At 40.1% G+C, this 144,179-nt stretch overlaps 1 protein-coding gene across 1 annotated transcript; it reads right to left on the minus strand.

Annotated features, from left to right (window-relative positions):
* Positions 1-1,609: 1,609 nt before the first annotated feature.
* Positions 1,610-94,427, minus strand: NCK2 (NCK adaptor protein 2). The gene is made up of 5 exons (XM_054083295.1): positions 94,267-94,427; positions 60,331-60,402; positions 34,407-34,648; positions 13,220-13,941; positions 1,610-4,024 (listed from the first exon to the last, which is right to left on the minus strand). The coding sequence occupies exons 3-5, from the start codon at positions 34,630-34,632 to the stop codon at positions 3,830-3,832; spliced, it is 1,143 nt and encodes a 380-aa protein (XP_053939270.1). The 5' UTR covers positions 34,633-34,648; positions 60,331-60,402; positions 94,267-94,427; the 3' UTR covers positions 1,610-3,829.
* Between the last annotated feature and the right edge of the window lie 49,752 nt (positions 94,428-144,179).

Here is a 144,179-nt window from a genome sequence, read left to right on the forward strand (position 1 = left end):
ACAGCTGTATTAAGTTTCTGCAGTACTTCTCTGCAAGACACTCAGGCTGAGACACGGCACCGTGCCACAGGTTCACATTTCTCCAAATTGGATCTGGCTGCCTGGCTTGGGACCTGTGCAGAAGCTTGTCTGTATTTGTCTACAAACCAGTATCAGCCTTGAGGTTTGCTACTGTTTTTGGCAAAATACCAGCAACAGAAACAGTAGTATGGCAGCGTAGGTGATTGGGCAAGGAGCAGCAGCTCCCAGCTGGCACATGGGTATACACCAGTCTAAAACGGCTGGCACAACACTAACGACAGACAGGTCCTCCTTTCCACCCCTTGGAATCTTCTCATACATGTGTATGTTCAGAACACCAAACAGCATAAAAGCTGGGATGAAGGACTGCACTGCAGATATTTCTGAATAAAAGCAACCACAGCACCTTTTAACACCCTCAGGAAAGTAGTGCTATGGAACTTACAGACTGTGATGCATGAGTTCAGAGGTGACAGGACTTGGACCATCTTTTTATGCCTACTCAAGGCAGGGCTATTTGGCGATACCACAAATAGTTGAGATAACTGGAAGAGGAAGCTCATCAACGAGCTTCCAGAGCTAAGTGTGAAAACCTCAATCTCAAATTCCTGCCATTGCATGGAAAGTACAGCAACTGCTATGGATTCAGACAACTCATTCACATTCCTGTGAAAACACCAGCAAGATGAGAAAATGTTAACTGCTATACAGGAATAATACTTAAAAGGGCAACAGATGCACATATATAAACCAGATATTATGGGAAAAAGACAGACTGAACACCATAAAGAAAAATCATCACTCCTACTCTATCAGGAACTATTTCAGACTTTAATTAAACTGCAGCTGAAGAAACTCAGGTCATTGCAATTCTTCTCATTTTAAAGAAAACCCTCACACCTCTAACCCCAAGCTGTGACAAAGAGGCTTGAAGTTGTCAAAAAATACGGGTGAGGTTTTGTCAAAAGGTAGAAAGGTATGTAAAAAACAGAAAAATAAAAATAAAATCCATGTTTATTGCCTTTTTAAACAGTTACTACTGAAGATTGTTAACGCTTAGGCCCCATCCAGCAAATGAGGTCAAAAAGGCAGCAAAACTTGCAGAAATTTATCTCAATTAGTAAAGACAGGAACAACTGAAGAACTATTAATGAGACTGTTGAACAGAGAGCGTTTTGAATACACCGTGGGCAAAACCAAGATGAGGCTTATTTCAAAAATATAACTTGACCTGGTCCTTCACACTGCTGGGTTGTAAATTACCAAACTGCTTCCAAAAAAAAAAAACAAACCCAAAACAATTCCCACCTCAATGCACAGAAGCCGTTTGCAGAGAATCAGGTGTGTTTGGCTTGGTTTTTTTTCTTAAAAAAAAGGTACGATACAGTCAATAAAATATAAAGCACGTGGTTAACACTTCACTTAGGCATCTATTTGATTTAGTTCTACACTATTAAGGCTAGAAAGGGGTTAGGAACTAACAGACCTCGGAAAAAGGGGCATGGACAAAAAGAAAAAAAAAAACAATCCAAGAGGCATACAAAGGCTCCTGGAACAGGAAGCATGGGAAACATTTCAGAAAAATGAACAAAGGGCATAAAAGAGTAATTGCAGTAATCGGTTTACTGAAAAAGAAAACCATTCCCATATTTCATTTTTCCAAATACCACAAAGAGTCAATGAGACTGAAAAGCAATTCACTCAGACCTGAAAATACTCATACAACATATATTTAGCTTTCTTAACATCATTACCATACTTGATACCTGTTTGGATTCATCTAAATAAAGAACGTGGTATTAGAAGGCAAAAACCTACATTCTCTGCAGAATTCACTTATCAGGTTTTAAGAAGCAGCCCACTGTGGAGTCCTTCTCTAGGCAGACTGTAAACAACTAGCAATTCTCATTAATGTCCTAAGGAAGCTTTTGTATCCTTTAAAGGCAGCAGTGGGTAGGTGCTCTTCAGAATAATGCACGATCTTTCTGAATTGCTCGCAATCACTGCTTTCCTTCACTAAGCTGGACCAAGCCAAAGTGCCACTGCTCCATTGTTAGTTAAAGCACATACAGAAAAATACAGTTGTTAATTCAAACAGCTGTCAAGTCTTATAACTTTACAGAAGTAAGATTCAAGAGTGGTGCAAAAATAATACATGTGTAGAACTTCAAAAACTGTACTTGCCTCTTGGGTCTGAACAAGACAGAAATTCATGAGCAGATGTACCACTGCAGTCTCTTGGCAGTGGTATGATTTACACCAAAGCAAGTCAGAGAGCGCTAGTGTCTGCTTTGCCTGCACTGAAGTTATGCACTGAGACAGTTGTACTACCACTGGCTGCAATACAGAACAGGTAAGGAACATATTTCCATAGGAAAAAGGTACCAGGAAATGGCTCCACCTTGCAGTTTTCATTAAAGCTCTGAATGGGCTGACTTACTGCAGAAATGAGCAACATGGAGCTCGTTAGACACTGGCTCATATCAAAACTGCCCTCTGCAGTCACAGATTTTTTCTGTTTAGGCCACACAAATTCTAAGACAAACAAATTCATTTTTCACTCTACTTCACCTTGCTAAAAGCAACACCAGGACTACCACCCAAGGATAAATCCAGTACTCCATCATGACATAATACCTTTTTTATTACAATATCCAAAAAACTGAGTATGCAAGATTTTGAGATCTCAAGATCCCTTCTTCAATCTGAGGAATGTGCCATCTAAAGACTGTATATTTAAACCATAAAGGAGTTTAAATGTAAAGAAAAGAGAAAAATGCATTTTCTTCATAAACATTCTGTGTGTCTCTTCCTACCAACCACACTATCCTCTGTAAAACCCGAAGATTTCTTTCCGTAAAGCAAATATATATATAGTGTTGGTAGCCCGCCCCACCCCACGATCAGTTTTTATTAATCTTCTGTATTAGTGTCAACAATCAGCTACAGATACATATTACTTTGAGAATTAAATACATAATTGTTTAATTCAAACAAGCAGAAGGGCAAGAGGAAAAAAGCATTATGTGGATGGCACATTTGGTTGAAGATTACCAAAACATTCAGCCTTTACAATTCAATGATTCTTTCTCTATTAATCAACTTTACATAAAATTTCTCTTTGTTGCAATTACAGACCAAAATACACTAGATAGATTTCTTTTACTACAATCTTACCATAGTAGTTTAAGAAGTACTATTACAAAATGCTTTTAATTAGTGTACTCTTTACAAAGAGTCAGAGAGGCAATGTAATAGCAGAGTACAGGTGTAAAGAGTGCTTCTAGGAACTAGGAATTTTTGTAATATACTACTTGGTAAGCGACATAGCTACAGAACTCACAGCCACAACTGTTATGTCTACTCTCTCTCACTTAAGTAGCTGCAGCTTCAGTGCATTCAAACTGTGCCCGATGTCTCTGAACGGAGAGTTCTGCCTGCGTGAGCAATCTGAACAGATTAACACTGGTTTGAATTGAAAACGCCCCTCCTTGATGTGAGCTAACTATGTAAACGTACACAGGAGAGGGGAGTTTTGAACTCAGCCAGGAAGGTGTGTGCTCGCCACGGCCACCCAAGGGAAACTCTCAACCTGAAAGGAGTTGGTCAGAGATTAACAGAACTGGAACACAAAAAGAGGCAAACAAAAAAAAAAAAAAAGGACAAACAGCAACTGACAGAGCAAACACTTTAGAAAGAGCCTATTCCTTAAGCCTGCTTCAGATATTGCTCTGCTCTATAAAAGTGAATTTAGGACCTAAGGCTTGTAAGTTATAAGAGGCCTAGGAGGCCAAGTCCATCTTCAATGTCACTGAAGTGCTTTCACAAGATATAGCTTTTCTCCGTGTTCACTGGTGAAGATGGGAGCCTTTTTGTAGTGTTCCACCAACTCATCCATAGTATTAAAGCGACGTTGCCCAATACAATAGACATTGTCCACGAGCTGCACCTTGAAATGTTTGTTCTTCCCCGATGCTTTAAGAGATACTGAGAAGTCACTGGGCTGTTGAGAAAATTTCAAAAAGAAAAAAAAATAATTACATGAAAGTGAACAAAACGAAGGCATAATTTTGTGGTTTCAGGAACAAACTGTGTCACATAGTTGACAGTAATTTATGCTAGTCTTTGTTCTACAGCTCGGTGCTTTAGCTACTTAAGAAACCCAATAGCCTATTATTCAATAAATAATGGCCATCATTATTAATATGCACAGTTAAGTCAGTTAAGTGAAAGCTCCCCAGATGCACGGTCTGAAGTTGCCAATTACATGACTAAATTCCAAATATTATCTTAGTTACTCAATCTAGAAGCACGAGAATGTCAAGGAGAAGAGAAAAACTTTCATCGTGTATGGCTTCCTTGCTGGAGAGCCCTGGAGAAAGCAATTATTGCAACACTGCTTGGGCGAGATGAAAATTCCCCATATCACTTTTTTTAGAGACACGACCACTAGAGGGCCGTTCATGCTTTGCATTGCTAAAGACAAAAACATAGGCACCTTTTATCTTCATTACCACATGCATAGGGAATAATTTCTCCTATTAAGTACACCTTTTTTGTAAAAAACAAACAAACAAACTATAGAATAAAAACAAATCTCACCAAACCACTGTGCAAAAAAGACAAAATTTAAACACCAATTATGTTATTCAGGACACAACAACTTCATGACAAATCTCTTCACCTTGGCAATTGGTTGCTTTAATGAACAGAGCGCTGTCATCCAAACAGCCAGGATGAGACCATTCTGCTTTCTACATCACATGGCAGTGCAGGAGGGTAGGACACACTGTCCCTTGCTCCCAGTTGAACTCCATCTCTAACCATTGACCACTGCTGCCTGGCTGCAGAGATGGGAGTACGGGCCTTGCCCAGTGAAAGGTGGCTGGAGGTAGGTGTCGCCAGCCAGCAGGAAAACAGCATAATAAAAAATAAAAATGTACACATTGGATTTCGTAGCAATGAAGTAACATCTGACGTGACACTGGAGGTACTACTGCAGGGTGTCTGCCCACTGGAGGCATAGCTTCATGCAGAAACAGTCAAAGGCAAGAGACAATTACAGATGCAGCCTTTCTGTGGTCCCTCTGTCCTCTGCACATGTCACAGTGCTGCTTCAGACAGGCCAGTGCTACAAACCTGAACATGTCCAGGCTAAACGAAACCCGCACTCTGGTTCACTGCACTGCCTTGCGAACAACCCTGAGGGCAGCTGGAGCACAGCAGAGTATCGAGCAGAGAGGGGGTGGGAGCTGTAACCAGACTTTGATTCATGAAACCACAGTCTCTGGAGTCTTCAACACTGCCTTTGGGGGGGGATCAGGTTCACACCCGAGTTCATGAACCCACATAGGCTGAAGGACAGGATTTTCTCAGGCACACTGTCTTTTTTCCTGCAATGATGTGGGTTTCTGACCCACACACACTCCACATTTTGCCTCTTCCAAAATCTCATCCCTTCCATCTCCCTCTCACCTGTTTAGAACCGATGCCTTCTCTACCTTCCAATTCCTACTGCATCTGCCCTGCCCAGAGCAAACAAAGCCCCTGACGTGTCTGTGGCCCAACTTCACAGGCTTGCACCTTGGCTTTGGGAAGCATCTCTTCCCCTCCCACACAGCTCAAGTCAGCAGATAGTTCCCCATACCTCTGGACTAACACCCTTCTAGCTTAAGCCAACACATTCCAGATCTTGAAGTACCACTTCTTTAACAGTTACTTTATACAACACCCATAGAGAATTATTTCTTCCATCTATAACCTGGTGCCACTGAGCCTTGACTGACCAAGTGCACATTCCGGCAGGGAGGCTGTTTCAGGCATTGAGTTACTCCAAATCCACTGTCTCAAAAAAAACGTGCAACACCCCCCGCCCTGTGATTGCCAAGAGGAGAGGACATGGGAGGGTAAGGGAGAGGGATGGAAAAAAATATCTAACAGCATATCTTTGGGGTTTTCAATATTCCACCCAAGATACATTTTTTGCCCTGTCATCCATTCCCAACTCTAAGTTTGAAAATGCTATTTTAAACCAGCTACTCTGATACTAAACCACAGTCCTGCAAAAACCTCTGCAGCAGCTCCAGGACTCTGGGCTCATGCAGGACAGACTTGGGGCATGAGCTCTGGGCAGTGTGCTGATCACTCTGCTCCAAACGTAGGCTAGCAGGCAGGTCCATAGGATCTCTTCAAGGATTCCGTGGACGGGAGCACTTATGGACTAGATGCTTAGGAGTCAAACCCCCAAGATGAAGTCTTGCTAAGTTCTGGTGCTTCCATGGGTGATGCCTACACCCAATGAAAACCAGTATCCAAAGGGCCCTCATATAAAATAGAAGAACTTACAAATGAGAAGTTCATAATCTGAACCAAAGCCTTTTTTTTTATTGTTTTGTTTTAGGAACAGGAAAAGATGTTATGAAAATTGTTTAAAAATAAGTGAAATAATTACTCTGCACTCAACAAAGTTTTAGTAATTTCTGACAAAATACAGTTGTTTTCAGCCTGTAAAAATTACAACTTTCTGAAGCTCCTTTTATCTGCTAAGAATCATTATCTCTAGACCAGAAAGGATGTGCTAATAACACAGAGAGGTCATTAGTGGAATAGGAATAGGTTTTCCACCTCTGATCTACTGCCCTATGTCCCAGGCACTGGCCAGACTTACCTTGCCATGAAGTGATCTACATAATACATTAAATATTTTTCCTGTCATTTTAATTATACCTTCAATGAATGAACATTCTCCTGAACTATTGTCTATTCTTCCCAGCCTTGGAGCAGCTAATTAGTTTGATGCATAAATAGAAGACATTATTATCGCTTATTTTCTCCAGAATATGTTACAAAGTTTACTCTTTTCATGATCTGATTTAATTAAAGGAAAATAGCGGAAAGGCTGATCTAAGTCTTTTGAGAGCCATCATCCGGTGCAAAGAGATGGAAGAGCTCAAACAGCTGTTGTAAGGATGCTGAAACCCTTTATTGGCCTCAGTGTAGTTACTTCTACAGGATACACCAGCAAACAGTAAAAGCAACTGGATTTACATTTGTTTTTATTTTGGTTCTTTTGCACTCTAATAAACATACAAAATGCCTAAAAAGGCTATTTTAAAAAAAAAATATCTCTAGATAAACTACTGCTCTTAACATTACCATTTCAAAGTACTCTGGTTCGATGTAGCTTGAATTGGTTCCCTGCTGTCCTCCTTGGGTTAGCTCCAATTCTGTTTATTTTATTTACTGTTTAAGCTATTTAGTTTCAACTGCTGGCCAATTTTTCTTCCTTCTCCTTCTTAAATTAATTGCTATATTTGGATGTTTGCACACTAACTTTTCCAGGAATAAAAGGCTCACATATGCCAAATAACGGCACATCAGAAATAAGCTTTAATCCCTGAAATTTGTAGACAGGTTGATGATTCTGCAACAGAATTATAAAGCACAGCTTCACGGCAGGGAACCTGTGACTATTTCTACACTCTCATAATTGGAAAGACCTAAATCTGAAGTTAAATCACCTCCTAAACTAAAATTGAGGTTTAGCTGTTACGCATCTGCAGCTCTTCAGTCCACGTGCAATTGTTTCAGATTCCTTTATTTTAGCTCCTGCGTATTACTAAGATGACCATAACTTAGCAGGTGCTTCCAGCATGTGGAATGCAAGAGGTTGTAATTTTAAATCTTTGGTCAGGAACTACACTGTCTTTTCAAAAACAGTGGAAAAGTTTACCATGAAGACAAACTAAAGAGCAATGTTGGGAAAAAGAAATCCCTCTCATCCTGTAAACTTTGGTTTTTCCCCTTTCAATCCAATTCTACTTGGCAATGCCCTTCCTCCATGGAATATATTCTCATGCACTTATTCTTTAGACTATTCTAGACCCTTACAGCTCCCATCTGTGAGCATGACCTAGAACTCCCCAGCTCCTTCCACTTCCATTCAAAGGTTTTCCCTCACTCCTCCTCCTACTCAATCATCCAGACAAAAAGCAAGTCATAGCTCAAAGGTCTAAGGTCAGGTTGGAGAGAACCACCTAGGAGGGTTAAAAATGCCTTTTTCTACCTCTACCACTTCATTAAGACATAAACATATACCCTTCCCCTCTATGTAATATTCACTATATTCCAAAAACCAACGTTACACAGGTCTGAAACATGAATTGGCTTCCATCAATGTTCAAATATAGCTCTAATAAGGTTTCTATTCTTCCATTTTAAATAAACCACTAGGATATTTCCTTAAGCCTATTTTATAAGATAAACTTTCTTCTCTATGCTGTACTCATCAATCACAGCATGTCACAGAACTTGACAATGCTTCGGCTTTTGAAGTTGCCACATTTTACTGCTGCTATCCAGCACTTCCAGGATTAAAATACTAGGAAAATATGGGACACTGAATGCTATAGATTAGCTTCTCAAAGCGTACAAACCCTCAACCTGTGCGTCCTCCCACCACTGTTACCACTGCTGGACAAAGATCACAGAAGCTAAATGCAATCCCAAAGGACAGACACAAATGCAGTCTCGCCTACAATCCTCAGTATAACCTTAACACATCGACAACTGACTGTATCATCTTAACACTATACCTGCAACCCCATTTAGGATCAGTTGCTATAACTTGATAGCTGTGACATTGTTGGCAGAAGGTAGCCATTGCTTCCTAATGAATAAATGCTCCTGAAATAATTAGCTCATTCATGCTAACAAACAGAACTGGTTTCAGAAAAACATCATCTTTTCTGCCTCATGCGAACACATTTTAGGGCTATGAACCAGTTTTGCACCCACTCGCAGTGGAATACAAGGGGACTGCAAGTTCTGACAGAAGCTTCCTTTGAAGTCTAAGGGTGGATGCAGCAGAGGATCTGCTCAGAAGCTGGAGGTGTGGTGTGGCTGTCCTCCCACATCACCAGCCACAACGTATTACTGCTTCCTGTTAGCTACAGCACTTGCAAGCACGCTTGTTTCCCCGGGTGAATCTGAACAAAAAACCCCTCTTCCTTCCAAATTTGCCTCTGTGCCCAGTGGAATCTTCCATCCTCAAAGTGTGACGATCACCTACCCAACCCAGGACAATGGTGTCAGCCAAGACTTGCTTGCCTTGCGTTAGGTACCCCACAGACAGAACAAAAATCTGGGTGCTAAAGAGCTTGCAGTTCAAAAAGGGTTAGAGGTGGCTGTACAAAGACTGCACAGAGTAAACCCACATTACTTGTTCAAGAGTGCTACTTAAGTGAGACAATAAACTTCAGTTTTTATCAACTGAGTAACCCGCAAGAGAAAGAACAGATCAAGTCATACTTCTGCCTATATTATGTTCTACTTCGTCTCTTTCTTTACATCTTCAAAATTAAGGTGACATTATCTAGGTACATCAGAGTTGGCAAAAATGTTATCAGTAGGTAACTGTGCCTGTTACATAAACTATGGGCTTAAATGGTTCAAACAAGTTTATGGTTCTAATAATAGTATTTCGTAATTAATGAAGATAATCGGGTTCCTAACTGCCTGACAGAGTTCATCTTAGGATATTCTCCACTACGGTAGCATCCCTTAGGTCTTAAATGTAACCCAGGAAAATACTTTCAGCTAAAGAAATCTAGCTGTGAGACAAACATCTGGTAAGTTAAATCTAGATAAACATTGTAAAATCTATCAACTACTAAAATTTGAGCTGGAAAAATATGACTGCCTCACCAAGTGAATACAGAATAATATAAATCTTCATCTATCCAAGGAGAGTTGTTTATAGCTCAGTAACAAGAGCAAAACTTAAAGTAACCTAAAGAAAACTTGTATACAGCTGACTTTCTGCAGCTATGGTGATGGTAGGCTACAGAAAACCCTAAAAGACATAAAAGGTCAGGCACTAGATCAGCAGGACGACAAGGATTTAGGAGTTGTTTCTAAAGTCTGTATTTATTCCCTACATAATAAGCTTGAAACAGACCTTGTGCGATCTGTTTCCCAATGCTATCAAGTATGCCCATTCACTTTTTATATCACTCCAGGCATAAATAAAAAAACTAGCCATCTCCAATGTTGTCACAAGTCAGATGCACAAAGAATTATATGATGGTATGACATATAAAGATTAGGGGAGATAAAAATTTGAGATGCAGTAAAATATTTCCTTTAAGCCTAATAAAAACCAAAACTCTCTAGTATTAAGACAAAGGAGGCATTTACATGCATAACCACAGTCTTTTGCATTGCTCAAGAAAACCCCAAATACACGATCTGCAAGACAAGATCAAGATTAGGGAGAAAAAAAAAAAAAGTTCTTCAATTCAGCACAGGGTTTTGTTTTGGTTTGTTTGGGTTTTTTGTGTGTGTGTGCAAAAAAACTTTCTGTAATGTGAATTGAGTAAATTTTATTGGATTCCAGTAAGCATTAGATGCTGTAAACACCTTGAAGATCACATGCTGAACAACTCTTTTTGTGCTCCACAAGCAACAATTATTTCCCCACCAACAATGCAGGCAGAAAATTTGAAACTGCTTTGAATACAAGTAGGCTTAGTGTTATGATGCCATATTCAATTAAAAGGTTACTCTGTCCTTTCAAGGAAATTCATTTATTCAAGAGGCAGACTCTTAAAAGCAAAGAAACGAGGCATAGCACGGTGGTCACTTTGACATGTAATGCACTGAGAAATGGCTGCACATTTTTGTATTCTAAGTGGCATACTATTTTTCAAACTGTCCTACTGGTAGTTTCCCAAAAGACAAAAGATAATTGATAGCTACTGTCTCAGCATAACCTAAAATACAGCATTCAGATCTGAAATTTGAGCTTCTACCAGCTAGACAGACACACCAAGGATACGCTGCATCCAGTACACCCGCCTGCCCCTGTAAGACAGGATGCTACCTTGAAGAGACAGCTCAACTACTGTAATTTAATGATTACCATAACTCTCTAGTGGCTTTCTACATTTCAGAAGACTGTATGCCCCACCTCAGTCTTTTCTTCTGTTGACTGAACAAATTTGATTCCTCTCAGCCTCTGTAAGTCTAAAATTTAATGTAAGTTGTGTTTTCTAAATGTCTATTTTTCCTCCTGGTTTCTGCTGGTTTATTTTTATTTAATTTCTATTTTCTTCCTTTTCTCCAGTGGTTTATTTGCATTTGCGTTTATTTAGTGATTACAGTTATCTAAGAGTAGAAACAGGAACTCAATGACACAAAGTTTCAAAGAAAGGGTAGTTTGAAAGCTATTGTGTCTTCTGCAGAGCAAATTCATCAAGGAAAGATGCCGGAAATTTAATCAGACAATACTGTATCCAGAAAAAAAAAACATTTGGGACTACTGTAGAACTGCATTTTGTCAATAACATTACCACTGATGTAAAAATTTCAGAGAATACCAAGAGTCCTAACTTCAAATAAACTACAAATGTTTTCAAAAACTGAGAAAGCAAAGTTTGATTTTGATTTAGAAAATCCTACGAAATAATATCCCCGTCTTTTGGCTGTTGATCTGCTGTCACTAGAGGCCTCCGTTTATCTCTCTTGCCAAGAGCCAATATGCCAACCAATCCCAAATTCTTGTGTCATTCTATTAAAAACACAGGCTCTGTTAATTCTGAAGATGGACTCTGCTCGTCTAGAAAGTTTATTAACTAGAAAAGAAATTTTATTCTGAGGGTACAGAATGTGTGCTACCTAATGACTCTGCCTCAGATTTTGACTTCATTCTGGGACTTAGGAGTAGCTGAAAATGTAACTTAGGAAGAACAGAATCAGCAAATGAAAATGTGAAACATGCTTCCAAAACAGTTAACAGGAGCTAAAAGGATCTTTACTTTCAGACTTGAGCTCAAGCTCGATTCTCCCCCTTACTTAAAATAAATTCTTTGTTTTCCAGCATGCAGTCATGCCAACACCTACTGCTGATTTGTTACTGGACTAATTTACACAAGGTATATTACATGGGAAGAGTTTTCCTCAAATTTATAGACAATTATAATAAAGAATATCACAAGTTCTGACCAGAAGTGACATGTGCAACCAACAGCCTTCTGAAGACATTAATTAAGAGTCAAGAAATCTCTTAAAAAATAAAAATAATAATACGGCTTGAACTAAGCAGTTAGCATACTACTTTAGTTTTTATCCACAGTCTACACTATAAACCATGATAGCCCTGGGCACAGTAAAACCTGACACAAGTATGGCTTGTAGATAGATGTCCACAGCAATACAAGCTATACTTATTTTAGTAGTATAGTATGCTGAAATTGAAAGACTGAGCTAATATATCTAGATTAATTTTGTTTCTTAATATGTAAAACAGTAAAATACTTAGATGGAGACATCTACTAAAAAACAATTTGTCTTCATGGAATGGCCCTAATTTTATTTTTTTTTTTTTAGTAGCTTTTGAAACATAGATTATGGAATTATTAAAATCATCACTTCTTTAAAATCACAGTGAAGGAATAATTAAATTTTGAGTGCTTTAACTACAAATTCTCTGGCCTCAGCATACATGAAAGGTCTTTCAGTGTTATTTTAAATTCGAACTTTCATAATCATAATGATTCCTAATCAGCATTACTCATATCCCTCTGATGTCATCAAGGGTGAATTTAGAATGCATATGAGCTGCTGACTTGACCTTGTCAGTTGTTTATCACAATCTTAACAACTAAATAGAGTAACTTTGCCTATTACAATCTAAATAACCTAAAGTAGAGCAGAAATACATTAAAATGGGATTTTAACCAATAGTTTAAAGAACCTATGTTATTATTCAACTAAATGCAGAACGAAACTGATGAAGATCCTGTTCAAGATAAGTTTTAAAATCAAGTTAATGATCAAATCTGCAATTCAGAAGAATTATTTATCTCATTGCACTATAAATGTAACAGGGATTGCATATGAGGAACACACGAAAAGTTAAATTAAAGACTGAAATACTTAGCTGCATGCCCATTAATTAAGAAACCCTGGATAATACAGCCCACAGCTGTGAAATTTCAGTGTAAATGTCACTGCATTTCAGTAACAGACTGATTCTAACAAGCAGAAGCAGTAAGCATCTCGGCTGGTAATGCTGAAGCGTGTCTTGCTTCTTTAAGGGTGAAAAGCCCTTTACCACAGCTAGGGAAGCTATTAACTGTCATGCTTGCTAACTCAAGCACCAGGTATTACAAAGACTGTAGGACTGTGTACCACTTACCGAAGATTCACTATCTCTAACGAGGAAGTCTCCTTCCACACCCCTTTCATTCAGAGCACATTCTGCTTGGTGTCGGGTAACATTCCCATAATACCACTCTCTTCCAGCAAAACGTCCTGTAGAAGATGGTCCCGTGTAGCTTATCTGAGGTGGATGGGAAGTGTTAATGGTAGGACCATCGCTAATGATTACTACATAGTTTTTAGGAACAAGACCGATTTGCCCTCTGGAATTTTTACATTTCCACCACTCCGGGTCATTTTCTGGTTTTTCAATGACTTCCATCGTTTCCCCTTTTTCAAAATTGAGCTCTTCTTCTGTGACGGAGCTGAATGGATACAGTGTCTGAACAATGTGGAGTACTTTGGTGCCCTGGCCGTTACTCATGGAAGCGCCTTTCCTTAAGCTGAGAAAGCTGGGTGAATCTGCTGTTGCCTCCTCAACCTCCTCTACCACATAGTTCGACGGGAACCAGCCTATCTGTCCATTGTAGCTACCTCTCCACCAGCCGTCGCTGCACTTCTCCATGACAATCACTCGTGATCCTTTAACGAGGGACAGTTCATCCTCCCTCTCTGCAACATAGGCAAATTTCACATAGGCTGGAATGTTAAGATCATAAATCCGGTCGGCGCTGCTGCCATTGGATGGGTATTCTGCATCTGTGCTAGGAGTGGGTGAGGCGTCCCGCGCACTGGTCTTTCTCTTGGTTTTTCCCAAACCTGTTAAAGAGAGAAATGTGAAGTGGTCACTCGGAATGCTTGTTCCCAGACTTCTGGATTTGGTGACACGTCCTCCGTCACTTTAACACTAGTCAGGAAAACAGCAACCCTTTAAGAAATTATCTTTAACATCCAGCCGATGCACCATTAGGCAAGGAGCAATTTGTGTTATAATGGCTCTTTTCCTTTCCCAGAAGTACCAGAGTTTTAACACTCTTAAAAACAGTGGTTTTTTCACTATGAGAACAGCTAAGCACTGGAACCATTACACAGCTTGCTGCTATGTCTCTTAAAAATCCAACCAAATGATCATGCCTTTTAATTTCAGTGATGACTTTAATTTGGCTCAAGCACAACATGAAAGAAAAACTGCAAAAACAAACTAGCACAGCAATACAAGTTTGAGTTTCTCTGCAGATTACATTTTGCTTTCTTCATTCCTACAGTCAGTCCCCAAGAAGCTACAGCTGCAACTCCTTCCAACTGCAAGCTCCTTTTTGTCTACATTTTGTCCCAGCCTGCTTGAGAGAAAGACCATCTGCATAAAATCCCTTATAATGTGTAAATTCTGATGTACTGTCATGGTTTTAATCAGAGCATGAAACGCAATGTACAGAAGAAACAACAGGAATACTAAATACATAGCTCTTTCTTTTTTCATTAGAGGAACGACGCTAGTGTCTGCTCAAATACAGAAAAAAGCCTGTACAACACACTTGCTGTACTTCTCAATCTTTTGCAACAAGGACTGCTTAAGCTTTTATACAAAAAGGAAGATAAACTGAACAAGTAGCCCTCCCTTGTGAAATTCACTGATGAGTGTTCTGAAGAGACCACAAAACGTGAAGTCTCAGTATAGCACAAACTAAGCAACACCCAAACTGTCATGCAAGGGACACAAAGGATAAACTAATACTAAAACAGGAGCTTTTGTACTTTTCTCCATGCTCCTAGAGGCTTGTTGGTTCTTCTCGTGAGAGACAATGAGTACACGCTGATTATGGCAGATTAAACGGGGAAAAAAGATTAATAGGACTTTGCTTTTTTTCTTCAAACAATCTGACAGAAGGAAATGCAGGCAATTTAATTCTAAACAATTCAGAACTACTTAATCCAGCCACTTCACTGCTGCAGTGTGTTCAGTTTTTTATTATATATACACATATATGCACATGCACACACAGTTAATTCAAAACTGTCTGTTCTGTGTAAAACTGCTTGGTTTATTTCACAGGGTTAGCTGTACAACACAAACAGTGCACACACATCAATACACAGATTGCTTAATAGAAGGGTTAAATACATTAATTAATACAGTCTTAAGGTCTCACAAGACAGTAGAAAATTCCAATGGTCCTAACGTGTTTCCTGACCCTCCTCAGCAGCTCCTTGCTTCCTGCTGGAGCCTGCTAACATCCTAATGTCATTTTAACTACATCATTTCAGCCAAAAGCCACTTTCAGGCAAAATGAGGGAGAGCAGCTTATTGTACTAGGGGAGACAATCACAGGAAAAGAGTGTCCAAGCAAGCACTAATCGGAAGCTGGCCAGGCTCTGATCTCTGCTAAGACTGGGATTTTTCATCAGTTTAGAGATCATTTTAAGACAAGGATGCATCAGAACTAAGGAGCATTAAATTAGGGTGATATAAACAAACACAACTTAAGGGTCATTCTGTTAGGAAAAGGGGGAAATTACTTATTATAACTTCATGAAAAACAGGCAGCTGTACCTCAACAGATTCACTCACTCTACATGAAGCCCTACACTGAGACCGAATCTTCCAGATTAAAAGCTTATGTTTTTATGTGCTTTCCAACAGAGATGCAGCATCACTTCTTAGAATTACAGCAGAAGAACTAATAAAATATAAAAACCCAGCAGATGATGAAGTAGCTGGCCAGGACGTGACTAGCTGAAAATCAGAGCACGGAGATAACTGTGAGACATGGGGACGCAGCATGCTAAAAGAATGTCATAAACAGAAGTATCTAGAGAAAAAAAAGTAATCAAACAGGTGAAAAAAAAACCCAACAATTTCTAAAAAAAGTTTCTGAAGTCCGATAAAGGTGACAAAACATTTAGCAAAGGGCTATCATCCAAGCACTTTCTTTCACTTAAGAGTTTCGTAAGTTGCACATTTTTCTACAAACTTTCCAATGCTGCATCTGCCATTTAAAATGTTCCTTTCTATCCTCCCCACTCAACACACACCATAATGATGAAAAACAGAATCAGAAGCCTGTTTTCCCTTATCAGTAAAGGCAGTTGGAGCTCTTCAGTTTAAGGCTAACATTTGATGTAGCCAAACTTTGCTGACAGCAAGGCAACAATTAGTCTTTTTCAATAGCAGCCAAGTACATCAAAATCAACTAGTCTTACCAAGGTGACCAAGTATTCAGAGACCCATCTGCAGCCAAACACAAGAGAAGGGCATGCACTATATTATTTAATGGTCATTTTTTATGCGAGGTTACAACATTCATAACTGCATCTATGACAGAAGAGGAAACAAGTCGTTCCATGAGCAGAACGAAGGAAATCTGTTCCTGTTTTCTTCCTTATACCTCCTGCTGCATTACTCTTCCTCTGCCTCCCCCATCTTCTGCAGGATCCACAATAAGCCCCATTATCATTTGACTGTGTTCACATTCCCAGGTCCTTCTCATAACTCCAGCTCCCCACTGCAACTTCCAAACAGCCCCCAAAAGTATACTCCATCTCCCCTGGTGCTGCCCTCCCCACCTTTGTCAGGCTGGCCAGCCAAGCATGGTGCCCAGCATCCCGCTGCCTTTCAGCCCTGTCTGGACTGAGCAAAGAGCTGGGATTGCTTTGGCTTCTCCTCCAACGGCAGACACCAGCAATGACCGTCCTAAGCACTGAGTTGGAGAAAACAAGTTAGTTTGTCTCTGCCAGTCTGTCAAGTTTGCTTAGAATTGGATGAGTTATCAAGGCTGGACAGATGGACGGATGATGACAGCTGACTGTGACAACACGACTTATATAAGCTTCATTTCCTTATAAAATAAGTCTAAAAAATATAATTTAGTAGGATGGCTCGCTAAGCAAGTGTAAGGTTAGGATGATCATAAACTAGGTATGCATCTATGACAAAAATTGCAACTTCATTAAAAAAAGGTACAACCTACATGAGTCACCTTTGGAAAAGTAAACACTGCCGTTACTTGCTACTAATAGGAATGTTCATATACTTCTATTTGTAAGGGTATCCCTATTCTTATGTCCAAATGTAATGAAACCCATGTAAAGAATTTAACGGAAAACAAAACTTTCAAGCACTTGGGAGTCACCTTTGGAAGAGTCAAATATACTTGCTACTGCGGCTATAATTTTGGCATTTTTATTGCCTTTGTTCCAATGAAAACTTACCCAGTAGTGAGCTACTATTTTTTTCTCATTCTGACTCATTTGCCTGAAGCCATAATCCTTTGCAACACAACTAGCTGTTGTAAAGGGAAACCTAAAGGAAGAGCTTAGCTTTCAAGCAATGGGAAACGAGTGGGAGCAAAAGCATCGCAAAGCAGCCGTAAGCCTGTTTTATGGTGTGATGTCTTGCACGAAATAACACTGTTCACAATCTACACTCGACCCACACTAAACTAGTCCTTTTTCTTTTTTACAAACAAGATGCCAAGTGTTGCAAGTAGATTTAATTTTTAGGTGGATATATTGCAAAGATAAAAAGAAATGGTTAGCATCATATCCAGAGAAGGGATACACTGCAAATCCTCCTTCTCCCTGCAGTGAAAGAAATCCTCTGACCCCGAGGTTAGTCCTAGGCTGACTCAGAAGCATGCTTCCCACATTACTTCATGCCCTCTTCCTTTCCTCGCTCAGTTGCAGCTCTAAAGAATAGCTAGCTTTGCAAGCAGCAGGCTGAAGGAAGACCTGTTTCCTATGAATTTGTTTCCTGTCTCTTAACTCCCCATTGTGTAGACCGCAGCCTTACACCCTTTCATTACCAGTCTGTCTCCATGACAGCCCTCCTACATTGTAGCTGTAGGCCCTCCAGCTCATACCTCCAGTGCCCTCTCCCTGCAGCACTTCTGGCCTTCTCACCTTGTGCTCCTTAAGTTCCCCTAGGAAATAAAGGTCTTTAGCTCCCCTCAATCCAAGCCTCAAAGTGGCAGAATTTCCTTCAGGTCATTCCCCTTTGGCTCAATGCTCCAATAGTGTTGATTCCTCATCCCTTATCTATGTCTTCTGCCACGCCAGCCACTCTCGTGTCCCAAAGCTTGGCTGCATGTCACACAGTACAGACGCCCCAACTGCCCACCCTTTTCCTGCTAAAACCGAAAGAAAGAATTCTCTTTCCTCCTGCCTCAGTGAAGGCACTACAGTCTGTAGTATAGCGACAGTCTTTATGAAAATTAGTACTTAGGACAAACAAATTTAATTATCTTTACAACTTTCTTCTCATATACACTTTATCAAATACATACATGGCACTCCTAGAGAAATGGGTGTTCTTGCCACTACTCGAGATTTAGATTCCATTTGCTAATTATGGTTTATATTACATAGCTCCTTTATGAAAAAAGCCCATTTACAAAACACATAAGTCTTCCCTGAATTAGGAAAAGCTATTTGATGAGTCTTCCCATGCTCCTGTGAGCCTTGCATCCTTGCCTGAAACTGATGAGTGACCACATTTTGTATTTTAACTGCTTCTGCTCATTTTCAGAGGTGAGGGAGCTGATTCACTGACATGGCTGTATAATGCACCTCTGTAGGCTTACATGAATTCATATTCACTTTATTACATTCTATTTAAGAATAACATGCACTAAGCACGGAAGATATTTGCAGTCAAATTGTCTAGCATTCCACTTCCAAGGGTACATTTCCTAAATTTATCACATCTTGCATGTAATTTAACTTTAAACAGAAAAGATACAGTCCTTTTCCAATGGAATTTTACGTTTGCTTGATACCTCAGATTACTGACTTTCCAATGTCCCATTTTCTACGTATATAAAATATCCGAAGCCAATTCCTGAAAAATAGTTGGCAAGCAAAACTAGCGTCACCTGAATTCTCTCAACCCATCTCTTCTAAAACCTTCTCTGATTTTAATACATAAATCAGGAGCAAAAACATTCACTGTAGCTTACCTGTGATCAAGTAAAATTCACAGGACAAAAAAAATGGCCTATCAGAAAATGCTACAATAAAAGAAAACTGTATTGCTTTGAGAAATCATAGAGGCAACACTAACCAATTTCCAGAACGTAATTCCTCAATCTAGAACTCAGTGAACGAGATCATGCCACTAAATATGCCAGATAAAACTGCTTAAGTACCGTCCAACAGCTTCTTATTAAAAAGAGCAAGAGAAGGATTTCCCCTGTCCCTTCCTCCCTCTCCCCAAGTAAGTGACCTTTAAACTATAAAAGAGACTGGAAACCCAACAACAAAAATGCCTCAAGACAACTGATTTCTTAGAAAATACTTCCTCTTAAAGGGACTAGACTTCTACTAAATGGCATCCTTTAAATACCCTGTATCACTATTGGGGTAGCTAGTTGCAAATCTAAACATACCGCCGGAAATAAATGCTCTGAGTAATCCTGTTACATTCCCTTTCCCCACGGCAGTTAGGAAGTCAACTTCTTATATATTTTCTTTTTTGCTGTTATTCTTTATAACAACAAAATCTTAATGGATTCTTCTTCATAACAAGTCAGAACTGATTTTTGTATCGTGTATTCAACCCTTTATATTTGAAATTAGTTTTCTACCAGTTATCAAATATTATTATAAAGCTCTAAATCAGCAAAAAAGTTAACTCAAGCATGATGAGGGTCATCAAATAAGTATCTTGAATTAATACTAAATCAAATACTGCCAGCTACTTTCTTTCATAGTCTATTTACAAATACAAAAAGCTTTTTCTCAATTAAAAACTAAATTATGCTGCATCAACTAGTGAAAACACAGGAACGTACTGGAGATGAATTAAAAGTACACTTACGTTCAGTCAAAACTAAAGGTGGGTAAAAAAATGCAGTATTTCATTTTTTATCTCTCTAAACTAAATTTTGTAGATGTTTTTATTTTTTAAATCCTCCAGAAACAGAAACATGACGGCCCCTTGAAAAGGCAGGCAGGGCTAGAGAGGATCCTGCCTTCCCACCTACTGGCTCCCCGCCAGCCCCCAAGTTACTCAAACCACCGTGCCTTCCCAAAGAGGCTTGCTCTGCAATCAGGCTGGCACGCAAAACTCAACCCGTGATGCACGGTTCTGTCAAAAGCTGACTAACTGGCACAATTTCAGCAAGATGAAGTGATGCTGGGCTGATTCTGATTTTTTTGATTGCGGTGTTCCTCGACTCCCAGCCGTAGGCTGAGCACCTTCATCCTTCCATGCGATAATACCCTTGCCCAACTTCACAGTTTGCTTTCAATGGCAATGCTTTTCAAAGTGACGCTCAACTTCAGCACTTGAGTTCGCAGCGGTTCAGTATCAAACTGGCTAATATAGAAAAACGAAGGTACTGAAAAGAGGAGGAAAAAGGGAGAAAATTCCAGGGAGAGGGCTCCTTCAGCTTTTGCCTTAAATCTTATCCATGCTGCCACAACTCTCACCAGGATAGCAAAGCCTGGGTTTTAAATATATCATGAATGAGTATCTGAAAATTTATTTATGGGAAAAAAAAATTAAAAAGGTTCTTTCATTGGCATTACAAATTCCCAGGTACTGAAATTTCTTTACACTACTGGTCATAATTCTCGCAATTAACAAAAGACAAAGCAGTGATTTGTAAAATTTTTCATAGACATTTCAATGCATCTCAACTTGTGTATCCTCCCTCTAAAGCAATATGCTTTATACAGTGCTAAATGCTTTATGGTATAAAAAAAAAAAAAATCATAGAAACCACCACAAAGAGCTTAAGTAAAATAGGCTTTTTCCAAAAATATTTTCATTTTAATCACATTTTAAAATAATGTTTTTCTTCTTTAAAAATTAACCCATTATAATTCAAATTCATCATAGTATCATAGTATAGTAAGGTTTGGAAGGGAACTTAGAGATCACCTAGTTCCAACCCCCCTGCCATGGGCAGGGACATCCCACTAGCTCAGGCTGCCCAAGGCCCCATCCAACCTGGCCTTGAACACCTCCAGGGATGGGGCATCCACAACCTCCCTGGGCAACCTGTGCCAGTGCCTCATCACTCTCATAGTGAAGAAATTCTTCCTAATGTCCAGCGTAAATTGACACAATGCACTCCAGAGCTGAAAAATTTAACGTTACTATAATCTATTAAGACAACTTCCATTAAACAGCTGAAACATTCAAGCAAAACAAGTTTAAGGCTGATAAATTTAATGAAGTCAAACAAATAACCTAGGAGAATTCCCAGTATAAATGTGTAGAGCAAGAACTTCTTCAAATGCTGAATAGTAAGTCATCTATGAAAGAGTTAGAAAAAAATATTTAAATAATTTCTGTTAAGTTTAATGACTTTATAACAAGTTAAAAAATCATTTTCAGCTGAGATGGAAATACATATTAGTTCCTCCAAATATAAAACCAAATTTTACAGAAGAGCTCTCCTAGTTCTAAAGGCCTTCAAAGAGAAGGTAACCAGAAATTCTCCATTTACTAATCAAGTGTTTTCTGTCAGATGCAGCAGAGAAGCAAGTTTATCAAATCTCATTTTATTTAGAGGTAACATTCAGTATTTCAGCCAGTTTTTATTTAAGATATTTAAAATCATGATTTTTTCTTGTGAACTTGAATAGAATTCCAACTCCATCTGGCTTCACACACACAGTTAAAAAAAAATTATCCTTTTCTGTTTACCAAATAAGTAATTCATTTCCTAATACCAAGGCTCTGGTTTATATTGCATATAAATGCTTACAGTTAATAAGCATGCAAAGCATAAAGTGCCATTTTTAAAACAACGGGAAAAAACTATTAAGAAAGATGTAATTAACTTCTTAGGAAAATTCTTAAGAAAAAACAAAATTATGTAAATTAATTAATTAATTCACCCAATTCAGAGATAAATGCATAACATTTTGACAGCTGGAATGTCCAGATCAGACATTCACTTAGCTTCGTGTTATTTACTATTATTATTTTTATAATTTTAAAATAACTCGTCTTTGCTTCTTTATTAAAAAGGAATTTAGCAGACTGGAGCTTCTTCCGTTACATAGAAATAAATCCAAATATCTCTGCACATTCTCGTCTGCAAGCTCCCTTCACCTACACATTCAGTTTCCAAGCAAACTTTCAAAGACCAAGATCCATATGGGAGAGTCAGTGTTTTAGAAGTAGTATCTCCATCAATAGCATTCTTTAAAGGACATTGCTATAAATTCCAGAAATCTTCAACTGCATTTGTGATACAGAAATGAAGCCTTACCGCTCTATGAACAATTTTTTGTGTCTTCTTTAAGAAGCTCAATATCAAAAAAAGCTACACTAGAACAAATCAGAAAACTGAAATACTTCTTTAAATGTCAGAAGTAAATTCTTGACATTTCTACAACCAGGCTGCTTTTATCACTATGTTTTTCAAATACAGGAAAAAGTAGTTTCAAAGTTTCCCATACAGCAAACACTATTTGGTACAGAGGCTACCACAAATAAATCAACTCAAACGTATTAAAAACAACTACTGCATTAAATTCTTGTGATTTAGACTGTGTTAAACATCCCTGTCTGTTATCAAGAAACACATATTCAAATTCTAGTACTGGGTACTGAGTTTCCTGTACCCAGAGCATTTTAGAACAAGAGGTTAAAAGTGAAAGATATGCTACTGGGATGTAGCCTGTTAGTTTTCCAAAGGCGTCCAACACACAATCCAAAGGCTTCCATAAACCATCTCATGTATGTTCTCACTTCAATAGAAAACTGAAGTAGATGAAGTCTTACTAGGCAAATTTGGAATGCCCTTGGGCTTTTAAATTCTCTATGGAATAGGAAAACAGCTGTCTCAGTCTCAAATAGAAGACATATAAAATGAACAGGGTTTCTCCAGATCCATGGTACCAATTTCCGTCTACGAATTTAAACTGAAGACAGCTCATTTTAAATACAGTCTTTGCTTTCAGATAGAGATCGTTTAAAGATATTTCCACCTACTTTGTAATATTATTAATGATGCTTTCTTGATTTTGTCAGATGCCCCAATAAGAAAAAAAAAAACAGGACTAACTTAAGCTCTACTGTTCTAAGAACAGATTTATAAAGCATGCGGAGAAGGCACAGTAGCCCCTTAAGACTTTCCAGTGCTTTCAGTTTCCTTGATGCAGAGAATGAAAGACGGTCTCTTTCGCCTCTCCTTTGCAAACACTAGTAGAATATTGTCAAAAAAATCCCTAAATGCATGTGGTGCTCAAAACTATCTACCCAATACATGCTCCTATCCCTCACTAAGCATGCAACAGTTAATGCTCCCCTTCCTCCTCCAGGATTTGATAAAAAGATGATTTATATTCAGCTATCTCCCATTTATAAGAAGTGAAAGAGGTGCACAGGACAACTTAGGATAAAAATTCCACTGGCTAACATGAACCCATTCAATGATTTATTTCTTATAAAATAAAATAGCAAGTATGAAGCAGACTACCCTGAATGTAAAATGATGACCCTCCAATTCAAAGACTCTTCCATAGAAATGAGACCGAATCATTCTGTTTTGGATATGGACGATTATAGTACTTGATCTTTTCACTACTTTGCTCAAATTTGCTTTCAATTCTGTACACGAAAATGAAAGGCTTAATAGGTGTTACAAATACAGATTGAAGTTCAGATCATCAAGCCCAAACCTGAACAGATAAATTACAAAATAGTAATTATACAGTCCCTCAACTCAAATAAACACATTAGAAGACAATGATGCAAATACTGAGTAAAGGGTAATCTCTCACTACTTAAAAATGTTCAAGGAAGTCCCTCCTGAATGTAAGATGGAGCCACACTTTAAGGTTATAGCATTTTATTCCAGTGTGGCCCATAACCAAGAGCAAGCATGATGTAAAGCCTTAGTAATTCTCTCATAAGTTCAGAACTACAATGCTATACTAGTCTAATGTTTTCAAACATTAAATACCATATTACAAGAAAATCCAAGGTGTTTATTATTCTTTTCTTTGGAAACCTTAGAACTCCTTAGAAACGTGTCATAGATACTGCAATTTTATCCAAAGTTCCTTTAAGGAAACCCAAGCAGATACCAACTTTTCTAAGGTCCTCTCTGAATTGCAATGCCCATAGCTTCATTAATCAAGAGCACTCAGGTTATTTGCTTCTACAAATGCAAAACCAGACCTCGTCATCACTTGAGGGGAAGTACCAGGGGGAAAACAGCTGACTTAAAAAAACAGCCCCAGCTTCTCTGAGGATTGGCCCTCACAGCCAAAACACAACCCCCCCCAACTCACACACAAACTAAAGCAATTTCTTCTGCAGATTAAAACTCAATAATGAATTATTAAGTAATATAGCAATAAATTTAGCTCCTGTTCCGAAGAACAACTTTCTGAATGAACAATTAGAAAAATATCTTGCAGGTTTGTAAATTGGTACAGTTTATATAGAAGAACACTGACATTTAACTACATCGTATTTTCCTTTTCTTTATTCTTTCACTTTCCATCTTCTTTCATTTACAAGGTCCAAAAAAATCAATGGGAGTGACAGCAATGATTGCATACAGTTTAGCCAAAGTCCTAAATCAGTTTTCTGGTCCAAAATACAGCTACAAATAGTCACCTAGTAGAAACAGTACGCCGAATGTCCACCTGGCCAACGTGACCACTCATTCACATTACAAGCTGTGTTTGTCCAAATCTGTTTGCTGAGACCACAAAAGCTACTTGTCAGTAAATAATTTTATTTACCACTGAAGTGACTCTCAAAGAAAGCCATCGGAACCCTCTTCCTTAAACAGAAAAGAAGTGAGCATTTTCTTTCACACAGGAGGTTTATGCTAGGTGTCTGCATACATTGCACACATCTCAGAGCCTGCTTTATGAACACGGTCCACAAAAAAAACATTTTTGAGACACAGGAAGGAAATCTTCTCTTGTACATTCTAAGACAAAGCATGGTTTTTTAGGCATGAATGCTAATACAGAAATTTTGTTTGCATGGTATGAAAACATGTCACAGAATGGCCAGCTATTGTTCAGTCTTGAAAAAACCTGAGAAACAAGTCAATTGAACCCCAGTGAGACCACACAGAGAAAAAGCAACAAAATAATATTATGAAAGACCACAGAAGATTAAACATTATGACAGCCTTAAAAAGAGATCCAGTAATAGTGATGGGATTATTTAGGGATGCATAATGGAAGAAATACCCACATATAAATAAGAAGAATCCCTCAATGATTCTAAGGTGGTAGAAAGAGCAGCCACTGTCACTTCAATACGGCAAAGCTGCCCATCCTTTGAGTCACTGGAATTCTTCAAAAAATGGTGTCCCCATACATACACAGGCTAATGTTTTTTACCAGTCATCTTAGTTTGGCCTTTAGAAGGGTGATGCAGCTACACACACACAATGCAAGGCATACGCGAGACCTCAAAATCAGCTACTGTCAACTGTTTCTTCTCTGCTACCACCTTCATGCACTCGGATGTGAAGCTGAAGGAGAGGACAGTACGCAGAGTGCACAGAGACCACATTTTCTGAAAAACTGTGGTCACTGCACCACCATCCCCCTTAGCACTTGTTCATGGGAAGGGTTCAGCCCCCACAGCAGGATGCAACGCACATGCTGTGACTGCAGTTCCGCTGCTTCAGCAGGCTTTGGTCCTCCCAGGAACTTGAAGGAAAGGAGGACAGAAGGGAACACGATGCAAGAAATCCAGTATAAGACACTACATGTTAAAAAAAAAAAAACCAAAAAAAAACCAAACAAAACAAAACATATTCTCATTTTCACTGCCTTGGATAAGAGACACAATTAGCAAGTTGCTTAAAGGATTTTATTCTATGGAAAAAATGAAACATTAAAAGAGCTGAGTGGTCACACACAAAATTTTAACGTCAAGAGAGCAAAAGGCTCTGCCTCCACAGCTGGAACATGCTGTTGAAAGGACCACTGGCAATGGGGTGATTCTCTTTCACAGGGAAAAATGAAATTACCTTGGGAGTGAAGTTCTGGCCAAACAAAATTACACATTGAAATGTAACTGGCTCAGAGAAGGGCAAAACCAAGGGTCCTTGAAGATGACAGCTGAGGGAAGCGGTACCAAAGACACCATAATATGCAGCCACACTGAGTTAAGGCAAATCTTTTATCTTTTAAAAATATAATTATGACTACAATAAAGGCACATTCTGTAACCTGTGAAGGTCAAATTGTACCTCCAAGCACATACACACACTGCATGAGAAGCGGGGAGAGAAGTACCAACTACACAAAACTTCTAATACAATGCAAAGAACAAATTTATTCACTCAATGTGGACTAAATTTCTTTGCGCCTTCAGCCTTGCAACATTTTACTGCAACCATCATATTAGAAAAATGTGCTAATAGGTAAGAGACATTGTGGTTTTCATTATATGTTTGTGTCAAACTCCTGAAGCCACAAATCCTTTAAATAATCCACCCCGATAAATGATGAACACAAGACAAACTTTCAGCAGAATATAACACATAGACCTGTAAACTGAAAAAAGACAAAGTTCTGCTCCCATCACCAGCCAGCACCGGAGGTCGGGGACACTGCAACAAGCTGCAGGTTCTGCTTTCACTGCTGTTTTTGGCTTTTCACCTCAGATCAGATAAAGGACCTGATGGAGACATCTGATACAGAGTCTTTAATCAAGCAGTAACAGTAGCATTGCTCTGTACCTTGAGTTCTCCTAGATAATTTACCAACTTTCTTTGCTTTCAAGTCTTTTTGCTGCAGGTAAAAAAAGCATGAAGTTTGTGTTTTATTTTGGGTTTGGTTTTTTTTAGTTTGGGGTGCTTTTTTTTTTTTACACTAGTCTGCTGTGTAACTTTGGAGGTTTTTTTCCTTCTTAAGCACATGTTCCTTTACAAATTATAACACGATATTTTTCAGAAAGTCTGATTTTAGTTCCACAAAGCAGAAATTTCAATTCCTTTAATCCTACTTTCACTGGATAATAGCCGATATGCATGAAGTTATTTAAATTTCTACTGGCGTACAATAGGTCCATAACCATAAATTAGCGAGGCTGTTTTGCATTCTGGGTAACTATTATAAAATGCATAATAGTACCACTAATTCAAAATACAGATATTCTTCTGCCATTATGTATATATCAAATTCATAGTGAGATAGCAGACCCTTCTATGTCAGGGCTATCTTCCTCCATCATTTTCCACAAGCAGAGCTACTGCTATAGAATATGTCTCTATGTCTCTAGATCTTCAAAGATCATCAATGAATTGAAAATAGCCACTTAAGCTAAGTCTAGTTTTTAATGATAATCACGAGGCAGACATGTTTCCAAAAAGTGGCAAAGCATTTGAAATCCTTATTATTACACAAATCATCTGCTATACCACTCCAGTGGTATCAGCACTGCCAGCTCCTAACTCCATGTGCTTTAAATGCAAATGGAAGAAATCTCTTCCCTGTGTTTTGAAACCCCTGTGAGCATCTCTCATTTCTCCTTTCGCAGCATCTAATAACAGTCATCCATGAAATCAGACTGATCTATTATTACTGTGAAGATGGAAGAAACACAATTTTTACAGCTTTTTTCTCGTTAAATCACCAAAGACATTACACTAAACAGTTCCCATCAGCTTCTTCCCTACCACAAAAGCATCTTCCTCAATTTCATCACTGGTGAACTCTCCACGCTCCACCCTGCTCCATCAAACATGCGTACTTCGAGCACTCAACTAAAAAGCAGGACAAAGTGCAGCAGCAAAAGTGCTTTTGCCGAACCATGGAATAAGCTATTTTAACACACAGATACTAGGAAATTGAGCAAGAATCTGTACTGCATATGAAAGCTTTTGACTACTTCCTCTCTGTAAAGATGAACTCAAATTCCTGCATACTAACTGCTTAAAAGTGTTACCCTCATTCAGTCCTCCAAGAGACACGACAGACATGCCACTGCTGTCATGTCTACATTTTCTGACAAGCTAGAAAGCTTCAAAGCAACACGAAGTGACATAGGAAAAATACTTTTGTTTTGAATTCCTACAAGGGGATTTTACTGCCAATTTTAACTAGAGATGTTTGGCTAAATGGAAGACTTCATATCATTCCCTCTTAGAAATCTTTATATGTGATAAATAATTTGACACTACATGCTGTAGAAAGTTCTGAATGTTGGTTCGTTACTTATTTTTCTAAATCAAATTTTTAAATGCCTGCTCTTGAGTGGAAAGATGAGCATTTCTTATGTCTGTGACAAGAAAATCCAACAACATTGGGAACTTGAAGTTCTGAAGAGACTAAAATAACTTCTGTTTGTCTTACAAAGCAGCTCTGTTTTAATGAACATGAGCTCTACGAGGCATAACAGGCTCTGCTATACAACAGTGTACTTATTATGATACCATATTCATTCTTATTTCCATCATTCTTTCATTCTGTAGTAAATTTTGCACCCACATAGTATCCAAAAAATGCTAAGTTTGAAAACAACTAATTAAGACCTAACGGAAATATTTTCCGACTAGTACTCGGTCATATTACAGATTTAATGTGTTTTCTGTGATCTTGCAGCTAATATGGCTAAGGCAGTTTGTTGATAAACAAACACAAATTAATCAAGCAAAGGCTACGGAAGACTCAATTTATAGGAGCTACTGTGCCAGAAATACTGTGTATGCTTCTCATGATTATATTTTTAAAAACGAATGCTGAAGAAGTAGAAAAAGTTCAGTTAAAACCCACAACGGTTAGAGTCACATAACTTTCACCAATGAAAGACCTAAGTAGTAGTCAATTTGCAGTACTCAAGTTTTAGAAGTGTTCTGATGAATGTCAAAATACCACTCTGTACAATTAAATTTACTAGATGTACCATGTCAGAAGTATCAAAACTGGGTCAATAAGTAATTTTTAAAAAGTAAAAAATCCTCAAAACCTAAATAAAAAAATGAAGACCACTAATCCGCACACACCAGAAGTTAAAGGTTGATGACTTACTTGGAGAATGACATTTCATAGCCACGTTATGCAGAACTATGAACCCAGTAGCTTAAATATGAGCTGAAACATTTGTATCTAAAAATGAAGTGCACCGAACCTCCTAACCAACAGAATTTTCAAACAAACAACTAAATAAATAAGTGTGTCAATTCCAGGAAGCAACAGTACATAGAGTAGTCGGAGATCAGCAGGCTGACCCAGGTAGACACCGTGGAGGCTGACAAAATTCCTGGATGTTCACGCCACTTCTGAAATAACATACCACAAACATGACTGGTTTCTGTACTTTGCATCTCATTTGGCAATTCTTACTTTCCACATAAAAATCTAGTACACTGAACTAAAACTAGAAAGTTGCTGAAACGTTTTGCTGACTTACAATCCTAATAAAGAAGAAATTTGAAGAGACTCTCATGCAATTTAAGCATCCCTGTGAGATGTTATCGATATTACTGTTATTTGCTATCACTGCCAACACTCACCTCTAGTGTTTCTATCGTTCCTACGCATTTTGCAAACACATCTCCTTTATTCTTGGTGTCAAATCCTTCTTTCAATGCCTTTTAATAAACCTTCTTTCTTTCACTGGGCATCTGTTCAACAACCCACACCAAGAAACAAATGCAGAAGTCTTTAAGGTTTCTTATGTGGTTGTGCTCACTAAAGGAAGTAAGACCAGATACCTTTAAGAGATCCCTCTTAGGCAGTGCTAGTTGTGCCGCAAAAGCATTAACGCTCAGAAAACCATGGGTTCCCATGAAAACGGCACCCTGCTGCTGGACCACATGCAGCACTCACCCATGACACGCTGCTGCCTGGGGAGCTGTGTGGTTGCCAGGAAAATGACTTACAAAGGGATGGAAAAAATGCATGCTTTTTTTTCTTTTCCCTCCACAAACAACTGACTTCTTAATTATTGTTGCTTCCTTCAGATAAGGTTTCTGTTTGGCACGACAGAGATGAGCTAGTAAGCATAGAGAAGGGGAAACCCGTGGAGCCACGCTCAGAGGCGGCTCTGGGGGTGGTGCTGGCAAACACCCGCTCCATCCAAACCGGTATGGGAGGGAATTCCTTCCCACCCCCAGTGCATGGGAAGAATTATGTTACAGATAATTAGAGCCTGGAAAATGCATGCTGGAGGTTTCTCACTTAGTACGACTTAATCGAAACATATAAAAAATACCCTTCCCACAAAAGAAATACTGTACAAAGAAACTATTTAAAAATTCATTACAATGAATGAAGATGAAATTTTAATCACAGGCCTGGAAGCTGGCTTTTGCCTTAAGAATAGTAATAATTACCAGATTTCACTCAATATGAGCAAACAGAAGATAGTAATTTCAAATGGCTAGATTGCCATTAACTTTTTACTACAGTATCACTCAGTTAAGACAAAAAATGGAATGAGAAGATGAATCATTTAAAATAGTTTATAGGTGGCCTACATGCTATATTTCCATAATTAAAACCAGGCCATTGTAGCTATGTATCTATTAGAGTTCACTCAAGAAAGAAATTGAAGAACATAGAAATAATATATATCAAACAGAAAAATGAAGAAAACAGCCACCAACAGAAAAATTACAAGTCTCGAAATGTCTCGAAGTCACTTAAGAAAACCTGAAAGTTTCAGAAAAATTCCAATGACAGGGCTAAAAGAAGACACGGTACAACAGAATAAGCCCTTAGAATGGGAAAGACAAAGTGAATGGTGCAGAAAAGGCTTTTGCTTTGTAAAAAGATGTAGGACGATTCAAAAGTATCATTTCAGAAATTCCTGGGGGTCATCTGAGGTTTGAGGCAAACTGTTTTTCAGTCCACAAGCGTCTGACTTAATGAACATATGCTAAACAAGTGTTAATCAGCATTTAATATGCACCTGATACATTTAAAAGAGCTAGCTCTGAACACGCTTTATTTGCTGATGTTCTTCAAAAATGATGAAAAAGAATGACAGTTCCAGAAGCCCTACAATATTGCTGAAAACAGGCTGATGTTTTAAACCATCAAGCTGCATGTTCCAGGTACGCACATGCCCATTAACATGCCATGCACAAACAATGGTAAAGCTAATGGGACTCTACTATTTAAGTATTCAAAGGCTGAGATTAAATTAATGACAGTCAATAGAGTTCTGTGAAAATTAGTTTTTAGCATCAAACAGGCATGACTTCATCCTCTGATGAAATTAAAGGTTTTCCTGATAAAAGCAACCTCATAAAGGTAGGAAAATTTTGTGGTATATTTGGCTTTTACATATAAGACACCAATGAATGAACTGGTGCCATAAACTTTCATTAGAACACAGACAATATGGATTAAGAACTCTTTGGATGATGCATCTTCAACAATCAACTACAGGGACTATTAATTAAATAGTAATAGCTCTTATGAGGTCTACCACGATTTGAACTATGGCTGGCACATTTCATATTTATTGAATAACTGGAAGTGACTATGAATCAACCACCGGTAATTACTGTGGATAAGCACAACACAAGAGTGGCAGATAGCTACAGGCAATCACATAGACAACACACTACATCATTTGTGTGACAACAATGCTTTCAGATGAAATATGTTTGAACACAAGGAAACGTAATTGATTAAGGAAGAGATAGGAAAAAGTGCATCTCTGTGGGAGCAACTGTTTGCTGGAACACCGCAAGTATGACAGGCAAGTCTGGGTACATCAAGGGTCCATCTCTTTAAAGCCTGCTAGCCTTGTCACTGGAAGCAGCTAAGAGCCTGCTGTTTCTCTCATGAGATTTCACAAGACTTACGATAATTATTGACTGATTATTAAATGACCTTTTTTTTTTTTTTTTTTTTTTTTTTTAAGTTCAGTCCCTCATATTGTGGTAATAGTTGCAAGATCAAAGTGGGAAACAGCTTTGGCTTAAGGACTAATACTCATGACCACCATTCCTATCTGTGCTGGGTTGACAGGTATTCTAATACGAATTTCCTTGTGATCTTAGGAGAGGCATGTTTGACATTAGACATTCCAATAAAGAGTATGTAAGAACTTGTTTCACTGGGCACAGCAAGACTTTCGAAAGCTGCTTCACTAGATCAAGCATTAGCCTATTAATTTGCAAGCCTTTGCTTAAAAAACAAAACAAAAAAGGAGGTGTGTTCTTGATGGCCACTAAAAACAAAGTTTCCTTTAAGGAAGGACACATGCTCTCCTTGTTATTGAAATTACTGTAGAGCAAGACAAGCAGGCCTTAAAGATTGTAATTTAGTTGAGGACTCTGGATTGAGGAAAAGTAAAAAGAAAATTGTACAGATAAGTCATGTACAGCGCAGGCATAAGTTTCATTATGCTAAGCAGTTCACAGCCCTTGAACTATAAAAAAGAATACTCTTAGGCCCCAACTTTTTGGAGGGTATATTAAGTATATTCTGAGCCAGTCTGTGGGTTAGCTATGACTTAGGCAGTTTCCTACTGTCACCGGATGTATGAGCAAAAAAGAACATGAGAGATGCTTTGCACTCCGTATGCTTTAAAGGTACTTTTGGTCACTGCAAAAGAACCAGCCAGACTCCACCGCATGGCATTTTCTGCATCAACTGACCAAACAAAGCACAGAGAAAACTATTAGAAATGGTACAAGGGAATCAGTAGATTGTAATTACAGTCCTTCAGAACTTAAAAAACTGTGTACGTATATGCAAAAGGCTGAAGTTTGGAAGATGGTTCAGTCACAAAACCACCAGGCTTTGTTCTCACACCAGCTGCCACCATAGTGAAGTGAAGCACCCTACAGCATACACCTTTGTTAACAACAAGGAGGTAAATCTTCACATATGCTAGGACATGTCTCTGTTCACATGAACACACTTCTGTTGGATATAAATTAAAATGTGTTTATTTTACATCAAGCAAATACTGTTCACATTTCACACAAACATTTGATATATTATCACTTTGACGCAATCCTTTCATAAAGTAGCTTTTAGACAAAATATATATCTTTTAAACAACAGAAATCTATATCAAAGGAGCTTAGAGTCACAACAGCGATATAGATTTTAACTAGTTAATTTATGTCAGAGTTTTCTCCTTATAAAAATCTTTGAAAAGGCATAATCAACATCAGCTTCACTGTAATCAGTATATTCAAAGAATATCTGCAAAAGGCCTGTGATTTCAAATATTACACTAGCAAATCTTGTGATAACCTTTTTTGCCTGTCACCTGTCCTGTAGTCCTCAATTTCTGTGTACTTTATGGCAGCTTAGTAATAGAGGACATGGTAACAAAGAAGTGACCAAGAAACCTAACCTGTTAGACACAACACAAGCAAAGGACAACTGTAATAAACCTACACAAGCTTTTGCTATGTTATTTTTTAAGTAAACCTTTTTTGCTTTCTAACAAGTCCACTCACAAATTCTAATATTTCTATTGAAGAGTCAGTATTTTCTACAGCAAACTGCAACAGAGTAAGTTTTCCCAATGAAAGACTTCACAAAACACATGCAAAGACCAAAACATAAGCAAAAAATAACCTCAGATTATATCCAGGTCCGTATCTGTTTCTGTTTTATTAATTACATTCCAAAATATTACTAGTAGGGTGGGATTGGGGTCTACATGTAAAATGATCACATACTGCTGTTTAACCTTGTCTGGCCATATGCAAAGCCCTTTACTTTTCAGTAATTTAATCAGCCATTAAAAACCATTGCAAAAATGAAAAAAAATGTAACCTAACTTTTAAAAGTTCATTTAACCTAACTTCAAAACACAATCACAATTTTTCAAAGGTATAACATTTTATATGTATGATACACTAGTGTGAAGAATTCATATGCAGGTATAAAACAGAGTACATATTAAGGACTTGGAATCAGAAGGAATATCTTGGACCACAGAAACTTAACCCCTGACATTGCACATAGCCACATCATATAATCCCATTCATAAAGCGATTTAGCTTTGTTGAGACAGCTGTGGTGAACAATCTGGCATGAGAGGAGAGAATTCAGCAGTCATCTCAATGAAAACACAGTTCTTCAGCCTCTGAAAATACACAACCTCTGACAAACTCAAACAAAAATATCATCTAATTCTCTTGGATGTGATGCAAGAAAACCTGTTACAGATTTTCCAACGTGATTCTCTCCCCATTCCCACTCTTTCTCTTCCCACCCTCCCTCAATCATCTACCATGTCACCTGAAACTAAGGATTAAGAAAATCCTAATAAGCATGTTACAAAATATTTATATGCACATGACATTTGCAACCTGAAACCCATCAAGTCTAAAAAACTTTTTCCAAAATACAAAAGGACTTACCCAATGTGTCTTTTAGATTTTTAACCAGAGAACCTTTCTTCAAGCTGTTTTTTCGCTCCACATAATTTGATGGCACATATCCCGTTTTGTTGGCCGCGTTTCTTACCCTCCACCATGTCTTGGAATCATCTAATAGCCAAAGACGCTCATTTTTCTTGATGTCAAGTTCTTGGTCCTGCTGTGCAGTATAATCCCACTTTGCAATAACAATAACTTCTTCTGTCATCTTTCATGGAGTCCTTCTGCAACAAAATATTAAACATGCTCATCAGTAAATCATATCATGTAATTCTTACTCAATTTTTCCTTCAAGTTCTCCTGAAATAGGCAAGGAAAGCACAGGGAAAAATGAGAAAGCCATAAAGAGAAAAAACACATGGATTGGAGCTCCTCTTTTAAAAATATGGGAAGTCATATTGACCTTTTTTTGCTTTTTCTGCCACTAAAATATGACAAGACCTTGAAAATAAATTCTCCTAACAGTGTATTACATTCAGTTCCTCTGAATGTAAATAAAATATTACTCAGATATACATTAACAAAGTTTACTTCATAAACCCTACTGGTTTTCGCATACAGCATTATAAAACTAACCCACACCTGGCATTCAAAGTTCCGATCTGAGAAAGAAAAACTTAGCAGCATTCCAAAAATAGATTTTCCTTCTGCCCTAGTTCCTCATCTTCATATTAACATATTATTTATAAGTTTTCGGTGTTTAAACAAAGTTATCCATCTTTTTTCTAGCAGGAAGTTAAAAATACTTGAAGAAGTAGTGTAACTCGGCAGTGAAATCTGCAATCAAGAAGAGGGTGATGTCTTTAGTAAGCTCTTGTTCACCAAGTTTTGTGCAGGGAGCACAAGACTGCATTTTAGGAGAAGTCTTCACTCCCTCTTTGCTCCCAGGAAGATACAAGCTCAGTACAGTTCTGCACTGGGTACAAGTCAGCAGAGTGGAGAAGTACCCACTGCACTTCCCTTTACTGCACTTCATTTCTTCCCTACCTAAAACTTATCCAGAGTTCTGTTAAGACTAAACGAGTTATCTTTTTTCTTTTTTTTTTTTTTAACTCACCTGTAACAAGGACAATCTTTTCCAAAGCAATTTCTCAGCTGCATAAAGACAGCTACATGCCTCCACATTTTCCTACGCATTCCAGTAATTACCAGGAACAAAGTGAAGGAGCACAATAGCATCCAAGGAAGAGAAGAGTCCCGTGCTAGTATCAGTGACATTCAAACATATTATAATGTCAACCAAAATACATCGATTTTACCCTCTATACTGTTTGTAGAAATTTGAGAAGTTACTCAAAAGTCTCTACTCACTGCTGGGGGTTTTTGGTGGGGAGGGAAGTGCGAGGAGGATGAGAGAGAGTGGGAGGTTAGAATATATTTGAAAACTGATGTAGCTATGTAGCTTTTTTTTTTTTTTCTCAGTAAAAGCTGTAGATTTCCTTTAAAGTACAGATTAGTAGAAACAGGTCACAGAGTACTTCCAGCTATTAATGTCCAATGATCTTTTTGGCATGATTTGACTCTGTTATCTAGTTCTAAGCAGTGCACAATCCTATGAGCTCTGATACCTAACACTTTACATGACAGAGAGATCATTTGAGAAAAAAATCCAAACGTCATTTGGAAATTCTGTTCAACGTGGAAGTTCTATCACGTATATTCAGAAAGGGCTCCTTCTGCAGTCTGTAAAGACGCACACTCACACTTCCTCCCTTTAGCTACAGTAAAAAGCTGCAAAAACTGCATGCTAGACAGGCCAGCAGTATGCTCTTTGAAAGAAAAAAGTGTTTTCCTTATTTAAAGTTAACCTATAATTAGAAGACACAATAGTGGACTCTATTAAAATATAAAGCTTCCTCTCATTATCATTTTTATTTTCAGGAGAGCATCAAGTGAGTTGAGCTACGGCTGCTAAACCATTTGTCAGTATATCTCTGGAAAGCACCAGCGTCACTTCTCACGGACACCTTACAACAGCCAAGGCAGGATGAGATTCTTGAAAATCTGAATCTGAGATCAACAGGTTCTCATTTTCCAATTAGAAAACACAGAGGAACACACAACAATTAAAACATTACTCAAACGTGTGCTCACAGAGCTGAGAGCCCCAAGATGAACTTAAAAAGAAGCTACAACGTTTTGAACAAATCTGAAGAAACACAACCCCTGAAGTTCAAACAGGCTGTGACTTACGCAGGTGGAACTGACGATTTTACAGGAAATAAGTCACTATACGCTTCAACAATTTTTTCTTCCCTAAAATAATAATCCTGTCTGACACTGACAATGACATAGGAGAGTCCGAGCTTTGGACTGCAGTCTCCAATGAACTGCCTTGCTTTCTGACTCACATAAAATGGACAGATAGCCTACAGGTCGATAAGCTGATGTAGCCACAGGGGGACTGCAATCAAGCATGTTCTGGGGGACGGTGTTGTCAATATAATCTCTCTCTCCGATTTAGACTGGTTTATTTTATCCAGGCAATTGTAAAATAGTCAATTCCTACTATTCTGGGAACACAGAGCATGATGAAATAGGACACCATCAATGCAGCTGGCTGATGTTGCCACCACACAGACTCCACTTCTGAAAAAGGTTATTTTCACAACACAGACAAGTTAAAATTATTTGTCAATATTCAGGTATATTACTAACAAAAAAAAAATACAGTAAGCATAATATTTGACTAAGGACTGATGTAAAACTATTAAACTCTTCCTATCCCCCCCGAAGCTAAAAAAAAAAAATTGAATTGGCCTTTGTTACAAAGAATAACCAAGTGCTTCCCCAGGGTTTTGGGCAAGGACAGAAGCACAAGAAAAGAACAAATGCCAGGACTGAAAACATCAACAACAGTCTTCTAAAATTCACTAAAGAAGGGAAGACCCAAGATACCCTATTTCCACACTTCCAGTTAATATCAACACATAAAATTGCTACTCTGCCTGAGAAACAATGTCATTTCACAAATATTCCCCTTTCATGATGCAATTTTGGCAGAAGTTAAGGGAAGCCAAATTTCTCAAGTGGCACCTTCACGAGTCAAAATGCATTCTATAATTGCAGCTAAACATCTGTCCATTTAAAGCTGTATGTATGTGTGTGGAGAAATCTGGTTGTGTTGGTTTTGGGGGATTTGTTTTGTTTTTTTCTGAGGAGGGGTGTTTGGTTTTTTGTTTGGGTTTGTTTTGTGGGTTTTTTTTTGTTGGAGGGAGTTAATTTTTTTTTTTAATGTGGAGAACCAATATTAAAGTTCTTAAAATTACTTTCTTATGGTTACATCATTAGACTGGCTCCATCAAGGACAATAAAGTTCTTCCTGTGACATTTGCAGAGCTAAGATTTCCTTGTATATGAATAAGGACACAATTGTTCCCTAGAAGAGGGGCTGTAGAATTAAGTTTTGAAATGCTTCTGCAACACAGCTGTGTGTCAAACAAAAGATTAGAAGCAGACTAGATTTTGGAAAAGACATAAGGAAAAAAAAAATAACACAACCTCCTAAAGTATCCGAGTGCCCCATAAAAACTTCACATGCACTCAAGAACATTAGATTTCTTCAGTACACTGCTCATAGACTGCACAACAAAAGATACCAGAGTACCCATAGATTCTAATGTTAACAGGAGACTCTTTCACATCAATAAAATTTAAATTAATTACTGCCAAGAGCATACAACTTTCTCGAAAGTACCTCCTCAAAAAGCTCAAAAGCCTTAGCACTGAAATAGTCTTCTCCTCATACTCAATAAGATAACACCTTCCACTTCAAAAGGCACCAGTAAAAAAGCTTTGAAGTATCTATTCAAGGAACTGTAAAATTATGAAACGCAACACAGCTATTTCTCAGTACAATAGCGTCTCACTTTAAAAAAACATATGTAAGGCCTTGTTTTTGAGCTTAATGTATCAAGTGGTCATTTGCTTTATTTTCATGGCGATTCAACTTCCAACTGCTGGTTTTAAACCAAAACAAACATCATACTGAACAAGCATACAAAAAAAACTCCATAGCCCAGACCTTCAAAAAGTAATTATTATAACTATGTGACCAATGTACAATTGCAACCCCTTTGAAGCCAGCGTTTTCTTCACTGCTAGTGGTGGTAGGAAACTAATTTATTCTCCCAATATTGTATTTGCTGAAATGTTACAACTAATTTGGTTAGACTGAGCTCAGGTATTTTCAGCCACTTTGTTTCTTCCCTCCAACTTATTTTTTTGTAAGAGAGGAGCCCTGTCTTCAGTGGCAGCTGCCCTACAGCAGAAGCACACGTGAAAACGTTCCAACACAAAAGACATGCTTTGGGGAGAAAGGGGAAAAATGCCATGCTAAGAAGGTAGTGAACAGAAATCCAGCCAAAGTAATGTCAGTCATAAGAAGATAGTACTGAAAGCCGGCTCAGACAGGTGAGGAATATTAGCTCACCCAAAGGCAGAACAAAGGCAGGTATCAGTGGAGTGTCCAGTGCTCCTGTATAGACTTCATCAGAAGTAAACACAAAAAGGAAAAGGTTAAACCCAGTAATTACCTGCAGAAAGAACCCAAAGACGACAAAACACCTATGCCATTTTGAGCCAATAATTAAAACTGAACCATGCAAAACATGTCTGAGATTATGGAAGCCTAAATGCAGTGAAACGTAAGGAGAATTTGCTCCCACAAGCTTGTAAATCTGCTAGTGATTTTTCATATGAAATATTTGCCCTGTTACACAGATTTCATTTTACCAGGCCCAGTTTATTTCTGCTCCCCCCGTGTTTCTCCCACAATGATAAATGAGAAAGGACCCCACCTGAACTGGATCTTCTCCTACAGACTGACATGAATTAAGACTCCCATTAGTTTAACACCCTGACCCAATGGGCAGAAAAGCAGCATCTCTTCTTGCTTTCAGGAAGAAGACTCGTGGTTATGTGAGGGAAACATTTTATTAGGGTAGTAAAAACAGGAGGTATGGCTGAGCTTAAAAGACAAACTAAGAAAAGCAGCAGTTCTCCTCCATTCACAATTTATTTTGCAAGAAAGAAAAATGGCTGAAAAATGACAGCAATGCTTGAAATTTCATCTCTTACCAAATTCTGTTAATAGGAAGTGACAACTGATATAAGAGACTGTTCTGGAATTGGATGTCCACAATACACTGAAAGAAAGGTACATGGAGGACTTTACACGACACCTAATGTGCATAAAACACATAATTGCTACATTGCATTACATAAGATGCAATTACTATAGAGTACTTAGTTAATTGTCTTGGGAGAATGAAAAGGCAACTAATGACATATCATGGTTTCCTCTAAAATTTGAATACCGAACAACCTCTCCCTCTCCTAACTCCAAACTCTGGAAAATTAAAAAGGGTTTTGAACCCTGCAGCATATGTTGCTGATGGGCTACCACTATCTGATGTCGACGTGGTTAATCTTTTGTAAACTGCAGCAAATCAACAGTGTTTGGTCCTCAATGGTAATGTAGCTATGGAAAATAAAAAAAAAAAACCCAAAACCAACTCTTTCTATAAAGGCCTCTTCTGTAGTAAGAGGATGTGCTTACCATATTCTATAACTAATGAGACAATTTGTACTAGATCTCATCATATCTTGCGGGACAGGAAGGGTAGGAAAGGAGGCGGGGTAGCCCTCTATGTCAAAGAGTGCTTTGAAACTCTCAAACTGGATTACGGTGAGGACGGGATCGAGTGCCTATGGGTTAAAATCAGAGGAGCCCACAAGAAAGGGGACTTTGTGATAGGAGTCTGTTACAGACCACCCAGCCAAGAAGAAGCTGCTGATGAACTCTTCTATAAACAGCTGGGGACAGTCTCTAAATCTCTGCCTCTTGTCCTTGTGGGAGACTTTAACTTTCCGGATGTCTGCTGGGAGTACAATACAGCAGAAAGGAAACAGTCTAGGAGGTTCCTGGAGTGCATCGAAGACAACTTCCTTGCACAACTGGTTAGCGAACCAACAAGGGAGGGTGCCTTCCTAGACCTGCTGTTTGTGAATAGGGAAGGTCTTGTCGGGGATTTGACGGTTGGAGGACGCCTGGGATTAAGTGATCATGAGATGATAGGGTTTTCAGTTCTAGGTGGGATTAAGAAGGGGGTTAGCAAAGCAGTCACATTAAACTTCCAGAGGGCAGACTTTGGCCTGTTCAGAAGGTTGATTAGCAAAGTCCCGTGGGAAACAGTCCTTCAGGGCAAGGGAGCCCATGAGGGTTGGGCGCTCTTGAAAAATGAAATCCTATCAGCTCAAGAGCAGGCCATCCCTGTGTTCCGGAAAAGGAGCCGGCGGGGGGAAAAGCCAGCTTGGTGGAGCAGGGTGATCTCAAGATGCGTCAATAAGAAAAAGAAGCTCTATGTGCTCTGGAGGAAAGGACAGGCATCTTGGGTGGACTACAGGGACGAAGTGAGATCGTGCAGGGAAAAAATCAGGAGGGCCAAGGCCCAACTAGAATTAAAGCTCGCTAAGTCTGTGAAAGACAACAAAAAGTCTTTCTACAAGTACATTAACAGGAAAAGGAGGACGAGGGAGAATATCCAGTCTCTAGTGGATGCAGAAGGAATAACAGTGACAGGGGATAAGGACAAGGCTGAGGTACTTAATGCCTTCTTCGCCTCAGTCTTTAATAGCAAAGAAAGTTGTTCCTTCTGTTTACAAATCCAAGAGTTAGAGGGGCAGATTGAGGCTCCCGTGATCCAAGAGGAGGCGGTTAGAGACTTGCTTGCCCAGCTAGACGTCCACAAGTCTATGGGGCCGGATGGGATCCACCCAAGAGTATTGAAGGAACTGGCGGATGTCCTTTCCAAACCCCTATCCATCATCTTCCAGAGGTCCTGGCTGACTGGGGAAGTTCCACTAGACTGGAGGCTGGCTGATGTTGTGCCCATATACAAGAAGGGTTGCAGAGAGGATCCGGGGAACTACAGGCCTGTCAGTCTCACCTCAGTGCCAGGGAAAGTCATGGAACAGGTAATCTTGAGTGCTATCATGAAGCACACGCAAGAGAACCGGGTGATCAGGCCCAGTCAACATGGGTTTACAAAAGGCAGATCTTGCCAAACTAACCTGATCACCTTCTATGACAAAATCACTCAACTACTGGATGGGGGAAAGGCTGTGGATGTAGTCTTCTTGGACTTCAGTAAAGCCTTTGACACAGTTTCTCACAGCATTCTGCTTCAGAAACTGTCAGCCTCTGGCCTGGACAGGCGCACACTCTCCTGGGTTGAAAACTGGTTGGATGGCCGGGCCCAGAGAGTGGTGGTCAATGGAGTTAACTCCAGCTGGAGGCCAGTCACAAGTGGAGTTCCTCAGGGCTCAGTACTGGGTCCAGCTCTGTTCAATGTCTTTATCAATGACCTGGATGAAGGCATTGAGTGCACCCTCAGCAAGTTTGCAGATGACACTAAGCTGGGAGGAAGTGTCGACCTGCTGGAGGGTAGGGAGGCTCTGCAAAGGGATCTGAACAGGCTGGACTGCTGGGCCGAGACCAATGGGATGAGGTTTAACAAGACCAAATGCCGGGTCCTGCACTTGGGGCACAACAACCCTATGCAGCGCTACAGACTGGGGGAAGAATGGCTGGAGAGCTGCACAGAAGAGAAGGACCTGGGGGTGCTGGTTGACAGCCGACTGAACATGAGCCAGCAGTGTGCCCAGGTGGCCAAGAAGGCCAATGGCATCTTGGCTTGTATCAGAAATGGGGTCACCAGCAGGTCCAGGGAGGTTATTCTCCCTCTGTACTCGGCACTGGTGAGACCGCACCTCGAATACTGTGTTCAGTTCTGGGCCCCTCACCACAAGAAGGATGTTGAGGCTCTGGAGCGTGTCCAGAGAAGAGCAACAAAGCTGGTGAGGGGGCTGGAGAACAAGTCTTATGAGGAGCGGCTGAGAGAGCTGGGGTTGTTTAGCCTTGAGAAGAGGAGGCTGAGGGGAGACCTTATTACTCTCTACAACTACCTGAAAGGAGGTTGTGGAGAGGAGGGAGCTGGCCTCTTCTCCCAAGTGACAGGGGACAGGACTAGAGGGAATGGCCTGAAGCTCCGTCAGGGGAGGTTCAGGTTGGATATCAGAAAAAAATTCTTCACAGTAAGAGTCATTGGGTACTGGAACAGGCTGCCCAGGGAGGTGGTCAAGTCGCCTTCCCTGGAGGTGTTTAAGGAACGAGTGGATGAAGTACTTAGGGACATGGTTTAGGGAGTGTTAGGAACGGTTGGACTCGATGATCCAATGGGTCCTTTCCAACCTTGTGTGATTCTGATTCTGTGATTCTGTGATATGAAGTACACTCTAAGTTTGAAGCTTTCTTATTTATGAAGAAGTAGTCTCTGGTTAGCCTGCCCAATGCTCTGGGAGGTTTAAAGTTTGTTTTCACTTACAGTTGTTTTCTTTCTTGCATGTGTGGGTGTATGGTTAGTCAATTTTTACAAAAATCAGCAATGGATGAATGTATTTGCCATATGGAAAGATTTTTAAAAAGTGCATCTCTCCATCTGAGACTGTTTCACTTGGTTCTTGAGGAACAGTAAGGTACCAAACTCGAAGACAAGGCTCAGAAGGCATTAAAAGAACAGAAATGTGAACTCAAATGAAAGCCTGTGAAAATGAATACAACTTTTGAACACACTTTTAGCTATTTCCAGCAGAACAGAGAATTTTTGACACTTAAAGTATGTTTGTATGTTTGAAAAAAACAGGAGAACATCATCTCTTTCATGCAAAGGCCAAAGTTACCCCAAACCTAGCACAATATTTCTAATCAGTACTACAAGAAAATCTCAAAATGCAGAAGTATAAAAAGAGTAAACAACCTGACCCAAATTATGGCAAATCATTGCATTTTGTTAAAACCAGCAAATCCCTGTCTATGCTTTATTATATGGGCTATTTGCTGGTGCTCAGACAAATGGAGATGGATCATATCACACCAAGGCCAACTTGTCTAACTGCTTCTGCAGCCTCACACTTCAATACTGCATATCATGTGTGTCAATCCACCCCAAGGGACAAATTTCTTTGGAAATAGGTCACTGCACCAAAAATTACTGTAAGTATACTCTCCCCCTCTTTTAAAGAAAGTCAACTAAATAGCTGTAGTGACCATTCATCATCTGGCTATGCAGTTCTGAGGTGTCAAACCGATACCTCAGCAGAAAAAAACTCCACATACCTGGGCTGCCTAAAATTGCTAACTGTTTTAAAACAAGCTTCACAATTAATTTGGGGTATTTCACTACTGTGTCTCATTAGAATGCATTGATTACTGAACTAAAAGCGATAGCTGAGTAAATGCAAGTGATTATATCTAATTTACTTTGATGTGCAAACTGAAGACACAGTCACAATCAATAAAACCCAATGTCAGTACTTTAGGAGGGTCAGTTTTCCCAAGCTGAAAGCAAGGAAGAATGAAAGCTGTAAAGAATAAACACGAACAAAGACATAAAGAAATGGATCCACTACAACTATAGAATGTTTTATTACATTTCCCAACCTACTCTCACAATGTGTTTATGAAAGAAGTACTAGATGGTTAAAAGAACGTCCTGCTTAAAAGTGAGGTAAAAAGCTCTAGAGGTTTGCTGTGTCCTCTCTTTGAAAAGCAAAAACTGAAAGCAACAAGCTCAAGTCAGGAAATCTAAAATTAAGGTATCAAAAGAAGTGCAGTTCAGCTAATTAAGACCTATAAAAAGTTATTAAGCGGCATCTGGAATGAATTAAATATTAGCAATAGAATAAGTACAGAATTAGGCACAACATCATTTCCCGTGTATGACATAAGAAAAAAAATGTTTAATACTTATTTCTACAGAATGAGCTTATTTTACAGTGACAACCATTTTCTTCTCTGTCATCAACTAGGGAATAAATATAAGAAAAATTAAATATTTTTAATCTTCAAATGTCCCTCACGACAGCAGAACCGTCCAAAAAGCTTTTATAGCTTTAGCATCAACTCTGAGGAAGACTTGGAGCAATTAAGAAGTTCTGGAGAGTTACAATTGTGCCATTAATTAGAAAGTATAAATTGGGGATCTTTGATAATCACCAAGTAGTTACATGAACTCTAATCCTAAAGAAAAACAAAAGAAAGAGACAAAGGACCCCCCAAAAAAAATCCCACACAGCAGACCAGCAGATTATGGATGTGCAATTACTACTTATTAAAAGGGTTTTAAGGAAGATAGGGATGAACAAACCATACTTCCTGCACCTTTTTCACTTCATGTGAGCTCCTGATTTAGGTGTACCCATGCACCCACTTACCCAAGTACCACACCCTTGCTGGAGAGATGACAGCCAGCTGCCAGGCAGGTCCAGCTGCAGGACTGATTTCAAAGGCAGGCTCAGCCGGCACCGTCAGCCTTTCTGGCAGCTGCCAAGACATTTGTTCTTAGGTGCAAAAGTACTTTGTTTCCTTATGAGTCCCTTAGGGGAAAAAACCCCCATAATTATAGAAAAAACTGTAAGGGCGATACAGCCTGGTGGAACAGTTCATCACTTTTCATGGGAGGTGCTGCAGCCCATTCACCCTAAGCAGAACTGCCGTGCCATAGCCCACTTCAACAGGCGCTGCAAATTTGATTTTTTGGATGATACTTCTTGTTAAAATATAATCAGGCTGTGCATCTTCAAAAGAAAGTGAAGGATTAGTCTTAATTAACCAGTAATTTAGAACTGTACTAGCTAAGTAACTTCATCTTGATGCTATGCGACAGCCTGCCCACACACACCTCAAACCCTCTTCCCCTCTGTATCACCTGCCATTGTTTCATGGCACAATGCTGTGAGGTTTGGGGTTTTGTTTCTTCAACCGGATACCTCTGACAGCTTCTAAGCAATGTTTGCTTCTCTCTGCCCCATGACATATCTGATATCCCCATCTCTAATACAACTGCAGCTACACTCCTGCACCTTGTATCTTCTGTTACAGAACAACTGCAAACAGGAAACCTCAAGACTAGTTTAGCGGTAACGACTTTCTGCGTAGCTCCAACAGAGCACAAAGTTAAGCTTGTTTTTTGTTTTGTAAGTGGCTTAGAAGTCTTTTTAAAAGACACAAAGAAATATGGGAGAATACAGATTGGAAATACCCAGAAATACATCCTTCCTGCTAAGTACAGCATTTTACCATTCAACAAAAAAGAAATCTCTCTTTATAAATGTTTATATAATAACATATTAAAGGAAGTTTGGAAAAAAGTTTCCCACTCAATCTTCATGAAGCCTATCTTGTAAATCAGTCTGCCCAAATGAAATAAGCAGGGACTGCTTCCAATGATTTTTCAAAATGCGAATCCACCATTTAAGGAAAAGGAATAGTTTTAATCACAAAGCACGCATCTCCTCCACGAGACACGTGTCTTGCTTGCAACCCATAGTCTAGACAATGACCATCTCTGATACCTGTAGGTAACGACAAAGCCCCTTCTAGGTCTCCAAGCCCACTCCAGTAGGAAGGTAAAGCACCAGTGCCTATCACGCAAGAGCAGCAGAGATGCCCTCGAAAGCAGAGATTGCCAAGCACAAACGCACTGAGGGCAGTCGTCAGCTCCCATCTTCCCTTCTTTCTTGGAAGCCAAGGTCACCTCACAGTCACAGCTGCCCATTATTCAGACTAATACAGCTTCATAATGTGAGGCATATGGCCTCAGAAAAAGATGAAGCTGTAAGAAGAGGACGTAATGCTGTCACAACAGGAAGAGTCTGGAAAATATTATTAGATAAGAATAAAATTGCTAACATTTGTATGAGAAAGCAGCAGATACTTTAGCCTGCTACCTCTCTAGTGGTAGAGAGAGAAGGCCATCAGGGCTGCTACAAGGTAGGCAGCTGCAGCACTAAAAGAACACAAATCTGGCCTTCTATTAATTCATGCAATACCACCCTAACTTTATACCATGTTCACCGCGTTTCATGTTGTGACCTTCATACAAACTAACCTTCCCAATTTCAAATGCTTTTAATTTCATCAGAAAAACTGCTATGCCACAAAATTTCCTGGTCTGGGGCAGTTCAAGATACAAATGCTTAATCAAAGTGAAAGTCTTTAAAACACGTAATATTATCTTTCCTATTTATGTGACAAGCACACTCCTGCTTTGGGAAGCTACGTTTTTAAAAATGTTTTGATGTCTTACATAAAAAGAAAAGAATATTCCTATACCCTTTCTGGTTCAGCATGCCTATTATAAAGTAGGTAATGTTCATTTTTAGCTTCTGACAGATGATTTAAATTTAAAATTCTATTTCAAAGGACAAAAAGCTAGTATTCTACAGGAACAAGCTGGTATTATATTAAAGGTATGTTAAAGTTTAGCAGTACTACTTAGTCGCCTTATAATTTACTTATGCTTAAAAGATAGATAATAGAAGTTACAGTGAAAAGATTCTGTAGCTAAGCTGAAACCAAGTATGGTCACCAAACACAGGGCAAAGGGCTTATAATAAAAACCTGGCTCATAAAAAACTAAGTCTTTCCATAAACATGGGACAACCATTTATTAAGAAAGCAGCTAAGGATAACCTTAAGGGATTAAAAAAACCCAAACAAGCATATTTCAGCTTCTCTTGTGTATGTGGATTTAAGAAATTTATATTTTTATTTCATTCAGAAAAGAGGACAAAGAAACCAGGCAGAAAACACTAAGACTGAGGATTTTGGTAGAGTGCTCCACATAACCCACATGGTATTTTTAGAAGAAGGTGTTCCTCCATATCTCTAAATTGCAATTTTTTGCAATTTTTTGTGCTGTCTTATTATATACTCATCAGAAGACACAAGAAGCATGCACTATCAAGTTATCATTATTGGTTTTAGTTTGTTGGGGGAAAGCAGGGGAGAAGAATGACTATAAAGCAACTCCAGCAGCAGATAACCAGCTAACAGGCCTTCCTACCACACTTTTCCTCCAGCCTTATACGTGCTAATGTCATTTGCCCTCAGCCTCCCTTTTCCTGCATCTGCTGCTGCAAGCTCCATCAGCAGGCAGGGCTCAGGAAGATGCCAGCAGCAGCTGCAGGTTCTCACTCTGCCTCTGTCAGCAGCCTACACAGGTGCAACTACTGCGGATGACCCAATCCATGGTGACTTTTTCCACATTAGGGCAAAAAGCTGCTTCTTGCTTTATTTTGAAGGCACTGCCATCAAGAGCAATAGTGTTCCACATCTAGACAACAAGGATAAAACCCAGACTGTGCAGCAAGGAGACCTTTCAGACCCTTCAGTTCCAAGGAGAATGAGACAAACAGGGAGGAGGCAGCTTCCTTGGCCTACATTCCGTGGCTGCAGAGCAAAAACAACAGAACCCCAAATGTTGCCTCACGTTTAAGAAAAATACAGCGAGACAGTCAGAAAAGAGCATCAGTTCACCTTTCTCTGAATTGATTTGAAAGCAGTTTGAGAAACACCATGCAGCTAATAAACACCTCAACCGCACTAAAGGAAACTTTTGGGAAAAGAGACGTCGTCTCACATCTAAAACAGCAGCAACGATTAATGGCCACATCTCCACCTTGGTTTATGGATGTTTCTGCTAAGTCAGAGACACGGATAAGCTTAATGTTTGTTGGTGTAGCTCTGAACTGTTATCTCTCCATTCCTCCCAGCAGGCAACATTTAAGTTTACTTATACATTTGGAAATTCATGGAAAAAACAAAAATCCACCAAGACAGATGAGAGAGGTAGGTACAGGAAATATAATATACATTAGGTGTCTAGACAAGACAAAATTAAAAATCATTTACACCTACCAACCACTCCACAGTCCTTTACAAAAAAGGGGGTAGGAGGGAGCAAACCACACAAGATGTGACAAGAAAAAAAGAACAAAAAACAACAGACACCTTACTGAGAGGACATTTAGGTAAAACTATCTACATGATAGACTGGGGAAACGAGCTCCGCGGAAGAACAAATTAAGTATACCATCATTCATCCTCACTATCAACAAACGTTCCTTCCTGCTTGAAAGTAAAACATCTAGTCACTCCAGATATAGTGAACACCATAAAATTTTACAAAGGAGACATCCTTGAATTTCTTTCAAGAGTCAAAAAAAAAAGCATTTAAATATTTGCTTCCATAGCTGCTGCTTTTCCTCTAGCTCAAACATTCAATGTTCTTCAGGAATTACACTTCACTGGAAGTTTTAGTACATTTACGTATTGTATAAACAAAGAACAGTCCTGAGACATAAGAAGTTTAACCTTGATCTCACAAAGAAGGACAAAGCTCAGAATCACTGTGGACTGCTACGTTTTACTGCTAATCCCTTGAAACACTGCTACCTACTTTTCAAGGGATTTCACTTTAAACTGTCTATAAAATGCTGAAAATAAAACTGAACTGCTGACCTTCTGTTCCCCAACAGAAAAATCATATATTCGCTTTTTAACTAGAAAGAGGAAGAGATGTTTGTTCAGTTCAAAAACGCATTTATTCCCAACCAAAGCTGTTTAAAGAAAAAAAAGAACACATTGTCCATTTCTAGACAATGTTCACTTTATAGTCTTCAGCAATATATCAATTGCTTTACAAAAAACCCCATTCAATCCACCTCATGACAGTAGGAAAATGTGAAAAGTATGACTATTAAAACAATTTTTAACTTTCTAGCTCACAGAACACTAAGTATTTTAAGGGCCTGTTCAGAGTCGGCTCCTGTGAGCTTTCCAGCTTAGTGTCATTTCAAATACTGAATCAATTCATAGTCTTCTGGACTTTTTTTACCAGGTCACCTGAACCTGAATTTTTATCCACTATAAAAAGATGCAAGTAGCAGCGACAAAAAATATTAAGATACTTCTCAATTTAACTCTCAAGGCAAAGTTCCAAAGATTTTAACTGAATTTGAGGTTACTGAACTCCCATTTCTCCTGTCTAGGAGAGTTTCTCAGGCAAAAAGCTACTTTCTGGAAGCAAGGTCTTTGAATAGTACAGGTAAAAAAATTCACTGTATGCAAGGTATCATTATTGATTCTTTGTTTATGTACATAACCAAAGAGGCATCTTGAAATATAGTGTCAGACTTCTTTAAGAAACAGCTAATACCATCAAATTTATTCCTGTATAAATCTGTACATCTTTCTGAAGAAGACTGGACCACGAGACGGTCACTCAGAAAGCTATCCTTTTAATTCCCCAATAGGACACATACCAAAAGAAAGTACAATTTAAGTAAAGAGATTCTTGGATCTTGCATAAGGTATTTGTGAAGCTGCAGCATTCACTCATCTCTTGTCAGTCAGACCAATAGCTGCACTAATGTTAAACAGCAGGGAAAGTATCAGCCCACGAAAGAAAGGGCTGTCCCAGCCTGCTCCTAAAATTATCTGTTCTCCTTTCACCTAACAGCTCTTCCTCTCTTACTGCATCCAAAACACAAGTGCAGAGGAAACTCTATCCCTTCTGCCACAGACGATAACCAACAGAAGGTCATTACTGAAGGAGACCCACGCAAAACAACAAGAGGTTGCACAAGAACTAAATGTTGACCATTCAGTAGTTGTTTGACATTTGCACCAAACTGGAAAATCAAAAAAGCCTGACAAACAGCTGAACCAAAAAAAAAAAAAGAAACCAAAAAACCACAAATCAATAAAAAGGCCGCTACAAAGTCTGCACTGCATTTCTTTTGGATAACAAAACCAATCAATTTCTTGACTGCATTGTGAAACGTGACAAAAAGATTGTTTCTATGTGAAAACTGATGGCTTTCCTTGCAGTGTCTGGACCAAGGTGAAGCACCAAAACACTTCCCCAAAACAAAGCTGCATCAAAAGAAGGTTATGGTCACTATTTGGAGGTTGCCAAGTGGAATGATCTACTACAGCATCTCGAATCCTGCCAAAACTATCATAGAAGAGAAGCATTGCCAAGAAATCAATGAAACACATGACGAACTGCAACATTTATATCCAACATTTCCGTGACATGGCCTGTTCGCCTAAATAACTCCTCACCCACCTTACTCACCAGACCTCTCTCCACTGATTACCACATTTTCAAGCATTTTGACAACTTCCTGCAAGAGAAGGTTTACCACAAAAAAGCAGCAGCTCAAAATGCCTTCAAAGAATTCACTCGTTCTAGGACACTAGAATTCTGTTCTACTGGAACAGACTTATTTCTTGTTTGCAAAAATGTGTAGATTCTAATGGTTCTTATTTTGATTAATAGATTTTATTCTAAGCTCAGATAATCAATGGCTCGACATCTAGATAGAGATCCATGACAAGTGATGTCCCTGATGGATCCATATTGGGATCAGTGCTGTTTAATATCTTCATCAGTGATATTGACAGCGAGATCGAGTGCACCCTCAGCAAGCCTGCAGATGACACCAAGCTGAGTGGTGCGGTTGCCACAGCGGAAGGACAGGACGCCACCCAGAAAGACCTGGACAAGCTGGAGAAGCAAGTCTGTGTGAACCTCATGAGGTTTAACAAGGCCAAGTACAAGGTCCTACACCTGGGCCGGGGCAATCTGCAGTTTCAATACAGGATGGGGGATGATGTGATTGAGAGCAGCCCTTCAGAGAAGACTTGGGAGTGCTGATTAATGAGGTTCTCAACATGAACCAGAAATGTGTGCTTGCAGCCCTAAAGGCCAATCATATCCTGGGCTGCACCAAAAGAAGTGTGGCCAGCAGGTCGAGGGAGACAATTCTGCCCCTCTACTCTGCTCTCGTGACACCCCACCTGAAGTACTGTTGGAATCCTCAACATAAGAAGCATATAGAACTGTTGGAACGGGTCCAGAGGAGGGCTAAAAGGATGATGAGAGGGCTGGAGCACCTCCCATACGAGGACAGGCTGAGAGAGTTAGGGTTGTTCAGTCTGGAGAAGACTCCAAGGAGACCTTCCAGTACCTGAAGGGGCTACAAGAAAGCTGGGGAGAGGCTGTTCACAAAGGCATGTACTGACCAGACAAGGGGGAATGGCTATAAATAGGAGGAGGGAGGACTTAGACCAGACACTAGGAAGAAATTCTTCATGCTGAGGGTGATGAGGTACTGGCACAGGTTGCCCAGGGAAGTTGTGGATGCCCCATGCCTGGAGGTGTTTAAGGCCTGGTTGGATAGGGCCTTGAGCAGCCTGATCTAGTGGGAGGTGTCCCTGCCCATGGCAGGGGGGTTGGAATTAGATGATCTTTAAGATCCCTTCCAATCAAAACCATCCCATGATTCTATAATACTGCTTTAAACCTGACAGTTAAAAATGGCAATTATTTTTGCACCAACCTATCTTCCTCTAGTTCAAATTAGGTTCTCTTCCAAAAACATAGTACTTGTGAGTGCACTGCCACGTGATTCTGCCACTGTTAATTCCTCAGTTGAGAGAGAGACAGAACCAAGAAACACCATTTGCCGAAGGTAGAAAAGGATGAAAGGGGATTTACTGAAACCCTTCTGCCATGTGTGCTCCAAAGAACACAGGCTGCTGTAAGCACGTTAGGAAGACACTCCTTATTCTGAACCTTGCAGTTAAAGTGTCAGCTGCTTTAAGACGGCTCACACACAACCTAAAAAGTTGTTCCACGGCTATTACCAAAATATGATTTCCCACTGCACCAGAACTGCTGCTCAAAAAGATAAGCTTCTGAAAGTCAACTTTTAATGGATAAACACTAGGAGTATCTGACTTTTTTGATACAAACAGTTACCCAAAACCAGGAAGAAGCAATTAGAAGAATCTACATTTCTATGAGCAAAATATGCATTCAATAGAAACCAACACTGCCTGGTGATGGTGGACTCTTGTCCTCCTTTATTCCCACTCTTCAGCTCCAGCGCTTGAATAAAACTGTCTTTCCAAACTCCTCTACATCTCTTCCTACTGCCTTATCTTCTGCCAGAAATTTTTCCACAGATGACTTTTCTGAATAAAATCTCTCCCTGCAATAAATAAATTGGTTCAAAATTAAACATTTGGGTTTGGCTGCAACATTACATTCCCTTTCATCCAGAAATATTATGTACTTTTAGCACTAACGAGACATCCTATCCTCACATGCTCACAGACGCATTTTCTTCCTCACTCCCACTAGATAACAATAAAATGCATCAACAAGTGTGAAAGGGAAATAACAGCAGCCAAGTAATTTCGAAACATGGAGAGACTGTGAGGATTAATATCTGTACTAGAACAAAGATTAAATAAAAAAAAATAGGTTCAAACCCACAGGTCTGAGATTTGGAAGTTTAGCCACAGATTTCTCATTATTTCTAGATTTATACAAAATTTAAAATGTGTACTGCTACTGAGCTTCAGTAAAAGTGACTATGCTATCATTGTTTCATAAACAAGTTTAGCGGAGAGCCACACAAAATACTTAGTACTTGACTGCTTCTTGTTGTACCTTATTATTACTTGTAGTCAAAATTCAAGACCAACACCACAACTCTCAAGTAATATTACAACAGAAGTAGACAATTTCTTCATTATCTAAATCACACTTTATTAAGGGAAGCCAACAGTGTTACGAAATCTGCATCAGGCCTCAATGAAAAAGGCTTTTTAAAGACAATTCATACACAAATACTGGGAGCTGCACAGTAGGGTATGAAGGGAGTGGCAAGTTACAATCCCTTCACTCATCAAAAGTAGGAGCAAGTATATATAAAAAAAAAAAAAATCACAAATTACCTCAAGGTGGGGAAGAGAATAGGGAGAAGTGGAAGACACGCATCTTCTCTCTCCCTGGACCTCAGGGATAACTTAGAAAAGAGAGATCTCTTTTCCCTACATACATTACAGAACTTCTGAATGCTTCAAATGACTAATACCAAGCATTTTTTGTTTTATTTGTCCTTGTCCTTAAGGTCCTTCTTGAAAATTCAGCTCTGAGAAACTGGTCTTGGAAGCGTTATTTGATGCCTTGCCCCTGCTCCTCTAGTGTGTAGCACACTCAGGTTCAAAAACTCAAACCTGAAACCAAGCTTTTGTCCCAAAAAGGTAAGTGATACCGCGTAATTGCATCAGATCCTGCCCCTCAGGTTTTGTTACTCTTATTTTTAAGGATTCTACAGTATCAGTCAGGGTACTGACTCAGGTTGCAGAGATGCCCAGTCATCACTCACAAGCCACAATCCTTAGTCTAACGACTAGCCTGCTTTGTGCTGTCCTTTTCCTCTGTTTCTCCTGAACTGCAGCCAAGGAGCAGGTCACAAATATCTACTGATCCCTCTGTCATCACCTCTTTCCCAAAGGACACACAGCAGCCGCCACTCCTCACACAACTGGACATAAGCCTGGCACATATGTGGGACACCTCCATTTCGGCCACATGATGATGTATTACCAGTTACACAGTTACAGCTCACAGGTTAAGGCTTCCTGAAGATTGAGTTATTTACTGCAGTCAGAAAGTATGTTATAGCATCCATGTACCCAGATTGCATGAAGTGCAAGTCAGCAGTTGAGAATGCAAGATCCCATTATCCCTCTGATGGGAAACTTTATTTCTGAAGAGCTTAACTATTAAAACCTTACTTAAAAGCCAGTCTCAAGCCCAGTTTTATGAACATACATTCATATACATACCAGGTTTGTCATTCTAGTCAAAATATTTAAGTAAAATCAAGGATGTCACACCCTTTGCTTTTGAGATAAATGCTTTAACTTAACAAATACCCTAATCATCCTCATCATAAACCAGCACTCTTTCCAGCAATAATGGAACAGACCTTTCCAGGTCCTATATAAATTCAGAGCTGGCAGAAAATGCCATTCAGTAATCTTGAGGGAGAACTAAGAAGGGAAAAGTAATACTCTGTTTAATCTTGAAAGAGAAACTCAAAGATCAAATATAAAGAGAGGTCTAACCCTCACTCAACAACATTTTTGGGCTGGTACGTGATAACTTGAGAACTAACGGTATGAGACAACTCAGCTTATTAGGGAATCTGCTAAGCACTAAAGGACAAAAGACTACTGATTTTGGTGTAAGATAGAGAATTCAATATAAGCCTCCTGGGAAAATCTGGATCCCCTAAATTACCTGCTGCTTCAGGCAAAGGACATTTCTGACATCACCTGTAACACCTGGCTTGCCTCAGAGGCAGATACTTAACTTGCATATAGGAACAGGTCTGCTAAGATGTTAGTATTTTACACTAAAAAAATCAGGTTACAGGTAAATTTTATAGGATAGTGGGAAGAGATGGAACAAGTGGTCACAGGGAAAAGAAGTGCTAAAAAGAAATGTAGACTCAGACTAGCTAAGGAAAAAACAGTGTGACTAGCAATGGCAGTAGCAGGGGATTTGCTAGAAGCATTGCATACACAGCTGCTGAATCAAAAAGCAGGAGTAGGTTCATTTAAAGGAAGGGGGATTGGGGTCAGAAAGAGAGCGAAAGAGCAGGTAGAAAATAAGCTGCACAAAGGTTCTGTTATAGGGAACAACTAAGAGAAGCTGACACAGACAACAGCCTCCAAAATAAGGAAGGATAAAATGAGAGCTGCAGGGGATCCCTGAAACAAAAGGGCAGAGAGAGAGTACAAAGGAAAGCGGGGATTAAACCCAGGAGACTGCAAGGAGCCTGTGATGTCTTAAAATGAGACTTTCAAACTTAAAATCAGGGAAAGAAAGACTGTAAAACATCTGTATCCGCATGCATGGTATTCTATGCTTCCTGTTACTACTGACTTAAAAATAAACAACAGGACAAGCTCATTTTCTCAATTCTCTCTGCTTAGTACAATCCAAGCTTTGTTATTACAGTGCAAACACTAATTGTAATCCAAGATTAATTAAGAGAGTTATTAGAAACAGAATTCCACAGCAAATAGACCACACTAACCTTTAACTATTTTCTGTTCTGTGAAATCCACCAATTTCAGCAGATATCCTGAGTGTCTCTGGGTAACACATACAAAACCATCTGCCAGATACGAAACAAGATGAATTGCAGGTACAGTCTCTCCCCATTCATGAAAAGGCAGTGTTTCAGCAAGCCAAATTTTTTTTTTTTTTTAGTATCATAATGCATTTGATGTAATACACACCATTTGAATATGTTATATAGAATGTCAAGAGCACTACTGAAAAGACACACGTCTACAGTTTTAGCTGTATTTTTATGACACACCTATTCTGACATGAACAACCAATCATTTAAAGTTCCCTCAAAGCCTCCACACCAGATGAATTGCCTTCTACCCATTATTAAATGGACGAACAAGCCTTCAGCTGATTTTATAAGTGATGTATGCCAAAGTTGGCTGTGTGCCCACCCCTACAAAGCACCAGCTCAAGTGGTCAGCCCTTAAGAACTACAAAACAGGCACAGCACTCCTCAGAAGACGGAGGGGATCTCCAGGAGAGTTTTGGAAGCAGGAGATGACGACAGCTCCTTTATGGAACACTTAGATCTTGGAGTAACTCTGGGACCTCGGTGGCCTCAGTTGCTAATCTGCTTCCTCCTTTAGGAGGGTTTGGGATCACTGATCGGCCCCTGTGTCAATCCAATACAGGCCTACAGCACCACACAGATGACACAAGGACTGCTCCTAATCCCTACGTCCCAAAAGCCTCAAGCTGACTTTCCTAGACCTGTGCCTCTATGTACAATACCCATTAAGTCACAAAGCCTCTCAGCATCTCAGGATACCCTCCCTGTGATGTAGCTTAACAGCATAAACTCTCTTGAAGAAAGAATAAAGGATCATATTCAAAGCCACATCAGTTGTCCCTTAAAAGTGCAGTGCACATTCAAGTCTTCTAACTGAACCTGGTGTAACACAGGGATATGTTGATTTAGAAGCCACAGAAACAGGGGCTCAGTAACCAGTTCTGCCAGTGGCAATCCTCACTGAACAAGACAGTAAGGTTCACCACTGTGTGCTTTGTGCGCAGTTCACAAACATACTCAGGGACAGGTTTAACATTAGTTTACTCAAATGTATCTATTTTATGAACACAGCTTAAGGCAAAGCTGTTTTTGTCTCAGAAAAAATAACATGCTGGACGAGAAGATAGCCAAAGTCCACGCCGCTATCAAACCACAAAACTACTTCCACCAGGAAAAACATGGTCATTGTCTTATTTTTACTGAACTGAATTTTCACGTACTGATGAGAGTTGTACAGTGTTCTCTGATGAGGAATCCATAGAGTTTGCAGTTAAAGCATAACGCAAAGGCCTTTTGTGGGTTGTAACAGCTACCATTGATATCTACAAACCCATGTTGCGCTTGAAGCTATCAAAGCTGTAAAAAAAATTAGACAAGTGTTTCTTAATACTCTTTCATATTTTTAATAAATAAAAGTATGCCTGTGTTTTCATGCAAAGAACTATAATTACTAAAGATAAACAGAAAAAATGTAAAAAAGTACTAAACTTACATAATTCAGGGAAGATTAATTTATTCTGGGGGTATACCTGTGGTTATACCTGTGGTTATAGAGGTGCAGGAGTGGAACAAAAGTGTCCTTCCCCACTGTCCACAATTACAGGTTAGAAAGTATTATGCTACTAACGTAACCTAATGGGTAATATTCTATAAATTCTTTTATTATACTAAATATATTTAAGTAATATTACAGTTGCATTCAGAGGCTTAAAATCAAGACTTCAGGCACCTGGGATAACTGATGTACTTGCAGGAAAATTGTTTGGTTTTTTTTTTAAAGCGAAAGAAATCCAGACATCCACTCAATAGATACTTTTCATTCTCTTAGTTACTGTCAGAATCAAAATTTCCTGTAACTAACTCATACAAAACACTAAAAATAGGTCTTGTTTTCCTTGGGTTTTAACTCCTCAAAAATCAACAACTACAAACATGCCGATCCACAGAAAAATATAAAGAAATATTTTGATACAGTATTGCAGACAGTTCCACCAAGTTCCATCAAGTCTGTGGTGCTTTTTCCTCTTCAAGCGAGGAGGATGATCAGTCTTTCAGAAGCTGCGAGTGGGTCCTCAGTCTCACAACTTGAGAGGCGTCTTTGCGCCATGACTGTTCCAAGTACTTTTACAGTCCAGGCTTTCGATCAAATGTTGTGGTGCTGTAGCCACTGACACCTGACAGCAGTTCAGCCAGAGTAATAAGAAACTAATAACTTCTCTTGTACCTGTTTGCTTCTGATCTCATCAAACAACCCCCCTCCTGTGTATCGAGGTATCCTTGGAGAACTCAACAGTACATTCCATAAAGGTGTATGAAGTCTCAAAAAACTTATACCCTTAAAGAACATTTCCCAGAACATTTTATCTAAACATCATCACTAAAACACAAAAATGAACTGCTCAAGGCACGTATTAGTATTGCAATTACTTTTCAAAGTATTGTATGGTGAACACACAAGATGTGACTTATTTTTTGAGTCGAAGACTGTAAGTGAATGAGGAACAAGTTCAAAAGTGCAGATATACTACATACAATATGATGTTCTAAAATAGGCTAAATGCTTTTCAGACACTTTCAGATTTCCAACAACTGAATTGCAATAAATTGTCAGAATAAGACTTCATCTGTAACTTCATACTAACTGTAGAAATGACAGATAGTAGTGGTTTTTTTTAAAAAAGAGTGCCTTCCATATAGCCCTTGTTCTTAAAAAAAAGGACAGAAAAAGAGAAAAAACAACTGTAAAAAGTCAGCTTGCCCAGTGAGATAAAAGATAAGCTGGCAGATCCTGACAACCACATACTAATTACACTGTAGTTCTAACTCAACAAAATCCTATAAGGGCATATTATTGTCTACAGTTTGGTGAAGCTAAAGAACACTGAGTGTAATTTGTGAACATTTACTCTATTGCCAGTTGTATTTACCTTTCAGAGAGCAAAAGGTTTACTATGTTTTGGTTCAACAAAGCATTTAAGTTTAAGTTCTACTGAACCTGCACCATGCATTAATTTGCTTTCAGGAAAGGCACTGAAATCCCCCATGTTCCTCAGAATCACACCTTCACCAAGCTGAATATTGTTACCAAAATCAAATGTTGTGTAATTAGACACAGCAAGCATTCTAGGTAACCATACCTAATAAATAAATAAATGAATAAATAAGTAAGTAAATAGGCACCCCTACACTCCTTGCCAACTGAGATGTGCAAATAGTTCTTTTGAGTAAGTATCTAAAACCTTCACCCCACTTTTTGTTTGAGAAGGTAGAAGAAAAAAATTACTCAGTAAGCCCGATATCAGAGAAATAAGTTCAACAAGAAATGATGACTGAATTCATAACCCAGATTCCAAACACCTATTTCCTTGAAGAAAGCAGTGGATTTTTTTTTTAAATTATTGTTTTCACAGAACATTTACCTCAAAACTATTATAAGGCATAACAAGAAAGAGATTCAGAAGATAAAACTCTTTACAGTTTCTATTTGAAATAAATACAAATTTTGGGCCACAGAGAGTAAAACACAAGTTTAATTTTGAGTAAAAATTTAGTAGAAAACTTAGAATAATTTTACTATGTTTAAGTCTACAGTGTGTTGAATCACCAGCTTTAGGATTGTGTGTTTGTTTTGTTTGTGTGTTAACAGTCCTTTCAAGAACATTTTAATTCTCTTATCTATACAACACATGAAAAGTATAAAGAAAACTTAATGGATTTTCTACTCCAGAAAAATATTACAATGATTTCTCACTATTAGTCTTTAAGCACAAAAATAAAATGTTCAAGGTTATACTCTGATCTGTTGGAAAGGCCAGGGTTCATTTAAAGACATATCAGATAATTTGAAAATGTAGTGCAAACACCAGTTGTAGCACTTCAAGAGTTTCGTTCCCAGTACTCCAAATTTCCTTTTCAGTTTGAAGAAAACAGAATCATTTCCAAAAACATATGTAGATGTTATACTTAAGACTACACTGCATTTTTAATTCTAACTAGTTTACCTGCACTTTATTAAACAAATTAAGTGTAATTTCAACATCTGGTAACACTTCATTGAACAAGTATTTAACAAAACTCACAACAAATACCAAGGCACATAAGAAATTCATACATTGCTTTCCATTTGAAGGCTCCAAAATGTCACTAATTAGCCTTCATAACTTCCTGCTACAGAAAGTAAGATTATTTTTATATTGTAAGCAGAGAATTTCAGTAAGATATAAAATCCATGTGATAAATGAATAAAACTAAGATTCCCAGTTTTCTGCCTATGTTGTAGCCACGACAATGCTGGAAGTTCATTCACTACTCTGCCTTCTTGCTTTTATTTTTCAATACAGTTCTAATGAAGTTTCATTTTATTAAAAATTTTTGTTAAATAAATCTCTTCTAAGCCACAGAGATCGACTACAGTCACTAGAAACAGACAACAGGGTACATAAATTAACAGAAAGAAGATAATCAGACTCTACCACAACATTAATCCTATGGAAAACATCAGCTTCATTAGGACACCTCAGGTCTTCAGCCAGCCCAGGATGATAGTCTATATAAACTGAATGGAAGTCTCTTCTGCTCTCACACAAAACTCACAAACTTTCTTTCCTTTCAATACTTTGTAAGTTATTACTTGGTTTTTAGAATTCAATCAAAAAGCAGTATTAAGCCTGCTCCACCACAGGCTACAGATGGCTGCTACTCCTTCAGACCTCCCACACCAGCTCGTCCTGTCTACAGCACCTTCAGGGTAAGACGTCAAGTCAGAGCAGTAGATAGCAGGAAACAGGAGTCAAAAAACAGTGGTAGCAATATCTAGTACTTAATTAATAATCTGAGGCTATTCTCTTGCTTTTTTTTGAAAGTATAACCTCAAACTGATTTGTCTCAGATCACTGAACGAAAAAGACTCACTATTTAATCATCAATCCAGTTCTTTAAAAAAAAAATCACAAGCACTACACTACATAAAAGAAAAAAACAAGCAATACGTCCTGTTCACTCGTTATCTTTAATTATGAAAATAACCACTTGAACCACTCACCTTTGGCACGCTATTAAAAGGATCCAGGCAGTGAAAGGCAGGACTCTCCGAAACAGTTATGTACACCACTGTCTGAAACAACAAATGACACATATCTTAGCTTCAGCATTAAACTCAGAAGACCTTTAGCTATTTAATTTGCTTTTCATACTCTCAAAATTTCCCAAGGGGTGCTTGAAGACCAGACAGAATGGCTCTAACCTGATCCACCTGTTTAGCAGAAATAGCATCCATCTTCATATTTAACTTTTCTCGAGAAATACAAGGACAATTTAACCACAGTTCAAACCATCTAGGAAACACAGCAACTACAAATCTATCAGTTGCAATACAGCCCAAAAAAGTATGTCAAGAAATGAAATAAAGAATCCAGCCAAGTTTGGAAAGATTACATTTTAAGAAGCATCACTATTCACTGTTTCCTTCAGTTTTACATTAGTCAAGTTTAACTTGCACATACTTCTCAAGAAAATGGAAACATTGCTACACATGGAAAACTAAGGTATATCAGCAAAAGCACAGCCAGCAGTGGTGGGGGACATGACCATTTCCAGCCAGGTGTCACTCACACATTTGGAGGTAGAATTCAGCTGTTTTACTACTGCATGTGGTTTGGGGCCCTCTGGCACACGAGATACGGACCCAACAAGACAAGCTGTCAAGGCACTGAAGTTGGTCAAGGGGCTGGAGAGCTCCGTTAATAGAAATTCTGGCTGGATGCAAAGAAGAAAGGTTTCACCATGAGAATGGCTAAGTACAGCCACATATTCCCTGAGAAGTGATGGACCTTCTTCCTGGCGAAGTCTCAGATTCTCCTGGACATGGCCCTAGCTGTGGCCTTAGCCCTGCCAGGAGCTAGATGTCACAACCCTCCAGAGATCCCTCCTGGCCTCCACTGTTCTGTTAACAATTTCTAGACACAGCAGTAACCTTTCAGAATAGACTTCAAACCATTAAAACATTTCTTTTTTTTTTTAATGACACTTCGAACTCCACAGATGTCTGATAAATTCAGGCAGTGTAAACCCATTAAGATCCATTTGAAAGACAAGTAAGATCTGAACACCTTCCTGTGCTGCAGCCCCCAGCTCATAAGGAAAACCGATTACAACTCCTGCTCAAACGGAGGCCACTCATGCACAAATGTCTTCAATTGGTTCCAAGTCTTTTTTGAACAGAATCCAATCAGTTGCTATCTACAAAGGCATCCTACAAAGAAATTGTATTAAAAATAGCAATTCATCCATTCATCCCATACATCATAAAGAAGGGGAAAAAGTATTGAAAAATGTATTAAAAATACCTTACATGTTAAAAATGAGATTTAAGACTTCTACATATTTCTAACTGGAGTAACAGAACTACTGAAAACATGGTCTGATAAATATTTAAGCATAAACACACTATTAGGAGATAAAGGAAGATAAAGTCCCCGCCCCACAGGTCCTCGGCATCTACAAGGGCGTTGCTAGCCCTCTAGAAAAAAAAAAAAAACAAAGAAAGAAAACAGAAGGTGGCAAATTGGGAAGAAGCATTATTGAAACAGAAGAGTCTCCTGATCCAGTTCATCACCTGAATGGAGATAAGCCTGTGACAACAGAGAGCAGACGGGACTGGAAGGTGATTTACTTCCTTCTCATCTGCCATAGTGCTGGCTGGAAAGCCTGCTGCCGCGCCGCCCAACATGGGTCTTCAGCTTTCCACAGACACAGACCACAGGTTGCCACAATTTGCTATATCAATTTTCCTACACAGTTTCAGCAAGAACACAGTTAAGGTCTGTAACTGTTCTATATTTGAAATTATAGGCAAGATTTCAAGTAAATGGAAAGATATTTTAATAAATGAAGCAACACTGAAACCCTGAGGCAGGGCAGCTCTATTTTCCTACTCGTGGAATGTTTCGTAGAACATGTTTTTCTCCAGTCAATAATACAAGAACATTTCTAATATTAAGTGGGAAAAAGTGAGAAAATAAAAGCAATTTTGTTTTCTGCTTTAAAGTACTATCTTTCACCCTTCTACCTCACAAATCATTTACTGCCCATTACCATCCACCAAATGAAGCACTGTACCAAGTTTCTGACTTTGTTTTTTTCAGTTTTGTTTCTTAAAGAAATACCCAACACCTCTCAAATTGTTACTCCCACGTACAGAAACACATATTAACGTACAGAACCCGCGCTTAAAAGCAAGCTGAAAAACAGTATTGTTAATCATCAATATCTGAAAAACTAACCTCATATTTATTAGTCAGCTGGAAAGGAAGTACCGTTGGGGAAAATAAAAGTTCAAATTCCATCTAAACACATAATAAAAGAATGAGTCATGTGTTTATCTCAATATAACAATGCTAACTTCCTTGTGAACAGCTAGAATGGTATTATTTTTGCAGCTCTACTAACATTACCAGTAGCTTAGAATGTTAATGTTGATAGTGGAGTCAAGGAAGAGGATGCACAAGAAAACCTCATTCCTACCAACCCTTTTAAATAACACTCTCTTAATCTAACAGACACATAGAGGGCTGGAGCATCTTCAATAGGACGACAGGCTGAGAGAGTTGGGTTTGTTCAGCCTGGAGAAGAGAAGGCTCTGATGAGACCTTATAGTGACCTTCCAGTACCTGAAGCGACTATGAGAAAGCTGGGGAGGGACTGTTCACAAAGGCTTGTAGTGATAGCACAAGGGGCAATGGGTATAAACTGCAGTGGGACAGATTTAGGCTAGACACAAGGAAGAATTTATTCACCATGAGAGTTGTGAGGCGCTGACACAGGTTGCCCAGGGAAGCTGTGGCTGCCCCATCCCTGGAGGTGTTCAAGGCCAGGTTGGATGGGGCCTTGGGCAACTTGGTCTGGTGGGATGTGTCCCTGCCCATGGAAGGGGGGTTGGATGATCTTTAAGGTCCCTTCCAACCCAAACTATTCTATGATTCTAAGTGCAAGACGCAGACTGGTCTCCGTCTTCTCTGGGCTCAATTCTGTTGCAATTCGACCTCCATTTCTCTTTTTCTCCAGCTAAAAATCTTTTCTTGTCTATGGAAGAGCCAGAGGAAGTTTTCTGTTACAAGTCACAAGAGTCGCTCCCCCAGAGCAGCAACCAATTTCCATCACACACCCCATGGCTCAAAGCTTTGCCTGCAATGTTGTGACTTGCAGAGTGACTCAAATTCAGAATGGAAATCTCAAACACAAATAATTCATTTATACTTTAATATCTCTCTTGAACTTCTACAACTGAAGATTTGTTTCAAAATCTTTCATCTCGAAGGGCAGCAAATGGAAAATCTGGTTAGGGTTTGGGACCATCTGCCCCCAGGCAGAGTGTTCACACCACAGGTGAGGTTTTCTGGTTCTGCTGCTGCATCCTACCAGCCAGGACTCCAGAAAGATGTATTTGATAGCAAAGCCAGGGTGCAAGCTCCACCAACCTTCAAAAGCTTTGGAACACATGCCTACTGTCCACACAAAAGACAAATTTGCACATCATTAGAAAACCTGCGAAATTAAGTCAATAACTTTTTTAAAAGGCAGCAAGGCAAACGGAAGCACAGAGGCAGGCAGTCGTGTTCCATGGTATGAGCAATGCCCAACACTTCCGTGCCGCACCTAATGTGATGTCCATTTGTCATACTTCCATCTTAATACTACTGCAGTAATGTCAGCCCTGCTGCATGCAAAATGCCGTGCTTTCTTACCACTCAAGACTGACTCATGGGCATCCTACACTTAGCATCAGGCCCAGAGCAGAGGACAACAGGAACAAGAACAACAGAGCAGAGGAACTGGATGAACAAGCGACTGCAAACATGCAAGGCAGAAAGACAAATTTGCCTACTTTTGAACAACTACCTCAGCCACTCATTTGTTTTCTACACCAAGGTCTTCTGAACACAAGGACTATAGAAGTCCCATAGTAAAAAGCACTTTTGAATGGTCTGAAATAAGAGTTTGAACTCTCATTGAACTCAAAATCTTTAAAGATTACAACCTTAACAATGAATTAGATGAATTAGCGCTCTTGTAATGATTATATTACAAGTAACATCCCAAGTTATTAACCACCTTTCCATTCCCCAACAGCTCTAATATGCCCCATTTTCTTTATCCCTATGGCTAAAATCCAGATTCAGCCTTACAGTATCTATTTCAGTGACAACTCTCTCAGGATCTCTTCCCAATACCCAACCACCTCCTATTTAAATTCTGACACGAAATAGCTAAAATAATCTCTTTGATACTTAATATGCTAATATACAGGAATGATCTGACCACAAACCTGTACTGCACAGAGTGGGAATTTTAACTCCAGTGGTAAGGCATTTAAGTGACTCCGATAACCATGATAAAATTCAACAATTGACGTATTACTGGTGACCTTCTGGAGAACAAATGAAAAGCATCACATTAATACAAATTCTCCTGTGGAGAAGATCAAGCTGGCAATCTGCCAGTTCATTACACCATCTAACTCCACTCCGACATTAAATATTGCCTTCCTTTGTAATTGACTGGAATACGTTAGAGCAATTGCAGGTAACCACTTTGGGCTATTAAAGTATTCCATTAAGACTTCTCCATTAGGCACATATTTCAAATGAAGTTACGTCAAAATAGGCTATGTTCAAAATATTTTAACTATGCAGAAAATTGGGCAGGCACAATCCAGTTCCACAGAGCAGCAGACAGATCAGCATAAGCACTCAAAAGCTCAGTGCCTGAATCTGCTTAAAGGGAAAAGAAACCCACCAAGCTTATTCAAAACTCTAGTATATGCTTAATATTTTAACCTCCAATATATATTCTCACAAAATTCATTTAATATTACCTTCTCCTAAAGCTAAGAATAGGCAATGTTAAAATATGCAACTATTCAGCTTCAATAAGTCCAGACATTCACTGAATACTACATTTTAAAACTAAGTACAGAACACACAAAACAGAAAGCCAGAGTCTTGATTCACATTGTATTTAAGGTTTCAAAAAGGCAGTAAACTGCAACGTTGCATTACAGTAACATTCTGAAAACAAACAGAAAAATGAAACTCCTTTCATACTACGTACTCTACACAACTAAGCTTTGCTTCTCTTAAGACTGCAGTTCTTTAATGGCAAGAAAGCAAATGAAACAAGGTACAAGAACAGGTTCACTTCTTTGCATACAGAAAAGGCCACCAGACACTAAAAACACTGGAAAAGATTGAAGCCTGTACGTCAGCTGTGAAAATGAGACCAGCCCTTGAAGCAAAGCAAACTTCTGTGGTTTTTTAACTGGTCCAGATTTGGTGCCGTCAACAGAGGCTGTAAGGGTTAGCTGAAGAAATCTATGCCTTTTCTGAACAGTGCATGGGCAGGAGGTTGTGCTTTCCATGTGCTCCTATCTGGTACATGAGAGCTGCAGTACCCTCCCAGTCACATCAAAGTGGGGGGATTAAATGTGCAGGTACCACTATTTGCTGAAACAACTTCTTAGTTATTTATTTTCAAATAAACATATTCTTAGGAGGTAGGAAGAGGATCGCAGCTAGAGAAAGTGCGCAGCGGCTCACACATGAACCACATGCAATGAAAGTGGCTACACTGATCTATATTCTCATTTAATACCTGCAGTCTAATGGATACAAGTTTGTTTAGCAAGGCTCTGCGGAGACCTTACAGCAACCTTCCAGTACTTAAAAGGGGGCCTTCAGGAACGCTGGGGAGGGGCCGCTTTATCAGTGAGTGCAAGGATAAGATGAGAGATAATGATTTTAAGTTGAAAGAGGATAGATTTAGACTAGATATTAAGAAGACCTTTTTTACTGTGAGGGTGGTGAGGCGGAGGAACAGGTTGCCCAGAGAAGTCATGGATGCCTCATCCCTCATCCCATTCAAGACCAGGTTGGATGAGGCTTTGAGCAACATGATCCAGTCAAATGTGTCCCTGCCCATGGCACCGGGAGTGGAACAGGATGATCTTTAAGGCCCCTTCCAACCCAAACTATTCTACAATTCTATGATATCCTCTGCGGTCTCTGGTGTATACACAATACCTTTTCAAAAAAAATCAAGAAAATTTTTTACATCTATGTGCACAACTGCCAACTCTCAAGCTACTCATAATGCACAAATAGTTCTTTTTTCAAATAATATCAATGTTTAAAACAAATACTGTATTTCAAAAACCAACTTCCATTGCCAGCTTCCTCTGTAGCTGCAATCCAAGTAACTACATGCATGATTAGCATCTTTTTAACCTGGAAAGGAATAAGGAGGATTACACCTGTAAGTGACTGCATCCACTAATAATTCTACAGAATACAATGTACGGATTCACGTTATTTTATTAAGAGCAATCACATGCTTCTCACATTCTCTCAGCTAGAAGTTTCCCCCAAGAGTCTCGTCTATTAAAAAACCTAATACTGACACCAAATGACTAACTGAACTCAGTTATATGCAAATTTTTTAATTCCTGGCTTAAGCAAGACTTTCCATCATGATACTTACTGATATTGACCTAATTCAAATTCAACTATGCTGAGCTGCAAACCTCCAGGGCAGTCCCTGAAGAAGAAAAAGGAAAAACCTCATAAAGCGGAGTGAAGAATGAATAGGGAGGCCAGGAAGCCTCCTCCCCCCAGCAAGGCTGCAAGCTCTTTGAGGTTGTTTAATACTGCAGTCTCAAAAACAAACAAAAACCCCAACAACAACAAACCCCCCCCCACACACACACACACACTCCTGCCTTTCACTCTGATAGTCAAGCATCAAAAATAACACAAGTCATGTTCAGTCACTCTGCAAGTTGAAGAAGGCTGACAACAAAAGTACCATGCCACCAAAACAGCCCTGGGTTTTTTAAGCACTCTTCTTCAAGAGCCATCTGTGAAAGGTGAAATATTCCAACTTCCATTTTATCTCAATTTCCTTATTTTTTCTCTTCTGTTTACAATAAGGAACAGGAACTCACAACCTTTCTAATTTTCCTTATTTAAGGGTTTACAAGCTGGCTACATATATGCACACGCTATATAAATACCCCTAAAGCCCACACAAGAGAAGCATCCAAGGTCTTGATTTAAGCTTATGACAGCTCTAATGACTTCAAGAACCCTTACAAAGGTATGTTGAAAGACCCAAATTACCAATTATAATTGCAGATAGATAAGCAGAAGTGGAAGCATATCTACCAAGGCTGTTCTTAAACTTTGCATCACAGAATCTTTAAGAAAATGAAAGGTACCTTAGGTAGTGCTTAACTAATAAAGCTTCTCAGGCCATGGTTTGAACACAAGATAAATATTTTGGTCTCCTTAATAGGACACTTTATTATTCAAATTACACAGCTGATTTTTAAAAACATCTCAACATTTGTAGTTGGATAACTTTCTTCATCACTTCAGAAATAATTATTTTGAACATACAGTTTAATTACCTGTTACAGTGGAACTTCAGCCTTTTTCTACTTGATCCTTTAATTTTTTGTTTGTAAAGACTGCACAAAGACAGTCTTTTCCATTAGCTAAATCAGTTCAGAATCTTTGAGGACCAAAGCACTTAACAAACCATCAGTCCAAGCAGCTTCTTCACTAATCTATTGTCCTGATTGCATCTTTGCCACTAAAATATTTTACATAAAGACATAAGTGACCCACTGAATCACACCTGTTCTTCCAAAACGGTTCTACTAGAGTCAGCTTTTCAGTCAGTATTTGTGGATTGAGGTTTTGTGAAAGATTACTAAAAATGGGACATATATATACTCTTTACAGTAATCTAGTAATCTGCACATGTAAATTATTGAAAATGCACACCTCCACTGGAAAAAAGCGTTCACAGATGCCTTTTGGAGAAGTGAAAACCACAAATTCCGATGAATTAGCTACCACAAAAGGATGCAACTGAGAAAAACTAAGCAGAGACTCTTATTTACCACTCCCAGCTAGTGAGATAAATGTTTAAAATAAGGAAATAAATCTCACATCAACATGGTTAGAGAAGATTTGCTTTGGATGAGATCTAAGAGCAAATTGACTCTAACAGGAGCTACAGACAGAGTACAGATAACTAATACAACAGAATCAAGTAAGGCAGACTTAGCCCACTGGCAATTCAAAGATAAAGGCTAAGTGCAACTTTTATTAGTGCTCCTGTTCAGGTAAATTATTCTTTTGTGCTTAGTTTAAAGAAGCTCTTTCCTATACTTAACCGTCATCACAGCACTGTCTGAATGTGAAATAATAGCGCCACTGCTGTCTCAGTGCTAAAATATATGGATAAGGTGATGTTAAGAGGGATAGGTCAAGGTCAGCCGCTCTCTTTGAAACTACTAGGCAGATACAGAGACCTGGAGGAAATGCACAGAGCAGATCCTGACAGGTGTCTTCAAGGAAAAAATGGTCAGAAACTTCTTGATAACTCTCAAACTGTGAAGTAGCAACTTGCTGTTACACTGATAGAACGAGGCCTGGGCTTGGCACTTCCCACCTGCTGTATAAACTGTCATCACCAAGAGCTGCAGCAATAGCTGCTGAGAGTGTTTGCCTTCTACCCTTCTTCCAGCTGCACAGCCACCAGGTACATAAGGATGCTGTAGGCACTACTGTCCAAGTAGAGTATCTTATTCTGAAGAGTATGCAATCTCTGCCATATTCTGTTCAGACAACACGCATCTTAAGTACTCTCAGCATAAAAGACAGCCATTTCTTTTATGGGAGGGCAGAAGAGTCCAGGCACCTTGGCTCTTCGGTGAAGAGATCTATAATGAATCCAGCTGAGGGAGCAAGTTGAGGAAATCTCTCTCAACCACCACTAGCAGAAAAGAGTAGAAAGATTTACTGCTCACTCAAACTCAGTATTTCATTTACACCACTGAAAAGCACAGGGCTGCAGAACTCGCATAAACATGCATTTAACTGGAACCCATTAGTAAAATCGAGGGAGGGGGGAGAGAAACAGAGATCACAGCACAAAATCCCTTACTAAAACTGGAATATGTTAAAATAGTATCTAGTGTTAGAGCTCAGTAATGCAATGATGAAAATTATCTCCCCAGGAAGAGTAAGACATTGTCCCAAATCAAAACTTCAGAAAAACTGACATTCCATATTTTAAGTTTTCCTGAGTCTCCTCTGACGACCCAAATGGAGAAAAACAACAAACTTCGTGCAGGTGAAGTACAAAACTACCATGACTAGGTATTCATAACTAAGAGCCAAAGGTAAGTGGAAGACAAACACTTGGAACTCAGAAGTGGCTTTGGCTCCTGCATGACTTGGAAGGTGGTAACACACTAGTCAGTGACATGTGGTACTGTGACTGTCCTCCTTAGGCATGGCAGAATGGCAGTTCCCAAAGTCAGTGCCTTCAATGTGCAGGTCAAAACAAAACCACAAGGTTCTTCACATCCGTGAAAAGGCACTAACACACCCGAGTTCCTCGGATTGCTTCTTCACAACAACACAGAGACCCCCAAAACTGCTTGTTCTTCCAAGTTAAACATCAGAAACTGTTGAAGCAGGTTTTTTTGCCTGAACCGCCCCAGTAACTTTGCTTTAGGTTGACAACAAGAAGAGAAACATTAACATAGCTTTGGCTCCACCGCAGCCCTAGCCGCAGGCACTGCTATTATTGCTGTTTGAAAGATATCTAGATATTCTAAAATCTCATAATACCCAAATAAAATTTGGCAACAGCCTACCTTCTGAGGTTTTCAAAACTGATTTTCTCTCTTTCATGTCTCGTATGCATTTGATGGTGTCTTATACTACTCATTTTAATCATGTCAATTCAGTTGCAGACTACAAATGGAAATGCAATAGAAACATCGCAGGCCCTGTAACAATAGTCAAAACAAAGATTTCCTATGGCAGCTGTCAAATTAATGACATCTCCAAAGCTATCTAAATACAGTATCTGGGCAGAAATCCAATTATGTCAATTCTGTCTGAATACCCCAAAAATGAGTCCTACTGGGGTTAGAAGTGGAAATAATTTTAAGTGCAGATTAGCTACATAAGCAGCTCCACACTTGAAACCAGAACAAGCGAACAAAAATCTAAAGGCATGACATTTATCTGGACACAAGGGAGAGGGGAAAAAGAACTGCTAGACATCTGGCAAAAGGTCAAAGCCAATTACCTTGTCCAAATTTGCCCCTCAAGATAATACCTTCCAGGTTCACTTCTTCGAAATAAGACATATTGACTCCAATAATTAAAAAGATTTCTGCTTACCTCTACATCCTCCACTACCTCCCCGGTTTTTCCAAAACTACTTTTTCCCAACAAAATACTAAACAGCAGTAGCAGAACATGCCAATTTCCCAGAAGCAGAAACTAAATTTAACTAAAATCTACATAAAAGAAAATAATTCCCTGCCTCACTTAAATATTAGGCAGCAGTGACAAATGGTATTCAGGGCTTTTAATTCAAGAGTATGATTTCTTGCTGCTTTTGCTGCTTTCCTTAAACCATTGTAACCACAGATTTCCCTTTTGCCTTGGAAGTGTCTGCATTACTGCTTAATTACGTTGTAGTTTCAGCTTGCTGAACCCTGCCACAATGTTCTGTTTATTTGTGGTTTTAAAACAGACAATGATGTCAGAGGCAGGGGCAATAGCCTTTTAATTCAACACAGAAAAAGATGCAAGAATTTTTGAAGGCATATTAAACTAACTGCTTCTGAAACTACAGATAAATGCAAGTTTATCTGTTTTTTAAATGAAACTATTCAACAGACTGCTACTAAACTGAACATAAAACTGCATGTACCAAATAACTGAAGCAATATATATTGGTTAGTAACTTCACTCTAACTAGAAGCCTTCATCCCTCTTATGAATAGATAAATAAACCTTTAAATAAATATAAGAGAATGATGATGAAAACTAGCAGACTGATTAGGACAAAGTTTCTAACCCTGATCTGTCCCTATACTGGAGGGAACACTTTCAAAGGTAAGGATATAATTCACTGTACGTATATTGAGAGTGCTTCTGCTATCAACATGGTATCAGATTCAGGAGAGTAAGCATTCATTATGAATGGGTCTATATTTAGAATTGTGCATTCCCAGCTGTGCTTCTTATACCAAGACTCACACAGTACGGGCGTGGTTGGGTGTGTTATTGGGTTGCTGTCTTTTTCCCAAGTATAGTCATTACAGATACTGAGAAAACTCTGAAATGAAGATTTGTTGGTCAAAATCTAGGAGGATCTAGACTGTACAGTTAATAAAAAATTTTTTAAAAATGGCTAATACACAAAGGCAAAGTTGCAACCTAGAACTCGAGACAGCCCTAACTGAGAGCAGTGACAACAAAGACCATCTACCATCCTCATCCGCTCAGTGCATTTAATCTCAAGATCATTTTTAGAGGCATACACTGAGATCGCTTCAGAAACCAATTTCGGACATCATCAGTTTGGACCAAACTAAAATCAGTAATTCACCACATTTTCTGATGTCAAAGCACAATTTAGAATATCAGATGCCTTAATTTTAAATAAGCATATTAATAGTTTACTGTAAGTATTCTCTTACAAAGGAAAAATACATGGTTTATTTAATATAGATTCCAATTGAACCATGTGGTCAAGGAGGCCGTCAAACATTTTGGCAAAGCCTAGAACAAATTGCTTCAATTTTTTTTTTTTTAAGTTTAAGATTATATACAAGAAAACAATTTGTTGCCAGTTCTTTAATGCAAGAGATTTCATTTTTACATTTGCTCTCTAGAACACACCAAGCACAGTACCATGAATCCTCCTTTAGGTCACACAAGCACTGCAAATCCAATTACTACTCTATTAGGTCTCGTTTAAATCCCATACGGTATGACAATTAACTGAATGAAATGAGCAGCAGCATGTTTTTCAACCATCTTTACAGTATGACACAGGTGCCGATCATAGCTTAATAAAATTTCATTTAAAAGGAAGGTAGCTCTGAATTTTCTCTCTCTCTGCCAGGAGTTTCAGGGAGACCTGGGAAACACCCCTTTTTCCCCACTCTCCCCTGAAGAAGCCAGTTGGCCATCGCTGTTTCACGCTTCTCAAACACCTGAGCCTTCTCCTTGTGGCACAGAAGTTTGCCTTGACGCTCAATGCTTAAAACACAGAAAAAAACTACCAACCACCACCTAGTGAATTCAACAACATTTACTCCAAGGTTGTCACGGTTTCTTTATTCAAGTTTTCTGTAAGGAGCTATTTGATGTAGAGTTTGCAAGTGGGCAGGGTACAGCAAAACAAAACCCTGTTAATCTGAAGGGTACTGAAAATGGGACGGCATTTTTTAAGTAAGCTCTTACCATACCTGAGTGTTAAAAAAAAATCGTTGCTAAATATTAGAAATTTGCACAACTTTCAGCAGCTCTAAATGCTTCACCATTTCCCTGGAGTTAATTTATGGGTAAATTAAAATCATATGTCCTCTACATTCATCACAGTATTTCCCAAGCTTGTCTCACTACCCAGCAAGTTCAGAGATGTCCAGGTCAGCCCTCTCTTTTGGGAATGCAAAAAAGCCAAAGAACACAAACAAAAAAAATCCCTCATTTGTAGTAAGCAGTCACCACAGACAAAGCTCTCTCTGAAGGATGCCGAAGAGCCTTGTTGAATTACTGTTTCTTAATAGCTAACCTGACTAAAGCACCTTCCTCGTGCAGGCTAAAAATCAAAATGTCATGCTGATATTCAAACATACGATTTGTTGTTAAACACAAAATTCAGGAAAACATATGCTGTTCACTTTCAAAGACACTTTGTTGGTAGGACAGAAAGGTTCAAAGATTCAAGAACGGACTTCCAAATATTTCAGTCATCCCATTAAATAATTTTAGTTAAAATTTGATAAATGTGGTCCTTTACAGGCCTACCATCAATAGCCAGAAAAATCAATGAAAAACATGTTGAGTGAGAGAAGATGGTGATCAGAGGGAGGGTAATTAAGTCATTTCAAGGTCTGTGCTCCAATTCTGCAATTAGAATGGGAAGATTTGGGCCAGAAATTTCTCTGCAGAGATTACATAAAGACAGAAACAATATTGATTTATTTTTATTCTTGGTAGAAAAGGAAATAAAAAGGCAGAGGTATATTCTCCCTGCATATTACTCAATCACGTGGTCTTTTCTAGTATATTTCCATGGGTTTTTTTCTGCATGCTTTTTAAAACGCCTTCCCCACCGCTTTGCCTTTTCCTCTCATTTAAATCCCTTTCATTTAACTTCACCTTATACCTAAAATTATGGGCAGGTCACATTAGGGAACAACAAAAGCCCAAGACCACAGACCTTGAATTATCTCTGCCAGCAAGTCTAACCAATAGAGCAGACCTTCAGGAAGATAAGCTTCACTTACAAAAATATGAAGATACAACCCACATGTCTTTGCCTGAAAATGAAGCTATGATCACCATCTCCTAGTTTTTAAAGCTAATAACAGAAAACACTAAATTGTATTTATATATTTAAATAATTTAAAAGCCATGGTTTACTTTTAAGAAAGTGGAATGATTTCCGCTCCTTTCTACAGGATTTTAATTATATTTGTTTTCATTGTATTTTAACATTCCCTTCAGCAGGCTATGACAGCCTATACGGATCCTGTAACAAGAACTTACTCTCTTGGGAAGTTACACCTCTCAAGCTGCAAAATAGCACAAATGTTCCCATGTGCTTCAGAACAGGAAGACTATTGCCACAAAACCCAAGAGTAACAGTCTCAGAAACCCACTGTCAATTGCTAAATCATACACATAATTTTTCTTCGAAACATCAGTTACAACAACCTTCCATTTCAATCAGCGATATCACAGATTGCAGGAGTGTTTTCTTCCTGACAAACACAAAGTTAACAGTTCCCAGTAAAAATCAAGAATTTTCAAAAGCTAAAGCCTAAATACAGACTACAAACATATCATGTGCTTAAATTACAGCTACTGTACTTTTAGAACCACTGGATACTTTAAGAAAGCAGTGCAACAAGCTTCAGGTTCTTAGCACATTTGACATATGGTAACCAAAAAAAAAAAACACAGTCCAGGAACAGACATCCTGTGCAAACAGGATTCGAAATTCTGGTGGTGGTCCAAGACTGAGAAATAAACATAGCACAGTGAAGCAATACCAAGGAGAAAAAGGATGATGCATCATCTAGTACACATTCTGCCTCCTTATGAGGTACACCCATTAATTTATCCCTTCGCCAGAAAATGACTCTCACCTTACATTTTACTAACCTGTAACAACTTTACATGTGCAAACTTACTTGTTCAACCGGAATTACCTTACCCTTCCTACTGATGACGTGCATTAATGATCTCAAGAAGGATCAATCAATACTCAGCATTTCAAAATATACATGGAACAAAGCAATTCAGACTTATTTTCATTACAGACAGATTACTAACTCACTTGGTGGGACAGAAAGGAAACAGAGGACAAAAAAAAAAGCAGCCCTTCAGAGCGCATACCCATCAGAATTCCCCAGCATCAGTTTCTATGCCTATTACTGATCGGTACTGAAGTTTTGCAGAAGATAGTGCTGCACTTACAAACAGTAAAGCTAAATGTTACACACTTTGCATAACTTATGTTTCTCAAGCCAATTTTAGCTTTGCCACCTAAAAATGCTGGCCAGCTTCAAGAAAGAAACATGACTCCTCTTTTCTGCAGAGTACCACCTGATGGGAGCTTTAAATGAACACACTGAGTCTCAGAACCAAACTCAAAACTGCCACAGAGCAAGGATGCCTCCCGTTTGACTAAAGTTTCAGATTTTGAAGGAAGGATAACCTCAAAAGAAGGTGGTATTGCTTCTTCTTCCAGCTTTTTAATATACTGACAGGCTAAAATCTTCTCTTTCCTATCAATGTTCCTCCCAGAACTGAGGCAAGAGGACTGCCTGGACCTGCTACTTGAGGAGTTATGTTAGTAAACAGAAGAGTAGGTAAATTTATGATGTTAAATTAAAGAACAAGCCATCAAACTACTACATAAATGTCTGCAAATTCTTAAGGCATTTTATGTACCTACACAAACACTTTACTGACAAATGGAATGAGACTGTAAGGTCCTCAAAAAAATCAGCCATAGGACTCCTGTGACTCTCAGCAGGGCAGGATTTCCCTCACAACTCAAAAGACTGACTCAGGCTAATTACCACCAAATATCATGAAACAATTCCTCACTAACAAAAAAAAACTTCAAAACAAACCAAAAATCGAGACAACCATGGTTTCAAAGAAAACGTGCAGAACTAAAGTATTTGTAAATTGACGGCTTGAAGGCAGCTTGAGTTCTGCTTTAGCTCTACAGAACTTCTCTAAACAGTACCAACAAGTAAATGAGAGTACAAACCTACCAGGGATATATCCTGGTTGCTAGACCATGCTATCATATCTTCATTACTGCCATTATCTGACACTGAAATGTCAAAGATGATAAATTTAAGAAAATTTATGAACAACAAAGGAAACAGACCATCTACAGTCAGTATTACACCAAAAGATCTCAGGTTTTAGTTAAGGCTTTGTATTTGACAGCTTAAACTCTAATCCTGAAAGATAAAATAAAATGCTAATGACTTTGAACCAGTCCTTCAAAAGGAGAATTGCAGAGATTTTTGTTGTTAATTCTGATCCAAGTCAAAGACACAAGATGAAAAGGTTCAGCATATACAGATTCTTCAAATGCCTAAGTGTTCATTTTGTGACTTTCCAAAGTTTCTTTAAAAATGTGAATACACACAGCATTTATGGAAAAAGTGGGAAAACAGTTTTCAAATGAAGATATGAAGAAAGAGCCCTAACTAATAAATCCACAATGTAATAATAATACTACTCTTAAACAACGTCAAAACCAGTTTCTATACAGATAGAAATTTGAGAAGCGTGTTACCATTCTGAAACAGAACACAATGCTTAGGAATTTAGTGTGCAAAACAGGTCAAGCAAAAACAAAACCTCCAAAATATGTCTTTTATTTCCACCAAAAAAAAAAAAAACCCAGAAGCTGTATTGCAGAAATGCCAAATTCTTGTTCACAAATAAACAATACATTGAGTACATGCTTAATGCTACAAATGGTTTTACAGAGTTACAAAAGCAAGGAACGATGTCTTGCTGTTGGTTTTGAGGTTTTTTATTTATACTCCAGAAGTAGCTGGAATTTGCAATCTAGATTGAAATCTTTAAGTGGAGTACAGATATGAACAGAGATCCTGTAAAAAAAAATTTTTTGCTTAAATTATATTCAAAAAATCCTTTGTCTCAAAAAGAGGAGGATTTCCTACAAATGATTTCCACATCATCTGGATTTCACACGCAAAAAAAAAAACCCAATTAGACTTCCCCTCTTAAAATCTCCCTAAATTTCTCCCTTTGCGCCCTCCAAAATAACACACTCTCAGCATCAGGAACCCCTCAGTCTGTGTCAGCTCATACTCCTGACCATGACCTCTAACTGGGGAGAGCTACCCCATGGCCTGCAGCAGGAAAGCAAAGTCCCAGGAGCAGCTCCTGGCCCTTCTGCCCACTGCTGGCAAGAACCACAGCTTTCTGCTTTTTGGCTCCGACCAGAAGATCCGTCTTTGTCAATTTGATTTATTAACTAACATAGGCTTAATGAATTGGTATTTTCCAGGAGGAAGGAGAACATTTTTCCATCAGAAGGCCATGTGACTAAGAACATCAGAATTGTTGGTAATTATAAACACATGTAAAACTGCTGCTTTACCTCCCTGAATACCATCCCTTCACTCCCACTTTTTTTACGGCAACTGGAGCGCACAACATGCGCTTTCATTCAAGGTCAGAAGCAACAATTAACTGGTACATGGCAAGTTCAACTGAACTACGGAAATGGTCTAACATGGAGGAAACTCACGACCTTATCAAAAGCCTTGGGGTTGTACACAAATCAATGAGCAAAAGGGCTGTGGGTTTGAAGCAGTTATGAACAATTACTGTTTCAAGGTACAACACTTTTAAAAAAGAAAAATTTGGGGAAAGGATTTAGTAAAGTAACGTCTCTCCCTGTGAACTCTTGTCTTATTGCTACAGGAAGACAGAATTAATTTTAACAAATTCTACCAGCTACGCAACTACTGCAGCAAAATAATAATCATTCAAATTATGTATGTCACAAGTAAGTTTTCCTCCCTCTTTCTATATAAAGGAAAATTTTAAATTCATTGCCTTTGATTCTGAAGAACATTCACATAATTTGAGTAAGCTGACATGAACCTGACTATTCTTAATAAGGAACTACCTTATTAGTTTGCCCTTCATAAGAAGATGCTTTTTTCTAACCAAAGCCTGACAAATTCTCCAAACATCTTTTCTGCATTTAAAAAGTTTTCATAGAGCTTCCAGTATAAAAATAACCTTGGTACAAATACCTCCAGTAAAGCTTCCTCAGCTTTTACTAACCAACAAAAGCTTAAGAAATCTACTCATGAAGCACAATCAATACAGAACCTTTTAAGGAGGCATAGCATATATAAAAATAACAGCTCAACAATACGTAAGAATTAAGCTCAGGCATTAGAGCCTAAAAAAAGAGATTTATGCACAAAAAAAGGGTTGGTAGTGAATGATTGAGCAAGGTAACTGACTTGCCAGTAGAAAAAAGATACTCAGTATTTCTTAGCATCTCCCAGAATAAACAGGGTAGCAGTAACTGACAGTCCTGCTAAAATTAGTGTATTTTGAAACATAAATTACATCTACACCTTGCTGCATTTAGGATGGTAGCTCAGAAAAAAGCATGCAACCCCTCAAGCAGAATTTACTTCAAAGTAAATTCTCCCCTCCTCTGCCTACAGAGCTCAGCAACAGATAAAACTGAGAACGTGGTTTTCATTCATTTCTTCCAGGCACTCTAAAATTCATACATGCACCTCGGAGTGGCTTGAAATCTGGCATGCCATATGGCAGTGCATTTGTCATTTCCAGAAATATGTTGAATATGGGTTCCAGAGATATAAAGCCCCAATAACAAAAAAACCACTCTTGAAGCCAACAGATTCTGCTCAAACACCACCAACTTTATACTGTGAGCAAGTGGAGAGCCTGGGCTTTGATCAGGCTTCAAAGAACCTCTTCATTTTCCCCAGAAAATAAATCTGATCTCCTAGCTTGTGGAGGCTTATTTCCCTACTATTTTGCAGCCCTGTGAAGTTATTTACACTTAAGTGAGACTGAAGCAGAAATAATACATCAACATCAATACTAGATTTATACAAACACATTGCACTTGAAGCACAAGTAAATGATTTAGAAGCTGCAAAAGAGTAGAGAATCGGGATCAAGAGTTTTATGGCTATTTCAGCGTGAATCAACTGAAGAAATAATTACTTCTCATTCCTGCATACAAAGTTTAATGGTGCACATTATGAAGTAACATTAAAAAAAAACAAAACAATTAAACTTTTTTTTTTTAACCTGAAAAAGAAGTAAGGCTCTCCTGCTGGCTGAAATAATCAGTCTTCAAATTCAGCAAATTAGAGTGAGATTTCAGAAAGGAATTTGTGAAACTCAGCTAAACATCTTGCTGTTGCCAAAATGAGCAAGTCCTGTGCTGTAGGTAGGAAGCAACTAATTCATCCTTCTACTGTAATCTCTACTTTCTAGGGATGTTTGCTTCCCACTATTTGCAATCTGTGATTAAATGATCCTTTTCCTAAAAAAGAAAGCGCAGATTAGCAAGCAGCAATCAAATTACAGGAACAACTTTCCTCCTCGCTTTCTTCCTTCAAGGCTGGAATCACAGAGCATAGTATTTTCTGACACAGGGAAACAGAATCAGTCCCTTTTTTGTTGGCATGCTGTTTCACCTTACTCTTTTCTCCTGATGCTGCCTCTTGAAAATAAGTTACCTTAGCACGTATCTTTTTACCCCACGGATGAACATTAAGAGCATGTAACAATTCTGTTGACAAGAACTGTTTTGAGTTCTTACTCTTACTCTAGAAGGGTGAATCCTAGGCTCTAAAGAACTTCCCATGTGCATACTCCATAGCAAAATTTGTTTTGGAGACAGTGTATATGTACAATTTATCCAGAATAGGGAGGTGACCGAAGACTGCAAGAAAGTGCAGGTGATTCTGTAATGAGACTAATCCAGACTTATTGCAATGTTTCTATGTATAAAGAAGAAAATTAAGAGCATTTCCACTGTAACTGGCACAGAATACTTGCAAGCACCTAAAAAAACTTACGGAACTGGGATATTTAACGTAGCACAGATGTCATTCCACTATACTTATCAATCACATTCATCCATTCAGCTGCTCCAGATGATGAGCGTTTCAGCCATCCAGAGACAAGACTACTGCATACCTGCCACCCACATCTCATAATGATGACAGTGTACCTGCTCATTGCTGCTAGAGGCAGTGGGCTTTGAGAAAGCCACAGCTTTTTCCCTAGGTGTAACAAGCACAGAGCTGCCAGCCCTTTGAGTTGCCATCTAGGGAAGCTGTTCCCAGAAAAGTTAACAAAAATGCGTGGGCTGCAAAGACAATGTAGAAGAGCTAAAGCAAGCAGAAGAGTCCCCAGTTATAACAGAGGTGAAGAAAATCCCCATGTCTGCTAACATTCAGGTTGATGAATAGATGTCTCCCTCCCAGCCAATACCCAGGCTTTTTAGGGATACGGAGTTTGTGGGTGGGATAAAAAGCTGCCTTCACACACTGCAGCAAAATTTTACTGTGTCCAGCAGACAAATGAAGTATGCTAGATCTCCTGAACATTTTAAGATTCATTACAAGGCAGAGTAAACCCAAACAAAAATCCTGCAAGATCTGCACTTTACAAAACTTTTTGTACGTATTTCAGTTTGCATGGAAACTACCTACTGGTGCTACCAGGTCAGCTCAAGAAGAACCCAAGTTCGTGTTTGACAGGTCTAGACCTGTTGCTAAGAAAGGAAAATCCAACATCTGAAGCCTAAATGGGAGAATGACTTCAGCATGATATATGCAGGTGTTCCCGAGTAATATAGAAGAAATTTCTTCTTCGATTACTCTTAAAATAAAATCAGTTTGAAATTCAACTTTCACCATATTCATAGAATCACAGAATAGTTTAGGTTGAAAGGGACCTTAAAGATCATCTAGTTCCAACCCCACTGCCACGGGCAGGGACATCCCACTAGATCAGGCTGTCCAAGGCCCCATCCAATCTGACCTTGAACATCTCCAGGGTTGGGGCAGCCACAGCTTCCCTGGGCAACCTGTGCCAGTGAGAGAGAGTCTCACCACTCTCACGATGAAGGAATTCTTCCTTATGCCTAGTCTAAATCTGCCCCTCTCCAGTTTGCACCCATTCCCCCTCATCCTATCACCACAAGCCTTTATGAATACACTCTCCCCAGCTTTTCTGTAGCCCCTTCAGGTACTGGAAGGTCACTATAAGATCTCCTCGGAGCCTTCTCTTCTCCAGGCTGAACAAGCCCAATTCTCTCAGCCTGTCCTTGTAGGGAAGGCGCTCCAGCCCTTCGATCATCTTCCTAGCCCTCTTCTGGACCCGTTCCAACAGCTCCATATCCTTCTTATGTTGAGAATTCCAGAACTGAACACAATACTCCAGATGAGGTCTCACATGAGAGGAACAGAGGGGCAGAATCACTTCCTGCAACCTGCTGTCCACGCTTCTTTTGATGCAGCCCAGGATACAGTTGGCCTTCTGGGCTGCAAGTGCACATTGCCGGCTCATGTCAAGCTTCGCATTGACCAGCACCCCCAAGTCCTTCTCTGCAGTGCTGCTCTCAATCACATCATCCACCATCATGTACTGAAAACGGGGATTGCCCCGACCCAGGTGCAGGACCTTACACTTTGCCTTGTTGAACCTCATGAGGTTCTCACAGGCCCACTTCTCCAGTCTGTCCAGGTCATTCTGGATGACATCTCGTCCTTACAATATTCTTAATTGTAGGTCTAGAAAACAGTAAAGTCGCCAGCTATTGAAGTTGCACACACTCTACCATCTTCCCACAGTGATTACTACCCTGGCAACAAACTATCCTAGATAGATAAAAGTACTTAAAATAGCAGTTCTCACATTGTCACAAATAAAATGCTAAAGAGAAAGCCGATTCTCAACTACACATACACGTCTTTTAATCACAGTTCTCTTCACAGATGTGCTTTTCTTGCCAAAATCCCAAGTCTAAGCCTGAGTAAAGTTAACTAAACACATTCATAAGTGGCTTGAGTATCGTAACTCAGTCAATTAAAATGTTCACCTGGTGGCTATGAACTGGAGCAGAGGATCAAACAGGAGTTCTTTAAGTAGTAACATACTCCTTGGGGATTTATAATTAAAATGGTAAGAATTCTTTAGCTAAAGCAAAGCCAAAAGATTTGAGACGAGAAATACAGTTATAAACAATATGAATGTAAAAGTTTTCTTCCTGCACCCAAGGTTAGCAAACTATTACAACTCCAAGGTACGTGCCAGTAAAGCTATTTTTATTTCTTACTTAGATTTAGCCTTTAAGGTGTATGCACTTTTTCAAGCTCTTGCTGCATATTTTAATTTCATACTTAAAGATCTTCCTGTATTCCAAGACAATTCTTATTATTTTGCTTTGATGCTTTTTTTCCTTGGATGTTTTCCAGATGAAGCTCTAAATTGAAGTTCAGCAGAAAAACGATCAGAGCACTACATTTCAATAAGAGAAGCTTTGAAAATGTGGCCTTGAGTGTATTGAATTCATCGCTGGAAGCTACATATGAAAATATATTACCCACCTCAGAAAACTCTCCATTGTTATAATTTGGTCATTTCACACACCAGTGATCAATCTCAGCTGAGCACATTCTGTAAGTCCACACATAAGGATAAAAAATTAGACCTACTAGAGAAAAATTAAAGCCCTTCCTTTGTGAACAAGTTTATTCACCTAGTGATTTTATATAAAAATCACTTTTCTACTGCTTCTTGGTATGAAGCTAATCAAGCTGAAGATATATAAATTGTTGCTTACAGGGGTCAGTGACTCAGCAACCTGTATTACGTCCACTTTGCAGCAAAAGCTGGTAGGCACAAAGAATCAAGTTTATGAAACAATCTTAGGAGTATGCCCAAATAAAACTTCTTTTTTTAAAAAAAGCCACACACGCATAATATACTGCTAGCTGTAACTCTTCTTAAACTCAGAATTTCTATTTGCCAACTCCCTTTCCTTTACACAACCTTAGAAATGTCCAAGTTTCAGACTGGTGTTGCATATAAAAGCTACAGAACTGATAATTGTCACTAGTATATTACTGCATATCTACAAACTGAAAAAACCTCAGGCTACATTTTAGTACGAAAGAAGAGAGGCTTTTCCTACCACCAATGTTCTGGAGAAAGAGTACTAAAAAGAGAATACCCAGCTACTGGAAAACAGAAAAACTACAGTAATATTGCTCCCACCGCTCCCTCAAAGCCCTATCCCACGGAGATCCTGCACTGGACTTCTTCACACAATTCTCACTGTGGCAGCTCCCCCTTCCCCATGATAGGGTGGACAAGCAGGAGGATGCTGGATGGAAAAGTACCGCGTTATTTTTATACAATTTGTTTGAGTACATAGCCAGTTGACGCTGGTAAATCCTATCCCAGTTTGGACCACAGTGATATAAAATCAGTTCAGATTTAACGAATCATTCCCAAATATCAGGTTGCAGGCATATATACATATAGGTAGAAAATGAAAATACGACATTCGACAGAATAAGCTGTAAGGCACTGTGCCCTTACTCCCAGCCTGAGCAGACAAAGCAGGAAGACAACCTCACTGCTGTGACTGGTGTGCAACTACACACTTAGAATACTGAGCTAACAAAACAGGAACAAAAATATCTTCATCCAAATCCTATTCACAGCTGTTAATTTAATGGAAAGACTCTTTTGACACAAAGAATACATGAGTAATAGCCTCCACAGCAACTTTAACAGCAGACTGTTGGACAAGGGGCTTCATAAGACAGCAGCTGGATGTCATTCAGCTACCTAAAAGCCTCTAAGCCGCTTGGAAAAAGTTAATTAATCGGAAGACATGTATTTCTAAGGCAACAACCAGTGCCCCCCAGTACTGCTAGGAGCAGAAGGGAGATAGAGAGAAGGCGGCAGATTCGGAAGCTTTGAAAGAGGGATTAGAACAAGGGGCTGTGTGATTCAAGACAATGTATGATGATCACTCTCACACAGCACCTGCAGGAGCACACAGCCACCTCCACAGGATGGTTTCACGCGTGCTATTCATTTTAGCCTTCCGTTAACTCTATAACATCTTAAAACAACTGCACTGAAAATTATACAAAACCAACAGAAAATATTCACAATTTTTCTCAATGTGAAAATGCTTCTTTTCATTTAGGGAAAGACAGTTATTGACAGAAACATGTGGGAGCCCATATCGATACCTTAATGCAAGGTATACTGGAATACATTCATGGAAGAAGAAAGTTTAAAACAATTCAACAGAAACTTTGCACATGACAGTTCAAAAGTGTGGATCACTTGTCCTCATCTCAGAAACCTCATGAACTATATTTTTGAATATCAGTTTTAGCTACAATGTTTCAGTCAAATATTGCTCTTTTCTTCCCGAGTGTAATCATGCTAAACAGGACACAGGGCTTGTTCGTTTTATCTAACAATTATATTTTTTTTATTTGCTGAAATATTTCTGCCATATGAATGGATTACAAACAACACAAAAACATCTCCACTCACAATCAAGGCTATTCCCAGCCATAATTACGTACAAAACACTGCAAAATGGAAAAGGAGGAAGGAAAAGGCTAACAAAGCCACAGAGCAGAGGTGATCGCCATCCGTTTCGGTAACAGAACAATCACAGCATACACCAACTAAATTAACATTTTTACAGAATGAAGATCAAGTATTTACAAACTTTGCAAACTAAAATGGTATTTCCCTAAGAAAAATCTAAGGGTGCCTCTACACAATCACCAAAATTGTGAACAATATAGTTCATATATCAATACAGATACCAGGTTTTCATTTCATTTCAATATAGATACCAGTATTTTCATTGAGTTTGGCGTTCTGATTGTTGGGTTTGGGGGTGCTTGGTTTGTCAGGCTTTTCTTGTATCTAGTAGGCATCACAATTTATAAAGACAGCGTTAGCAATTTAACCCACTGAAATCCAGCTGCTTAACACTAGGTATGGCATCCTGCAAGCTGGGCACATCCCTTAGTTTCAGAAAGCCAGTCCCAGGAAAACAGGGCAGAAGCAAAAGCCAAGGACCTGCAGCCAGGCATGCGGGCAGCAGGCAGAGCAAACCACAGCAGCATGGCAGAGGGAGGTCACAGCCCTCAGCCGCCTGCACTTTTCTTTTTTTCTTCCCAACTTGGCTGGGATGAGAACTGACCAGTGGACATGACTGATGCTGCTTAACACTGCATTTAATTTTCTTCTCATTTTGAGCTGCTCGCAGTTTATAAGCCCTGCTCTGCACTTTAACCAACACCTCCCAGATGGCCGTGATGCACAGGAGACGTGCAGGACATGCAGCCCTTCAGTCATTGCTCATCCTTACCAGCTCCTTTGCCAAACACATTCCATTCATGTATTGAAACACTACTTCTAAACTGCCAAACGCACCTGGAATCAGCAAAACCAAGCTGTTCTCTACACAATCAGCAAGAAACAGGCTTTACATTCACAAGTTAGTTGATGATTATCTTCCTGATCTATGGTCTATACAGACTCCTCCTAGATTTTGCTGTAACTAAAGCAACTTGATAACACAGCAACAGGTGCTCTACCACAGCCATCAGAAAAATCATCTTCTCTCTAGTGTAACTCCACCTTGACTCACCTGCATTCATGATTCACTGACACCAGACTCAGGATTGCTATCTTTGAAGAGTGAAACATTTAAAATTCTTCTACTTGCTTCACAAGCACAGTATAATCAACTGAATAGCAAGCTGCTTCTAAAGCTATATAAGCTTAGTACTGGTGTGTATGCCTTTGCTGCAGAAGAGTAAAGCAGCGTCCTTTAATTCAGATTGCAGTTAGGTATGGTATCTTCTTTTAACCACAAGTATGTCACTTCTATTATCAAATGAATCCAAATGACCAACTACATAACTGCTAAAATTATGAATTCAGCAAGAAGGAAAAAAATAAAAATAAAAATCAAAGAACAGAATAGTTAAATCACTAAGGCAAGAAAAAAAAGTCTTTTATTGTAGAAGACTGAAACTAAGTCTAGTTGTACCATTAAAAAATATACTAGAGGGAATTTTAAGAATTGTTTATTTCAGTTATCTCATTTAATATATTCTTCAAAATTCGATTCCTCCAAAACATATTATAATGCACTTAATGGGCTTCTCTTGCACATCACTTTAACTTTTCCTTTTCTCCCCCCACTTTCATACAGTCTGTTTTTCTGTTTTAAATTCTAGGTTTCCGTATTTTAAAAATAAACGCCAAACTAAATGACTCCCTGTTTTCCCCAGACAAAACTTAACTTCCTTTTTACAACAACTTAAGCACGCATTACATGAAGGACTGTCTGATCCACTCCTTTAATATCTCAGTATTATCATTCATTAAACAATGCTAAACTACCTGTAGTCCCACTGATTTTATGGGACTGCTGATAGAATAATGAAATACACAATGTATAAGTGTAATGTCTTGTCTATAAAAATAAGCCAGCTCTGTGACACTGCAGGCAGAAGTTCAACATGTAATTTAACATACGTGTCGTGACAAGTTAAAGAATGTGTAACTAAAAAAGGGTTGACCTGCAATGTAGTTGTGGTTCTTGTCTTGAAGAAGACATACTTATGGCTCAGCTTCGTGTTTTGTAAATAAGAGACCTTCATTCCAATAGTATCACTATTAAGCACAGCATTAAGCACATACTTGCATTTTCACAGGATATAAAACAAAGAACAACCATTTTGGCAAAGCCAGTACGTTACATCTTCATGATGTTCCAAAGAGGCGAAAGGAATATCTGAACAAAATAAACATCCAGGATCTCCCATCAGCAAAATGGGTAAAGATCCTAAAGGAATACAACCATCAGTATTACAAGACAGGACTAACGACAGAAGACACGCTTTGCTGCAATAACAACATTACATGGCCTCTAACAGTTTTCTGTCATAGGAGGTCTATAACATTTCAGTTCATTACAATTCCCCGTGCATTCCTTAAGAGCCTCAGAGCTCATAAAAATGATGTGTCATATTTTGATACTTGTGCTAAACACAAGCTTTATTATTACTAGTGTTTAAAACAAATACAATTCACAAAGCCCTTACAGAGATATCTGATTAAATTTCTAATATTCACGAATTAGAACTTTAATATTGAATGTTCAAAATGATTTAAGTCTTCTGATGTAACAGAACATAAGTCACTCAGTGTCAAGTGGAAGGCACATCCTTTATTAAAGCATTAATTATTTGGGATATTAGCATTAATTTCTCTCTATTTGAATTAAATGGAATTCAAAACAGTGTGAATTTATGATAGTCCACAATATAATTATTTCTCTATTATTCCTGCAGCACTAGCAGAAAGACTGCCAACAGAACTCAAAATGTAAAAGAAAGGAGATTGATCACCAATTTTTTTTTCTGGAAGACAGGAAAGGTGAAGCCTAATATGTTTATACTCTTAACAGCTTAAGCTTTTTTTGATGTAAAAATACACATCTTTATACCTATAAACACTGTCTACTTATTTTTGTATTCAACATGCAATGATTAAAGGAAAATGCATATAAGCAAGATATACCATAGCCAATTTCTTTTACAACTGGAACAACAATATTCTCAAATAAAACCACAAGGCTGCAAAAATAGCAGGGACTTTTACAAAATTTCAGTATTTGCTGAGAATAACACTATGTCTTAACTTACATTTCCCAAGTTGCTACATCCACAGAATTTCACCGAGTTCTGGCAGGAAGGAATAATTTAAGATACACATGGTACCTTTTTTTCAGCAGCTCAAAGGTACCAATTTTTAATTCTCCTACTTTACAAGGATAGCCAGACAGTATGGCTAGCAAAAATAATTTACAACTCAAAATAAATAAATAAATACAACAGCACTCATGTAAAACTTTTGTTTGCAAATCATCTGAGTCAGAGTCACCAGAGCACTAGATACCGATGGACAGTAATCCAGCAAAACATTCCCAGATGAAACACACAAAAAAATCAGTATTTACAGGTTTTTTGATCCAACTTTACAAGACATCTGCAGTCTGGTTAAACCAGAAACAGCTGTCCAACTGAAACTGCAATATTATGAATAAACAGCAGGCAAGGCTAAAAATAAGCCAAACAAACCATCTGTGCCACTGCCCCTGTTCGCTAACCATCTATACAGGTGTCAGCTCCCGTTCCTATCCTCCACAGCAGAAGTGGCATAGGATGTTTTTATCATCATTGACTTACAGCATTAACTCAAAATGAAAATTCAGTGAATAAAGTGCCCACTTCCAATCTGAAAACTACTCAACCCTTGTTCTTCTGGTTTTGTTGGAGTTCTTACTGAAAAAAAAAACACTGAGTGAATTTGAAACATACATATCTTTAAAGTGACTGGATGAAGTCTAACTACCTGGTTTTTTTCTTCTACTAATCCAGCAAACAAATTTTCAATCTAAAACTACCAATTAATTTTTTGACAAACCCTAAATCCATTTAAAACAAAAGAAACAAACCCCCAAAGGGCACCTCTTTATCCACCTGAACCCAAAACTAAGAAAAAGCCTACATTAAGTTTTACTAAGCCAGGTGGCAGTGTGCATTTGCGCCAGCAGCCCAAGCCTCCTGTGGTGGAATCCAGAATCCTTGACACGTCATCATTCATATCTGTCAAATATGATAACACACCATGTGTGTCTGGAGGGACACCATCCATTCAGGGAAATGAACATGTGATTTGTTGTCATGACAGCTATCAAAATTCAGCCCGAGAACATATCATACAGCCACATATCTCTTCTTCTGGATTAAAAGGTTGAAAAATACTTTCCTTGTTGCCACCCGAAACATAATTAGGATATCAACTGAGAAGTCAACTCCCATGGAACAGCAGTAGCCCATGGTGGCACTGGGAGCCAAGTCCAAGACAGAATGGACGCCAGAGAAAGCAAATGTGATGAATATACTGCTATTGTATGGACAGGAAGGAAAAACCTTGCAGCCATGCTATGCTGAGGGTGTTCCTATTGCATTAAAATCAAGCAGTCAGTCTGACCCACGCTTGGGACTCCTCTCCTCTGGTAACAGTCCTAGGGTTTGTTAAACAGGAGGCCTTAATTCTTGCTGTTCTTCTAAATGCTTTATTAGTCCAGAATGCTCTAAAAAAATTCAGAGTAATACACTAACTTAACTCTCTGTATGCAGAGTAAGTTTTAAGAATATGTAATGTTCCTCTTCTCCCTTAAACCTGTGAAGTGACTAGTCATGAACTGCTTTGTTCTACTATACAATTAACTAAAAACTAGTATACAAAAAGATTTCAGCCAATTTAAATTTGACAAGAAGGAAAAGTCAGGAAACCCAATATATGTATTTTATAGATGCTTGACAAACACCACCACTCCTTTCTAAACCATCCCATCCTGCAAGGATTTACTCCCCTTTTGAAGGAAAGGTTCTAAAATAGTGTTCAATGACTTCTTAAAAACAATATAAGTACGGACAATATAGTTAAATCAGAAGAGAAATGGGCCAATTCTTTTTAAACAGCTTACTTTTATTTTCTTCAAAATAAAAATCATAACTTTAAGTGCTGCACTGCCAGCAGAACCCAGAATCTCACCCCAGCATAAGCAGAAAGCACCTGCTTTTGCTAACCCTCCTCCCATTCTCCTGCAGGGCCTGATGGCTCCTCCATATTTGCATGGAGCTGAACTAGTGTAACCTGTATGGAAAGACAGCCAGACAGCACTTGGCTTAAAGCAGCTCCTCACACCGTAACAGGATGTGACCCAGTTCACCTGCATCAGGAAAAGCATCTGCAGCCTCTAGCTTCCCACTCTGCTTTGGTACTCACTTTCACACCCCTGTCATTTGTCCTTACTAAGGTCCCTGCAAATACTCTGATTTCTAGAGCTCAAGAACTTTAAATGGCTCAGAAGGCTAAAATCTGCCTTTCTACCAAGGAAGTAATAACCTGATTTATTAATTTCATTTATTTGTGATTATTGATCCATTTTGGCTAAACACTCTGGCCCTGACACAGCAAACTCTACCCACACTGCTTCCAAGGACCACACATTGATATCTCCTGAAGCGACAGAGGAAGAAAGCACCTTAACTCTCAAAACAGCACAACCTGCTGAAACACAATGGCAATGAGTTACCATCTAACTATATTTCCTTTATTTTTTTTTTAAATTTAAAATCACCTTCTTGGAAACAAAGCCTATATTTTGTTTGAGGGGTTGGTTTGCTTTTTTTTTTTTTTTTTTTTTTTTTAAGTAAAAAGTAGGTTGCCTGAGGTTTCTACCTGATTCTATAAACATACTAAGTATATCAGTTTCATCTACTAAAGTTTCAGCTATATTCTATCTGCAATATATCTCACTATCTGGTTTTGCACCTATTTCGACAGTTGTGTGCACTCTGTACAGACAGTACCTTACATGAGATGAGCAAAACTGGATCAAGTTTCTTCAGCTTAGATTAAAAACATATCTGTATTGCATTTTATTTTGTACCTATAGTCTGTCATGATTGTTAAGAGAGAAGCAACATTTTTAAGAATTCAGGCATCTACCAAGAGTCTCAGCATGTTCACCCCTCTGACTGCTTCACAGAATAATCAATATTACTTACATTTTATCATATTAATACTTCTTAATGAGATCAGGACCAAAACCTGCACAACAAACCTACAGAGGAAAAAAGCCTCTAAGCCACAAAGTTTGTTTCTATGACTTTGAACAAATACTGGCTATACCAACATGTCCAAGTTTCCAGTCTAACGGCTGTTTTTCTTGACATGAGTATTTCTAAAACTTCACTGACATCAGGTTATTGTGCATAGCTGTAGTAATTTGAAATGCAATGGATTGCTATTGTCTAACTAAGATTTAGTCCTCTGCACCTGAACTCTTAAAATTTACAAGACTCTATTAAACCTTAAAAACATACACTGCCAGCCCACCTCAATGCACACAGTTATTTATGCTGAGTTTAAAATATGAACTCACTTCATTAACGGTGAGAAACAAATTCATTTGTTGTGTCACATATATTTAATGAAATATAAAAATATATTCTTCATATTTCAATGCACTTCCAATTTACTCATTTCACTAGTATTTATGAAACCATTAAGAATCCTTATGATGGGAAAAAAAAAGATTAGTCTGAGAAAAAAAAAAACTAACGTAACACTTGAAAGAATTACTTTACCCACCAATGGGTAAAGTAACAGTTTAATTGGGCAGAACATCAGTGACTTCAATATTACGATGAAACTAATGGGCCTAATTGAGTCAGCAAGAAAAACGTAAATGGAACTACCTAAAGCAGAAATTAACTTTGGATTCCTGGGCCGACATCCATAAATTTGCAAAGTAAAACAAACAGAAAACTGACTTTTGAAAAGGTGTAAGTCACCAGGATGTCATGTAGTATCCTTTGCAGAAGACTTGACAAAAGTGCATGGGTTAAATGAATAGCACAGGCCTCACTCCTGTGCTTTAGGAGGCAGAAATGACACTATTTCTCACATTAGAATACCGTATTAGTTCTCTCTGAAAGTCTTCCACTCCAGGAACTAGTAAGGTTTCTTGATTTGCACTCTACAGAAGCTATTGTTCTGCAACGTTTCTGTATACCTAGTAAACACAAGGATAAAGTGTACTGCCTTTAAGTTTATTGTTTCAGTAGAAGTAGAAAACAGCTTTCCTGCAGTACACCTCAACCCTCCACCGCTTCAACACACCTGATGACCTACTTCAGGGGAGCAGGGTGTCCAGTGAGGAGCACGCAGCACCTTACCCCAGCTCTGATCAAACTAACCAAAACAAGGTAGCAATCTGGTCTCACGATTAATTCTCAGTTATCTAAAATATCCTTCAAACACCTCTAACAAATCCCCACAGCGATCTCCTTCCTCAAAACACGGGAAGGGGGGAATAACCACAGCTTAGAAAACATCACTCCCTCGATGCAAACAGGAAACATTTTCTAGAACATACGCTTTGGATTCAAAGATGCCTTGGTTTTGATTTCAAACCTGCAGCAAGTAAATTGATACAGCACCTGTCTCCATGAGTCTGAAAGCAGCTTTTATGCTTAAGGAGCATGAAAAACACAGATACTCCGAGCAGTTTTGCTGCTGCCCAAGACCATGACCAGCAAACAAAGCTATCTGGGCATCACTTTTTGAATTGCTACCGTATGCGTTTCTACACCGAGGAGAGCCATGAGTGTCACAAACGAGTAACGTACCAACAGCAACAAAAGGTACAAAAAACAATGGCTGGAAAAGCAGCAGATGCCGCTGATCTCATCCCTCTTCTTTAGCTGACAAGAGACACAAGGTGACACATAAGACAGCAAATACCTTTCCTTACGCTCCCACACAGCTAGCCAGCAAACTACAGAAAAGAGATGAAGGGGAGATAACAAGTTCTCTTTCCACTGCAGTAACAAGCCAAAGGCTAAAGTTTTGAATTTATCATATATTCAGTTGCAAGGATGTAATAAAAAGGATCATCCAGACAATCAAGGGCTAACTCTGATGTGTGTTTTGGAAATATATAGCAAAAGAGATTTTGTGTAACACTACATCACAGCAGCAATTAGAAATGTTATCTGGTAGAAGTAAAAGACCAATACAATAGCTAACGTTGCAACGACAGAATGACAGCAATGAGAGCTAACATTATAATGAGCCCGTATCTGTTTCATGGCCTACATAAATATATTTGCTAATTACACTCTTGATCTTCCTAGTACAGGTGCCTTCTATCTCTACATTTATTCACTGTTCCCAAAAGTAACATCTCTGTCAAAGTCTCCTGAAGCAAAGCAGTTACAAAGACAAAGCGATCCATTTAACTACATAAACTAACTTAGGTCAGACAGAGGGTTTCGACTTTCCCGAGTTGTGAAATAAGTATTTCTAAGAAGCAACAACATTATTTTACTCCAGAAGCTATAATCCTAAAAATGAAAACACAGCACCATTAACATCATCTATGCGGTGCTGACTGCTTCAGATTCCTAAAAAGCAGTGGCAAAAAAAGCACTTTTAAACAGAAATTCTTCATAAGCTCCTACTCAGTGAGCCCTTTCAAATTCCTCCATATTAAGTTACCAGCCCAAACTCCCGATGACACAAACCACGCATGGTTAGGCCATGAAAATTTGTTTGTTTGTTTTTCACAAAGGCCACTACCACATTTCATGAAAGCGAAGTCTCATTCTCCTACCTTGTATGCTCCTCAGAAACAAATATTGCTTCACAGCAAGGGGAAGAAACGTGGTTCAACTAAAGAATACTTGCTGTGGTTCAGCCAGCATTCAAGTTTTAAAGTAAGAAATGAACGAGACAGTTCCGAGTTAAACACTACGTGGAATTCAGGGAATAACCCCGGTACACGCAGAGGGCCACAAGCACAGAAAAAAGGAGAACCGTGAGAGATATTAGCAGAAGGAGGAGAGCAGAGAGGCACTCGCAACCAGCCAGTCACAGGTCAGACCAGAATTACAAACCTGAATCCCGATCCGACCTGGGCCATGCTCTGCCAGCCAGGGGCATCTGATAGCATTCATTTTTACTTCTACCCGTTGACATTTCCAATAGTTAGCGTTCATTTTTAAATGAAGAACAGGATGAAATACACAATCTTCCTCCCAAAACACCCAGGGAGGCACTTTACTGAGCAGGCATAATTTTATCTCCTTTTTATTTCAGCTTTATGTCCTTTAACAACCACCGGCATCAAGCGGGAGGTAATCGCACAGCTCTCCCCGAGAAAACCCCCGAGTTTGGCTCTCGTATGGAAGCAGGGGAAGAAAGAAAGAAGGAGAAGAAAGGAGGCTGTGAGCGGACCCGGCGCGGGGCGCTCCCGCCTGGGAAACTTTCCGGTTGCGCTGCCCGGATACACCGCCTCCATCCGCCCGGCCGGGATGGGATGGGCTGGGACCGGGGCTCCACGGGGTTGGGAGGGAGGGAGAGAGGGAGGGAGGGATGGAAAGAAGGAAGGAGGGGGGATGTCCCAGTCCGCCGCTGCCCCCCGGCGGGACGGCGGCTGGCACAAAGCCGCGGCTGTCACACACACGCACACACACACAAATACACAAGCAGCAGCAACTCGGGAGGATAAGAAGGAGCCCCCTTTCCGCCGACTCCCTCCCCCCCCCCCCGGGCAGCTGGACGTGGCACACAAACCTCTTACCCTCCCCTCTCCATCATCACCCACTCTCTCCATAATCCCCCATCTTCCATCCATCATCCTCCCCCTCCCACCACCCTCCCCCCCCGGGGCAGGTACCAGCCTCCTCCACCCTCGGGGTTAGGTACCAGCCCCTCATTCAGGGGTAGGGACCAGCCCCTCCCCCCCCAACCAGGGGGTAGGGACCAGCCCCCCCCTCCCCATCCAGGGGGCAGGGACCAGCCCCCCCCCAATCCAGGGGGCAGGGACCAGCCCCCCCCCCCCCCCCATCCAAAGGGTAGGGACCAGCCCCCCCCCCCCAATTAAGGGGGTAGGGACCAGCCCCTCCCCCCCCCCCAATCAAGGGGGTAGGGACCAGGGCCCCCCCCATCCCTTCCCGGGGCGACGGAGCCTCCGCCGCTCAGGTGACCCCCGCCCCTCCCCTCCCCCGCTCCCGGTGGCTTTTCCCATCCTCCCCCCGGCACAAGTTGCCGGCGGGTCCCGCACCGGCTCAGCCCCATCCCAGCTCCGCGCTCACCTCCGGGGACTCTCCCAGCCCGGGCGGGCTCCGCTTCTTTGTCTCCTTCAGCGGCGCCGCTCGCTCCCCTCCCTCCGCTTCCCTCTCGCCCTTCCCCGGGCGGATGCGGGCTGCGTCCTACGAGAAGGGCCGGCTGGCTAGCTCCCTCCCTCCCCCTTCTTTTCCCTTTCCTCCTCCTCCTCCTCCTTCTCCTCCTCCTCTCCGGACGCGTCCAAGGCCCCAGCGCTCGGCGGCAGCTCCGCTCCTGCCTGCGCCCGGCGGCCCCTCCCCGCCCCCCCGGCGCAGCCCCCGCCCCCGCCCTGCCCTTCCTGCCGCTGCCGCTGCCGGGAGCGCGCGGGAGGAGCTCCCCGGGCTCCCCCTCGCCCGCCGGGATGGCTGCTTCCCCCCCCCCCCCCCCCGCGCCCCAGCGTGGAGCTGGGCTGGGCGGCTCCCGACTCTCCGCGGCGCCCGGGATGCGAGCCGGGACTGGGGGGGGCGGAGCCGGGGGGTGGTCCCGCCCGGGGGCAGCGACCGGACACCCTCGTGCACACGGGCAGCCGTGCACACGTACCACCCCCCCCCCCCACCCAACCCCCGCCATGGACGCGCAACCCCGTGCACACGCACACACCTCCTATCCCATCCCGTCCCATCCCATCAAACCCCGAGGGACGCTCGGGGTGAAGCTCCCCCACCGGGAGCAAAAGCGCCTAAGGAAAAAGTCCTGGCGAGCCCTTAAAGGAACCGGGATATCGAGGTTCAGCGCTGCGGAGGTGCGAGGGGCAACTTCCAGCGTGGCCTCGGGGCGGAGCGACAGCGACCCCAAAGCCCCATTCCCAGCCCCGTTCCCGTGTTCCAACCCGTCTCTCTCCACTCCCGTGCGGCCCCGAGGCAAAGTTTCCAGCTCGGCGCCGCGCATGTTAAACCGGGTTGGGCGATAATTGCTGTTACCGGGGCTTGGAATGAGCTTGCCCGGGTGGTGGTCCCTCAGGACAGGGCACGGGGCGTGGAAGCCACACCAAGTTACCCTTTTCGAGCACTGGAAAGTGCTTGAAAATTTGCCCTTATGCAGCACTGGAACAGGCTTCCCGGGGAGGTGGTTGAGTCACCATCCCTGGAGGTGTTTAAAAGATGGGTAGATTAAGTGCTTATGGATATGATTTAGTAGTGGACAGGTATGGTTGGGCTTGGTAATCTCAAAGGTCTTTTCCAACCTAGTGATTCTTCCCCTCTCCCTCTCCTTCCAAAATTGAACCCAGTCCCCAGGTGTGTGGCTGGTCTGGGCTGCCTTCCATCCCCCTCCTCTCGTGGGAAATGTGGGCTCTCCTACAAGTGGTCAAAGGGTGGGAAGAAGGTCCCTGCAGAGGTTGGGGTCTCTCATGGGAATGGCCGTCCCACTGGCCGCTGGCATTCATGATCTCAGGTGGCCCCACAGCATAGTCCCTTGATGGGCATGAGTGTCCCTCAGTTGTAGGGAGAGGGAAGGGTCAATCCTCTGGAGTAACCTGGAGAGTTCTGAGTTAAAACCAGTGCTGCCCCTCTTTAATGTTATAAAACTGTTAACCCTTCCCAAAGTGGTGGCTTATAAAGAGAGGAGGCTCGCATAAGGGTTCTGTCTCTCCTCAAAATGCACTTCCTGGCTTGGGAAGAAAGGCTACACAACACCACCTTTTCCAAATCCAAAATAAGGCCAGCAGCCCCACTGTTTTCTTTTCCCTGACCAAGCTAAAATTAGCAAGGATAACCTTGGATAAAGATTTCCAACCCTCTAAATATAATGATTAATAAAATGCATACTCTGAGGTCTTTCCATGCTCCTGCTTAAAAACAGTTTAGAAATCCTCAAATAACTCCCTCTTCCCCTTGTTAACTTTTTACTAATTCTCACAACATTTAATTGATGGTTTGGAAAGCCCCAAGCACCTTCTACGTGCCCATGAGATAAACCTGGAAGGAAAATGCAGCCTCTTCTTTCTTCCAAGAAAGACTCTGCATGCACCTCAGGGAGAAACGGAAAGACCCTTTCTTTTCCAGGCTTCTTGAGCATGCATTTGACTTTGATTCAGAGAGGTGTTAATTTTCCTTTTGAAACAATAATCTGACCGCAGCTTTTTTAGAGCTGGAAGATACTTGGGGTCCCTGCTGCTTCCACCTCACTGTGCAGTCAGGCCTCGCTCCAGCCTGCCGAGGCTTAGGCTGAATTTAAATGGGATCGGTCATCCAAGGACTTTCAGATCTAAGTCTCTGTTGTTCCTGGAACAAAATGCACCATGGGAGTGATAAAGAAGAGGTGAATTGCCCCTCTTCTCCTTTGCATTTCTAATACACAGTTAGATTTCAGTCTCGGTTTTGTCCCTTCTTACTACGCCCTGCTAAGGCCATCCTACAGCAACCCTCCACTTTGTCGTTTTCCCTGCAGCACTGTTGAGTTTAGGATGTCCAGAGAAAGGTGAACATAACCCTCACGGTTTACAGGCTAAATTAGACCTCCAAAAGTGTTCGGCACCATAAGGCGCCAAGTGAGCAGTAGATCTCAAAGCTTTGCAGGTATCTGAAAAAAATTATAAAGCACACCTAGCTTTAGCAGATTAATGCTAATAGGATTTATAGAAAAAGAATGTTGTAAGGAGGGATTTGGATGAATACATTGTCTTCAGGCAAAGGACTAATTTAAGGACTCTGAGGCATACTGTTGTTAAATATATTTAATTATATTAAGAAACAATCCATTATAGCTGCTTTTTCCAAACTGTGGCTTATGATGAAGAGAAGACACTGTAGAAAGGGTTTGCAAGGCTACATTGAAGGGTGTTTTAGCTGCCTGTCTGCAGAGCAGATCCTTATGTTTCACTAGCTAGAAAGACCGAGATGTTGCCCTGAGTAGTATTTCAAAACGTTGAGCCTACTGAAATATTAATGTATGCTTTTTGAAATGCCATGATTAGTTGTTATCTCTGGAATAACTGTTATTAAGAAGAGCTGGATGCTTGTGATTTGAGTGAGAATTACATTCTAGGTATAAGAAGATGGTAAATTTGGGAGGATCTGCACAGAAGTAAAAGTGGTATATGATGTGGCAGGCACACTATTTTGTATAAAGAAAGTAAATATGCAAAGCAAGCACTTTTGCATATGCATAAGAGCAGTGCAGTCCTTAGAAAATATATACACGGGAGAGAAAAGCATGAATATTTCTCCCAGCCTAAGGCTGTTAACTGTACAGTAAAAGTGGTTAAGCAATAAAAAGATGCTTCTTCGTCTTTGGCAAAGAATCAGCCTGCCTCATGCTGCTGCTTCAAACATGCAAGCAACAAACCCAGAGGTTGTGTGACGGGCTTATTTTGCAGTTACGTAATTGCAGTCAATTCATCTTGACAGCCGTATCTTGCACAAGAGGCTAAAATATATTGTATATTTCTTCTTGTTTATCTTTGTTTTCCTTCACCTTTTTTTTTTTTGTGACTACCCATTTTCTGCCCCCTGCGTGATGCTTCTTGCACTTTACCACCTGCCCAGCGGAGCAGTGTCTTCATCAGGGTGGCACGTGGCTGTAGTCTCTGCGCAGATCCCAGCCAGGCAGATCCAAACCACGCTAATGTATTTGCACCCCGTTGTGGTGTGGAGACGCCACCTCCCAGACAGGCTCCTTCCACCTTCTGTGCAAATACCTGCTCCTTTCTCCAGATGCATCAGGTTTTCTCACCAGCTGCTCTCTCTGGAATGTGAGCTAATACGTGGTCCTGTAGGCCACTGGGAGACATTTTAGCAGGGATGTAAGAAGGAGGGACTGGAAAGTTGTTTGAAAACTTGGAAAACAGCATTGTCTTGTTCAACAGTGGACAACAAATGTGTTTGGTCACTCTGTGTTAGTCGATTGGGGAGAAAATATGTCTAAATCTGAATTAACCTGTTTTAAAAATCCCTACCCCTGCTTTTCAAAGCTGCCTTTTAAGGGCATCAATATTGTAATAAACTTCAGTTATACAAGTAAGGTTTTAGTACTATGTCACTAAAAGATGGAGAGGTAAAGAAACACAGGGTACTCTGGAAATAAAAAAAGATGATTTTTAATTCTATTCTGAAAATTGTTCACTTTAATAACACCTCTCAGAAAGCCTTCCAGCTTATGATTCAGTTAATTTTAAAATGTCAAAAGCAGTGTCAGTATCTTTTCTCTCAAAAAAAACCAATTTCCTTCTAAAGGGTTTACATGACTACATCTAGTTTCTGCTCGAAACATATGCTCAATCCTCCTGTAGATGAAGGGGAACTACATGACCACTACCTGGGGAGAATAGGTCCCAAATACTCAATTAGTTACTGCTGAGTCACTTAAGTATATTTGCACAATGATTCTAATTCAGCCTGACGGTAACACAGCTGCTTTTCTTACTTGCTGCATGGCTGCTGCATCTTCAATGACATTTATGAAAAGCATTGAGGAGGAAGAACGTGTCCTTAGAGCTCAAAATGCATCCAAATTCTTCTCTTTAATGGACCCAAGCTACCCAAAGGTGCTGTAAAACTGTAAGCTAGATCTATCAGCAGATCACATTTTATTATGACAAATTCTATCGTTATCTTTTGTAGACAGTTGCTAAGATTCAAAGTATTTATGTAAGGAAAACAAACTGGTGTTTTGGGCTTTGGAAATGTCAGGGCCCTTGATTCTCCTGTTTATTTAAAAGTGAAATTGTGCTGAGGGACATCTTTTGAACTCTATTCAAAGGTTAAAACTGATCTCTCATACAGTTTTGAAATTCAAAATATTGCTGCTAAATGGTTTGACTCTGCAGTGTAATCTCCATTTTGCATTTAAATACCAAATTCTGTCCAGATCTGGCTGTTCTGCACACTGCAAAGACTCAGGCATTGCATCTTCCAGACATGAGGTGCAGTTGTCTGGAAGGAGACGCACAACCCCCAGACACACAGCAGGGCTGTGCAAGAATTCAGGATATAGTATGCTGCTGCCAAGGAAGGTTAGCAAAGTCTAATTACCCACACTGGACTTTGGTCCAGGCTGCCCGCTGATACTTCCTTCTCAAGGGGAAAAACCTGCAGGGAAAGCAACAGAAGAGAAACAGAGAAGGTTGTGTCTTGGAAATCCTGTAGGCTACATGACAGATTTATGGATTGCATGAGCAGAGACTATTGTTTTCTCAGCTTGGAAGAAGCATTTTTGAAGTGCGTGTTGCTGTTCATCTCTACTGATGGAGGGAATCTCAACATCATAGGCCCTCAACCTGGTCAAGCTCCATGGCAGCTTCCTTGAGGACTCACCAGCCCCAACCTTGCAGCGTCTGTGTCTATAGGCAGGACTTCTTCTCTGGCCTGTGCCAGCTTGGCATGGCAGCGGTAGTCTGGGGAGGTGAGCAAAGGGACTTGCTGCAGATCCACTGTTAAGTTGGTGGATCCTGTCAACCCGAGACCTTCGAGCAGAAAGGCAGTGGCACTGATTTGGGCTGAGAGGTTGAAAAAGCAGCTGCAGGTTGTGAGTGAAGGCAAAACAACAGTCCCGTAACGTGTTGCTGACTTGGATTTAAGTTCCTACTCAGATCTGTACTGTGTGTTTACAGCTGTAATTACCAACTTCATACATGAGAGGTGACTTCACCCTTAAGAGCTCTAGCTGGTGTCAGAGTTTCACGTGCTAACAATACTGTAGTTGACTGCAGAAAAGGAAACAAATGCTCTTTATTAGCCTTCCCATTTCTTTTCTAATGTCTGATGACTAATCACAGACCCTGGTCTTGAAAACTATTGTAAATTATTATAGTGTTGTCAATGTTATACAAAATATTTGGTATCTCTCAGAGCACTGACTCCAAGCAGCATAAAGCTATGCAAGAAACTCAGCCTTCAAACAATGTGTTTATCCTTCATGACTGCTAGGAAAAGTCCGGAAGCCTGATCTCTGTGAGCTTAGAAACTGTTAGATAAAAGGAAAATCAATGTGCTTTTAAATTAGAATTTTACATCAGTTTCATGATTGGTATCCTGATTGAATTTTTGAATGTTTGAGGTTGGCAATTCTGAACTAGGTCACATGCTGTAAGTAGTTTTCTGCTATTATATGCTAGCCTGAAGTTTACCTTCATGCAACATTTCCTACTTGAATAGGTAATGCAGGCTGTTACCGATCAGTACACAAGGTTTTAGTCTACAGTCTACATGAATGTGCAGTCCACACTGGTCAAACATCATCTACAAAATACACGGATTTTAGCCAAATCTGCTTTGGCTGGTTCAGAAAATATAAAAGTACAGTCTGTATTTTGCCTTTCAATCTAGAATTCAAAGACAAAAAGACCAGTAGAGTGATCACTGGATGATTTTCCCCGCATCTACGTGATCTACAATAATAGGGGGTAAAACATAGTGGGTGTTACAATAACAAAGCAGACTCCACCCGCTCCTGGTGAATAACTTGACTTCAAGATGTTTTGTATAGTCAGTTTTTAAAATTCCTTGTTAACGTTAGAACGCCTGTGATCTCTACACTTAATAAATGAATTATCCTTGTTTTCTCATGAGAAATACCTTTTAAAAAAATCTGACTAGGTGTGACTTTAAAATCGGCATTTGGATATACAAGATGATGGACCACAGTTTCCAGTAGAACTGGTATGTAATTATTGTAAGATATGGTGTACTGTGCTGTCACTCAGCAAATAACCTCAGTCACCATGTGGAAATAATTGAATAGTACATCAGTACAATCAATTTCTGCTCTAACTAATTAAAATTAGAATTAGCTGAAAGAAAAATAGAGTAAAGAACTAACATGATTGAAAGACAAATTGTCTTGTGACTCCATCGGTTATAATTGAAATTGCTGAACAATTATGCATAATAGAAAAACTGAATACAAGACAGCATTGTAAAAATCACTGGTCAAATACAACCATTGCATAAAAGAATCTGTAAACGCTGAACTGTTAAATCAGATGGAGAAAATTTTAACGATACGAAGGAATAAATATGGGTTGTTAAAGGAAATCAAGCCATAGCAAAATTTATTTTAAATACTATCTTTATTTTAAGCAGAACTTATGTTCTGTGCAGTTAATTATTTTAAGGAACGAACTTACTTCTAGTTGTAACAAAAGAGCTAGTAAAAAATAATGAGGTTGAAAAATACAGTTACAGGTTTCTTGGTTTTGTGTGGGGTTTTCAGCTTTAAAGCAATCCATTTTTAAGCAGCTGTTGCAAAGACAGCAACCTGGCAGTAGCAAATGACTGAACATATCTCGTCTCAGATCTGTTCCACTACCATTCTTTTAGCTGATCTCTATTACATACAGGTATTGTCTAGAGACAAGAGAAACAATTCAGAAATCAGTGCTCCCAGACTTTGTTTTCTGTTTGTCACTGTCACCCAAGTGCTCTATAGCTTTAGTTTAGTTGGTAAAGCTTTGGCAGTTTAGCATTCCTATCTTTTAAATGATTATAGTAATGGTTCACTGGGATGATGGAGAGCTAATTTGTAGATGTAAAGCATGAAGGGCATCATATACAGCTGGTATGTTTTAGAGTTATGACTTGCAGCAGTGAAGTCAATTCTGATTTATCTGAAAAATCTAGCGCTCAGCTGAAACACTTAAGGTGCTATTTTTTCTTCAACAAATTTGGGATGAGTCTGTTGTATTTATAGTTTTAACACTCATTAGCTAAATACCTTTGCCATATTATGAAAGTCAAGGTGTGTTATGTGTAGTCTGTGAACTTAAATAGGCATATGAAGCATAGAAGTCTGGACAGGCATCCAAGCTGGTGTCATCCACCAAAAGTACGAACAATTTCTAATCTTGGCAAGGAAAAGGCTGTTCTGGACCAAGCATCTGCATAGTTCCTCAAATTCTTGATCTGAAATATCGCAACTTTTTCAATGCCAAAACTCTCTTGAGTGGAAATTGCTCACCATAGCCATGAATGCATGCATTGCTGCCAGGCAGGAGACAGGAGAAGCGGGCGGCCACTTGCTGCTCAGCTGCTGTACTACAATGCAGTGGTCCAATGCAATGAGTTATTTGACCTGATACTAATAACCAGCTCTAGTCTAGGTTTTAAATTACCTACACAATGACATTTAAATATATGTGAAAAGAGTTACCTCTTGCAAACTTTTGCTTGATGTTTTCCTCATTGTGTCCTAGAGAGTTTTCTGCAGAGCTCACCACTGCAGCATTCTCCTGCTCTCCTGGGTTTTCAAATTTGGTTGGTAAAGCCCCTAGCTGGCAGGTTAAATTGTGTAAGCAATCTTAATTGCAACTCATTTGCTTTGTGTTGATACTGGTCAGACCTGACCGTCCTTTAACAAATTAATCATGGAAAATACCATTTCCTCTGCCTGCACCCCACAAAACTGGTTCACAGAATCATAGAATGTCCTGAGTTGAAGGGACTCACGAGGATCATTGAGTCCAATTCTTGTCCCTACATAAGGACAACCCCAAAATTCACAGGTGTCTGAGGGCCTTGTCCAAGTGGTTCTTGAATATTGTCAGGCTTGGCGCTATGACTCCTTCCTTGGGGACCATATTCCAATGCTCCACCACTCACTGAGCGAAGAACCTTCTAGGATCCAACCCAAACCTCCCCTGGCACATTTTCCTGCCATTCCCTTGGGTACTGCTGTTGGTCACCAGAAAAAGAGAGATCAGCACCTGCCCCTCCTCCTTCCCTTGTGAGGAAACAGTAAACTGCGATGAAGTCTCCCTTCGGTCTCCTCTTCTCCAGGCTGAACAGACCAAGTGACTTCAGACACTCCTTGCATGGCTTCCCCTCTAAACCCTTCACCAACTTTGTGGCCTTCTTCTGGACACTCTGCAGTAGCTTTATATCCTTTTTATACTGTGGTGTCCAAAACTGCACACAGTACTCTCCTAGCAGACCACAGCGAACACTGCAGAGGGTCAAGACTTGAGGTCTGTTGCCTCTGCAGCCCCCTTCAAGGCCCCCACCAACGCAGCTGTAGCTTGCCTCCCCTTCCCAGCTGCTGGCTTCAGACCTCCTGAGAAAGTATTGGGATGGGAGAAAAAATCCACATCGTGGGAGGGCGGGTAGGAAAAATTATAACGGGGAGTGGTTGCATTCTCCCCATTCCTGTCCCAAACCTCCTAGTCACCAGGCCCTCTCCACCGAAATACCCCCAGGAAGGGAATTCCTGGGAAGTATCCAAGTTAGAAGGAATGAATTTTGCCTTTATTATACTTGTAGGTTTAAATGTTTTCCTCCAGGTACATACAAAGATGTGAACAGGGCTTTGTGCTGGTCTCCGCACTGTTCTTTGCCTGATGCAACATATATCATTGCATTATGGTGTTTTTAAATGGTATCCTCCCATTAATGGGTGCCTAATACTGCACTGCCTTGTGCTTTGGTGTCTGTAACTTTGAAATTGTTTACGGAAAAGCTCGTGGCTTTCACTGATTTCATCTGCTCTTGAAATTTCACCATGAGTCATCCAATATCATCTGTACTTTGTTTTGCTTACAGACCAAACTGCCCGAATTGCTTCTTTTGTTGGGTTATCTACACTCAGCCTTCTTTAGGCAAAAAAAAAATCAAGCAAATAAAAAAGTTTGTTGTTCTCAAAGCTGTGGAGACACACTTGAAAATGTGTACTCAAGCTTTTTTACTGGGAAGTAAATAAAATTAGCCTGCCATCACAGTTGCAGTAGTTTCTTTGGGGTCTCAGGTTATGCATACCAGCGGCTGGCAGTTCTGGGTATTTGATATCTCTGAAACTTCCATGTATCTCTGTGTGGGCACCCAGAAATTACATTACTCACCCTTGGGAAGGTAGCAATGATACAACACCTCACAAGGTGGTGGTGAGTTTCGATGGATGTTCATAAAGCACTTTGAAATCCACAAAGGGAATGCATTGAAAGAATAGTAGTTCTGTGTTTTTTTCAGGTGCTCCTAAACAGCCTAGGTCTGCTTTCAACTGCATTCAGAGTTTTTTTTCTTAACCAGGCTTGCACTTCACTGCTTTACTTGTGAGTCTTTATAATGGGGATGGCGTGATCGCTACAGCAGTGCAGCATCTACCTATTTATATTTCAGTCTTAGACCTGACTTGATCTTTCAAGGGTGATTGATGAGAAACAGCAACACACAACAAAGCCTGAAAGGACTGTAGAGAGAACCTGCTGAGATGGATACAACAAACCAGTCTTCTTGTAGCCCAGAGCTTAGCTTCTGCCTCTAACCTGTGGGGCAGGAATAAAGTCAATCTCACACTTTTCTGTAAAAGCTGAGCCTATTGAGAGCATCAATTATAGTGAAAATCCTTAAACTATGCTTGCAGGGAGAACCCTTTTACTTTTGTGATTTGCTGAATCCAAGAAGTCACTGAGTGCAGTTCTCTCCAAGTGGGGATGCTGCTAACAAGCAACTTCAGTGCTTGTTTTAAGAATAATACATTCAGGTGCACTAGCTGAGCTAATGGAACAGAAAGTTACTTTTCCCACGTTTTGGCTAAAAGTGGCATAATTATGCCCATTACTTTATCAGAGTTGTTACCTTTGCAGTTGTAAACAAGAAAGCCTTGCCAATTTTCCACTCAATGAAAAAATTCTGTATGCTTTGATAGCAGTACACCAGAGATGGCATATAATGGAAATGTTGTCATGGAGTGCCAGCTTAAAACGAGAGGAAAATTGTTGAAGAGTTAACTGTCAAAAGACTTCTTTCTTTCCTTTTCTTTTTCCTTTTCCTCCTTCTCTTTCTCCCTCTTCTTCTTATTTTCCTTTTTTCTTTTTCTTTCTTTTTTGCTCTCTTTCTTTTACCCTTTTCCTTTAATATAAAGACATACAGAGAAAAAGATTTCTATTGCAAATAGGCATGTATGTCATGTTTGCTTTAATTTAAGATTTAGACCTATGGCAAATCCACTTGACTTTTCAGTTGTAATTTCCCAGGCATTTCCTGCTTGTGTCTTTTATCAGAGCTGATTAAATATTGGAAAAATAAACTTCCGGGCATGCAGATATCATGGAAATAAAAGTAACATTCTGCATAAGCAGAATAAAGCAGTTTGGGAAAAGTATCTGGCAATGAATTTCTCTCAGTTAAATTAATGCTGTAAGTATTTTTTTTTTTTATCAAATTATGATCTGGTTATATGACTTCACCTGGCAGTTCCTTGCCTTCTGAAGGACAGGATGGGGAGAAAGGTCTTGCTAAACTATAAATCTGCTTGGTCTCTGCTGCCTACGTGCATCAGCTGACCTAACACCAAGAAGGACACAGTCTGTCCCATTCAGAACTGTATTTTGCCCTCAGTTCTTTTTCTCAATCAGTGCAGAAGAGTGTGTTTTCAAACTATGTTGCCTGAGTCCTCTTTAATTCAGATTAATGATTTGCTGACCGACAACAATTGATTATCTGAAACAAATGTAAATATTACTCTACACATTTGTGGTTTCCCTAAGGCTAATTCCTAGGTTTAATCAGAAATGTTTATACTCTGAGAGAAAACATGTATTTAAAGCTAGGAGAGCATGTATGTAGTATGAACATATCCCCAGCAGCCACTGTTTATGCTCTATGTGACTATTTGGACAGCCACCTATGTTCCTACTGATTAATCTTTTTTCTAATGAAGTAATACAGATCTTCTTCATTCCTCAGATCTTTGCTAATGTTTTCACCTGCATAGATCTTCATTATGTGCATGCAGGATCCAAGCCCGGAGCTGGGAATGATGCTCCCTGGAGAGCACGTGCAGAGGCTGTGGATGCAACCACCGAAATGCTCAGCTCAGAACAAAGAGGAGAGACTGCACACCTCTCTCCTCCTTACCCAATCTTGCATTCTGCTTATATCAGCTCTGGCTCTGAGTGGACGCTCTCCATTGACTCACTAGAGTGGCATAAAGCTATGTTAGTTTTGCTGTTTGTTTGTTTGTTTTCTTCTGGGTTGTTGAACAGAGATCGTTCAAGTGCAAAGTGAATGCACGAGTGCCAGTGTCACTGTGAGATACAGAATCGGACTATGTGATGGCAAAGACATGAGAGATTGGTGGGACCTACAGCTATGGGGTCACAGAGTGGTTATTTGACTCCCCAGAACTTGTGAAACCAAATCCTTGGGGCAAAGAGGTCAGAATAACAACACACTCTGCCAGCGCCTTCTGCAGGAAGCACCTGCAGCCCAGCACCAAGAGACATGGTGCATGAGTATCTCTTAGACATCCCACCCCCTGCTCCTCTGGCCAGGATGAAGGGATCTTGAACTTTCTTTGCTGACTAGGAGATGGAGATCTCTGGATTTTACTCCTTCCTTTCCATGTGAGTGCCTAACATATTAAGCAGTGACACTATACACCCTTTCTCCGGCCCCATAAATCCTTGACTTTTCTTTCAACAGCAAAGATGGAAGGTGTCCACAGTCAAAGTTGCTCCATAACTACTGCTGCCTCCTGTGGTGGATCCACACTGTGGTCATGTGCCAAGTCCACTGTGGCAGGCCCTCAAGGCAAAAAAACACTGTACTTTTGGATTGCAATCAAGCCCAGACATGATGAGCATCTTGAACGGTCCTGGGCACGTGCAGGCACAGAGCTGGCAGTGTTTTGAGGCTTGTGAAATCAAACAGGAAGGTATGGATTTGCAATGTTGAGCACAGGCATCTTAATAATACATAAGTCTTTTGTTAGTCACTTAAGTCTTTCATTGGGTCAAGCCCTAAGCAGCTAATTAAGTTGCAGTAATACAGTCAGGAAGCCAAAGTGGTGTCACAGAGAGCCACTGCCTCCACATTGTCCCTGCTGAACAGCTGCAGGAGTGTGGTGAGCCATTCTTAGCCACCTAAAAATGATGCCTGCAAACTATGTCACAGCTACTCAAAAGTGAATTATGTGTTCATGATTTATGAGTGACTGGAGAATCAGCCTTTCAATTCTCCTTAATTTTCTTGAACGCTTGCTTTACTCTTTGAGCAGGTTTAAATTGATAGGTGTATTTAGACAAGAAAATTTTACAGATTTTTATGTATTAGGAAAAAATCTTTTATGTACATTAGGTGGAAGTGGATTTGATGAAGAAACAAAAGTCTCCCAGCATCATCCTTAGGCAATAGCTTTTTGTTCTTAAAAATAACAAATAACTGCAGAGAAGAAGGTAGAGACTATATTGGGAAATTATTGGAAGATTGTGGCCAGGGAAGAGGGAGATTGGGTGTAGGATTAGCAAATGAATTCCACTAACTCCTCTCCCACAGATAAATCAATGGAACATAGATGACCCTAATTCTGTTAGGGAGAGGCAGCACACCCTACTCCCTCCACCCAGCTCCCTTTTCTCCCAGTAACAACCCTGGCCCCAGAGAGAGGAAGTCCCAGCTCATCCTGCCCTGCGGCTGCTGCCAGCCCGAGCAGTACCAGATGCAGGAGCGTCGCTTCTGCCTTTAGCTCCCAAATTGAACTGCTCCTCTTAAGTTTATGTGTTTGCTGTATTCCTACATGCTCTTCCAATCATTCATTTCTCAGAAAAGTAGATTTAGTCTGATCCAAATGCTTCAGTGTATTTTAATAACACTTCTGTTCATTTACTGCTCACTAAATGGACAAAGTAATCAGTATATCCAATACAGGAAAGAGTTCAAGGGGGATGTTTGCACTAGAACAGATTTAGAAGAAATAGTATGCATGCAAGAAGCAATTTGCTTTGGCGCAGTTTTAGGTACTTTGCTTCCTACTTCCATTGATGCAGTGATGCCATTTAGAGTATAAACAACTAATCAACTGATTTCTTAACATTTTCATTGAGTATGAGGAAATGCCCTTTATAAAGCAGAACCATGATCTTCAGATACATCTCAAACCACCCAGGCAGATAAAGAGAGAACGTCTCTACATTTAATCTGTATACTAGAGGCCTGCATTTCTTATTCATACAGAGGGAAATCTTGCTTCAGATATAAATGCTCACTATTTCTGATATTGGTATGATGAACTAGGTCTAAAATGTTAAACCAGTCAATTAGAATAAACATACATGTGTTGAAAACATAGGTGCTGGTCAGAACGTCAGCTGGACTAGACTGCAGCACTATAGGGGTGGTTATATGATCATGGGTCATGCTGTCTGGGTAATTTTAAATTACAGTCCTGTTCAAAGCAAGAGTCTTTTCTTCATGATTTCCTGTAAAACATCATCTATATCCATAGGAGGACATGAGCAGTAATAGTGCAATTACTAGTGCAGCACTAGTTAATTTCTGAACAACTGTCTCTTCATATGAAAGTCATCTTGGGGGGAAAATGTAGATCAATAGGCAAAATCCTTGCACAAGGCCAGGATGCTTGGGCTGCTTGTTTCAGCTGGAGAGTTGTAATCCAAATCCTCTCCGCACGTGACTGGAGCAAGCTCAGGGCTGCTTTGCCAGGCTCTTAAGTGTAGTCTTTCCCAGAGAACGAGCAAGCAAAAGGCTGCCAGACTCGTTGCAACCAGACTGCAAACAGGTTCCTTCGGGCACTGAGCCTTGCTGCCTGGCCTGCTCCAAGCTGTCCAAGAATGAGCAGCCATCCTGGCAGCAGGGCCGCGGGAGATGGTGTGATGGCGTGCACGTCCTGGTGGTGGAGGCCAAGCCATCAGGGAAGCTGTGGGGACTCAGAGGTCTTGATTGTCCTGGAAAAAAAAAATTATTGAAGTGGTTGGATGCTGGTGACATGTAATTATCCCATTCTTCAGCAGAACAGCAGCACAGTCAGGCATCACAGCTGAAACAGAGCCTTGGGCGATGCTGGTGCACCCTAGCTGAGCTGAAGGGGTGGTGAGGGGCTTGTTCAGGTCCTTTGCACATGGATGAGGGCAGGGTGACTGCAAGGACAGCCCTGTTTGACCTTGCCAACAGTCCATCCTCTGGCTTGGTCTGAAAGCTGTGATTAATGCAAAATCACAGTGTGGTCAACCATCCCTTGCCTACAGCTAAATTGCACAGCACTTGCAAGGGACACGATGGTAGGTTCCTGTGAGATCTGCCTTTCCCCAATGCATTGAACTCTCTGCCCGGGGGTCCCTGGCCTTGCTGCCATCTCCAAATTTCTGTCTACAACAGGCTGTGAGCGGGTGTTGGGGAAACACTTCTGTGTGTGCAGAGGAATGGACAACAAGGGCTCCTACGCATCTTTCCATCCCAGCCCTGCTCTCACACACAGCCCAATGCTCACAGTACAGATGGAGTTTGAAAACACACAGGTAAAAGGACCAAAATAAACCATCCTCTCTAGTACCAATATAGCTCTTCAGTTTAGTCTAAACCACTCAGGAAAACCACAATATTTTGCGAAAGAGAGTAAATCTAAGTACTCATGTTGTTACAGCCAGTAAAACAAAATAAAATAAATGCAGCAGGCAGTCAGTTATAATGGACAAAGAGTCCTTTGGGGAAGACTTTCCCAAGCCAACCATTAAATTCAATACATTTTTCCCTGCTCACTCTGGACTCCTAAAGAAATGGTAGAACTCGGGGGAGACGGGAGAACTGAGGAAATGAGATAAAAAAGCTACAGAAATTGAATTTCCTCACAGAGAAATTCTTCCATATACTGCATAAACTTTACTTACCTAAATAAATACTCTGGGACACACAAGTTTTTATATTTCCAATGTGACTCTGATTGTAACCTTTGCCTATGTTGCAACTGCCCAAGAATCTCAGAAAATATCAGGCACATTTACATCTTGTATACCATCTTTGAGCTAGACAACAGTTGGGGACCACAAAACCCTTCCAAACATTTGAAACTACCAGAGAAACATAAATACAAAACAAAGGAAAAAAAAAAAATCCAAATCCCACCCCTACCCGCCACCCTCCCACACCCTTGTCTCCCCAGCTCTGGCTGCAAATGATTTTAAGTATATAAAGGAAAAGATCTTTGGCCTTATTGGTGACTCGACCTCTGTGTCTTTCCATGTCAGTGCTTAATTGATTCTTCCTGGACAGGCCACATATAAGAAGAAAAGAAAATAATGAAGTAAGGAGAAAAGTGTTTCAGACGCTTAGGCTGTAAAATATCAACCTAAATACCAGCTTTAGTTGCACTATGTAGTACTTCCAATATATACAGTTCTATTCATTGCTGGAGTATCCCATGAGGCAGGTATACTTTATATACAGCTACATTTAGGTCAAAGAAATTACAGCGTGCAGCATTAGGAGGCTTGCCTTTGATCAAAAAGCAATTCATTATCAGAGATGATATTCAACACCTGATTCCATTGCTCCCACCCACAGTCTCAGCAGGAAGATAAATATTTTTACATTCATAAAATAAGAATTAAAATTCTTTTGCTTCAAGTGTTTTTGACAGCTCAAAAGTATTCAAAAAAATAAATAAACCCGACCCTCAATTTCTTACCTTACATATAATCTAAATGAATCTAAAAATCTATCCCTTAACGATTAAACCTACATATATTGTTATACCGCAGCATAGAGACTAATAACATCAACTCTTGACAGGTGGAAATGGGTAAAGTCTTGCCTTCTTGGTGTACCAGAGATGGCTTTGGAGAGTTTGCTTTTAATCTCACTTCTCTCTCTGTTAAATTAACAGCTCAAATAAGATGGATTGCCTTGAAAAGAATTAATTTATTTTTTCTCCATGAGTTTCTCATAAAGATATATTTTCTGTCCTTGGAAGAAAAACCTATCTAAGTAGAAGCAAAAAACAAATAGCAGAGCACAAACTGTGATTTATTCAGTCCAACATCAGACAATCGGTTCTTCACTCAGAATAACTGAAGACTGAGAATTTAGAACCAAATTTGCTCCTTTCGTTCAAAGACAACACCATGAATCAGTACTTGTTTACAGTCTGTCATTCTATGCTTTGTGTAGAGGAAGTGCTTTCAAGTGCACGTTTCTCCCCGATATGTTCTTGTTCAGATTTCATGTAGAAATATCCCTGTCATCAACAATAACAGGAAGTAAATATGGTTTTCTAGTCTTTAAATTGTTTCATTAAGAATGTCAACTGAAAAAAAAAAATACATTGAAGTTAACCTGCTGTGAAGGAAGAGGATAAAATCCATCACCCATGTAGATTTATAAATTTTTTTCACTCTTCAGAGTGGCCTTCAGTCCCGCATCCCTGGAATTAATTACCTTTAAAAGAATTTTGCTATCCTCTCACTTTTATTATTGAAAATAATGTCTTCCATCATAAATTAAGACCACCATAAACTGAATCACAGACCTCAGCTGATGATTATTTCTACCACCGATAAAGAAAAGATTGTCTGCCATACTGGAACAAATCCCACAGCCTTTTAAGTTGCCTGCATGAATAATCTGTAATGTCCCCTACTTAAAATCTTTGCTAAGGTTGCCTTAAAGTTTTGAGAGCCTTGAGAATTTGACAGGGCATTTTAAGTTTGTTGCAGCCTAAAAAAGTCTTTGCAAGGCCAGGGGTAAGAAGAGTTCTTGTCTAAGCGACAGGGAAGAGAGGATTCCAGGCCCACTTGCAAACCTTGCAGCAGGTGATGGTGCATACAAGGGCTGAAGGCCTTTCCACGCTGCTTTTCTCCCTCTCCTCCTCTTACACATCATCTCTGCTGGATGAGTAAAGACAGTATTTTCAATAAAATGTTGTCATTGAAGATATGGGCAATACGGTGAAACAAAAGGTCAAAGCACATTTTTTGTCCACTGACCTGAAAATTCAAACCAAATCAAACTGATACATTTATAATACGAAGAGATTTATATTGCTGATGCTGACTGCATATGTACTTCTGCAGTCCTCCTGACCAAGAAAATGCCATCACCTTCGTATCTTGGAACAGCGTAAGTGAATTTTACAGTTAGAACAGATACGTGGAACAACATCATTCAGATATAAAAAGTTGTAGTTAGAGGGAAAATGTTTTTCAGTATTATTTTAAAAGAAGTAATTTCTTTTGTTTCAAATACTGAAGAGTGTACCAGAAAAGGTGGTTATGTTCTCTACCTAAGTTCCTCCCATCATACATAATAAGGAATAAAACTAATGGGAAAATAGCTTTGGGGAAACCTATGAATAAATGTAATATTTAAATAATTCAGTTCTCTGGAATTCTCTCTGAAGCCTTTTTCCCATCTTAGTGAAAACCATAACATCCTCTTGTGGCAGCCTACAGAAGAGGACCATATTAAGAGACATTCAGATCAAGATGCGATTCCAACAATTTCCAACTTCCCTACTTTGGAGAGCACTCTTTTGGCATGAACTGAAGTTATAGGGGTTGTAATACTCCTAAATACAATTTTAAAACACCTTATATAATTTTTAGACTATTTACTATCTAGTAGCAGAACATTAACTTTGAAAAAACAGGACTTAAAACAAGGACAGAAACACTGTTCTCCTGCAAGTTTTCCATCTCTAGGATTTGGGGAAAACAAAATATTTTGCATTAATTGCTCTAAGATGCAGATATAATGGAAAGGACTAGAGCAAAGGCATATTTTTAAATAGAGATATCCCTGGAGAGACATGGTTCTTCGGACCACAATATCCTGGCATCGGTGCTTGGGGACAGGGGTCAGCAAACCTCCAAAACTTTTCTTATGCTTAGCACCTGTAAAACAGGTAGAGCATAATGTACCCGCATTTGTGGCACAGGACTGAGCAACAGATGTACATATAAAAGTTCCTTTCCCAGGCTGAGTGAAACGCCACATGCCAGACGTGCAGCACCATCAGGACAGAGGGGATTACAGCTCCATTCCTTCCCTGGCAGCTCCTTCTCCTTCAGTTCCGTCCCTGCACATGAATATCAAAAAATACGGACTGCATCTTCAAATGCAGTCTAACACAAAAACTGTGCTTTGAAAAACTATATTTCCAAGTGAACCCTATTAGAATTTTGCTTCCTCAAAGTACAAGGGCTACAAAGTTACAAAAATAAAGGAAGAAAGATGAATCAGAATAAAACATTTTGGGTGGAAACACTGAGATGTTGCCATGACTAAAGGGAACTAATTATTTACTTATGCATTCTTGTAATCTCATTTTCTCCCATGTGACAGTCAATGACTCATCATTTGTTTACCGATGAAGAAAACATACTTTCTGAAATCTGTACATGGAGGAATCTTCTCTGGACAGTCTGCATTCTTCCCAAGGCCGAAAGCAGGCTGAGCCCCCTCTGCAGTGCCCTTTCTTTATGTCTTCTCAGCCTTGCAGACAACTCTTAGCATCTTGGGGCCGGCAGGGCAAGGAGAGGTAGAGGAGATGCACTAACAGAAGTGCTGCCCATTGGGAGCATGTAGGGCAGATAAAGCAGCTTGGGCTTGCTTGCCTTTCCCTGCAGTGTTCGGGGCCTTTCTGGGCAAAGCAATGTCATGCTGGAAAAGCCGTAAGGCTGATAGTTGGGAGCCAGCTCTAGTGTGCTCTATCTATTGTATTTCTAGTCTTGATATGTACCAGCTCAAGCAGTGCTACCAGGAAATTCACATGGGGAGATGTTTGCCTTATCTTTTCCTTCCTCTCCCCTTGCTTGTATCCCTATCCTGATAAAAACAAGCAGAAACTGAAATGAAAATATATTTCTGAGATGCTTCTTCAAGTCAGCAGACAAAAGAAAAAGATCTCCATTGAAGAAAAAAGAAATCATAATTTTTGACAAAACCAGCCAGCTGCAAAAACTGTTGTGGTAATCTACTATTATCTTAGGAATGAGGATGGTTTACTTGTGATTTGTAATCTAAAAGGCTTGTACTTTACTGTTGTCAGTTTGATTTTTCCTCTTCCATTGCCTGTCCTTCAAAGATACCTGCTGGATCTCAGAGGGGTTGCTACTTGGCAATGTACATCATCCGCCACGTGGAAGAACAGAGCTCCAAACAGTGGGGCTTTTCCCAAACCCCACTGCCTCTCCCCAGACCACAGATCTCTCTACTGCTTGAGATGATGGACAGCCGTCGTAGTTTGATGTGGTGGATTTGCAACATTCCAGGTCTCTAGTTATAAAAAAGTAACAAAACTGCTAGCAGATAAACATATGAGATCATCAACCTTCCTATTAATTAACAGGGAGTATTCCAATACAAGCAATAATTATCCTAAGCGGATACAGGATTCGAGCCTTGTAGCAGGACTGTAGCAGGACTGACTACAGCAGGGAAGCCTTTAATGCCAGGAGGTAACGTTAGTCATCTGGGAAACCCTGAGAGAGCTCTTGACCAGTGAGACTTGTCTGCAGCTGGGAAACAAATAATGTCCTGCGGTTTAAACCAGTGCTTGTTCCCAAGTCCACAAATTCTGCTTATGGCTTAGCTGTAGGCTTGCCTTTGACAACCCGCTTCATGGGCCCGTAGCTCAGTTTCTGTAATTACAACAACAAACATAAAAAGAAAGTTCTGGATTCAGAAAAAAAGATTCAGCAAGGTAGCTTCAGGAGTTAAAGGCAGCAGCTAATCACCACTCTTGCTGAAGCTGTGCCCTCAGCATGGAGGAGGCGAAGCCATCAAGGGCACACAGAGCCTGGCCATTCTGGGATGTGGACAGCTTTGTGGAGAAGATGTTGCTGCTGGCTTCCAAGCAGCTGATGCATTCTTGGTTTGAGGTATAGAGCCAAAGCTCCAAACTGCCCCGCAACAGGGAGCCCTCCATCACTGGGCTGCAGGAATAGCATGGGGACCTGTGGGCAGAGCTGGAGTAATGCTGTAGAGGGACAGCAAAATCCTCTGAAGCTCCTGAGCCTGGAAATGGACTTTCCTCATTGCAGCTGACTGTGGCAGGGCTGGGCATCCCCCCTGTCCCAGTCACTCCATTGATTTAGCTCTATGAGTGCCAATGTCACTGTTAGAATTTGCTATGCTGCAGCAATGAAATAGATTATTGGAAATAATCTTAGGTAACCCTGACTCCAGCAGTAACCTTACTGCTGCTTTTGTGTCACAGAACCAAACTGTGGAGGCACAGAGCTGTGCCTGGCACAGCCCTGCAGGAAGGACACCCAGAACGCCTGCAAACCTGAGGATAATCAAAAGATTTTATGCATGTTTATCTCTGAGTCTTTGCTTACATGATAATTCAAATGGACATATAATTTATGTATCGCTAACCTAAAATACTCCAGGGTGATTGTTCAGCTTGTAAAATATTTAGATGCACACACCCACGCATGGCCCAATTTTTAAAACTAGGTTTGTATAGCTGTATGCCTAATTTGTTTGTGCAACTTCTGCAATAGTATGTTCAGCAGGTAAATGGACACACGGATGCTTACATATATAGATGCCAAACTTGCTATTTCCTCATTTTTATGGATAAACAAGAGGAATGTTAATACAGTCTTGTGCCAGACCCCAAGCAGACAGCAGTCTATGCCGCTTTTTAAAAGGAAAGTGGGCCCAGGAAGCAAAAATTCCAGTTACACCACCACTAAATGCATCAAGCATACAGTAAGTATTTCTATAAATATATGTACTGAAGTTGTAAGTAAGAACTATTCATAGTGGATGGTTACATTCTTAACCCTTGTCTGTGTTGCTTGTCAGATAACTACTGGAATTCCCAAGCTGCATTTAGAAGTGCTGCAGTGTATTCCAAAACCACTTAAAAATAAAGTTATGCTTACTGTAAATGGTACTCCTGCATTTTATTTACTCACTAATGAAAAAAAAAAAAAAAGATTAATTATCACATTCCTTGAGCCCTGGTTAAGTTAATTTTCCTAAGGGTTTTACCAGGTACTGTACATAATTCGTAGGGACTAGCTCAGAGAACTTTTTAAGCTGCATTAAAGGGAGAGATGAATGCGTCATGAACAATGTGTATATATAGCTTATATGTAAGCATATGGTATTATTTATGCATCAGTCAGTGCTCTGACTCATGGTAAACTACAGCGTGAACACTGCATCACTGTAATGCAGCTATTACCTATGTGAGATCCTGTTCCTTACAATGCACTGTTGTTCCCCTTAGTGTTTAAGAAGCATGGTTTTCTAAATTCCTTTCTGTAATTTCACAGACGTCATTTGTATGGAATTTCTGCTCTAATGTTCACCTTAATCTCTGCAAACTGAATCTCTTCCAGTTGCGCAAGGTACATCTCTTGAAGGAATCCCCTCCCTCTCCTTGGCACTTTATTTGTCCTTCGTGGGGGTGGCAGTGGTAGAGATGTGATGCCATATTTCATCAGGGTGCAGAACTGTCAGCAGGGAGCATTCACCACTCCCCTTGTAAAACATCATCCTGCATTTTCCCAGCTCACGGGCAATCCGATTGTGTTGGCGCGGGCATGCTTCCTTCAACCTCCACCCAGAAGAAGCTGAGATTCATGTCACCCCAAGAAGACAGTGAACAGAAGAAGCTGTGCGCTGGAGTTGCTGTGTCCTGGTTTTAAGTGATGATGCATTCACAGACTGATGTGAGGTTTTTAAATAAAGCTCCTTCTACCTAACAAGCCCTGCGCAGGCCACGGAGGATGAAGGCAAGCGATGACTCATTTCCTGAGCCTGGTCCCTGTCCTGTGACTCAGGGTGGCAAGTCTTGCCCTGGGTGTCACATCCTTGCCAGGGACCCACGCTGCACCCCATGGGATGTGGGTGCCTCTTTCCACACAGCCCCGAGTGTCAGGGTGAGCTGGACTCAGAGAAGGCACCAGAGGAGACACAGCTCTGCAGGGAGGGAAGCCAAAGCCTCTGCCTATTGCGTGATGTGGTCATCAATGTGCCGGGGAGGAAACTGCAATGCAATATAGTTCTTTCATTTTGCCAAATGCAATTAGCCTTCCTAGCATTTCTTCAGGAGAATCCTGGCAAATAAATAATAATAATAAAAAAAAGAACAGCGTTTCTTCTGCATGCACCAGCAGAGAGCTGGCATAATTGTTCTAGACATTGAAAAAAAGTCTTTTTTTGCAGGAGCAACACACGTTTGAGAAAGGGAATCCTTCCTATTTTAGAGGTCTGCTTTGGAGTGTGAGGGATTACACTTCTGTGCCTGTCTCTTTTCATCAGCTGTGGAGGGGGTAGCTTGTTTTGGCACAAACCTCTCTAAAGGAGATATCTGAAGTTAGACCAAGATAATGAAGATCACTGGGAGGGGGCCTCCCCACATCTCACACAGCTCAGCCACGGGGCTGAAGTTGTCTGCTGCACATTTCCCTGTAGGTGCTGTAGATGCCCATACTAAGATTAACTGATGTGATCTTTAGGCATGGTGTTTAGATGCCAATAGCAATACTGAATTATTTGTCTACTGAGGGAATGTAGTAGGAACTTTAATGTCTACTTTATGTGCGGAGATAAGCATTGGAACTCTTAATTTGGAGATACCTCCCACACCCAGCTCTTGATTCAGCTGGTTAACCTCAGGTGCCCGGTGCATTTTGAGATCCCCACGGCCTGTCCTGTCCTGCCTGGTCTCCAGCTCTCTGCTCCAGAGGAACATGGGTTTCTTGTGGTGCCTGTGATATGTCAGTTCCCAGTTCAGGTCTGCTGTCCCCCAGGGCCATTAGGCCATATCTGTGTGTAAGCAACTGGACAAAGATCCAAATGGCAACCAATTATGATGGGACATTTGATAACTCTGTCATGTGTAGACTCTTCCCTGTTCAAGGGTTTCTTGAATCAGCAAGATGAGTTTCCCCTCATATTCTTTCCCTTGTCTTAATGTATTTTTCTATTTCTCTGAGATATAAGAAATAATATGAAATTCAATAATAACTCCTTCAATATTATGGATGAATTTAGTCAGAGCAGTTAATTTGCCAAATATTTTCTCGTATGCTGTTTTGTCAACAGCTAAAGTGTTGTCAATACTACTTAATTGCTAGTATTCCATCTTCATTTTTTTCTCTATAAAACCAAGCTGAAAAAAGTTCTATACCATTCCCACTTTGTAACAATTCATTTCACTTCCCCCTTTAGGAGGGGGTCCACTTCCTCTTTAGCGCAGTGCTCCTCCTACCTGCTGCCCCTTTTGGCTACCCTTCACTCCTTCAGGTTTCTTGCTGGTTTTATCTTTTCGTGGGGGCTTGAGCAGAACCAGATAAGGAAGGTCTCTAAAGGCAGGCACGCTGCCTGCTTCTACCTCCATTTCATTTTCTTTTTCGGAGAGGGGCTGTAAGTAGGCATGCTGCAACCATGGTTTCTTTTAGAGTTCCCTGACGTTCCTAGAAACTCCATTTTGGTTTGGTTGTTCTTTGGCATTCACCATTGATTCATAGTGACTAGTTTTCTTAATCCAAACATCTAATTCATAATTTCTGCTTATCAGCAGAAGCCTCCTGTACAACAACTTTTTGTTGTTTGCTTACTTGAACTTGAATCACTGTGAGTAACAGCATCAAACTTTCCTGTTACTCTTGCATACCTAATTCCTCCTCCCACCCCTCTCCCCACCCTTTCTGTACAGAAATAACTCTAGGCTAACATCTTCCTTGACAGAATTCTAGCTGCACCAAAATCCCCAAAAAATGCAGATCAACCTGCCCATCTACAAACATATGATACTGTTAAAAAGGAAAAAAGGATCACGGGAGGTCAAGAAAACATGGAAGGATGCTAGGTTTTGTGTTTTGGTCCTTTCAGCTTATAGGGCATCCTTTTACACTCTTGACTGCATCTGTGCAAGAACAAGAGTTAGAAAGGAGAGGAATGGGGAAAGGGGAAGAGAGAAAGGGAGAAAGGAAGAGAGAGAGAAAGGGAAGGAAGGAAGGAAGGAAGGAAGGAAGGAAGGAAGGAAGGAAGGAAGGAAGGAAGGAAGGAAGGAAGGAAGGAAGGAAGGAAGGAAGGAAGGAATTAATTTTGGTGTGGCTGGATGACTCCAAAAGTGAGGTTTTAAGGCAGCTATTAGGAAGTTCCCATAAATGTTAAAATGGCTGGCAACACTGAGGTACTCACTGTCCGAATCATGATGAAGCTGTGTCTGCAACTTAGAATTGCCGTGATATTTACAGCAGCTATAATTGTCATACTGCAGATGACAGAGTGGGATGGCCCCCTGGTCCTTGTATTCCCAAACTGTAGAGCTGTCTGTCCTTGAATTGTTCAGATTCCCTTTCTGCCAGGCTTTCACCCCCTGCACTCCTTCTTTGTTTTCCGTAATAAAAATAATCTTAACTCCCCATGCCCTGCTTTCCTCATCTGATTGCACCCACCTACATTAGTGCCCTCTGTTCTATCTCCTGCACCTGAGTCTGGACCTGCACAGCCAGCAGCCACCCTGCACACCTGTGATGTAGGGGCTCTCTCCCATGCTGGCACACTCAGACACCATCTGGGGGCTGCAAGGTGAGCTTGGGGTGCTGCAGTGGGGAGGGTGTCCTTCAGACCAGCCCCCACTGCCAGAAGCTGTACTGGAAAGCACACTACTCCAGCAGAGCTGGGGATGGAGTTCCAAGTGGCTGGATACAAGTGCCTCATATGCTGGGAAAAAAAGAGAATTAGGAGGTGGGAAGCTATTGAAACTTATAGCAGGTTTGGTGGAGAAGTGCTGGACAGAAGTGCTCTGAAGACAAAAATATAGGAAAACAAGATCTCCCCACAGCAGATCAATATTGTTAATATAACTCAGATCTTTGTGAAAGGCAAGGGCACACATTTCCTACGTTAGCCGTTGTCATAACAAGTGGTCCCTACTGTTCACATTTAAAAATTGACCTTTTCATCTTTCATTACTGCAATGGAGATCAATAATCTCATGCATGAGGAGAGAGATACGGGTATCTGTTGGATGTCCTGAGGATAAAAAAATAAGGTTGTGGTACTCACTCCACTGTCTGCCGAAACGCCTCTTTGCAGGTGTCCCAAAACAGCCTGCTTGAATATCTTCTACAGCACAGAGATGGAAGATAAGGCGAGAACTCATCAACATTCATTTTACATAATTAATCAGCTATGATAAGAGCTTGATGAAGAAACATTTGCAGTAATGCAGACTTTAAAAATAGATTGTATAATTCCCTCTGTGTTTTCAGTTTCAGTCTACATTCATGCAGGATGTTATGCAAATCCATAATCATATCCTTTCCTCCCACACACATGCACTCATAGGAAGGCTGGCTGATACATACAGAAATAAAACACATGCACCCATGCAAAAACATTGTGTTGAGGTTTATGCACTGATTTAAATATCCTAACATATATATACGTTATTTTCAGCATTCTTTTCAACTGCCTGTTTCTATGTATGCTTATCTATCGCGCTGCTGCAACATGTCATATAAGCACGGTGGTCTCCATACATTAAACTGGAGAGACATGGGATGAACATTGCTTCTAAGAGACACAGAGTAAATGTTCAGGTGCATCTCCATTATGTACAAATGTTCAAAAGATTTGTGTAAATATATACGACAGAACAGTTGCTGCCAAGGCATATTCAGTCTCTGTTTATTATCTAATACATTTATAAAGGAAGGGGGAAAAATACGAGAAGAAAATATGAAAAGAAGGAACAAAACACAAAAATAAAACAAAAGAGAAATTAAAGAAGGGGAAAGAAGTGAAAAGCACTTTCAATCTCTCTGTAATAAAGATTATAAAGTGGAAAATCATTTTTACAAAAGGAGTCTATGATAATTATAGATACACTGTCCTACATCTGAAACCAGTCTCACACATATATACACATACATATATGTATAGAACCATATTTTCATGCATGCTTGTATCTGTACATGTATGTATACCCGTGTATGTACATGTGGTATACAAATGCCACCCAAAACCCTAAAACGTTTGCAAGGGAAGAGACCAGCAAAGCAGATTCCTGACCATCTGACAGAGCTGGGGAGCCGGCTTATGTCATTTCTGCCTCCAGTTTGCTCAAATACAAAGGACAAATTTCTCTTTACATGCTGCTTCTGCAAGCAGTGTCTTACGGGCAGATTTACAGCACCAACAACATCAACAACATCAACAACAGCAGAGCAGGGATAAAGTCACTGAAATCGCTGACACAACTCCTCAGCTAGGTAAAGCCCTGCGGTGGCCCAAAAAAAAACCCAAACCACCCCAGCCAATTTCTTTCCTCATCATGTCCTAATATACGCCACTGTCATGTCTTGGAAGAAATTCAGGGCTTTCGACTGCAAGAAAGAGCAAAAAGGAGGATAAATTGCTTTATCTTTGGCAGAAGTGGAGCAGGCTTTCTGTCATATCCCCAAAGCTGCTCCAGGGAGAGGATTTCCTCACGTGGATTCAGGCAATTATTTCACATTGAATGAGGAGCAAAAACGTTTCTGCTTCTGTGACTGAGCCTCCCTGGGGGTCCTTTGCTGCCGACAGTCAGTATCTGGAGCTCCTGGGAGACAAGTTTGAGAGCTGATGTGGTTTTGGTAGTCAGCGTCTCGCCGGGATGCTGCCTCTCCCATGTTGCCTCCAGGGACATCTTCCTTCCCATGGCTGGAAAGGCAGAAAGCCACTGTTCATCCACATCCTGACCTCGAGATCACAGAAACTGGGACACTGGCAGCAGTAGTTCGGACCCTGAACTCAGACTGGCTACCTCCTCCCTCTCCCAGGATCCAGTGGCTGGGGTAGTAGGGCAGCCACCAGCAAAACTTGAGCAGGAGATGCAATTGCATCCTGCAGAGCTCCTGCCTGTGGATCACTGCACCACCGAGCTTTCCTTCTCTATTAAAAAAAAAGTTATCTTTAAAAAGAAAAAAGTAAATAGATATGTATATGTGTGTATATGTATATATATATATAAGTATGTGTGTGTGTGTCTATATATTTATATATATCCCTCAGGAAAGACAAGAAGCCTAAACACAAAGGTTTTCTGAAAAGCACAGAAAAGTGCAGCAAAACTTTCTATGCCGGGCAGAGGCCCCCCCAGGCCTAGGGAGTGGGAAGGAGCCCACTGGCAGGTGGAGAATGTGGGAGGGAGCCATTGAGATGCAGCCACCTGGCAGGCACTGCTCCCTTCCAGGTACTGCCAAGGGAGCCCCACTGCTGGAGCACAGCCACACTGTGCTGGGAAATAGAAAAAAATGCATTTGTTGCTATTCTGTTACAATAAGTTAAAGAGATGATTGTAGTAGAGAGTTTTGTGTTTCTGCTTAGCTTATTTGCACCAGTTTCTATAAATACCATGGGTCAACCAACGGTGATTCCCTCCGCAGAATGGCCATTGTACATATCTCACATCCACACAGACTCCTTGTAAACTCGATGTAATTAGTGGTCAAGTATCAGTGATGGGATCATTAAGCGAGAGACAAGTAAACTTTTGTCATCAATCTATTTTTAATTTAGGACATAGAAGATTTGTTTTCCAAACTGTTTACTTATATTTATAGGCATCAGAATTTCAAATGTGCTGGAGAATACCTGCTTTGAAAACTATTTTCTGGAACTTTTATTATACTGGAGAATGAATCAGTGCAGAACATGAGAAAAATAAAACTGGATAGGTAAACTGCATGGCCTGGATCCATACATCTGTAATTGTGTTAAATATTCGAGTGATTCAGTTCTACTTAACTGAAACTCACACTGATTGTGAGATTGACAAATATGATTTATCAATATAACTATATCTTTAGTGTCTCTAAACAGGCATTATCTTTGTCTGAGTATTCACATTAATTTGTAGCTTTGAAAAAATGGGATATTTTAGGGTTTTTTTTATTACGTTCCCATGCAGTGGCTGAATCTTCACATAGATTTTACCAAAAGTACAGTATCTGACTGACTGCCTCCTTACTATTAAGTGTAATAATTAGTCTCACGGTGTATTGAGAGCATTTGGGGCATAGCTCAGGGGTGGAGAGGGAGAGAGTTACTCTGCTTTCATGGAGTAGAAACAAAACAGATTTGGCAAGCCCTGTAAAGTGACAACATTTACAATATTACCATGAATAATCTGTGCATGAAAGGGTCCTACTCAGCACTTGGCTTTTTCTGAGCATATTCTGCACACACCTGCGCAAGCTGATCTCATGAAAAAAACAAGTTTTTGGTATGTCATAGTGAAGAAATTGATAAACTTCTAGGGATTTTTTAATGCAAAATAGGTGAAAGACTCTTTCTCAAGCCTGGAGTCTTTGCTGAGGAGGGACTGTAAGTAGCACTACTAGCAGCAACCATTAGAAAAGATTAGGAGAACCCATTTCTAAATCTGAAGGAGATGGAAACTGCTTCCCACAGAGCCAGGGGATGTGGCTGTGACAGCCTTGCCAGGCTTGTAGGTAAGCAGATATTCCCCTTGCATTGTGTACATGGGCATTTTTGGTCGTTCATCATTAAGAAGAGTCATTTCGACTGAGTGAGCTGTCGACACCGAACACCATCTGAGTGCACTACCCCCAGCCACATGCACTACTGCTCATTCAAGGCATGGCACCTGGGGAACAGCAAGAGCTTCTGGGGTTTGAGCTGAACAGCACAAGTCACGAAATGCGTGACAAAAAATCAACAAAAAGAGAAAAGACCGGGGCTTCAGAAACAATTAAGCTACTTAAAAGCTGTGTGAGACTCTCAGAGCGGAAAAAAAAGAAAAAGAAAAGGTCTTACAGTCCTCAGCAGGGGAGCGGAGAGAGGTTTGTGCTTCTCCTTCTCAAAGTGCTGTTCTGCTGACATGTTGCAGACATGAGCTCACCTTCATTTAAGGTCAGCTTTCCGGTGCTTGAAGATGCAAATCCTGCCGAATAGTCAGGCCCCAAGTGAGCCCCTTCCCGAAGGGAGCTGTCAAGCAATACTTGCCTACTTAACTGATTAAGACCTGTTCCTAGTTTTTCACTGGCAATTGATGGATTTAGTAGTTGTCTTCTCCGTGCAAGATAGATCAATCGACAAGAAAACTATTTAATGACAAAGCTTCTAAATGCTTGTCTAAGTTCTTTCTGCATTTTAATAGCGGAGACAAGTTATTCAATCAAGCGTGGCACTTAGTGCCGCAGCATCTAGTTGAAATCTATCAGCCTCTCCTAAGACAAGGCTTCAGGTCATATTGTGGACAGAACATCCAAAGACACATTTAATGTGACAGGCTTATCCAGTATCTAAGTGTTTGGATTGGAAACAAGGTTGCAGAGGTACTCTAAAATGCCAGTTGAGCTCTCAAGCTTGTAGCCATATTTGTTGGCTTAACTCTCAAGGGCTCTGCTGTGATTCCATAAGTCATGTGGAGGTGCACATGGGCAGTTAGTGCCAGGTAACAGCCCCATATTGTGCTCCAGTTTCTGGCTCCAGGCACTCAATTTTGTCTTAAGTGACATTTCTCTGGTCATAGTTGTGTTAGGCACTGTTTTTCAACAAAGTTTACATATTTTTTCCTACCTTTACCATCTGGAAGCACAGTAGATTGCACTGTCTTACTGAATGGACTGATTTAGTTCTAAGTCACTAATCTTACATGTTTATAAATTTGTCAGTGAGGAGATATTGCATTAATCTGGAAAGTTTTGAACCATAGTCTGCTTTTTCTAAACTAGTAATCCCGTTCATAATGAAATTTGGCTGGTTTTATGCTTTTCATAACTTTGTAGAGTGTATCAAACTTCCCAGAACAGAGGCAGTGTAAACTCTACGTGTTTTGCTTAGACTGTATGGTACTTATGCTCCAGAAGAGCCCACTGGCCCCTTGTAGTGATGGCCCACTGAGACAGAAGGTGGCATAGTCTAGTCTACTCTTAGGTATTCAGAAACAGAGTAAGGAGGTAAGAAACTCTTTCCTCTAAATTAGATCCTGCTTCTCTTGTTCAGTCCAAGTTCTCATTTCAAAACTGAACTTTTCAAGTCAAGGAGGCTGTCATCTTCATAAGGTTAGGACAGTGGGAGAATCCAGTCTGTTGTGCACCAAGTTATGAGTCCTGGCTGAGTTCACTCAGAATTGCACAGCAGTACCCTGCCCTTGTTTCAGAGAAACGTCAGAGTAAGAGCAACACAGGAGCCAAACCATGCTTGCCCTTGGGATTTTCACTGCTTCACATCATACCTACTATCTAAGTCAGGTCATGATTTTTAGTCTTTCAATTTATGTGTAGTGTGAACTAAAGACACCCAAATACAGCCTGCTCCAAAGATGCGAGCTGTTATAAAGCAGGATCTATTGCACTTTTCTGAAACACGACGCTCTCTAGTCTTTATCCATCTTTCTCTCTCTTTCCTGCCTGGCACTGGCGTTTGTTAATACAGATTGAAGTTTTTTTTGTCTGAAAGATAGGATAGGTGTTCTTACTGTATGATACTGCATTCCTCATACCTATCTAACTAAAATGACCGTGATTCCCCTGAAAGTTTATCTGACCAGAGAAACCAAATAGTCACTTTCATGATCCTCCAGCTCTATTACTCGTGTGATACAGGATTATAAGCTGTCCAGAAAGGGCTGCTCTATCACCACTGACTGAAGGCTGCTACTCCAGCTGAGCCTGCTGCTATGCTTCAGCCACTGTCAATATTAGAAGTAGTGTGAATATCACTTAATTAGCCTTCTTACACTGAAGTTTTGTCAGCCACAGATTCCCCACAGTGTACCAGCTGTCTCAGTATTTACTCTGTTTTACAACAAAAAAGTTAAGGCTGCCAAAAAAATGCCAGACAACTTCCCATTTTTGCATATGTAACAAACACCTGCAGCTATATTCCCTTCAAGGCATGAAAATTCATCTGAGAATGAATTTTGGTTCGGGGTATGCTTTAGGAAAAAAAAAGAAAAGAAAACAATTATTTTGCTATTTTTGAGGTAAAAGAGGGTGAAATAGTAAATAAACTGAGCAAACCACTTCCCTAGCATTGACCGTGTGGTTTGCTCAGCCTTCTTTGGAGGAAAAAGGAGAAAGGCAATGGTTTGAACACATCTAGCAATACGGAGCCCAGCTGGATGCAGGCAGGTGTGCTCCTCTTCCACCTGCATTTAAGAATATGCAAAGCAAATGCACTCATCCGCACCTGTTTGTGTAGACACATCTTCACTCTTGAAGCTTGAAACTTGGTTTAAAAAAATGTCCCTTCTGTGTGGTGCAGGTGTTTGCAAAGCTGCATACAGCTTATTTGTAAAAGAGTGATTCTGAAATTTGGGCAGTCCTACAGAACAGGAAGCAGACTTACAGCCACTGGTTCTCTCTGAGTGCACACAGAAACTGTATGTGTGTGTCTCACTGGTCTCATTACTCATCCTACAGCCATGACCTAGCAAGCCAACTTCTAAAGTTTCAGGGGAAGTCAAAATGATAGTAATGCTGACAGTACTGCATTAATTAATCACTGTCTACTGAGGGTTCCTGTGAACTTCTGAAGTGTGACAAGTCGTTAGAATTACTGTTTGAGTACAGAGCTGCATATGCTCAGCCAATGCACCGAGGTGGTGCAAACAACCTTGTTGAAGTCATAGTCAGGTTCCCTTCTTCCCCTTGTTGACTGTCATGTTGTGCAATGACTTCTTTTGATGTCTTGAGGCCCCAGTACTTTCGGCCTTCTACCAAGAATGCTAAAGGGTACAGTGGGATCCAGGTAATTGTATTTACTAAACTGAGGGATCTTTATAACAACATCTATACTGTGACAAGACAAAGGAACTTCTACACTCCTAAGAAATTACATTCTTCTTTCAGGCTGGGTTTGTTTAACCTCACTGTTCCAAATCTTTTATTAACAATATTGAACACCTCCCTGCTGAGGTACATTTTCTATCCATAAGCTGGCCAAGATGTCATTGACCCCTCCCAGTGATTAGCTGGCAGAAGACGAAATCCAAAAGTTGTTTGAGCCATGCACTATGGTCTCTTAGTCCTTATTACCACTGGTTTTCAATCTTGGATCAATTGGCGTCCTTGCTTTGACATCCTTCAGCATCTCCACTGCAAATATCAATAACAAGCCTGCACACAACACTCCTCACAGAGTTTTGCTAATGTGACATTCAGAAGCAAACTCCTTTTCCTACCTCCCTTCTCAACACAATTTTAGGTTGTTAATCTATGTAAACATATTTTTTTCTGCTCTTATATATTATCTAGCCCTATTCAGAATGCTTCCCCCTTATGCTTGGGAACACCTCGCTTTTCTAGATGAACAGATCCTCCACAACCCTCAACATTTAGAATAGATGAGTAATATGAATCCCAAAGGCTTTCTCTGCAGTCACTTGCAAGTTGCCAAAATGTTTGGTGCCTTTAATTATCCCGCAAGTGAATGTTGCAACACGACCACACTATCTGCATGGCTTGGGATACAGAGCTGTGCTGGCTGCCTCTATGGTGCTTAAAATGCTTTGCTCCTTAGCAGCATCTATGATACATGAATACATATGCATTTCTGCAAGATGGGGATTGCTTTATCCAATACTTGCTATGCCATGCTGGAGCTCTCCAGGCTACAAGCTGGTATGTCTCAGTGGTGCAACACAGCTTTGATCCCAGGATCACTGTAATTATGTTACCCTATTGCTCCTCCAAACTGCTTAGCTAAGCTAAGAAGTGATCTGCAAGATGGCTTAGGTTGGATGACATCTTGGTCCCGTATCACTGCCGTGCATCTGGTGGTAGTGCAGGCTTGCTCCCAGCCAGCCCCAGACTTGTCAAGCCTTACTCAGCTGGCCCCAGTTTCAAGTTCCCCAGCTGTGGCTGCTGCAGCACCTTCATTTGCACCACGACACTGGCACCGCTTGGCTTGTCAACCAGAACTGGATGCTTTTGCTCTGCTATTGCTGCCCATCTGTGTCCAGGCTGCAACTCATGGAGTAGGGCAAAACCTCAGGGATGGGTGGGGCTGGGAATATTCCTTCCATGCTGGAAGAATCATAGAATTATAGAATACTTTGGGTTGGAAAGGACCTTAAAGATCATCTAGTTCCAACTCCTTGGAACCAGAGGGACACCTTCCACTAGATCAGGCTGCCCAAGGCCCCATCTAACCTGGTCTTCAACACCTCAAGGGATGGGGCATCCACAGCTTCCCTGGGCAACCTGTGCCAGTGCCTCACCACCCTCACCATGAAGAAATTCCTCCTTATCTATAGACTAAATCTGCCCCTCTCCAGTTTATACCCATTTCTCCTAGTCCTGTCACCACAAGCCTTTGTAAACAGTCCCTCCCCAGCTTTCTTGTAGGCCCCCTTCAGGTACTGGAAGGTTGCTATAAGATCTCCTCAGAGCCTTCTCTTCTCCAAGCTGAACAACCCCAAGGTGTGTTTCTCCCATCACCCAAAGGGTCAACTGCTTTTCCTGGTTGCCTGTCCCAGTGATGGACTTTTAAATTAGATTTTAGAGGTCATGAAGATTGAAAAAGGCATGACTCTCCATGGTGGGAACTTGCATGCTACATAACAGGAGACTACTCAGCGCCTGCTCACATCTGTAATGATAATGTAATGTAAGAGCTCAGGTAGAGAAACTGAGCTGAGTAAACTTTCACTGTCTCATCCCTGCTTTGAAAAGCTCACTGTGATGATTATCATCAGGACAGTGCCTCAAAATAAACCTGTTGAACACAGGCAGATTATGTGAGTGTGAGCCCAGATAAAGAGGGGATTGTTTGGATTCAAAATCACAGAATAGGAAACAATAGAAGGAATTTGGGGAACTGCAGATGTTCAGCCAAATTATTTCCTGCCTTAAAAAGAAAGGAAAAGAAAGAAAGAGAGGATGCACAGAGTGGGAAGAATTGCCTTGTGGATGAGGGTCTCTGGCCTCGCTTCCCAGTTCTACTCAGGCTATTGATACAACCTTGGCCGAAATTGCTTCGTCTCTGTGCCACCACTCCTCCACTATTACATGGATTTCCCCTCTCTAACACTACCCTCTCTCCCTCTTTCTCTCTCCCGTGTCTGCCTCACATGCTGAGATCGTAAGCTCTGTGAGACATAGACCGCATCTTGATTTCTGATTTCTCTCTGTTTGGATTTGAGTGTCTCTGATTTGATTTGTTTCTGTTTGTACTGTATCCAGCTACCTCAAGCAGAGCCTGCGGGTGATACCATAACATAAAGAAAATACACAACTGAGTTTGTAAAAAAAAAAAAAAAATCAGTTCTGAAATGTTTTGCTTCTGATGATCCAGTAGTAAATTTTAAGATTGGCTTAGTGTAACAGTGTAATGAGTTTTTCTAATGTAAACAACCGTCAAGTTCATTTGCTGTTACTATATGGATTTTTACATAATGTTTTTAAAGTTGTAAGTTCTGTCTGCTGCATTTAAATATTTGAACAAAGTCCTATGCTCAGGGACTGTAAACATTTAGCAGAGTCGTTTGCAGGTGAAATTCTGGTGCAAGCAGTAAACCCTGACATATGGCTGTTATCTCCATGAGCTGGGTGCCAATTACCTCACTGGTGTTAGACTTCTTCCTGGCAAGAAGCAGATTTCCATAAAGCCACAGTGTAACAGTCAGAAGATTCATACATCCTCTGCATTAACAATGCAATTTTGGATAGCTAGCATTCACCTTAGGAATGAATAAAAATAAATTCATAACTTAATGTGAATTGGTAAACAAGGAACACAAAATTAGAAAAACTTATTCTCTTTATTTTCATCCAGAGTGTTTGTTTTCCATTATCAACAAGGATACTAGCAATAAAACTTGATGGTGTTTCATTAGGGAAAGGGAAGATGTAAATCAGAGTGTATGGATACATATGGTTGTTATTGAGATTTTATATGCTATTGTTCAGACGTACCAGCAACATTTTCCAGGCAGTAGCAGCTTTGTTTAAGGTGAATTTTATAATAGTGTTTGCAATTCAATAGAGCTGTCACATTGCCTAGATATGTATGAAGGGCTCTCACTGTGGCCTGTGCCCCCTAGCCAGACCCCTCTGGCATCTGTAGTTTTCCCAGGAAGGTGACAGGACCCCCCTCTGTGGCTCATCACCACTTGCCCCCACGCAGCAATAGATGAATGGGGCAGATCCAGTCCCCAGCCTCACCTCTCAAGCTTATTTCCCATCTGACAGGCAGCAGGTACTTTCAGGCTTACCTCCATCAGGATTAGAAACAGTGTCTCAAGATTTTGATCTCCAAGGGATTTGCCAAGAGTCTTATTTCTCTTATTCTTTATTTAGCCCTATTTATATCTATTCCCACTTTTCTTAGGTCCACAGCCAAGTGAAGAGCTGACTATAAAGCATTTACGTTCAGTCTTCATTTTCAATTGGGGAAATAGTTTTACAGCGGAAGAATGACCAGACCTGTGTCACAGCCAGAGAGAGCGGGCTTGAAATGCTGTGCAAAGTCCTGGGAGCATGACCAGAGGGAAACTCCAAAGACTCTGCTATACAGCTTTTCTCTGACTGATAAGAAGAGAGGTCTGGCTCTACGATTTACAGTGTTTTATTACTTCTATCAAGTGGGAAAGGGATCTAGGGGCTGCCGTATCTTTCCAGGTTGGGAGCGATAACAATAACTATTCGCAGCCCTGCCAAGCCAACAGCAAGGGCATCTTCACCCAAGCCACTTTATAGTACTTGTTTGAACACAAACCTTGCATGAACAACTTAAAATTAAATGAGATAAGCCAGTCCCTTTTATGTGCTGTATTTATTTATCTATAGATCCAAGATAAGAACTTGGGCAAAACAAGGTCTTGCGTGGCCCAAATTCAGAGTCTCAAAACAGGAATGGGTGTGAATCCGCAAATCACCAGCACTGGAGTCTCCTTGCCAGGTTCATAATTAAATATAGATACATGGTAGATGAAAGCATACTACAGTGCTGAGGCAGTTTGCTACCATGACACTGAGACATGAGAAGCCTCTAGTGCAAAGCTGGCCATAAGGAGTCAGTGGAGCTCATTTGCAAGGGAGATGCAAATACAGAACTGATTGCATTCCCTTAAATGGGAAAGTGTGTTAAATCTGATAAGCGTGCTCTGAGTGTCTCCTAAGCGTGGGCTTGTCTCAGCGCTTAGTTTCTGTTCTTCAGCGGGTGAGGGAATGAATTCTGTTCTGAAATCCTGCGCAGGTGAGAGACAGAATAATTTCCCTCTGCTTCTTCCATATCTGCATAAATTAACATCTAGATAGCCTTTGTATCTCCAAAGCACTCCACATATATTAACTAATTAATGCTTGCCATATCCCTCTATATTAAAGAAAGAATTATCCTCATTTTGCTAATGTTGAAATTCAAGTAGGAAGATTAAGTGCCTAGGAGTGAATCCAGCTAAGTAGTTTAGTCGCTAAAGTCAAAGGGACTAGAAATTAAACATATGTTTAAGAGCTTCAGTGGACTGGGACCTGGGTCTCACAAAATGCCAAGCCCCTTGTAGGATCAGATGCACCCAGAGTCACTGAGGCATCATGTATGAGAACCTGACATGAAATTGTTCTCCGGGAGCTCATATTTCAGTCCAACACAGAAACTAAAAATGGGCTATCTTGGGAAATAAACGGTCACAATAAGGTAGATATGAGAAAACAGACTTGGAACCAAAAGATCTTACCCACATATAAACTGTGTATGTCTCCTTCACTGCCAGATTTCTAATAATGTAATACATGAGTCTGGCACTTCCCAAATCATCGCTTCTCTCTATCATTGCCCACAGTGCTTCTGGCAGAAAACATGAACTGCCACCTACCAGTTATGTACCGTTCTTGATGAAAATCACCACATCTTCTCACACTTATGAAAAACAAAGAGTCTGTTCTCCCAGAATTTTGTTCCTGGCTTTGCAGCTACAACGTTACCAGCCAACAGATTTGACAGTCCTCTTAGGAATAAACTCATTGTAAAAGGCTTTAGAGGAGCCATACAGACAGTGGGGGTTGATTACGTTCTTTTACATATATGCAGAAGAATTCCTTTAAGGGTGAAGAGCTGTACCTGAACTTTTAGCAAGTGCCAGTTTTATCAAGTTCAAGTGCAGAACTAAGCTCAGATCAGATACTGAATAAAATTGACATAGAATGTTCCTGAGGCTACTTGAATATGTCTTTCCCTTAGAGATTTGCTGTTTTACTGATATTGCCCAAGATTGCAAAGTACTCTTGTAAGCACCCCTCAAATGCTTATATTAAGCATTATTTTGATAATGAGGGGCTTTACTTGAGGATAATTATTCATGAGCACCTGAATATGTTGAGTGGAGCATTGGGGCATTTTCCTTTTCTAAAGAAACCTCACTTTTGTTGACATGGAAAATAAATGGTGAGCTCCAGGACAGGCTGGACTATTGTGGAGTTCCCAATATGAGGCTAAACGGCTGAGGACTCATTGTTAGGATATTAATCAGGGCAAGATAAATGTGTGTGCAAAGCAGAGGACACGGTTTATCTGATTGGGTTATTGATTGATTTTGGATTAATTTATGAAAGAGACAGGTGTTGATGGGGCAGAGACTGCAGCCACAGAAAAGAGTTAGGACTCAGCTCAGCTGGCCCCTCCTGCTGTTGATAAGCTAAAAGGAAAAAATTGCCTGCAAAGGCAGAGGACGGATAAAGGGAACAGCAGGGCAGGGCAGCTTGTGCAAGCCTGGTGCTTTCAGGCAAGCAGGAGGCAGCCTTTGTGTATGTAGACAATAAAAGAGCGTGTGTGTGAGGGGTGCAAGGGTCAGCGATAGGGAAACCTGGGACCGGGCAAGCCTTCTGTAAGGAGAAGACCTTTTTGTCCTCTATGACTGTGCTGTGCCAGCCATACTGCCATGACTGCTGGCAAAAGAAGGCAGTAGTACTATTAAACATCAAAATCCCAGAGAATCAATCAGACTTCCTCTGCCTCTCCTTTTTGGGTACTGCAAAAATGTCAAGCTCAACAGTTGCGAGTAAATGGAATGAAGGCAGGGCAAGCAGCGAAGTGTGGAGAGAGGAAGCCGCTGACAGTCACAGGGGAAGAAAGCAAGCAGCCAAGGGAAGGGTTGGTCCCTGTGGAGACACAGCAGAGCTGCTCTTCCTGGACTTTGTGAGGCCACCCACTACCATGACAAGTGCTGCAGAAAACACCAAGGTGGGGACAAAGCTCGGAAACGGTAACTTTTAGCAGCTCCTGATGAAGTTTGGAAGAAAAAGAATGAAAAGTGTAGTTATTCTTCTTTCAAAAAGATTGCTTAACTTGAGTGTTTTGGGGGACTGTAGAATTTCTCTGCACAATACAGGTGTACTAGATAGTCGTGGCATTAACACAATCTTTGTTATTTAGCACACGTTCCACAGTACAGCTATTGATGCGTTCTCCCTCTCTGAACTATATAGCACTTATTTTTCACATGAGTAAACTAGCTTTAATATTGGCTTAGAATGTGGATAAATACACTGAGCATATAGATTTCTCTCCGTCCCTGTAATACTGCATGCATCTCTGGCCTGGATCTCTGGCTTTTCACGCTGGTAGCCCATCTCCAATATTGATTTGGAGAGCAGATATATAGTATACATACTATGGATTTATTTCAGTCTTTGTTGAATCTCTGTTGGTTTTGAAACTAGATAATCTGCAAGAATGAATTTATCTCATAACATTGCTTTTTGTGCATACAGAGTGAGAAAAATAATATAACAAATATTCTCTAGCACTCTAAGTAACTTCCCTTTCACTGGCTGTAACTCCTCCTCCTCAGCATCTGATGTCTGTGGCTGTCTTGGTGAAATGGCTGTGTTCTGTCATAGCAGGGCACTCTCACAGTGAGACGTCCCATCTGTCTTCCTTTCACACAGCATTACAAGTGTCCCTTTGCTTGAATACCAGTTGCTGAGCCTGTCTTTCTTCTTCTGCTGCACGCTTCTAAGTGGGTATGTTGTAAAAATCCTAGGCAGCTGAGGTTTGGGTTTGCTTTTTTTCCTGGTGGCTTGGAGGTGGCGTGTGGCTTTTACCCAAGGGTGGGACATAATTCGTGACAGATGGTGTCTGTCAAGCTTGAGAGCAAACTGATGTCCCCATATTGTGCCGTGCAGCCCTGGGTGGTGGCACAAGTTCAGGTCCTCAGCACTGCATGGCACTACACCTCGGTAAGGATGGTCTCCCCACAACAACGTGAAATATGATAGTCATGGTACCACACCAAACCACAGCTGTGTGCTCATGACCCAAGCTCGCTGGGCAATGCAGGTTCAGTGAACCCTTCAGCAGATCTTCTTACCTAGCATAGGCATTTTTTGAAAGCCGGGAGCCTAAAATATGCAGGCAGCAACCTCAGTGTTTTGTGAGATCCTCATCAGCATAAAGGCTGAATTCTTCAGCTGCATTTTTGCAGTCCTCTTGGATTTGGTGTCTGCCAGTATAAGAGGGAACCAAGTTGTGCAGCACACAATAGCTCTTTGCCCACCTCAGCAGAACACCCAGTATAGCTGCTGGAATGGAATAGGCATTCGCAAGGCCTCTTTCTTCCCATCCTAAAGAGAATATCTAAAACAAGTGAGGGGACTTGTGTCTTGGCATATCAGTTTGTAACACAAGGTGACCAGATCACATGCTGATGTTGGCAATATGGATGCCTGGAGAATCTTGCCTTTGGTGACTAATGGGCAGGCTCCTGCCACTGCAAAGCAAATAAGGCATATACAAGGGCAAAATCACTGTGTCTTCCATGTCATTTCTCTAGTACACCATTGTGCGGTACCAGCCACCACAATAACTGAACTGTTTACATCTTTAACACTATCCTGTTTTAAGAATTGTTCTGTGCTCGCTTGGTTTTGGCCTACAGAATATTTTCCAGATGCCCATTTTATTATCAGCTGTGCTGTTTGTAATCCACCTGCTTACTTTAATAGGATTTAGTTGTCAAATAGGATTCCTTATAATTTATAATCAGTATTAGCTTCCTTAACATCTTGCTGTTCTTTGTTAGGTTCATTGAAATTCCCTTAAGGGTTGGACTCTTGGTGAGGACCCCTACGTTTTGGGGTCTCCACGTAGGTGGCTGGCTGTAGGCAGGTATCATTTCAGCCAGTGGCAGTCTATGCCGTTCTAGAAGTCTATTACTAAATACCAGTGTCTAATGCTTTTGGAAGCATGTAGATGGATAGAAGACGTAGGGCTGGGAATCATCGCATAGGGCTGCAGAAAAGCTGTGCTCTATTGGAGCAGCAGCTGGGGATGTTGTGTGACTCCAGGGATTCTGAAATGGCACAAGACCCTGATGTGCATGCCTGGACATTGATTCCCAAGTAGCCCTATGGTTGTTCATGCCCTATGGTCTCAGCCAACTGAGCAGCAGAAAATACCCCCTTCACCAGTGACAGACTTCTATGTAGCACCATGCCTCCCTCAAAAAGTTGTTGTTGATGTTGTTGTTATTATTATTATCATCATCATCATCATCATTATCTTACATTTAGGGAATGCTACCCAGAGCCTTCATTTATCAATGCATAATCCCATCACTTCTTTCTGTTAAAAAAAAAACAACCCTAATTATGCAAATAGTTATCAGTGAGGTTTTTTTCTTGCTTCATGTGTATGTATCTTTATTTTATGAATGCATATAAGGCTCACTTTTCATCCCAGGTCACCAGGCTGGTCATAACTTTAGCTCAGTGTCATCAAACCTTCATTTCCTGCCTATATCTGCACTTACACTGAAGTCTAATATGGTCTTTTACGAAATTTTTGAGCACAATGGAGTTAAAAATAGACAAAGCACAGGATGTTCATTAGGACATCTTTGTAGAAGAGCCTGAAGCTGCTACCTCTCTCTGGATCCCCATTGTTTCCTAACTTCATCCTTTCAGGGGGAGATGTATCCTTAGCCAATTGATGAGAAGGAAAACATGCTGCTAGAGGAAGTCTCTTACTGTGATTTCTCTGCATGAAGAATATGTTTTGTTCACTGTGATCCTCAGCTTTCGTGGAGTGGAGTAAAGATAGGATCATAAAATCCACCTGTCTCCAAGGCTCTTTTGCTAGAGGGATGACATACAGGAAACCTGTCTGCTATCTGTATATGAATGCCAAAAATATCTAGGTCATAATAAGATCCTGATTATATCTCTATCCATTTCTTGAGAGTTAAGATCTATCTCACTTTACCTCATCTCCAAATTTTTCATCTGGGGTAGTTTTTGATAAATTTAAGCAAAATTCCCCTAAAAATTGAACTAATCTTGCTTAATTAGCACTTTTATTTTTTTTTAAACATCAGGGAATGAGAACAGAATGCAAGGAGACTGCTTTAATAGACTGGAAAATATGAGCATTTTTACGTTTTAATAGGACTTTATGCAAGTGCAACTAGCAGGCTTAACAGCTCAAACTCTCCTAGCTTTGAACACTGAGAATGCTGTTAAATTATTAAGCTTAGTCTCAACTGAAAAGGACATTCAGTGTCTAAAACCTTACCAAACCTCAAGGCAATTGACAGCAGAGAGTATAATGAACAGAACAAAGAGAAATTAGGATTTTTTTTTTAAAAATGAATCTTCAGTTAATCTTTTAAACTGGAAGATTTAAGAACAGCAGCTATGAAATGTGAGAAAAAAAAAACTTTTTACAGTTTCTCTTGTAGGAGAAAATGATAACAATTATCACTTCAGGCTGAAAGAAAACATATCAAATCTATTTCAAGCGTTTTAGTCCCTCATGAAATGAAGTGCAAAGTACAGGCAGCATTCAAAATGCAGGGAAGGAAGTAAAGAATGTAGTGGTTGTTTTATACAAAGGCTCAGTGGTTAAATATAAATTGAGCCAGAGGCAGACAAGGAGAGAAAGATGGATGGAGCACAGGTCAGGGCATTCATCTAGGACTTGTAATGCCAGGGCACCAGTTCCTACCCCAATAAACTTTTAGGCATGAAGAGGAGTGGCACTGACAGGAACATCCTTATATTGCATGGTCTTGTGCTTAGGAGCTTGGGGGTATAGAGACAGGGTGTTGGGGGTGTAGGAAGACAGGGTGTTAGGGGTGTAAGAAATGCAGGTTCAGATCCACTCTGGTTATGACAGGAATAAGTACTGGATTTCACATATTCTAGGGATTTCTTTAATCTCTGGACTTTGGGCAAAACATGGGAATGTAAGCAGTGGTACTTTCTTCCCTGGCATGGTTTTTTGCTTGCAAACCACCCATTTTTCAGTTTAAGGAGTTCTGCTGGTTGAAAAGCCTAGATATTAACATTTACTAAAATGTTAACTTTATGTATGGACTTTCCAAAATGGAAAAGTAGTTCTGGGTGTTGTAGATAGAATTTGAAACATTTAAACTGTGATAATGAAGAAACCTTGACGGTCTGCACACCAGCTTCCAAGAGTCAGCAAAAATGTGTAGGTGAGGAAAGATTATGGCAGTTGAATTTGAGCCTACTTTCAAAATACTGGATTTCTGCAAAGTCAAGTAATAAAAAATTTCATTCACAGAGCAAAAAAGTATGGTTTGCCTGGTTCCTGTGTGAGCATTAGATGGGGACTCTGCATCGTATCACATCACATTACTCTCTACAACTACCTGAAAGGAGGTTGGGGAGAGGAGGGAGCTGGCCTCTTCTCCCAAATGACAGAGGACAGGATAAGGGGGAATGGCCTGAAGCTCTGCCAGGGGAGGTTCAGGCTGGATATCAGAAAAAAATTCTTCACGGAAAGAGTCATCGGGCACTGGAACAGACTGCCCAGGGAGGTGGTCGAGTCACTTTCCCTGGAGGTCTTTAAGGAACGGGTGGATGAAGTGCTTAGGGACATGTTTTAAGAGAGTGTTAGGAATGGTTGGACTTGACGATCCAGTGTGTCCTTTCCAACCTGGTGATTCTATGATTCTATGATTACAACCCTACCAAGAGATTCCCGTCACCTGGCTCCCTGTTCCTGCCATGGGACCTCAGCGTGGTCTCCATGAGCTGATGCTGTTCCTCATGGTTCCATGCACTCGTGACTAGGAATAACTTGGAGTAATAGCTCAAAATGCCGCCACTCTACTGCTGAGAAGCAGCTTGTGAATGTTAGTCATGTTGCATTTTCTACGCTCGCAGCTAGTCAAGGTCAAGGTGTCCTAAATGTTTACAGGAGATCGCTGATGAATGGAGAGCTGTTCAGACATGCTGAATTGCAGATAGCTACTTTAACTGACTTAATTAAAACATGTTCAGTATAAATGCTGCTTGAAGATGAATTTTGCTTCTGCTAGCAGCTAAGTGGTCTTTATCTAGAGGCTAAATAAGTTGGAAAAAAATTGAAGCATGGATAAACTTCATATAAATCATAAAAGGAAAGTGAATAAATGGAGAACTGAGTGCAAGATTGAAATACACATGGTATTTCGGCAGTATACATATATACTGTGCACTCCTATGGTAGTGTCAATTTTCCAGGTCAAGCGGAAAGAGTAATAAGAGAGTTTGACCCAGTTATTACTGAGACCCTCTGAGGCAACTCAATATTGGATTACTGCTAGTAAAGGGCATGCAGAACAAAATACAATCTTTCTGCTAATTGCTGTGAGCCTGCTAAAGCAATTTTTTTACCATAATGAAGAAAGCCAAGTGTTATTCAGGACTTTTGGATTCTACTCAAGACCTGTCACCAACAGCAGATGCCAGTAATAAATACAGACACATTTCCAGAAATGCAATAAATATGGAGGTACACTCTGTTTTTCTCATCAGATCTATTTTAGAATATATATAGGATATGTACTGTAAACAAAAGGAAATCGAATATTTGGGTATTCTTTAAGTACACATCTGGAATTTATCAGTCAGCTTTCAATGTCTTGCTGTTGTTTCTTTTCCTCTAGTTCACTCAGATAACACAAATCCATGACACCACCCTCCAACCCCATCCCCACCCCCCCAAATCAGCAGAGTGATGAGACGTGTATGGAGGGTCTTTGTTCTGAATGCTGCTGCAACGTTTTCCTTTTGTTTCTTCCTGGACAGCAGAAGGGTGAATCTTTGGTTAGAGCAGCAGGGTGAAATTTCATTGCATCTCTAAATTTTTATGGAGACCACTTCTGTCTTAAATGTTTTGTCATTGCAGGAAGAGCTGCCCTATTTCACTTCTGCCTTCCAGAAAGAAAGGCACCATGCCCTGCTGCAAACTATTACATGGGAAGATCCTGTTCTGAATGCAGAGTTCTTCTTTCATGACAAATTGTTCCTGTCTGCTCTACCAAAGATGTGGAAATGCCGGAGAGACACTTGATAGCATTCATCTCACCTAACCTGAGGCATCTACCAGGTAGATGTCTTCACTGGAGCTAGACTAGGCTTCCCTTCCTAGACTAATGGATAGAAATATGCATTTCTAGTTCATGAGTCATCTGATCTGGCTTGGATGATTACCTTAGGACAAGATGAATTACAAGGGAGAAGGGCTCATATCTCTCTGCTGGGCTCATATCTCTCTGCTGATAAGAAGAAATTGAGTAGGTGAGTAGCTCTTATGGAGACATCTCCTTTGCAGGTGTCTGTGCTTAGGTGAAGTGAATTGCACCCTCCAATTAAGAAAGATCAGGAATTGCGGTTTGGCTGTAATTCCATAAAATATCAAGGACAACGTGCTTTGCTGAGACCCTTTAGACAGTTCGACAATGGTTGCTGGGGTTCTGTCAAAAATTTTCTGGTGGTATAAGGCTCTTCTTTGTCTGTGTGCATTATCCCAAGCAGGAATAAGTTAGTCTACTAAACAAACTTCTAGGAAAAAAGGGGTTATATCTTTAGTGCTGAGGTTAGTCTATTGTTTTGTGATTTTAAGGAAATGCTGATGCTTAAACGCTATAATGAACCCCTACAAGAAGACTGTAGCAATAAAAGCCACCCAAAAATTAATTTATCTAGGCTTATTCCTTAAAGTCTACCTGTACCTCTCCAATCATTAGTGCAGAAGAAAGCATTACAATTTTTCCTTGCTCTGCTTCAAAGACTGTCATTTTCATGTAATTTTATTACTGGGTTCTACAAATTACTGCTCCTTACTTTAGATATCAAGTTAACTAGAAGGCCTTGTAGCTTTCATGAAAATGCAGGATTAAAATATTGCTGGAGGTCCTGTGTCATCTGCAAGGTACCTGGGAATTTTAAATGAAACATGGTAATGTGTCCTACCTCAACTTTTATATGAACTAAGCATCTAGGAAATAGCCATCTGGCCAACTGGGAGCAGATGTCAGTGGTGTTACTCAAGTATTAGCTGAGTATCAACCTTTCATCAACAAAAATATAAATCAGAGCCATACAAGCAGCCAGCATTCAGAGAGATCAAGGGAGTGTGATCCAAACAGCATGATTGAAATAGTTCTTTTCTGTTCTTTGAACATATGCATAGAAAGCAACATCGTTCCTCATGAGAGCACACAGAAACCCAGTGGCCCTGGAAAATGTATGCTTCAGGGTAAGAGTCCTAATTCAGCTTTCTATGATGTAACATAATTTACCGAAGTAGTCACCATTCAAGGCACAACATTTAAATTTGTGGCCCTTGGTAAATTCTGCAATGGGTGCAAAAAACTGAGCTGGTAGTAGGAAATGCAGGGAACTACGAGAGCATATTAATGCAGTGGGGAAATCAGTACTAGGGGAAAAAAATTGTTTCTAAATGTACTACATTCAAGAACATCAAAGACTTATTTCTGATTCTGGAAACATATTGGGATTAAAATAACATTGAGCTAGATTAATGCTATTGATATTAATAATCATGATAATACAAAAAGGAAGCCAAATCCTTCTGTTCTAAATTTATGCAGCTATCTTTGAAAAGATGCATGTACCTTTATTAAATCGAATGTATTTCATTTTCTCATCAATTTTGCTTCTGTTTTTTGCCTACTTGTTTTCTTTAAGAAGAAAATCTGGCATTCCTATTTAAAATCATGTAGCTAACCACATCACGTATCCAGCTCATAAAAATGCTTATGAATTGCCTGTGATAAATTCCCTGATCATGTAGGACACTCAGATATTAGATGAGAAAACTATTTTCATTCTTTGTATAAAGAAGTTACTATACAAAGCATTTTTAATGAGGCATTGTCTATTAAACAGATGCTTAGATGAAGCTTCCTTAAAAGACAATGAAACAATTAAAGACCCCAATACATTAACAGGACCCTACTTTTAGAACTGTGATTCTAATACTGGAAAGGCAGTGAAACTGAAGTTTCAGTCCCGTATGTAGCCTTAACTGTTATTCTGAATTAACACCAGGGAGTCCGTCCCTCGAAAAGTCCTCCCAGTGAACTCTCCTTGGCCAACTGCATGCAACACCTCTTCCAAGTGACAAGTGCCTACCACAGAATGCCATCTCCCACAATTTAAACAAAGACATACAGCCTGCTTTGTATGAGAAAGGTATGCGATACTGGCTCAGCACATGGTTATCTCCATTTCTACATGATGGTTTTTGACAGCACAGCATTTCTGCTGCCTCAGCTGTCACATATGTTCCATGTACATTCAGAGCTCCACTTCCAACATATATATGTTCAATTAACCTGTATTTAATCCGTCCACATATCCTCTTCCCCCTCTCTTATCCACTTCCTGAAATAATCTTAAATATATACTCTGAGCCTGTGAACTCTGATATTATGCCTCAGACAGTCACTCATACAAGTTAAATGAAGTATGAATAGAAGGTAAGTGGGAGGTAGTAGGATGGAATTAATGTCGTTTTCATAGATCTCCTTTTCCAGGCATCAAACCTGTGTTTCAGTCTCTAATTCTCTAAAAATGAAAGATCCCAGGTGGACACAAACTTTATGCTACTGCTTAAGACAAATACAGCAGGAAGACATACTACTGTTAAATATTTTATTGATTCATTTAATAGATAAAACAATTCAATTGTTTCCCAACTCTGAAAAAAACATAGAACACATCCCATCTGATCCTGATTTATTGGTATTCATCCTTCCCAATATGCATGGAGTCCTTTTGGCAGGGGCTGATGTTCCCTCATCTGTTGTATCCTGATACACATCTGCTCAGAAGTGTCACATGTAGGTCAGGCACAGCCAGAGCCATAGACAAATAGTACAAAGGCAGATGGTTACCAACTGCATTCTGGGCAAGATTTTGGCTGAACAAGGTAATTACTTGCTCTGCTCTCAAATTTATTCCCCATTTCTCTAAAATTTTTTCCACCATTTTAAAAAGAATGGTAAATTCTGGACAAGGAAGATTTCTCTGCTGCATTCTGCAACTTATCATTGCCAACAACCTTTGTTATTTACCAAAGCTTTAGCAGCATCATATAATTTAGCTATAAATTGTTCACATATCACTCTTCAGAGAGAGGTCATAAAAGGGGCTATTTTTTGATAAAAGAGAACTAGATGGAACCCTTCCATCCTGATCTCTACTATAAATGTTAAAACCATCACTCACACCTAATCCAAAATTAATAACATAGTCTAGCAGTACCACTGCTGGAGGTGCCTATCTATTGCTTCCCATGTTTTATTATCCTGACAACTTTTTTTCACAGCAACATGAGAGTTTACTCCAAAACATTGGATCATGCTTCTATTTTAAATGCAAAGCAGAAGTTGTGGCTAAATGTACTAATTTCAAATACTCAATAACCTAAATATAAAGGTTGTTTTATTTAAATTAGGATTCTGCTTGAGGTTTTGGTATTTGGGGATTTATTTCCAGGGTCTACGTGATATATTTAGCAATACTACAGATGAACTGATAATTTTATCTCGGGCTATTTTGTGATGTCTAAAATGTGATGCATGTTTACCCTGTAAATCTGGAGTACAATTCTGCATCAACTAGCGATTATTTAGCTTCATGAAAGGCTACTACAATTATATGATAAATCATATATGAAGATTAATCCCAGTTTCATGGTCATTGTCCTTTTCTCCAGAGTCATCTGTACTAAGTGAATGAACTGGTAGAAAATTATTTCCTCTCATCCCTTATAAAAATCACTTCTATTTTGTTGATATGTGATGTGCTACTGAAATAATATTTCAGATGAATATTTATAGGCATTTCTGTTCTGTACACATACATTGATTGGGTTCATGTGCACCTTGCAGACATGCACATTTCTTGTTGGCTCACAATAACAGTAATTTTAATAGCAATACTAATAATGCTCTTCTCTGTAATTTATGTTGATATCTTTGGGTGGAAAGTGCCATAGAAGAAGTAGGCAATATACAGTTACACCATATATTACATCATTCAAGTTACTATGTTGTTATATGATGTACTAACATCACATAAAAACAATGTTGTAAATACTGTTGTTGCAGGATATTATCACAACAGTACCAATACCTTATTTAAATATTTTTTAAAATGTGGTTTTCTTAGATACAGTAATACTCTGAATATTTTTGTGTTTCCTTTTGTTTAAATGCATAGAACCTGAAGTGTGCCAAGAAGTCGGGTTTAATGTGACATGATGTCATTATTTATATGTTCAATTATTTTCCCATTTAGAATATGAGTGCAAATTATTGGACTCAAGCCTTAAACTTCTAGATTTCAAAGCTGTGTGATAAGAGGAGGTACAGTTCAGCCAAAATTCCTACTTACTTCATTGCTGTTTTGCCTGTGTAACATGTGCAGGATCTGTGCCCTGCACTGGTTACAGTCACTCTGATGTGATGAATACCAACTGCAACTTTTGCATCACTACTAGATGCCAGATGTGCTGTTTGATTGTCGTGATTAGGACTACATCTGATTGTATTACTTAAGAAGAACCGTCTTCCTACTTCATATTTGCACACAGCTACCCACCCCTTTACAAAAATCTCTTCTCCAATGAAGTACTCCAAACTGGTAAACACTAGTTGAGAAGATGCCCATCTGCTCTATGAATGCCCCTGTTAACAGTCAGTATTTGTAAATACAGAAAAAGGTATTTTTAATATGTTGCAATCACATTGTGAAATCATTTATTTTGCAAAATGGCAGTTTTATAATAAGACTGCAAGAGATACATAATTGGACTCACTCAGAGGAGACAAACTGACAGGACACATACTGAGAAAGCTGAAAGGTCTGTGTAGGACTCCAGATTTCATGAAGAACTAAAACGATTAAGCAAGTATTCTTTTTTTTTTCTTTCTTTTGGCAGCTAATTCAGAATGATGAGACAGTTGATTTCTAAAGCCAAATGATTTCTGCATA

The sequence above is a fragment of the Cuculus canorus genome, chromosome 1 (genome assembly GCF_017976375.1).
Source record: "Cuculus canorus isolate bCucCan1 chromosome 1, bCucCan1.pri, whole genome shotgun sequence".
NCBI lineage: Eukaryota > Metazoa > Chordata > Aves > Cuculiformes > Cuculidae > Cuculus > Cuculus canorus.

Bases quoted from the DNA above. Each gene is read 5' to 3' on its own strand.
- NCK2 (XM_054083295.1), bottom strand. From the start codon at position 34,632: ATGACAGAAGAAGTTATTGTTATTGCAAAGTGGGATTATACTGCACAG. The intron at 13,942-34,406 runs GTAAGTCCTTTT...TCTCTTTAACAG, and splicing joins AAATCTAAAAGACACATTGG to GTTTGGGAAAAACCAAGAGA. The intron at 4,025-13,219 runs GTAAGTGGTACA...TTTTCTCAACAG, and splicing joins TTAGAGATAGTGAATCTTCG to CCCAGTGACTTCTCAGTATC.